General features: G+C 40.1%; 1 protein-coding gene across 2 annotated transcripts; it reads left to right on the top strand.

The window, feature by feature from the left end:
• Positions 1-23,347: 23,347 nt before the first annotated feature.
• On the top strand, positions 23,348-77,046 carry tacr1a (tachykinin receptor 1a). 2 transcript variants are annotated; one of them, XM_085474597.1, is made up of 6 exons: positions 23,853-23,907; positions 23,990-24,155; positions 45,796-45,990; positions 65,729-65,879; positions 68,610-68,806; positions 72,835-77,046. In XM_085474597.1, the coding sequence occupies exons 2-6, from the start codon at positions 24,007-24,009 to the stop codon at positions 73,178-73,180; spliced, it is 1,038 nt and encodes a 345-aa protein (XP_085330723.1). In that variant the 5' UTR covers positions 23,853-23,907; positions 23,990-24,006; the 3' UTR covers positions 73,181-77,046. The 2 variants fall into 2 exon arrangements, with proteins under 2 accessions (XP_085330722.1, XP_085330723.1); XM_085474596.1 differs by having other exon boundaries at positions 23,348-24,155.
• Positions 77,047-121,896: the final 44,850 nt, after the last annotated feature.

Below are 121,896 nucleotides of genomic sequence, written 5' to 3'. Positions count from 1 at the left end.
AATCTGTTTTTCAATAGATTCGACACCACAGTGTCTGCTCCCACCCCCACAACCTCACCTGCAGTCAGCCTGGAATCCAGAGCCACACCACTGTGCCAGCCTCTCTCTTCACATGTTGCCTCCTGTGAGATTCCTGACACCCCTCCCCCACCCATCACCTTCACTCAATACCAGGTTGAGATGCAAATGAGGAGACTTCACTCAGGCAAGTCTGCTGGACCAGACGGAGTGAGTCCCCTTGTCCTCAAGGCCTGTGCCCCCCAGCTGTGTGGAGTCTTTCATAAACTGTTTATGCTGAGTCTGAGTCTGCAGAGGGTCCCGGTGATGTGGAAGACATCATGCCTCGTCCCTGTACCAAAGACGCCTCGTCCCAGTGGCCCCCAGGATTACAGGCCCGTGGCACTGACCTCCCACATCATGAAGACCCTGGAAAGGCTCATCCTGGACCAGCTGCGACCCATAGTAAGACCACATCTGGATCCCCTTCAGTTCGCTTATCAGCCTCGTCTCGGAACAGAGGACGCCATCATCTACCTGCTCAATCGTGTCTACACCCATCTGGACCAGCCGGCGAGCACTGTGAGGGTCATGTTTTTTGACTTTTCCAGTGCTTTCAACACCATCAGGCCGACCCTCCTGGGTGATAAGTTAGCAGCGATGCAGGTGGATGCTTCTCTGGTGTCCTGGATTGTTGATTACCTGACAGGAAGACCACAATATGTACGTCTCCCACAGTGTGTGTCTGACAAGGTGATTAGCAACACAGGGGCACCACAGGGGACTGTCCTCTCCCCCTTCCTCTTCACCCTCTACACCACAGACTTCAGCCACTGCACAGAGACCTGCCATCTTCAGAAGTTTTCTGATGACTCTGCGGTGGTTGGATGCATCAGCAGGGATGATGAGACAGAGTACCGGGCTGTGGTCGACTCCTTTGTCACGTGGTGTGAGCAGAATCATCTGCAGCTCAACGTGGCAAAGACCAAGGAACTGATCGTGGACTTCAGGAAGACCAGGAAACACTTGACCCCTGTTTCAATCCAGGGGGTCAGTGTTGACATTGTGGAGGACTATAAATACCTTGGAGTACACATTGACAATAAACTGGACTGGGCTAAAAACACCACAGCACTTTACAGGAAGGGCCAGAGTCGTCTCTATTTTTTGAGGCGACTGAGGTCCTTCAACATCTGCCAGAAAATGCTGAGGATTTTCTATGAGTCTGTGGTGGCCAGTGCGATCCTCTATGCTGTTGCATGCTGGGGGAGCAGGCTGAGGGTCGCAGATGCCAACAGACTTAATAAACTGATCCGTAAGGCCAGCAATGTTGTGGGGATGGAGCTGGACTCCCTCAAGGTGGTGTCGGAGAGGCGGATGCTGTCCAAGATAAAGACAATGTTGGATAACACCTCCCACCCACTCCATGACATGCTGGTCAGTCACAGGAGCTCGTTCAGTGAGAGACTGAGATTACCGAAAAGCACCACTGAACGACACAGGAAATCATTCCTGCCTGTGGCCATCTCCCTGTACAACGCATCCACTTAACACACTGTTTGCTGCTACAACTACACATGTTTCTTTTCCAAATATTTATTTATAAGTGACTTATGTATGTATGTATATATATGTATATATTGTACTATTCTTAGTTAGTGTATTGTCTGTCTTGTCTTAATGTTGGTTTAAAATGGAGCACTGTAACAAAAAAATAATTTCCCCCAGGGATCAATAAAGTATTCTGATTCTGATTCTGATTCTGATTAACCATGTCCATCCCTTTATGGCTACAGTGTAATTATCTTCTGATGGTGCTTCTAGCAAGATAATGCACCAGGTCACACATTATCAAACCCTCTCAAACTGGCTTCTTGAACATGACAATGAGTTAATTGTTCTCAAATGGTCTCCACAGTGATCAGATCCCAAACTAATTGAGCATCTTTGCGATATGATAAAATGGGAGATCTGCATCATGGATATTTAACAACCAATAGCAGCAGCTGCTTAATGCTATTGTGGCAATATTGATCAAAATCTAGACAGAATCTTCCCACATAGATTTCCACTTTTTATGCATCAATGCCAAGCAGAATTACATGCTTCTGTTCTGAAGGCAAACAGGGAGCTAAACCCAGTATTAGCAAGAAGTAACTGATAAAGTGGCCATGAGTGTATGTTGCATTTCTTTTAAATGATAAAAAAATTATATAATAAATGAAAGATATTGAAATGAACGTGTGTCTATGTATGTAAAAGAAATTGGAACGTGTGTGCAAACAGTTCAGGGAAGAAACAAGCTGCTATGAGTATTTGTAATGCCTTGAAATGACTCGCAGCTAATCCCAGCTCTTGCTTTACATTGCGTCATTTGTTTCCTCCACTTGTTACTTGTTGGTCATGCTGTGTTTGGCTTGCTTTTATGAAATTGCTTACGCATTCACAAATAGATTAAAGGTATATTATCACAGCCATTTCTTTTTCTGAGATTATCACCTTTAATAGATGTTTTATCTCTGTCTTTTATTTTTTCAGTTCTTTATTAGCGGGACAATCATATAGCTGTGTTGGATTTTTAGATGATGTGCAGCCTCACCTGCTGTGTACGCACCGCTTTGTATGTTCCACAGTAAGGCCTCAGCTTGCATGAGTCATACTAATTTTAAATGTAATCAATTATTGCAATCCTTGTGCCATAATGGCACCGGTTCTGACATAAACGGTAGTAACCAGACCGAAAAGCAGCGCACATTTCGGTGTTTTATTTTGGTGCTTTTATTTCCTGAGATGTCATACACTTTGGATTCTAGCCAATCATTTTACCTTTGCAAGCGTAGTAGGCGGGCCCAGGTACGTATGTTCTTTTAGAGCAGAGCTACAGATTAAAAATGCCCAAGGCGAAGCGGTCAAAAGTCTGGCTGTACTTCACAGCAAAAGATGCAAACTCAGCAGCCTGCAACAAGTGCTTTAAGGTGATACTGTGATACTGTGCAAAGGAGGTAACACCTCAAATCTGATGAAACACCTGGCGACGCATAGCGTTTTGTTAAAAGCCGAGAAATGCGCCGTATTTGATAGCTTGCTGCGAGACCTCACACCGTGCACATCTACTGCGGGTGGGTTGCCTGTTATCGGACCCGGAGTTAGCAACAACCCCCAGAAACCCGAAGAGGAGAGTCCTGGCCCCTATCCCTGCCAGTGTAGCAGAAATGATGACGGATGATGATGGCAGCAACAGCCGTTCTTCTCTGTGTGAGTAGCTTAATGTTGTTCGTGTGTAATTTACGCTGAGTAGGCTAACCATGTTATTAAATTAATGCATGTAAGGTGAACTAGCAAACACCATCGTAGTTACATGCGGCTGTCTTCTTGTTTGATGGCAGATACTCCCTTCACCCTGGCCAAAAAGGCTAAAATGACCAAAGAAAAAGTGGGAAACCACTAAACATGAGAGGTTTTTAGACAAAATTGGTGTTTTTCCCATTGATTAAGCACTGCTTCCAGCCAAGAGTGATACCATATATGCCCTATAGCTGCAGAAAAGGCTAACATTGTTATCTTTTTACAAAAAACAGCTGAACATAAGAGGTTTTTGGACAAAGTGTGTGTTCTCCATTCTTTAAGCACCGGTTCGAGTACCATTTAAGCACCGGCACCGTTTCAAAAGTACCGGTTTGGTACTGGTATCGGATAAAACCTAAACAATACCCATCCTAGTGCCATATCACTCTCTAAGTAGGACGTGGTTTTTCCATGTCTGCCCTTGTCTTCTGATCTCAGAATAAAAGGGGGAAATGAAAAGGGGGAATTTTCCTTAGAGATCAATAAATAATTATGTTACCAAGCACTGCAAATGAAAGGAAGCTTATCTCCACTGAATACATGGGCAATCACCACAAATTAGTGGACAAAGGTAAGAATGAATGGTATTGCTCTGATACGTTCCCACTGACAGCCCTCATCTTTCCAGCTGCTTCTTATTAGGATATGTATTGATCTATATTGAATTAAATAAATATATCATTCTTGTCTGCATATGTTCTGAATTCTTTGGTGTCAGCAGTTTATAAAAGGAAACACAAAAAATCTCACATCTTCCACAAATAATTGAGATCGCATTCTCCGTGATGGGTAGGAGTAGCTTTATGGCAAAACCCCTGAAAAACCAAAACATCTAAAAGTTCAGAAAAAAAGAAATCAGAAATGTTTTCATGTCTCTACGATACCTCAGGATGAGACTGGAAGACAGTTTGCAGGAGTAGAACCGAGTTTCAGCTCAGCTCATTGCTTGTGTTAAGTCATCTGAATCCAGCACTTTCTCTGCCAACCTGCTTTAAACCATCAGTGCACTCACACTCACCGAAACTGCCTTTTATGATGACAATAAGCTCCAAGGGACATACTCTCCTACTATACGTTGTAATTCATTGTATCATATAGCATATAATAGTTTATATTGTCCATATTTGCTCTATTTTATGCAGTGAATTGTGAATTTCAATCAAAGACAACAATACAATCAGATGCATGTGACCTGTTCTTTTAACAATTTGTCATATCAATCATATCATTATCTGTTCAGATACATTTTTCCTCACCTGAGATGAGGTGAGAAAAGGATCTTTCAGTTTAGCTGATAGAGTACATTGATATTATGCCCTTGCTGGATTTTTCACCGTCAATAGCTATAGCACACACACTGTCCTGACCTGTGTTCAGCAACTAACAGAGCTCTCCTTCTCATCCACAGCAATCAATTTTGCAGCCCTTGTAATGCAAAGTATGTATGTACTGCTAGAGGACACTGTGGATACTTTAAAATGCAGACTAGAGTAGCAGCCTTCCAATTTGTAGATGCATTTTGTAGATGACCTTCACTACCTCCTGAGCCACAGCTGCTTGGCTTGGCTTTAATCAACTGCTTTGACAACATCTGAAAACTAAATCCCAGATACTCCTACAAATACATACTGAATCCTATATATATATATATATATATATATATATATATATACATATATATATATATATATACACACACACACACACACACACACACACACACACACATATTACTGTCTGTGGTAAGTCCAACAGGGCAATGCTGAATCCATGTATGTCAGCTAGTGGCCTTCACTGGGGTCATCATCAAGGCCATATGACAGAATGCACTGATCAATAAAGCTGTTCTATATACTGCAATTGTCTCTTGCCTAGGTAACCCCCATTTTACCACCCTGTGACATGTCAGTCAGAGGCGTCCTCGCTCTCATTGCTAACCTTGAAGTTGAGACAAGATGGTCACTACTTCGGATCACTAGTAGTTATTTATCCCTTTGCTGCCTGAAATCACAGACTGTGACCATCTTTGTGTTCTCTGGTCACCATGTTGCTGTCAGTCTCTTTCTGTGTGGACGCCCTTTGCAAGCAAGTGCAGAGAGATGCAGGTGTGTGTGGTGCATCCGTCCGTACATAAAGCTTCTTAACCACTTTTCTAATTTTGGTTTTCTGGTGCATCCGTTAATCATGGTTGTCATACACCCTGGACAGTTCACCATTCTACAGCATGGCTTGAAGTGGATCTGTTAAGCACAACTCTTAGTTTTTGCTATTTAACCTTCATCATATAAAAACAGCAAAAAATGAACTTGTGCAATTAGTTAATGGCTTCTTCATACACTTTAGCCTGATTTATTTAAAGTGGATATGAGCTTGACAAGCCATTCTTCACTTGGAGATGCTGTTGAAGGTAAACCATTTCAGTGGTGAGTGCAGAGGTGGATGTACATGTTAAACCTCCTCCACATTCTTCATTTAAGACTTTTGAATCAACACAAAAAGTTTTCTGACTAGGTAAAAAGATGAGGAACTTAACTTGGCACTTCTCATCACTTAAATGCATTTATCAGACAAGATTGCCTTGTTTCTGTCCTGGCTGCTCAAACCGCACTGCTCAAACCATATAGTCATATCTGTGCTTAAAGCCCAGTGGAATCAAGAATTGATATGACTGTTAAATGCCCGCAGGGAGGAACCCAAGTTGTGTGTATTGTTTGCCTAAACAGCTTATTTCTGAAAGTAATATCATGCCTAGTGTTTTAGTATCTCTTGCAATAAACAAGTGATCAATTCATTTTGCATAATGTTTATATGACTATAAAATGCCATGTTTCCATTGATGATGTGCACAGCAGTGGCGGAGCAGGGTGGCTTACTGGGCTTAAGCCCGGGTTGTTTTTTCAGAAGCCCAGGATCTTTTGGAGTGTAATTTTTTCATAGTCGGATGCCTGGCTGACAAGTGTATAAAACAAAAAACTACACACAATATTCGAAGCACATAGTGCACACTGTGGGAATTTACGATTGTGCGTAAACCCCCCCTAATATTGGTATGATCCGAGCTCAGGCACTAAGCCACTGAGCGAGGGGGCGGGACAGCTGCTGCCTGCGAGTGCGCTGTTGGAGAAGCGCAGCGAGGCAGACAGATGAGAACTGAAGTTTAACCAGGTACCAAAGCAAATCATTCGTACTGTACAAATAATTTAAATATAACGTTGTATCACGAAAGATTGATGTCAAACTGATCACTTGACCAATATTACGTTACTTGTTCTTCAAGTGAATCAACAATTGGCGAAATGAAAAGCCGAACAACAACAATGCTGTTTCTTTGGAGAGTCTTAGCTTACATGTGTTTATTTCATATTTTCAGTTGTTACCCTCCACGGCTAAATAAATCGGTTGCGGTAATGTACTGAGACACAAGAATGGAGATAAGGGGCTTCTTCCAAAGAAAAAACTGGTAGATGTTATTTTATATATTATGCTTTGTATGTTGTTCAGTATATTTCTATGCAAAACAAGAGGAACTTCAATACACAGCAGTATATCCACAGTTGAAACCAGATATTTACATACACTTTATGGAAAACACAGGAACATTTTTTTACTGTACAACATCAATTTAGAGTAAACTGGTTTTGTTTTGGATAAATAAATATTGAAATATCTTTTGAATTATTTAAATGTCAGAATAAAGAGAGACAGCTGTCTATTTTTTTTTATCCTTTTCACCAAATGTAGGAGTACATATATGCTAAGTTTATTGTTAATTGATAAGAAAACTCCAGACGATTCCATTCTGAGCTGAAGAAGCTTCTGATAGGTTAGTAGAGTCCATGTGAGTAAATTGGTGGCACAGCTGTGGATGCATATAAGGCAAAACACAGAACCTGTTTCTTTGAAATGGGAAAATCAAGAGACATCAACCAAAACACCAGAAAAAGAACTGTGGAGCTCCATAAGTGTGGCTCAAGTTTTAATACAATTTGGTACCATTTGCAATTAAGAAATACAGACAGTTTCTCTCTTTACTCTTAACAACAAATATGTTTTTATATTTATCAATCTAAAAAAATAAACATTTAGTCTGATTTGATGTTACAATTAAAAAAGTTTTGTGTTTTTATCTGAAGAGTTTGTAAATATCTGGTTTCAACTGTATATTTGATGATGTTGGTGTTTGGCTTGAGAGAGGAACAGAGAGGGAGAGAGAGGAGAATGAGGACAGAACAGAGGTGGAACAAGAGCAGGTGAGACACACATGTTAGTCAAATGGTTGTTTACCAGAAGTATCACCGTATCATAGGTCCTCATGTATCTCGTACCTAGTGTTTCTTTCGAGGTTTGTTATTTTTCAGATTCTACATTTATGCAGGCTTGTTTGTACAACAAGGCTAAATAATTATATAAACTTTTCTCAATCTAAATAGTGGACTTTGGTAGAATTTAAAAAATAAGTGTAGTGCAGGTCTATGATGATTTTTAGTTCTACTATTATCTAGTTCTGATTCTGATTCTTTCTTGGTTAAATCTTAAGTAGTCCTGATTTTGAACTGGTGTAGTCCTGTTTTAATTCTGGATCAGTTCTGGGTCTGGTTGAATTGGGGTTTAGTCCTCGTGTCTTGATGCAGCCCCGACTTTGTTCTGCCTTGCTGCTTAATTAAAAAACTAGTTTAAGGTGTCCTGGATATGTGATATATATTTTTCCCTATATGAAGTCATTCTTTTTTGAACAAAATTCAAAACAGAGCCTATTAATCTTTCAGTCATTTCCACCCCCAATCCCACATGCATACTACCCTTTAGGGCTAAGCCCCGGGTGTATCAAATGTCTGCCTCCGCCTCTGTTACACAGGTGAATGAATGAGAGCCATTTTATATCATTTTGCTGTTTCCATTACAACCAAAAGTATTTGTCACACTTTTATTGCTCACATTGCTTACAACATTATGCCACTTTTCACTCTGACTGACTGGTGCTATTATATTCACATCAAACTCACGCAACACCTCTTTCCATTACAGCGGTTGGGTTTAAGAAGGCACCGGCTGCCGTGGAGAGATGCACTGATGTCAGCTGTTAGAAGCTAAGGCAAAACTATTCTTTCAAGCTGAAAATCAGACGTGACTGGCAAATATTTTTTCTGATTAAAAAAAAGAGAGAAGGAAATAGCTTCAGTTTCACCAGCTGCTTCACATGACCGAGGCTGGATTGTATGATATAAACAACTTGCTAAATTAATCATCTGCAATAGCTTTACTTTGTACTAACCTGCCTGATAATTTAGCAGAGTTATTGTTAAATTATTAATTACTTTTTTCATTTACATCTCAGTCTGTGCATCTTTGATGTGTTCACATGGATCCACCTTAAATAAAAAAGTATTAAAAGAGTCATCAATGACAGCCAGCTGTTGTATCTCTCTTTTCCTTGACATAAAGTATTTCCTTAACATTGGATCCATATTATATTTTAATATTTCTCCTGGTTATTTTTTCGTGCAGTAACAGCCCAATTGTTGTTACTCTGAAACATGGACATCGGGGAACATTACTTTTCACTTAAGTTTTATTTAAAGTGCAACTATAAACTTTCAAAATAAAGACAATAAAAAGCTGGATTGTTGAATGCCCCCAGCGATCCAATACTAATTCTTCTAAATATGTCCTGGGCCTGGTCCGTCATCCTCAAACTGCCTATTAGAACTCAGTCATTTGCAGGATGTAGGATGCAAAATTGATTTGACCTCTGTGCAATTTGGTCAGTGCTCTCACTGACCTTGTGGGAAATATGTGTGTTGGCAGTTAATATATGTAATGTCAGGAAGTATTGCAACTGGCATTTTCATTCAGTCAGGAGATGATGGATTTTTGTGTGTCTAATTAAAAGAGGAAGGGAAAGATCAACAAATAGTTGCCAGTGTGGCTTTATAGCTTTGCGTTGCTTTTAAGTTTAAATCAGAAAATAATTACTTTGTGTGTTTAAGCAGTGCTGCCAGTCTGTCCACCGAGAGATTTTTCATTAAAGTATAAAACAGTTTAACAGTGGCGTATGTGTGGTTTATGCAACCTAATCATATCATTTTATATAGGGATATCTCCTGTCTCTCTACAATATCTGATATTCCAAAATAAATAAATAAATAATAAAGACCCCCCCCTCATAAAAAAGTTCACTAGTTTTATAGGATCTATTAAAGACGTTCAATAAAAAATACATTTGCATAACACATTTGCAATATGTGGTTAGCTTTATCTGTTTACAAGGAGTTTTTAATATCAAGCACAAAAAGTGTCCCGCAGACCGTGTGGGGTGTGTGAGGAGAACCTAAGTGTTGACACACTTTTGTTTTGGAACTCAGTTTCAAAATAAAAGCGAGCCTTTTATTGTGGCTGATGAACATGAACATCAAAATTCGAACAAAAGTGAAAAGGGGCAAAAGCAAACTGAAAACCTAACTGGGAAAACCAAATAACTAAGACAAGAGAAACGAGACTGAGGTACTGTGAAACAACTATGATTACTATGAAAACTATGACTTCTATGACAAAACGTGGGGGAACATAACTCAGACGACGTCACGAGGAACGAATGGAAAAACACAGACTAAATACACAGGAGGTGATGAGGGGAAGGGAAACACATGGGGAAACAGCTGACACAAATTAACATGATGACACCACCAGGAGAAAGTGAAACTAAAACAATGAACACAGAACACAAGACCTCTTCAAAATAAAACAGGAAGCCTAACAGGACACAGACATGACAATTCAATTCAATTCAATTCAATTTTATTTATATAGCGCCAAATCACAACAAAAGTCGCCTCAAGGCGCTTCATAGATACAGAGAAAAACCCAACAATCATATGACCCCCTATGAGCAAGCACTTTGGCGACAGTGGGAAGGAAAAACTCCCTTTTAACAGGAAGAAACCTCCGGCAGAACCAGGCTCAGGGAGGGGCGGCCATCTGCTGCGACCGGTTGGGGTGAGAGAAGGAAGACAGGATAAAGACATGCTGTGGAAGAGAGACAGAGGTTAATAACAGATATGATTCAATGCAGAGAGGTCACAAGCAAGATAACATGAAACATGACCGACTAACGCATGCAGACTCCACACGACGCACTGAGAAGGAAGACTAAAACATACAGAAAGAAAAACACTGAGGGCAAGACAGGCCATATAATAAAGAGAATAGAAACAGACTCATAACAAGGAATACACAGAATAGCCTAAACTAAACTTGAAACTCAACCTGAGAATAATACAAGAACTAAAAATCCTTTCCATCTACCTAAGAATTCACAAATAAAACAATAAGACCCAGCCCCTGACAAAAAGTAACACTTTAATGTAAGTAACACATAATTATGAGTAAAAATTGAGTGTCGCAAACGTTAGTGAACGAATTAACTCAAACATTCTTCTTCTTATATTTTTCACCCTGGGAAAGTAACTCGCATAAAAACATATGCAAAATCTTTGAGTTCCCTCACTTACATACAATCACTGCGCTCTCGTTGTAAACAGTACTTTTCTTTTTCATTATTTTTTCTTTATGCTAAAACCTAGTTTGTGTTGGTGTTAGTAAATCTGGCCCTTACTGGCAGAGTTATTATAGTTCTTCTAATTAGTTTTTGTTTTTATTTCATTGTGATTTTTTTGGTTTGTTTTTAATTCAATTTAATTTCAGTTTCCAGATTTAATTTTCTTATTTCAGTTCAGTTTTTATTGTTTAATTTTATTTTCATTTTTATTACTCTCAGTGTTCATCTCCCTGTCTTTTTAATCATTACTGGATCCACAGCAGATGTCAGGGCCAGATTTAGAAAAATTCAAAGCTTGTTAAAATCTGTTGGCTCCCAGTCTTCTAGACATCCCGAGTCTCAATAAAAATAAGCATAATAAATGTTTTGCCCAAGTAACAAATACTAAAACTAAGAATATTGCTTCTACAGGGCGATTGTGGCTCAAGAGTTGGGTGTTCGTCTTGTAATCGGACGGTTGCCGGTTCGAGCCCCGGCTCAGACAGTCTCGGTCGTTGTGTCCTTGGGCGAGACACTTCACCTACTGGTGTTGGCCAGAGGGGCCGATGGCGCGATATGGCAGCCTCGCCTCTGTCAGTGCGCCCCAGGGCAGCTGTGGCTACAACTGTAGCTGCCTCCACCAGTGTATGAATGTGAGAGTGAATGAATAGTGGTATTGTAAAGCGCTTTGAGGGGTTCTGAAAAGCGCTGTATAAATGCAATCCATTATTATTCTAAATTTGAACTTTATTCTGGGCAGTTTTCAAAATTCACAAAATCCTTTCAAATAGTTTTTATTTTTATTTTAGTTAACTAAAAATGCCTTTTCACATCTAGTTTTGCTTTTCAGTTTAGTTTTTGTTGACTAAAATAACCTTGCACTTTATTTGATAACAGATGAATCCTCCTCTTATATTTACCCAGATATATTGGAAGCCAATGATGATGATAATAATAATAATAATAATAATAATAATTGTTATTATTATTGTTGTTGTTGTTATTGAGATAATTCTCTGGCTTTTAACCACTTCAACTGATTTGATAGAATTTACTTATAGTTAGCGCTATATGTTGGACAAAGGCTCATTTTTATATAATTTTGCCTCTGTAGACCACTACAGTGGATTTTAATCCAAATAATCAAGACATGATATCAGTAAAGACTTTTAGCTTTAATCCAAGGAGTTTTTTTTTTTTTTTTTACATTAACTGCTAGAATTACAGTCATTGTTTACATAATCCTCAAAATTAATTGGGTCTACTGACATAATTTTAAATGTAAGGATGGATGAAAATCGTTTGCAGAGTATGACTGTCTGTAGTTTAGAACCCACTGATATCCAAATGCTGTGTTTTTTCCTTCTGCCAGGCCTGTTTTTCCAGCCACCTTTATTTGCGGATCTCTCTGCATTCAGACTTGTCTTTAATTACGAAGAAGCATGCTCTATTGGGCTGAGATTAGGTGACAGTCGTGAGCATTGAAGAATATACCATTTCGTTGATGAGAAACCCGAGTTTTATCCATGAGAAACTCTTGGGTCCTGGGTCCGAATGCTTTGAGTCATTATTGTTGGATCATTGGATGAGTCTGTATAGTGTAGCCCTGTAGACTTCAGAATTTATTAACAGACACTAATGGGTATGACTTCCACTGTCAGTCATAAACGCTCATGCCTTAGCATTGACTCTGTCACGACAGATGATGCTGTGTTCTTTGGATCAGCTCTTCCTATCCGTTTCCGCACTTTCATGTAGGGCTGCTCAATTAATTATTAATTTTAATTTAAATTACGATCTGGGCTTTCAACGATCATTAAAAATGACTGAGCCGATTATTACCACCTCCCTCGTGCTTTACTCTCGCGCTGCTCCGTGTGGCAAATCGAGCGCACCTCTCTGCGTTTCGAACACGTGTCACAACAATTAAGAGGACCCGAGGGAAGCTCAGAAAGCTCGGAAAACTCAGCAGAAGTTAATTGGAGAGGAGAAGATAATGGCTGCTGAAGAAAGAATGCCGTTGGTTGAAAAGAGAGGTAAAACGACTTCAGTGGTGTGGAAACATTATGGGTTCGCGGAGTCAGACGTGGATCAAGTAGACATAGCGTGTAAACTTTGCTACGGTGTCATAGCTGCACCACAGAGCAAGACTACAAATTGACATACCTCAATGTCAGTTTGATACAATTGTGCATTGTGTGGCTACACAGCTTGCCTTGATGTTTGGTTATTTGTATGCATAAATATTATGCAGTATTTTGAAGTTCACTAAACATAGATGACATAAACATTTTTCATTTATTTTTTATATTGCAAACATTTGCACTGTTATCAGTATTTGCACACTATTTTATATTATTTTATGACAATTTTTAAAGCCATTATTCAATACATTGTTATTGTTAAATAAATATCGTCAAATAATCGAGATCTCAATTTCAGTGAAAATAATCGTGATTATCCTTTTTGCCATAATTGAGCAGCCCTACTTTCATGTATTTAAAGATACAAACAAACCAGGCAGAACTGATCTGGCTCTTTTAGACGTTTTCTGACAAAGTCTAATCTGAACTTCTCGTCCCTGAGTATAACCAGTGGTTTGCACCTTGTTGTAGACCCTCTATATTTACATTCACGAAGGTGTCTCTCGACTGTTGACTTTGACAATTATTTGCCAACCTCTTGTGTTCTTGACTTGGTACATGTAATGAAGTTTTTTCCCTTAACCAAGGAAAGAATTCTCTCATCATACACTTTATCTGTCTTTTAAGGTCTTTTGGTGTTTCTGAGTTGGAATTGTATGGGAACAGGCCTCACCTGGTCATTAAACTGCTTAAAAGTCAATTGACTGATTAACTTTGAGCCTCCAAAACTAGGGGAATGTGTATAGAAAATGCCCATTATTACTAATCAGTTAATACTTTTGTGAAACTCTTTGACTTAAAGCTAAAAGTCTAAACTTCAATAGCATCTTGATTTTAGATCCACTTTGGTAAGATAAGAGGAAAACTACATTAATTATGTCTTTGTCCTGTAAATTATGGAGCTAACTGCAGTTTTTTGTTTTTTTTTAACTACATACCTGCAAAACCAATACTATTACATCAGCCTTAACGGGTGCTAATGCGAAATATTGGCATGCCTGCAGGTTAAATTAAAGAAACAAACTTGTTTTTGTTCTGCTAAAAATTCAAGCATTAGCAAATTAATTATAAAAGCTCCAATGAAAACTCAGCAGTAGTACCATGCTGAATATTTTACGGGAGAAAACATAGAGGGATGTGCCCAGAAAGTAAATATTCACTTTTTATACAATTCCAGCTAATCAACTGATTCATTTACAACCTAATTTAATTACAAGTAAGATATTTTAGTGCACACACCTTTAATGAATATAGAGGACTATATATTTATATACATAGAAGTACATTTCCCATCCTGCATGCATGCCTTAGAAGGGAAGGTTATTGGGACTGACCTGGTAATTTCATGGCTAGGGCTGTGCAGTCAAATGTGGATGGGGCTGGAAATGAGTAGGAATATTTAACTGTTGTGCATGCCAGTCTGTTATCATTCATAGCTGTGGCTTCTTCTCACACCTTTATTCTCCAGGATGGTGCTCTGACTGTTGTGATGAAGTGGACAATTAAGAGGGGATCGAAGCTTCCCTGGAGACAACTGCAATGTCCTTGAGCAGGAGCAAAATTGACACAGTTGAATGCTATCAATAATTTATTTTCAGAGAATATCTTTTTTTTTAAAATTATTATGTTGCTGGTGTCACTGAGGAACTTTTGGCCCAGTTTGGCCACAATTCAATGATATTAAACTAAAAGTGGCGGTACAGTAATACTAACATGCTTCAAAAGAAGGATCTTTGTCTACAAGGGCAAATACTTCATAAACACTTGTCCTGTATACTCTGTTTAACGTCATGTTATTGTAAACTATGGGTGTCCAGCTGATGCACGTCTTTGCATGTGTGTATTATTGACATGACATCAAGATTTCATTTCTAAAATGAAAGGAAATCACTTTAGATTTCATTTCTAAAATGATTTAACACCCAGCACGCCCCTGCGGGAGGTTCATCCTTCAAGCTCGGGTCCTCTACCAGAGGCCTGGGAGCTTGAGGGTCCTGCGCAGTATCTTAGCTGTTCCCAGGACTGCGCTCTTCTGAACAGAGATCTCCGATGTTGTTCCTGGGATCTGCTGGAGCCACTCGCCTACCTTGGGAGTCACCGCACCTAGTGCTCCGATTGCCACGGGGACCACTGTTACCTTCACCCTCCACATCCTCTCGAGCTCTTCTCTGAGCCCTTGGTATTTCTCCAGCTTCTCGTGTTCCTTCTTCCTGATATTGCTGTCATTCGGAACCGCTACATCGATCACTACGGCCGTCTTCTTCTGTTTGTCTACCACCACTATGTCCGGTTGGTTAGCCACCACCATTTTGTCCGTCTGTATCTGGAAGTCCCACAGGATCTTAGCTCGGTCATTCTCCACCACCCTTGGGGACATCTCCCATTTTGACCTCGGGACTTCCAGGTTATACTCGACACAGATGTTCCTGTACACTATGCCACTTGGTTATGGCGTTCCATGTATGCCTGCCTGCTAGCATCTTGCTGTTATGTGCTGGATTGTCTCTGGGGCATCTTTACACAGCCTGCACCTGGGGTCTTGCCTGGTGTGATAGACCCCAGCCTCTATGGATCTTGTACTCAGAGCTTGTTCTTGTGCTGCCATGATTAGTGCCTCTGTGCTGTCTTTCAGTCCAGCTTTGTCCAGCCACTGGTAGGATTTCTGGATATCAGCCACCTCCTCTATCTGCCGGTGATACATACCATGCAGGGGCCTGTCCTTCCATGATGGTTCCTCGTCTCCCTCCTCTTTCTTGGGTTTCTGCTGACTGAGGTATTCACTGAGCACTCGGTCAGTTGGGGCCATCTTCCCAATGTATTCTTGGATGTTCGTTGTCTCATCCTGGACTGTGGTGCTGACACTCACCAGTCCCCGGCCCTTTTCCTTCCGTTTAGCGTACAGCCTCAGGGTGCTGGACTTGGGGTGAAACCCTCCATGCATGGTAAGGAGCTTTCTTGTCTTTATGTCAGTGGCTTCTATCTCCTCCTTTGGCCAGCCTATTACCCCAGCAGGGTACCTGATCACGGGCAGGGCGTAGGTGTTGATGGCCTGGATCTTGTTCTTACTGTTAAGCTGACTCCTCAGGACTTGCCTGACCCTCTGCAGGTACTTGGTGGTTGCAGCCTTTCTAGCGGCCTCTTCATGGTTCCCATTCGCCTGCGGGATCCCCAGGTACTTGTAACTCTCCTCTATGTCTGCAATGTTGCCTTCTGGTAGTTCAATCCCCTCAGTTCTGACTACCTTCCCTCTCTTTGTTACCATCCGACTACACTTCTCCAGTCCGAACGACATTCCAATGTCATTGCTGTATAGCCTGGTAGTGTGGATCAGTGAATCAATGTCTCGTTCACTCTTGGCATACAGCTTGATGTCATCCATGTACAGGAGGTGGCTGACAACTGCTCCGTTCCGTAGTCGGTATCCGTAGCCAGTCTTGTTAATGATCTCACTGAGGGGGTTCAGGCCTATGCAGAACAGCAGTGGGGACAGAGCATCTCCTTGGTAGATCCCGCACTTGATGGTTACTTGTGCTATGGGCTTGGAGTTGGCCTCTAGTGTTGTATGCCACATCCCCATTGAGTTCCTGATGAAGGCTCTTAGGGTCCTGTTGATCTTGTACAATTCTAAGCATTCCAGTATCCAGCTGTGGGGCATTGAGTCATAGGCCTTCTTGTAATCAATCCAGGCAGTGCACAGGTTGGTCAGTCTGGTCTTGCAGTCTCGGCTGACTGTTCTGTCTACCAGTAGCTGGTGTTTTGCGCCTCTGGTATTCTTGCCCATCCCTTTCTGTGCCCCGCTCATGTATTAACCCATGTGCCTGTTCATCTTAGCCAATATGATGCCTGACAGGAGCTTCCATGTAGTACTGAGGCAGGTTATTGGTCGGTAGTTGGATGGGACCGGTCCCTTCTTGGGGTCCTTGAGGATCAGGACCGTCCGACCTTCGGTTAGCAATTCCGGGTGTCTCTCGTTAACTGGCAGCCGGTTCATGGCTGCCTGATATATATATATATATATATATATATATATATATATATATATATATATATATATATATATATATATATATATCAGGGGTGCAACGATATTCGTATCGATATTGAACCGTTCGATACAGTGCTTTCGGTTCGGTACGCATATGTATCGAACAATACAACATTTGTAATTTATTTTATCAATTTTCCTTCTGACGATACTGTCTGTGTTGAGCGCTCAGTGAATCTGTGTTCGACTACTCCGCCTAGGCTGCACTGTCGAGCGCAGATCCACTGAGCGCTCAACACAGACAGCATAGTCAGAAGGAAGAGCGCAGGGCAAGCTAGCGAGACAGAAGTTAAGCTCTCCTTGCAACAGGCAAATTGAACGTCATTCAGATCTGGCGTTTGGAATTATTTTGGTTTTCATGTGACGTATGACCCTGAAGGTAAGCGAGTCATGGACTAAAGTAAAACAGTATGTTGAATGTGCCATGCAATGCTCAATTACATTGGTGTGAACTAGTGTGTTAGCGCAGTTAGCTCGTTAACGTGTTGGCCATCTAGCCCCATGCACGGAGTGATCGGCGGTAGCTCATTAACGGAGATTTGCCGTGTTGTGGCGTTAAGGTCATTTCAACGAGATTAACCCGAAAGCACTAGTGGGAACACAACGAATATGACTGCACATTTACGCCGACATCATCGTAGTGCAAAGACAAGTGGAAGCAGACAAAAAAAAGCAAGCATGCTACTAACTTTAGCCGAGTCATTTAGACAGCTGTTAGCACATGATTCTCCTTATGCTGCTGAGAATATAGCCCAGAAGAAGCGGATAGTATAGCTTTTATATTGGAAAGAGACATTTCTCTGTAATAAACTCTCTTTTCCAAAGATGAGTGATTCCTCAATCAGATACAGGGCTTGCAATATCGCTAGCCCGACGTCCCGGAGCTAGCGATTTTTTCAGTCGGGCTACCAAAATCTATCTCTTCCCTGCCCGTCGGGCTATTGTAGGAAAAATATATGTCAATGCTTTTGCATTCTTTCGGAAATGTAGCTGGGTAATTATGTCATTGGCATCGGTGAGCTATTGTCAATATGTGACATATTGAAGTCGCGTTTGAATTTGCGCTTGTTTTTTTGCTTTCACTTTGCAATCGTGCGAACTGTGTATAGAGAGCGACAGCACTGATCTGTGAGTGATGATAATTTGTGCACCAATTCCTCTGACATCGTCTTATTAATCGTTAGCTTACTATGCAAACATGACAAGTGAAATCTCCCGCAGCAAGCTTAAACATGTGAGAGGTTGATCGCGCAGAGAATCGCTGAGCTTATGTGAGTGAGTGTGTAAAAGCAGGAGGATATATATTTCATTTCTTCTGAGCCAAATAAGACAGATCAGGGTGAAGAAGTGACAGCCAAAGAAAAGCTTACCACAAAACGGAGAAGTTATGACAAATCAGACTATGAGGCAAAAAGAAAGTGCAGCTTTATGGTTTCATGGACAAAAGAATTTCTGTGGCTGCAATATGATGAGCTAAATAACCAGGGCTGCACATAAGTGGTCCGCAGGTGCGCATTCGCTGTCAAAATAAAAAACACGCACAAGGGTTAGGGTTAAATTTAAAAACTGTACTTTTGAGTTAAAATATATATTTATAATTTTAATAAATGACAAATTAAAAATGCATGAACATTTTTTTGTATCGAAAAAATATCGAACCGTGACACCAAAGTATCGAACCGAACCGAACCGTGAATTTTGTGTATCGTTGCACCCCTAATATATATGTGTGTATATATATATATGTATATATATATCAGGCAGCCATGAACCGGCTGCCAGTTAACGAGAGACACCCGGAATTGCTAACCGAAGGTCGGACGGTCCTGATCCCCAAGGACCCCAAGAAGGGACCGGTCCCATCCAACTACCGACCAATAATCCAGGCAGTGCACAGGTTGCACTCCCTGCACTATATACAGGGAGTGCAGAATTATTAGGCAAATGAGTATTTTGTCCACATCATCCTCTTCATGCATGTTGTCTTACTCCAAGCTGTATAGGCTCGAAAGCCTACTACCAATTAAGCATATTAGGTGATGTGCATCTCTGTAATGAGAAGGGGTGTGGTCTAATGACATCAACACCCTATATCAGGTGTGCATAGTTATTAGGCAACTTCCTTTCCTTTGGCAAAATGGGTCAAAAGAAGGACTTGACAGGCTCAGAAAAGTCAAAAATAGTGAGATATCTTGCAGAGGGATGCAGCAGTCTCAAAATTGCAAAGCTTCTGAAGCGTGATCATTGAACAATCAAGCGTTTCATTCAAAATAGTCAACAGGGTCGCAAGAAGCGTGTGGAAAAACCAAGGCGCAAAATAACTGCCCATTAACTGGGAAAAGTCAAGCGTGCAGCTGCCAAGATGCCACTTGCCACCAGTTTGGCCATATTTCAGAGCTGCAACATCACTGGAGTGCCCAAAAGCACAAGGTGTGCAATAGTCAGAGACATGGCCAAGGTAAGAAAGGCTGAAAGACGACCACCACTGAACAAGACACACAAGCTGAAACGTCAAGACTGGGCCAAGAAATATCTCAAGACTGATTTTTCTAAGGTTTTATGGACTGATGAAATGAGAGTGAGTCTTGATGGGCCAGATGGATGGGCCCGTGGTTGGATTGGTAAAGGGCAGAGAGCTCCAGTCCGACTCAGACGCCAGCAAGGTGGAGGTGGAGTACTGATTTGGGCTGGTATCATCAAAGATGAGCTTGTGGGGCCTTTTTGGGTTGAGGATGGAGTCAAGCTCAACTCCCAGTCCTACTGCCAGTTTCTGGAAGACACCTTCTTCAAGCAGTGGTACAGGAAGAAGTCTGCATCCTTCAAGAAAATGATTTTCATGCAGGACAATGCTCCATCACACGCGTCCAAGTACTCCACAGCGTGGCTGGCAAGAAAGGGTATAAAAGAAGAAAAACTAATGACATGGCCTCCTTGTTCACCTGATCTGGACCCCATTGAGAACTTGTGGTCCATCATCAAATGTGAGATTTACAAGGAGGGAAAACAGTACACCTCTCTGAACAGTGTCTGGGAGGCTGTGGTTGCTGCTGCACGCAATGTTGATGGTGAACAGATCAAAACACTGACAGAATCCATGGATGGCAGGCTTTTGAGTGTCCTTGCAAAGAAAGGTGGCTATGTTGGTCACTGATTTGTTTTTGTTTTGTTTTTGAATGTCAGAAATGTATATTTGTGAATGTGGAGATGTTATATTGGTTTCACTGGTAAAAATAAATAATTGAAATGGGTATATATTTGTTTTTTGTTAAGTTGCCTAATAATTATGCACAGTAATAGTCACCTGCACACACAGATATCCCCCTAAAATAGCTAAAACTAAAAACAAACTAAAAACTACTTCCAAAAACATTCAGCTTTGATATTAATGAGTTTTTTGGGTTCATTGAGAACATGGTTGTTGTTCAATAATAAAATTATTCCTCAAAAATACAACTTGCCTAATAATTCTGCACTCCCTATATATATATGTATGTATGTATGTATGTATGTATGTATGTATGTATGTATATATATATATATATATATATATATATATATATATATATATATATATATATATATATATATATATAATAGTAGTACACCTTTAACGCAAGCCTTCAAAGGCTCGTGCTGTACACTACAGTATTGTAACTCTACAAAAAAGACAAATAATATTCCAGTATGGAGATTAGGGTGAGCTACTGCTACAAGTGAACATGAAGGGGGGACATGAAGTAAATTGAAATGCATTGTCAGATATTGTATCCTGGTAGGTGGAGAAAGTAAGAAAGCGAAGACAGGAGAGAAAAATGAAATATTATTTTCAAAGGTAAGGATCGCTCAACAAGTGACTTTTGATAAAATGGAAATTTAAAGATTACTTATAATGTCCTAATTAAGTTTGGAGTTTTTAAAGTAGATAACTGGATATATACATGATGTGTTGCTTAATTGTGTTCTTGAATTATACCAATTTTTGCGTTATTCAAGGGTTGCATGGAAAACTGGGGATATTTAGGGCAGGATAAACTGGTTAGTGTCATATGTCATGTAGACTGAGGACCCCAAATGCAGACTCATGGACAAATGTTAAACGAAAACAAGCTTTTATTTAATATAAATCAAAAATCCAGTAGGAAAAGCGGGAACATGGGGTAAACACTGGGAGCTAGGAAAGCTACAGGAGTACACACCACAGGATGTAAAGTAACAGAAACTGTAACTTTTATAATTGTAGCGTCTTTACAATATAACGTGTCTTGAGGGAACTGTTGTTGTGATTTGGTGCTATTTAAATGAATTGAGTTGAATTGGAAGCTGGAAACAGGCTGTGGGAAACCGGATGACACGACAAATGGCAATTAGAGACTCAGACAATTTATACACACAGCAATGAGGCAAGGGGCAAACAGGTGGGAGACACAGCAGGACACAGCAGGAGCAAATCATGGCTAATGTGACTATAGAAGTTAAACTCAGCACAAGAGAGCAACAGTGTAATGTCCACGGACACTTTAGAAGGGCCTTCTAGGGAATAGAGGACAACTTGTTCAGGGGGAATTAACTGATTAAAGACTTTGTGAAATATGGCCTCTAGAACTACCATGGGGTAAAGCCTCAAGGAGTAGTCCTGACCTGATACCACTAGAATAAAATACTAATTTCTTTAGAATGTATAGCTAATAAACGACTGAAGGTAGTCAAAATACAAATAACCTCTTTTTTTCTTAATAAGGCAATAAAAAAAATGGGCCCTAGTGGGCTACATAAATACCCAGCTAGGTGCTGAGTAGTTAGCATTCACACAGAGTGAGCATTCAAGAAAGCAATGAAAGGATCAGTGGTAATAAAGGTTGAAAATACTGGAGTATCAAAGTTGTGAATACATTCATAAGAATGCAGTATTATTGTGGTAATCACTATATTTCTATTATAGTAAGACCTGGTGGCCTCGAATTTCTGGCTTTAAATGAAGAGATGAGTCTTATCACATTTGGAAGGTACAGACTGTTCATGGAATTATATTTGATGTCTATAAGACAAGCTCAGAGATAGTCAAGTCATACACGCATCTTATTGAGTGAATAACTGCGTGCTGAAGCAGCTCAAAGAACTTTCCTCAGTAAAAAAGAAAACCGAATATAAACGAAAAGAGAATCCTCTAAATAATTTAAAGCAGGAGTAAATACTGTATTATATTATGAATCAAAAAATGTTAAAATCAATTCAGTAATGTAAATATGGCTCGTAATATGAAGACCGTTGAGAGTAAGAGTAAGACTAGAGAAGCACTGTATAAATGCCAGAAGCTTAACATATTTATCACAGCTACAACATTTTTGGCACTAAAGACTCCCTCATTCCAGTGATAGGAGTGATGGTTCATTCATGTCACACTCTCCAGTCTTTCAGTACCATAAATTGTTCGATGGCAACCTGCAAAGAAGTCCTCTTAATGAGTTCATTCATTCTCTCACATTACTTTTCCTGACAGACCTAAAGACACACCTTTCTGGATAGATATAAACACAGGACAATGCCCACATCTGTCTCATTGTCATTAGACGCTGTATTGGTACATTATCTTAGCAATATATATGTGATCATCTCATCATACGATATGATATGATATGTTATGATATGATGTGATCATATATAAGGACTGTAAGAAGAGCCTTGTGAAAAGAATGACAGGACTGCAGATTTTTCATTTATATCCTGTGAAGCAATCAATCTTCAATCAAACCACTCCAGTCCAGAATCCAAGACCACAAGAGGGGGTAGAGGACCTGGGTGTTCATTATGGCACCCAATCACTCTACACTACAAGCACTACAAAAAGTCATTTTTAGCAGCACCTTCTTAATGTAACCCAGAACCAAGAAGTAATAAATTTAACAATACCGTAAAAATACATGAGTGTTAAGAGAGACACAACTTATGCACTAAGTAATTTTATGTAATGCATAAATTTGAGGGCATTTGAAACGAAGTCAAACAATGTTTCCTTATCTTACATTGTAATTATGACGTAACATATTTTCACAAGTGGTGTCTGTCTTTTATTTTTAAATTGCACCAACAATGCCAAAAAAGATTGTATATATTATTAGTTTGTACATCATAACTGTAACTGTCCATGAAGGAATTATAGTAAAATTACATTAAATTAAGTATTTAGGCGTAGTAATCAAGTCACCTGGATTCATCCGTAATCATAATTACACAGCCAGCATGTTGGACGGGAGCGCAGAAGCTCTCTTCAAAAGCTGGTGTGCAGCCGCTCAGTCAGAGTAGAGGAGCAGCAGGAGGACAGCACACAGACACGGAGAGAGACACAGACGGAGCTGAGCTGTTACCATTGCCAGACTCGTTCTGGTGCGCGTAAAAGACGCCTTTCTGTTTTTACGCACAGCAAAAAAAAGGAAAAAAAAGAAAAAAGGGGGGAAACGTGCAAAGATTGATATGGAAGTTTCGACATCAAATACTTTTTCTGGTTCGTTGACTTTATTATTTGTAGGAGAGCGGACTCTCCGCAGACTACAACTGTACACTTAGAAACGAGCGTGACGCTTTCGGAAACTTTCCAACATTCACTTGCGTTTGGAATCGTTAACTTAGTCGTGTAATTAATTGGGGTTATCGCGGCCGGTTTAGTGACATTTTCGCTTCTAAACAGTAAAATGGATCCTTTATTCAGTGCTACCAATGCGCCAAATTGGACCAGCAGCTCCAATGATACCAATAACGGGACCATTTACAGGAACCAGTTTGTGCAGCCGGTCTGGAAAATCGTCCTCTGGGCCATTGCCTACAGCTGTATAGTTATCGTGTCCGTTGTAGGTAACATCACAGTCATCTGGATTATTGTGGCGCACAAACGCATGAGGACTGTCACCAATTATTTTCTCCTGAACCTAGCGTTCGCCGAAGCGTCCATGTCTGCATTCAACACGGTGATCAACTTCACCTACGGGATGCACAACGAGTGGTACTTTGGACTCGACTACTGCCGCTTCCACAACTTCTTTCCGATCGCGGCTGTGTTTGCCAGCATCTATTCAATGACTGCCATCGCTCTGGACAGGTAAGCTTCTGTTTTCACAGCCAGCCTGCTTTCAGAATACACGAGAAATGATCAGTGTGCCCCAAGTGTTTGGTATTGGAAAACACCCGTAAACACCCGAGACCGTCTAATGTAATTTGCCCATTCACGGTACAGTTTATGTTTCAAAATTCCACGAAAGCTTAGAGTACATCCATACATATCGATCATTATGAAAACAGACTACTATTGGTTTCTAAGAGCGTATAGGTGTGGTTAAAAAAAGAGGTGCAAATGCTTTCACATTGTTTTTGTTTGGTTAAATATTACTGACTCTTTGGGGAAAAAAGGTTTTAAATTACATAAGAAACTTCATTCACTAGTTGGTGTAAAAGCACTATTGACAGTATTTGTTTTCCTTCGCTGCCTCCTTTGTTTGCATGTGGCGAAACAACGCGTGACGCACAGGAAGCGCAATAAACAGTTAATGGTTAATGGTTCATTGCCTTCTGGCTCAAACCCTTGTCAAATAAGAAAAAAAGGAAAGCAAGCTGTTGTTAAAAGTTTTGTGCATTCATTTTATGTCTTCATGTATACTCCTGTTACTGAAAATATAGCATTTGGGGGAAAATATTTCTTCATTTCTAAGTCTTTGCTCACTCTTAATGAGCAACCTTGTGTAGGAACACACACACAGCATAATAATCCTGAATGAAAATGAATGCATAGAAAGCCCTGCTCTATTTGAGTAGGTGTTTGTGTGAGTGATAAATGTGTGTTGTTGTCCTTGTGTGTTGTGTTGTATATATAAATCTGTGAAGTATCTATCAATATTTCCATGTAGGTAAATATCTCTGTGTGCAGGAAGGAGTGTGTGAAGATATGTGCATTGCTCAGTTCGAAACACATTTATATGTGTTATGTGTAAGTGTGGGTGGATGTGGGTGGGTGTACATTTGAGACATTCATTTTCCTGCTTAACCACATGAAGCTGTGTTTGCAGCTCTGTATTTTCTGCATCTCAGGACATGTTAGCCACTAATTGTCTCACTGTGGAACACCATTAATCTGAACTTTCCAAGATTAAGTGAGAGATTTGGTTATAGCTGAACAGAGCACAAAAGGGAAGCGACAACACATGCTACATTCAGTCTGCTCACTGAAAACATACTGTTATGAGAGTTTGCCAATCAGGGGATATATAATCTAGCTATCCACGTGCATCCACACAACACAACCATGATATTAAAATCCCTGTAAAGGAACATTAACTTTACCTTGACAGCCCCATATGTATGCAGCCAGGAAAAGATAGTATTTCAGAATATTTCAGAGATGTGGATGATTAAGCTGGAGGTAGACACCCACTGTGACCCATCATTCACAAACAGCAGTACCTTCACAGTTAACATTTCATCTCTTAATGACATAGATATAAAATAATTTCTGTCTGTTGATCGTATGTTTGATGAATGTGTTAAATAGGGGAGGTAGCGCAGTGTTGCTGTAGCTGATAAGACGTTCCTTTTCTTATCTCCATCCTTTTCCTCATCATTTCTGGGGTGCTCTTGCACTGCACTGCCCACAGATCAGCAGTACAGCTGCGTGCTGAGATCAGTGTGCTGCTCCAATGCTGACTGTATTGAGGTAATTGGTAAAAAACAAAACAAACTCAGCTGTAGAAAAATCTACTGGGGCCGTATGTGGATTCATTGGGTCCTTTATAAAATGGAGTTTTCAATTTCTTTCGCCCTGGATTGTGGGTAGAGGGAATTAAGAGAATTTGTCAAAGTGGCAAAGCAGTACAAATCTAAAACCTCTGATTACTGTAGTGGGAAAAAGACTATAACACATGAATTGATTCTTCAGTATTTTGATGATTACATTTGATCAAAATTCATGGTTAGCACTGTTGCCGCACAGCAAGAAGGTCCTGAGTTCAAGTCCACCATCAGGCTAGGGTCTTTCTGTGTGTAATTTGCATGTTCTCCCCGTGTTTGTGTGGGTTCTCTCTGGGTACTCTGGCTTCCTCCCACATTCCAAAGACATGCAGTTAATGGGGATAGGTTAATTGGTAATTCTAAATTGCCCATAGGTGTGAATGTGAGTGCGAATGGTTATCTGTCTCTATGTGTTAGACTGGTGACCTACCCAGGGTGTACCCTGCCTCTCTCCCTAAGACAGCTGACCCTGAAAAGAATAAGTTGAAGAGAATGGATGGATGGCATTTCACTGGCGATGGTGGTGCAGTGGTTAGCACTGTTGCCTTTAACCAAGAAGGTCGTATATTTGAATCCATAGGTGAGCTTGGGGGCTAGCTGTGTGACGTTTGGACACTCTGGCTTCCTCCCATAGTCCAAAATAAAGCTTGTTCAGTTCATATTCTAACTAGTAGGTGTTAATGTGAGCATGAATTGTTGTCTGTCTGTGACTGGTGACCTCTGCAGGTTGTACTCCACCTCTCCCCATTTGACATTAGATAAACTGAAGAAAACTGTCTTGTGTACTAAACTTTTGAAGTCTTATATTTGGGAATCATTTGTATTTTATTATAATAATAATAATAATAATTATTATTATTATTATTAAGTTAGTAATGGGTAGCTGACATAGTTATGTAAACTGTATATAAAAGATAGATGGTCTTAAAAGTAAAGTTTATAAAGTGGATTCCTACAAAATTTATGCGTTAGTTGAGTTTCACCTGTGACATCCTGGAGCCTACTCAAAGGAGGAGGGTTTCCCCTGGTATGGCAACTCTTTGAGCTGATTTCTCCCAATAAAGTGTAATCCTGTAAATAATGAAATATGTTACTACTATAATATTCAAGTCTGTGTTTTGTTTTTAATTCCCTGGTGTGGTTTTTGTTGTGTGTCTAGCAACTTGGATACAAAAACACCTGATATATCGTGGATAAGTGGATATATAGGAGCCTTTACGGGGTTGCTGTGAGATACTCGTAGATCCGTGCCTCTTCAGTACCCCATGACAGGGTTTTCTCCAAAGGCGGAGAGGTTGATACCAAAAATAGAAACCAACTAAGCAAAGTAAAGTGGAAAAAAATATTTCCCAATAAAAATGAAGTTACCATCACCCCAGTATTCACAAGTACAATCACTGTCTCATCATTTGAAAACACTGCAACAGTTTTAACATAAACGTCTCATGTCCTGTTGGATTTATTTAAACACTGACAAGGTTTTTTTGTTTTGTCATCTATAGACTTCTGTTACCATTACTCACACATTAATAATAAAAAGAAAATCAGATTAAGCTATTTTTATTTCTATTCTAGCCAGTGATTATTCCCATGCTGACGCTTACAAATAGTTGAAATGGCAACAAAGGTTTTGACTAGCAGAGGGGGGGTTTGTGTGCACATGAATCCTCAAGAAATGAATTTTTTTGTAGAACCGATCGGATGGAAAGCTCCCATCTTTTATGCACCAGGTGTGATCATATGTTGATAATTTCTTTGAATAGAAAGGTGTGGTTAGGAAGTAGAAACCCTTCTAAATAAACTGCAATGGAAACACTATATTTGTGTGGGTCTCTGTGTTTATGTGAAAGCTCAGCCTCTTAAACTCAAAACTCTCCATTCATCAAGATTAGTTACTATATAAAGCAACACAGTGCACAGTGTTTTTCCAGGATGGATGATGGATTGATATTATTAAGTATCCACATTCTGAGTGTGCAAGATTATAGATACGATGCTCTCCAAAAGGCTGTAATGGGATAAAATGTACTTCCTGCTTACTGCAAACAAACAAAATGCAACAGGCCACATTTTACAAAGTGCCAAAAACATCAGTTTTTCAACAACAGTTGATGGTGATGATGAAAAAGTATAAGAAGTCTTTGTTTGAAATCAGCTCTGTAATTCACTATTGGAGATTTCAAATAATTGAGAGTTTAAAGCAATATTTTACGATACTTATAAAACAGATGTCCTTAACTTCATCTGATTAAATTTATGTGTTTATATAAAAACAAATATGCAGAATGTACTGGCCTTTCAACAGCCACTTTGCATAAGGCATCAAGGAATATACTCCAGCTTGCAGAGGTTAGAGAGTGCAGAAAATCCATTGCTGAATATTGTTCAATAGTATTCAGTGTACTTATAATCACTGTGCTCACTGCAGCATGGAGGTGGTGACAGAAAATTCTTATTGTCTCTATCAGCCATATTTCTCTTCCATTTTGTTTCTGTCGTCGCAGATAGCTGTTTCGTCTTGTTTCACTCCCTGATGATAATTTTCCCTCATGTTCATTCTTAAGAGCTGCTGGTATGTAGTAATGAGTGGTTTACTCTGAGTCGATAGGTTGCAATTATGAACATCAAGGATTTTGAATCAGCCAGTGTGGAGGCATAAGTATGCATGTTCAAGTGCCCATTAGTCTAAAGAAACTCTTAATCTACTGATTGGACAGAATGAGCCAGACAGACACTATATGCCAATTAGCTTCATGTATATGCATTAAAGGGAAATTAGCCTAATATTTTCTAAGCTATTAATGGATCAGCTAAAAGTTATTTAACGAAACTAAGGAACCTCTTAACCTTACCTAAGAGCAAGGCCAGATTTGACGTCATTATGGGAACAGGAGCTGAAATGAAATAAGATGTAGTTCAGTTGGCCCTGCAGGGTAATGCTTCAGTTAGTTTACCTGAACAGGCAGCAGCATTCCTGAAGAAGAAAGAATTTGCTCTCTAAGGCATCAGACTGTAGCTCCTCTTTAAAGTGCTTTCTGTTTGGTCAGTAGCATTAACAACTGACTTTCAAGAGATTTCGGTGATGGTAAAGTTTTACATGCTGCAGTTTTGCCTGGAAAATAAAGGGATATTTATTGCTGAGGAAAAGTAGAGAATTAAAACGTTTTTACAATTACAAACTCAAAGCCATTAAACAGCCAACTTTGATATTCCCGTCTAAATCAGAGCGTCTTAGGATATTTCAGCTTATTCATTTTATTCAGCTCTCAGATTCAGCAAAACACTTCTAAACTCCTCACATAATTATGAAATTATGTGATGGTCATCAATAAACATGCTATCCAGCAGATCAGCGACTACTGCTTACAGACAACAAATGAATAGTCCAATATGATGTTGTACTGAATTTTAGTTTATGGTTTTCACTTTTAGTGTTTGCCAAAATGTTTCCATTTCATGCCAGCTTTTTGGCTTTTCTACAACTTGTTCTTTGAAAAATGTAATCTCAAAGTGGCTCATTGAACATGACACTGTTCAATGTAATCAAATGGCCTACACTGTTACCAGATCTCAGTCTTGGCCACAGAGAATTAAAACAGCTCTTTAGGCAAAACGGGGTTTAACCCAGTACTAGCAAGGTGTGACCAATGAGTGTACTTGTATCTGTTCTACAGAACACTAAGAAATTGTAAATCTGTTATTAGTAATCAATTACAGCTACCAGCTGGAGCACATTAGGTGCCAAATTAGAAAATGATGCCAAGAATAGCAGCACAACAGTAACAATGGCTCCCACTTCTCTTCTTACAGGTTCCAGTTATTTCTCTGCTGAGAGCAGAGAAACAACTGGTGATACAAAATAGGCGATACAAAATAATATGTAGGTTTCCTGCGAATGGAGCCTTAGCTTGACGCTCCGCTTAGTCCCTCTTTCCATATCCAAAAAAAACAACAGTCCTTGATAGTTTCTCAATATTTACTTCAAAAGTCCAATGAGGTACACAGCAACAAAATTCCAAATTATGAAAACTTATAAAGCTCAATTCAAAATGGATGAAGAGAGATTGCGAGGTCAAAAAACCATGTGGCTCCACTCTCCTCTCACCCAACTTCCTGCCCTCTCTGCACCATCAAAATAAAAGCATACATTTCAAATTAAACTGCATGTAGGCTCCTACATAATATAAAACCAAACTGGGAAGTCATAAAGGAACTGACTCACAAGGAAACACACGGAGGGGCACACAGTCATGAGGGAGAACGCGACACTGAACTGAGGGGGACGTGGACATAAATACACAGAGGGTTAACAAGGGAAGTGGGAGCACACGGGGAACACAGCTGACACAGATAATCGTAATGACACAGGGCAGTAGTGAACACAACATGACGCATACTGACGAGAGACTGTCAAAGTAAAACAGGAAGTACACAGAGGTTCAGCCAGGAGGAGAGAGAGCACGGGGAGAGCACAGACATAATGGGCTGGGGAAAACATGGAATAAAACACAAGGAGGGGAAACGAGGGCTCACAGATACACAGAGGGCCACACAGGGGGTAATCAAATAAGGAACATCTTAACAGAACAACCTAGGAACCACGGCATAAATAAAGAACAAAATACAAAAGACACGAAAACTAAGAATACTGGGCCAACATGGCCCAGGACCATGACAGATTGGGACCTGATGAATGTAAAAACAAAGAATTAGCAAAATTTATATTTATTTATTTTTTACCTAATTTTTGTTTCTAAGAAAAATGAGAGCCACATATGAGGATATTCATTTAAAATTTCGATAGAACAGTAGCAGTATAATGTCCTCATAAGTGGATATCAGGCCCTTGTAGAGCAAAATTGAGTATTTTGGTCTAAATAACCCAAAATGTGATGTCCAGGTCCTAGGAGGTTAAAGACATGAGTTTGACGATTTGACCATTGTTTTTGTTTATATGTTTGTTTGTTTTTTAAATTATAATTTTATTATGTTACTCATTTATTTAATTATTTTATTTGGTAGAAATAGGGTGACCATATTTTGATTTCCAAAAAAGAGGACACTTGGCACAGTCATGAGGAATTTTAATAATACTGTTTGCTTAAATAAAATTTTAACATATTAAAATAATGCCTTCTCTGTGCGGTAAATGAATGGTGAAATTAAAAAATGTCTTAAAGGTTCTTACAAGTCAACAAGTGCAAAAAAATATTTTAAAAACCTCTAGAATTAAATAACGTTACAGAAATAATGCCTCATTTGTATAAGAAAAATGACCAATGAGGTATTGCGCAATGGTTTCTGCTGTCTCATTTCGCGTTTCTAACCTCAATTAATTTTCTTTGCACGCCACCATTCTTCCAGTCAAAGTATGATTGGGAATATATTCTCTGGTAAGTCTGAGAAATGCCACAGTACTGGATTTTATTAAGAGCTCAAAGAGTGACTTCAACTGAATGTAGCACTATGACACCATTGACAATAGCTTCAGTCTTGGTGCAGGCACTTTTTTGCTGTGTTAAAATCTGGAAACGCTTCTTTTTTTTTTTAGCAACACACAAGTGCAATCCATGAATCTGTAGCTATTGTGACGCTTCATAGTATGAAATGCCAGTGCACCTTCTGCTGCAGACACAACAACATCCTTGTTTTTCCCAGGTGTAACAAAGAACTCAGTCAACTTACTAGATGAATTTTCGCCTCGCACAGCCTTTATATACAGGGTGCATATAAGTGGTCCGCAGGTGCGCAATCGCTGTCAAAATAAAAGGCGCGCACCAGATAAGAAGTTGCAACGCACGTTTGCGTACATAAGATTTTCTGGAGGAAGACAGACATTTGTTTAGAACTCTTAAAGATGTCGAAGAAGCAAGCTCCTTTAAGCAATTACTTTGGTGTTCCTCCACCTCCAAAGAAATGTCAGAAGGAGTCCGAACCTCGTATTCGCGTATTCTCGGAAAAGTGGTTGCAGGAGGTGAGCTGGCTTCAAACAAATGATGAACGCACAAAGATTTGGTGCAGAATATGCCGTGAAAATCCCACTCTAGCGAACAAAAACAGTGCCTTTTATATGTACGCGAACGCGCGTTGCAACTTCTTATCTGGTGCGCATCTTTTATTTTGACAGCGAATGCGCACCTGCGGATCACTTATATGCACCCCTGTTTATACGTTTTTAAACCTTCGTTAGACACACAAATGTATTTACCACCTCTGCACACAGTGCACTCCGCCTCCCATTTATTCTGAGGGATGGTACAAGGGAAATTTGTTTTGCAGTTTGTCTGAAAAGATGCACTTGCGCTTTGGCATCTTGTAGCATCTTTTCAGCGCGCCACTGCGCACTCTGTCCCGTCTGTGAGCGCGGAACAACCACTTACAACGCAGCAGTTCGGGGACGAAGTTGCACATATGGGTCCTCTGTAAGCCTATAGGAAAACCTTTTTCATCCATCTCGAAAATCCCCCCGGACAGAACGTGAAAAGTGGAAATGTCCGGGGAAAAGAGGACGGTTGGTCACCCTAGTAGAAACAGTAGAGCTGGTTATTTGTCAGCTAATACTAAAGACAGCTAGCTAGCATGGTTAGCTAGGTGCTTGCAAAAACTCATTGTGATGTTATTATTAACTGGTAATGTTGGCTGGTAAAGAACAGGATTAAAACTAAGCTGTTGTACCAGAACAAAGTAAAGAGCTACTCTTTAGAGTGCCTTTTAGTAGATGACAGAAAAGCACTTACATCATTTAACTTCACCTTTAAAACTATTTAAACAATAAAAATCTTCCCACTCCCACCAGCTGTCATGAAAAATAAGGCATAGCTCTTTCTCTTAGACCAGAGTTAAATACATTCATTTCTGCTGTAACATTGAGCCTTAGGGAGATCTATGACAACTGATGGGTTTTTGTAACTTGAAGTGGCCATTGAAGGAACTGCAGTTTTTACACTTGTGTGGCGGTTTCATTTTTCAACCCAGAATTGACAAGCATCAACTTCTAGGAGGTACTTCAATAGTTGCTGAATGATATGAATCTGAATCAAACAAACTGTACATTTTAAAGTTGTAACAATTTGTGTTGCCATCCATGTGTTGTGATAATGCCAGAGGTGGGACCAAGTCATTGTTTTGCAAGTCTCAAGTAAGTCTCAAGTCTTTATCCTCAAGTCTCAAGTCAAGTCTCAAGTAATGTCAGGCAAGTCAGAGTCGAGTCTCAAGTCACTGGTGTAAAAGTCCAAGTCAAGTCACAAGTCTGAAATTTTGAATTTCAAGTCCTTTCGAGTCTTTAAAAAAAAAAAAAAAAAAAAGTATGTTGCAGTTATGCTAAATGTAAATATTAGACCATGTAATTTTTAAATCTGTGTTTTTCTCAACACATGACAAAATAGTGAACTTAGAAAATATACACAAATTGTGAAATTGCACCTCTTTAAAATGCAGCTCAATTAAACCTAGCTCCAAGAATAATTTTCACTGACAGTTCTGAGATAAGCTGCATGTTATTCTTGGATGCGGTTGTAGGACCGGTGTTGTGCCAAAAAGTGATTGTCTGCCAAAAACTGATTTCCGGTATTTGCCAAAAAGCGATTGCTCATATTTAAAGTGCTATAAGTAACTTGTTGGGCTATAATATGTTAAACATATGTCAAATGCATCCCTTATGGATGACATAAAGTCATCTTGAGCCACAAACAACATTCGTGTAGCAAGATACAAGCCGCAATCAGTTTTTGGCAGCGACTTTTATATAACCTTTATTTATGCAGTAAAAAAAATCTCATTAACATTAAAAATGTATTTTGTAAGAGTAAGTTGCCCAACAGGACAGCAGAAATGGCAGCAAATATTACAATAGTTCTGTAAAAATATTTTAAGTGGGGATAAAGGACCGGATTGGTTATAATGTAAGTACAAGTTGTAAAGATACTTAAAAAACAGATAATTTTTTAATTCTTTATGTAACCCCTTTGTATCCCCTGTTCACCGAAGTCTATTTACGAACATACGTAAAGATATTACACATAAAAAATACACAGAAACACTGGAAATCACTTTTTGGCAGACAATCACTTTTTGGCACAACACCGGCTTTAAAATCGCATGACAAAAATATCATATACATTAAAAAAACTGCATCACCAACGTAGCCTGGACAACATTTGCTAGTTAGATGAAGTCAGCTATCTCATCGTAGCATATTTATATGCATATTTATAATTATACGGTTCTTGTGAGTGCATACACTCGTGAAGTTTAGTAACTTCCGGTCACTGCAACAAGCCCAGGTACAGTTTACCGACGGATGGGTACAGGACCTTGAAATGCACCGTGTAGAAAGTAAAGACCATCGTACGTATCATAAGTTTACCAGTCTCACAAATCGTCGTCATAAATACACAATCGTTAACCGTTTATTAATATAACCTTTGAGCTTAACGGTAATTAATTAGTAGTGGAAATAATTTCTGGTACGCCTTACAGAAATGTAGCAGTGACAATAATATTGTATGCTGTAATCGCACTGGACAATTAGTGATACAAAACAACTGTTTTATTCTGTGAATACAAGTATATGTTTTTGTCAATGTACCATAATAACAGAAGCGAAACACAATATTGTGTCAGGACAATTCACTATTTATGCACAATAAATAAAGGAGCATAGCACGACAATTTCTGTTCAGCGCCAGACTTGCTTGTAACCTATATCACCAATTATGTTATGAAAATGACGCATTAACTACAACAGCAGACTGACCTTTGTGTAAATGCTTGGAGCAGACTAACCTGTGAGCTGGAGGGTTCTGGGACGTTATATTTGATCTTTGAATGGCTGCAATCCAGTCGCGTCTTTGTTACTTCGGAAACATGGCTCGAACAATTTCTCTTCAACGACGTAATCCGATAACAACCGATCTCTTTACCCGTCGGCTTCCCGTGGCTGTCATGCGACCGGCTATTGTAGTTAATAACACAACAGCTTCTTGACATTTTTGTGTTTCTTTTTATCGCTGTGTGACTGATTTCAATTGAAAGCCTGCGTGCGCTAGTACCGCTTGCCACGAGTTCCCAGAATCCTTTGCGGTTCTACCCGTGAATGACGTCACATTTTCAATCTCTATATAATATGCATGTTAAATTTTATATTTGGGGTGAAATATCAAGTCTTTTCAAGTAAACCGGTTCAAGTCCAATTCAAGTCCCAAGTCATTGGTGTAAAAGTCCAAGTCAAGTCACAAGTCTTAGAACATTTTTTCAAGTCAAGTCTAAAGTCATAAAATTAATGACTCGAGTCTGACTCGAGTCCAAGTCATGTGACTCGAGTCCACACCTCTGGATAATGCCACGTTCTTTCATAAAGGAATCCTTTAAGGGTGCCACTTAATCAACAATCAATATGACTGAGGAGTAAACAAAGAAATGAAAAATCACCAGCTGAGACTGGATCAAAGGAGATGAAGTACTTTTTATATTTACCTACTATAGCTGGAGGACAGCTTACACCAGGAAAAGCAGGTCTTAGGAGGGGTTTATTTGCTGCATACCCACTACAGCTTAATGTGTTCTCCTCTCCATCTCATGTCCTTCCTCCAATTTCCACATCTTCCCTTCCTGTTCTGTCTGCTATATCCAGAGGGACCATCAAGGGAAGTTATTCTGGCTTCTTCCTCCCTTCTGCTTCTCCATGATTCATGCCTTGTACATAAAAAATGGGAAGAAAGGGATCACTCCTCACGAGAGGATTCTCTGACGTGACTAATCAGGAAAAATGCTGACAGAGCATTGCTTTGCTTTGCAAATTAGCATGAATATTAGCACAGAATTTTCATTTGATGCTATTAAGTTTTTCCCCATTTGAGTTCCCAAACTATGCACAAATTTAATCCAATTTGTTTTATTTTTTAATTAATATGCAAAACCACAATCTAATTCAATATCCAATTAGGCACTCCACAAAATTGAAACATCAAGTTCATTTTATTAATCAGGGTAAGTAAGAATAATGCTGATACAACAACAAACTGGGAGATTAAAACAGAATAGTGAAACAAGCTGATGAAATAAACATGCTAAATAGCCATGCTAGTGAAACCTAGAAACCTGCTATATTATGTTTATTGAGGCAGATATGGACTGCACCTCTAATGCACAAAGAGAACTCGGGGTACAGCAGCGTTACAGGGAACGGTAAAAATGCTTTATCACTTTATCCTACAGTTAGGTACAAGTACTGTACCTCTGAATATGGTATGCCTGTAGTAAGAATAGCTCTGTGCAATTAGTGACCAAAAAATATACCTTCATTTATTCACTCTCACATTCACACAATGGTGGAGGCAAGCTACAGTTGTAGCCACAGTTGCCCTGGGGCAGACTGACAGAAGTGAGGTCGCCATATCATGCCATCGGCCTCTCTGGCCAACACCAGTAGGCGGTAGGTGAAGTGTCTTGCCCAAGGACACAACGACCAAGACAGACAGAGCAGGGCATCGAACTGATAACTTTCCGGTTACAAGATGAGCTTCCCAACCCCCTGAACCACAGTTGCTCCAAATTGCAGAGCAAAGTACAGACCCTTGCGTTTTTCCCATTTAAATATATGGCTATATGTTTTTAGTAGACAACAATGGCCGTAAGAAACACAATTTTCACTTATTAAGATTACTTTGACTATCATATCAATCTATTTGTCACAGCTGGGGCAGCAGTCGTGTGGTGTATTGAGAAAAGGAGCCAAAATGCAGGTACTGGCTGGGGTGCGAGTGAGTGTTTATTTACAGAAGTGACAAAAACAATCAATCAAGGCTTTATTCGCCACATGCAGGTTGCCCTGCAGTGAAATAAGACCCCCCCGACCTTAAACCCACACACACACACACACACACACACACACACACGGGGATACAGGTCGGAGATCGGTAACGTTACAGAAAAAGAAACAAAAAAATAAAAATAAAAAATACAACAACACTGAAATATACACTGAAATGGGAAAGTACAAGAGGAAAAAAAGAGACCTCTACTCATGCTGGGTTCCTGTGGGAGGACAGCATGAGAACAGGAAACAAAAAAACTCCTCTGCACAAAAGAGCACATAAATGTCCACAGCACAACATTATGGAACACGTGACAAGCCACAGGGTCGGGTGGGGGTTGAGGAGTAATCCGAAGCGAACACAGCAGCCATCCTGCCCAGCGCTACCATTCCAGCGCGGGCCATACCATTCCGGGCTCAGACCCGCCGTGTTCCCAGGAGGGAACAAGCATCGAAGGCATTTGGAAAGGGAGGGGGGATGAGTGTGTGGATATCAGTGTGTATGTATGTGTGTGTGTGTGTGTGCGCGTGTCCAGAGTTCAGCTGAGACAGTGTCCTTCGCCCTGCCAGGCTAAGTAAACAGTCTTCCAGCCAACCCAGGTGCCCTTGCATGGAATGGGAAGGAACAGACTAAACACAGTCGTTATCAGGGTTTTTTTGTTCGGCTCCAGCCTTGCGACCACAGCTGGCGCCGAAAGGGTATCCGCATGAAGGGATGGTGCTTTTTACTTTAGTGCGAACAGCTCATATGAATTTCAAAGCTGTTCTAACAGTCCAACACTGGTCTCTCAATCTCCCGTTGGAGAGCCGTGAGCTTCTCCATGATGTTATCAAACTTGCGCTCTGTGATGTTGTCATTCTTGTGCTCAAAGAGCCGATTCTGAGAACTCACTACCACAGCGAGCCTCCCCAAGATGTCATCCAATTTGCGCTCAGAGATGTTATTCCGAGCGAGCCCCTCCAAGATGTATCCAGTCTGCACTCAGAGATCTTATTCTGAGTATTCACGGCAGCCGTGCGTTCTCCAAGATCTTATCCGTGCTGCACTCAATGAGCCCATTTTGAGAAACTCACGCCTTGTCCCATCGTTTCAATCCCAGTGGGCAGCCTTGTGGGGGTTTGAACAGCCGGTTCCGCTTTCTTAATTCTTCGATAAGTCAGGGCCAAGCCAGCTCCGATCGGCAAGAACCCTGTTACCATGGTTCCGAATAGGTAGATATCTTCAGCACTCAGGCTCACCCAAGCCCAAACTTCTCGTTGAGAAAGGGGTGTCAATTGCATTTAGGGACCAGTAGATCAAATCCATAATTCCTCCTTTAGGTTTTAGAGAACAGACTGTGAGAGAGTGTTCCAGGGAAAAGTAATACAAAAACACGAGACTAGACAAGGACATAAGACTAACCTGAAACCAAACACTCACAGGAGGAGGAGCAAAATGCACAGAGAAAGATGGCAGAGAGATGCAGAAAGAACACCGGGTTACACAGCGTAATGCAGGGTTACACAGAGTAACGCAGACGACACGACAGAGAGCACAGGAATACACAGGGCTCATATACACAGGGCGGTGATCAGGAAATGGGCAACAGGAGGGAGACACAGCTGGGAGAAACTAGGCTAACGAGGGGAAAAGTACAACTGAACACATTGACATCAGGCATGAACATGAACCTTCAAAGTAAAACACTTTACTAAGACACGGACTAGACAGAGTGAGACAGACTTGACACGGAACTAAACCTACAAAAATAATAACCATAATCAAAACAGTATCACTAAATAATCAGAACATAAATCATAATCAGAAACACACCAAAACATAAGAAACAGAAAAAGCTGGGTCAAAATAACCCAGAACCATGACACTATTGACCTTGAAAGAGAGGTCAGAGTTCAAATTACATAATATTTTAAATCTTTATACAGTTTCTTCTATATGCTGTCAATACACAAACACACTTGTAAGGATAGTTTCTAAGTTGGTCGATTTTCAACCAATAAATCATTTTGCTGACTTTGGTGGATATAAGCCAAATTTTAACAAACTGTTAACATGACCCCACTCTACACCGTTACAAAGTTTTATCAGAAATCATTCAAAGCTTTTTAAGCTTCTATGTTTGCAAACAGAATGATGACATACGCGCACACACACATGCAAACACTACCAAAAACATAACCTTGTTAGCAACATTCAGTATTCTAACTGATGATTTGGTTATGGTAGTGGCTTATCTCATGCCATGGTACTGACAGCGTGCCTCACTCTGTTTATTAGGTAGGGTATGCTTTGCAGTTATGCAGTTGTTAAAACATCAACCTGTTGATGCTTATCCTAAGCTTGAATTGTCATATGGCTCTTCAAAAAACCAAGGAAACTGTAGGGTCTACTAGTTGTTGTGATCAAGCTAATCGTTAAATATGATTATAGCTGATCGATCAGGAAGTTGCAACAAGATGTAGCTAAGCTGATTTGTTTAGCTAAATTAAATTTCATTCTTCCCAACAACAGTCATCCACACCTCATGATGAGAGCACTAGGAGGAAAGCAGGAAGAGCATGTTTTGTCCTTTCCTATCATAGATACAGTAAAATGTGTGGTCATGTTTTAGTCACCAGTAATCAGACATTGCTAACGTACAAGGACTCGCACAAATGTAGCAAAGTGCTGTTTGAGCTGCTGATTTGCTGTTAAACGCTGATATGAAGTGTTACTATGGTTACTCATTTGAGAAGTCAAGGGCATGTCGGCCACAAAACACCTAATATAGAAGAATATAGAAATATAGAAGAGTTATATCATTATAATTAATTAGTGGTGAGAGGAGATACCATCATATACGTTCGCAAACATGATCTCATTGAAACAAAAAAAAACATTGTTATTTTATGTGCTGCAAATATTTCAAAAGACAAGTCGCTCTCAGATCTTCGGTAAATGCACATGCATCATTTAGTCTCAGACATTTAGATAATTTTGAAAAGGTGCCACAGAGCCATGTCACCTCTGAGCAAAAAAAATAAATAAATACTGATTTTAACACTTGTCATTTCCTGTCACTGAACAAAATCTACTCAGGTTAGAGCTTGGAAAAAACAGCCATGAGACTGGATGTGTCTAATTGAGGGCACTTAGCTGACTGGTGGCTGCTGTTATTAATGTTATTATTTAATTTGGTGTCTGTATAGGAAGTTAAAAAAAAAATAAGCTACAAGATAATTGAGTGTGGTGGTGCTGAAGTAATTTAAATTACTAGCTTAACTTTGGCTCCATTATTATAAGGCCACATAGGACTGCAAATTTTGACAGTATTTAGTTTTTCTTATACAGGGAGTGCAGAATTATTAGGCAAGTTGTATTTTTGAGGAATAATTTCATTATTGAACAACAACCATGTTCTCAATGAAGCCAAAAAACTCAATATCAAAGCTGAATGTTTTTGGAAGTAGTTTTTAGTTTGCTTTTAGTTTTAGCTATTTTAGGGGGATATCTGTGTGTGCAGGTGACTATTACTGTGCATAATTAGTAGGCAACTTAACAAAAAACAAATATATACCCATTTCAATTTTTTTTTTACCAGTGACACCAATATAACATCTCCACATTCACAAATATACATTTCTGACATTCAAAAACAAAACAAAAACAAATCAGCGACCAATATAGCCGCCTTTCTTTGCAAGGACACTCAAAAGCCTGCCATCCATGGATTCTGTCAGTGTTTTGATCTGTTCACCATCAACATTGCGTGCAGCAGCAACCACAGCCTCCCAGACACTGTTCAGAGAGGTGTACTGTTTTCCCTCCTTGTAAATCTCACATTTGATGATGGACCACAGGTTCTCAATGGGGTTCAGATCAGGTGAACAAGGTGGCCATGTCATTAGTTTTTCTTCTTTTATACCCTTTCTTGCCAGCCACGCTGTGGAGTACTTGGACGCGTGTGATGGAGCATTGTCCTGCATGGAAATCATGTTTTTCTTGAAGGATGCAGACTTCTTCCTGTACCACTGCGTGAAGAAGGTGTCTTCCAGAAACTGGCAGTAGGACTGGGAGTTGAGCTTGACTCCATCCTCAACCCGAAAAGGCCCCACAAGCTCATCTTTGATGATACCAGCCCAAACCAGTACTCCACCTCCACCTTGCTGGCGTCTGAGTCGGACTGGAGCTCTCTGCCCTTTACCAATCCAGCCACGGGCCCATCCATCTGGCCCATCAAGACTCACTCTCATTTCATCAGTCCATAAAACCTTAGAAAAACCAGTCTTGAGATATTTCTTGGCCCAGTCTTGACGTTTCAGCTTGTGTGTCTTGTTCAGTGGTGGTCTTCTTTCAGCCTTTCTTACCTTGGCCATGTCTCTGAGTATTGCACACCTTGTGCTTTTGGGCACTCCAGTGATGTTGCAGCTCTGAAATATGGGCAAACTGGTGGCAAGTGGCATCTTGGCAGGTGCACGCTTGACTTTTCTCAGTTCATGGGCAGTTATTTTGCGCCTTGGTTTTTCCACACGCTTCTTGTGACCCTGTTGACTATTTTGAATGAAACGCTTGATTGTTTCGAGCCTATACAGCTTGGAGTAAGACAACATGCATGAAGAGGATGATGTGGACAAAATACTCATTTGCCTAATAATTCTGCACTCCCTGTAAATGTAAAACACAGGGAAGGGACAGTGAACTAGGAACTATAAATATGACACAAGCAGAAAACAATAAAAAGAACCAAACCCATGACAAACAATAAATCAAAGAATATAACTTAAACCAGAATTACACAAACTGGGTCACAACTAGATGTCATCTATGTAGATGAGGAGGCTAATTTTTCTCCATTTTGAGGGGATTCGTGCCTATGCATAGCAATGTATGGGACAGGGCATCTCCTTGGTAAATCCAACACTTAACCTTCTAGGACCTGGCGTCCACATATGTGGACATCACATTGTGCGTTATTTAGACCAAAATACTCAATTTTGCTCTACAAGGGCCTGATATCTACTTACGAGGACATTATACTGCTACTGTTCTATCAAAATTTAAATGAATACCTTCATATGTGGCTCTGATTTTTCATAAAAACAAAAATAAGGTAAAATGCATGTCGTGGAAGAGTTCGGGTCTTAGGAGGTTAATGGTGACTTGCGTAATTGGTTTGAAGTTGGCCTTTAGTGTTGCCACGTCCCTGAAATCCTCATCAATCCTCATTTGCCATTTCTGCGATTTCGCATCTCATCCAGTAGCAGCTGGTTCATTTGTGCTGTCGTGCTCATTGAGTGCAGTTCGTTTCTTTAGCCAGTAAGTGTGAATGGTGCTGTCCAACTCATCATACTTGAGACACTTTCTTGGATGTCTGCTGCTGGGATGGTAACTGGTTTCTATTCAGGGAAGTCCCTGTGGACTGCTCCTATTGGTTTTGCATGAGTGAGTGGTGGCTGAAGGATTTACAGGTATGCAAAGAGTCTATAATGGCAACAACAGATGCAATACTTCAAATTACATCTCACAAACACAATGAACTCTCACATACAGAAACACACACAAGCTTTGCTACCATCATCCAGCTTCCAGCTACAGATGGAAATTTACGTAATTTGCTGCAAAAAGAAATAGTAAACCAAAAAAAGATGAAGGACCACAAGAAATAGATTAACAATACAATTACCACCGCCTACATTCAAATACAATTTCTGAAAAAAATAAAATAAATAATTAATCAATCACCTTTACTGTCTCATTCTTAATCACTTACATTACAGGAAAACTCTGCAGCAGGTTCATGGTGTTTATATTGAACCACTGCATTGCCATTGCAGTTTTAGGTTCAATTTGTGGATAACTGGAGGTGTATGTCAGACATGACATCCAGCATTTACTGCCCAAGCTACCTGCTACCTTGTGAGAGGGAATCCTATTGAGAGGAATCAGATATTGCCTACAGACAGATGTTTGAAGTACAAAGTCTCAAGGGTGTGTTTACCAAGATATGAATGAAGGGGAGGGAAACACAGGGGTGCTAAGATCTCTACCAGCAAATCCATGAAAATGAAATTACTTTCAGGTAAAGAAGTGTGTCTGTGTCTGAATGTGTTTTTTATTTATTTTTTTTTGTAACTGCAGGAGAAGATTAATCTAACAGAACCAGGCCCCAGGTGCAGGCTGTGTGAAGATGCCCCTGAGACAATACAGCACATAAAAGCAGGGTGCAAGATGCTAGCAGGCAAAGCATACATGGAACGCCATAACCAAGTGGCTGACATAGTGTACAAGAACATCTGTACGGAGTGTGGCCTAAGTTCCAAGGTCAATATGAGACACACTCCCCCTAGGGTGGTTGAGAGTGACCAAGCTAAGATCCTGTGGGACTTCCAAATACAGTAAGACCCACTGGTGATGGCTTACCAACCAGAAATGATAGTGGTAGACAAGCAGAGGAAGATGGTTGTAGTAATAAATGTAGCTATACTGAATTGGGGCAACATCAGGAGGAAGGAACATGAAAAGCTCAAGAAAAACCAAGGGCCGAGAGAAGAACTCGAGAACATGCGGAGGGTGAAGGCAAGTGTAGTTTGGTGTCCAGTTTGCATGCCAGTAGGGATAATAATGGTGATTTGGGCTTTTGGGCAAGCGGACCACTGTTCTCTGCAGGTGTGTGTTTGAATCTGACATCACCAGCTTAAATATGACTCACCTACATGAAGGAAAAGCCACATGGCTGCCAGAGCCTTTTGAAGTAGAGCTAAGGTAAAGCCGAGGTACTGATCTCCCGCTTTCAGTGGACTGCAGGGAGCATTTGATTTTAAAAGCCTGCTCTTGTGCTTGATATAATTAGAGTGAGAATATCCATTTAGGCGATTCATTTGGGTTATTAGTGGGATTAAGCCTTTAATTAGACCTCTTTGGCTCAGGATGGCATTTGAGAGCTTTTCTGAAAAGAGACGAAAATTAGTAACAGTATACTGTGTACAACAAAAATATCAACATTATAGGCTTTTCACATAGTGTGGGAATTTAGTAATTGAAACTGAAAATCCTTGAGAAATGACTTCCATAAAGAAAACACTTCACCAGATAAGCATACCTTCAAGATTATGGAGCTAGCAGGAAAAACATGAATTAAAGTGCAACTCAGTCAATACAACCAAATCTCTAATAAATGTAAGTCAAAAATCTATACAGAGGTTTAAAATAAGAACTGATGGGGAGTTGATAATTATTTCTTTCTCTCCCTGAAGTATTGTATTATCAATGAGGAGAAATGAGATCCAACAGAAAAATGACTTTAGATGGACTTTGTAATGAAGCTCAGTGTCAATGATGTGCAAGGTCATTTTAAGTGATTCCTGCACCTCTTCGTCTCTGATGAGGAGCATGAACATGGCAGTGTGAAATCACTACGGAAACGTCGAGGGAGCCTGATGGGAATCCTTCACACATTTTATGAAACACTTTTATGTTGTAATTCCAGTGTCTCTCTAGTAGTGCTGCCACAAACGATTATTTTGATAGTCGACTAGTCAACGATTATTTTTGCGATTAGTCGACTAATCAGATCATGCATCCATTGGACGTAAAACTTACAGCTTATTGCACCAGCATGCATCTGCTCTTATATAACTATCATTAGCTTACAGCTTTAAGTGTTTAAGGTATGTGCTAACTAAAAATAAAGGCAAGATGATAGTTTAGTTGAGGGGCAATCGTGGCTCAAGAGTTGGGAGTTCGCCTTGTAATCGGAAGGTTGCCGGTTCGACCCCCGGCTTGGACAGTCTCGTTGTTGTGTCCTTGGGCAAGACACTTCACCCGTTGCCTACTGGTGGTGGTCAGAGGGCCCGGTGCCTCTGTCAGTGCGCCCCAAGGTGGCTACAATGTAGCTTGCCATCACCTGTGTGTGAATGGGTAGATGACTGGATATGGCTGGATATGTAAAGCGCTTTGGGGTCCTTAGGGACTAGTAAAGCGCTATATAAATACAGGCCATTTACCATTTTATTAAATTTTAATGAAATTTGCAGATTGTTTCGGTGAAGTTTAATAAACTCCTTGCTATCTAAAATATAACAGGACACCGGAGTATATTCTCCAGCATCTCACACTTCTGATAATCAGTTGTCTGCTTGACGTTTATTTAGCTGTGTAAAAACTATAACTTTAATCTCAGCCAAACAGATTTACTCAGGAATAAATAAAATACTAAAAAAAAGCCAAACAATAAAATTTTTAAGTTATCTAAGTGACTTATATATGTTTAACCTGAGTAGCGAAAGACAGCGGTGGGTTTGAAAACGATTTGCCCGGAGTCCGGGGTTCTCACCGGCTCTAGTGAGCTTTGCCCCCGGCTAGCTATCGAGCTAGTGGGTAACAGATGTCGGAGCGCTTTTGAAAATATGTGGTGTCTTGATAAACTGAGCAGATATTTGAGGTTTACACAGCTACATTCTTGCTTGAAAATATGTTAAACTTTATTTTGTGAACCAGAAAGAATAATAAGAGTAACATTAAAACTAACCAGCTGCCGCCATTATTGGAAACTGAGCTGGGCTGCGCTATGAATTCTGGGACAGAGCTACTTCTTCTTCTTCGGGGTTTAACGGCAGCTGGCATCCTTGTACATGCAGTGCTGCCATCTTCTGTTTCAGTCCGTTATTACACTCTTAAATCCTACTACTTATTCATGCGTCTTTTGTGATCTTACAAAGCTTCAATCGACGCGTCGACTATAAAATCAGTCGTCGATGATTTTGATTGTCGACGTAATTGTGACTAGACCACTAATCGTAGCAGCCCTACTCTCTAGGGAGCATAGTTTCACGATCCCGTGCAGAAAAAAATCATCTTCAAAGTCTAAATAATTTTTGAACAAATGAAAACGTCATGTGATTTTCAACCTGTAAATATGAAAGAAAAAAGGTCATGTTTTTACTGGTGCTGAGTGGGCAAGTACGTGTGAATATTCACATCCCAGAGGTCATGTTCAAGTTACTCTCAAGAAACTCTATTTCTGTGAGTGTTTTTACTCTTTGCCCACGTCAAGGACTTAAATAACTTGTGATCCCATGCTAAAAAAAAAGAATCTTCTATCTGTAAAGCTCTTTATTCTGTCCTATATTCTTCTTTCATGTAAACCATGAAGCATTTGTGTCCCTGCAGGTACATGGCCATCATCCACCCTCTGCAGCAGCGCATGTCCTCCACAGAGACCAAGGTGGTGGTGGGTGTGATCTGGGTTCTGGCTCTGCTCCTGGCTTTTCCTCAGTACTACTATTCCAACACGGCTGAGGTCCCTGGCCGTGTGGTGTGTTACATCGACTGGCCAGAATACACTGTGTTTGACTTCAAAAAGATGTGAGTGAGTCTCTCTGGCAAGCAGCTATTCAAGTCAACAAGCTTAGCTAATTATTTTCCCATCAACAACAAATTTGGGAGGTTTGTGAAATTTGTGTGTATTCAGTGAAAATGATTAAAGCTTTCAAAGTAAGTCAAGTGACGGCACTCAGACAAACCGCCTGTGGGACAACAAAAAGAAGAGCTGACTCAAAAGCCTAATGTAAACAGAACCTACGGCCTCATTTGGCTGTTTATTAAACCACAGAAGACTGACTGCATGTGGTGCATTTTGGACAAGTGCCCTTGCTGAGCTATTGATTCCAGCTTGTCTAAAAGCCAGCCTCAATTCTATAAATGAAAGAGCCTGTTCAGTCATCAACTTAAGTAGCCAAATGTGGACTTGATTTATTTTTTATTTTGTTATCTGAAATGCGACAGATTAAGAGAGTTAAGCCAGAGGGTCACACAGAATTCAAAATAGAGTTATTACCAGCATTCAAGGAAATTTTACTCTTGAGGTTTCTAATTCAGTCATGTGGAGTCAAAGTCTTCTCTCTTATACTGCTGAATATTCAGTAGCTCATTTTCTTCTTTTCAGCACTTTGCTGTGATTTTTATTTAAAAGTGGTCATTGTCTCTCATGCAGCAAAAACACCTTTTCATTAATGTTCTCTTTACTGGGGAACATTTGGAAGAAACATCTGCCTGGCAGACACTACACATTTACACATTTAACCAGTTTTAATGCACTGCTACAGCCTATTACTGTCACATTTTTATAAACCAGGCTGCTTTTAGGTTTTATGACAATTGGCAAAAAGAGGAATAGGTATTTTACTCAATAATACAATAACAAACATGAAGTTATTGTCATGATTCGTTGTGTGGCAGGCAGGAGAAGGACCCAAGATGCAGACTCACAGACACGGGGATAAACTTACAGATCACAGTTTTAATGCTGGCTTAATGGTGAAACACAAAACAGTACTGAACTAAACTGGAAAAACTAAACATGAGATGTACCAGGAACCACGGGGAGAATAACACACAACATGAGGGAGAACGCGACGCCGAACAGAGGGAGACGCAGACAGAAATACACAGAGGGTTAACGAGGAAAGTGGGAACACACGGGGAACACAGCTGACACAGATAACCATAACGAGACAGGGCGAGGTGAACATAACACTGACGGGAGACGGGCAGAGTCAAGCAGGAAGTACAGAGGTTCAGACAGGAGGAGAGAGCACGGGGAGAACACAGACATAACAGGCTGGGGAAAACATGGAATAAAACACGAAAGGGGACAAGGGCTCATGAATACATAGAGGGGCACACAGGGGGTGAGAGTCACAAAGGGAAAGCACACAGGGAACAACATAACAGGGCAACTCAGGAAACAGAACCTAAACAGGGAACTGAATACAAAAATACAAGAGAACTAAGAATACTGGGCCAACACGGCCCAGGACCATGACAGTTATGATTTAATGGCTAATTTAAAATACTAATAAATGCAAAAATCAAGAATATCACTTCAAATGTGTAGGTCAGAAACTTTGGAGTTTTTGTTAGTTAAATGGTGGAAACTAATTAGTTAGTTGAATATCTTTTAATTACTTAAGTCTGTCTTATGGAGAAGTTTGATGGAAGCAACTATTGTTTTCTGCTGAAGTTTTCACATCCTAATCATACTGTTGGAAGTCCGGGCTACCGACTGGCTCCCTAAATTATCTGTATTTTCCAGTTTAGGCTGATTTCAAAGAGCCTTTAGTGCCAAAATCTTTTAGCATCAGACTGTGTTTATTCTTCTGAAGACAGAAGGCAAAACCCAAACAACACACCCTTAGAGAAGTAGATGTGGACCTTAAGTGAAACAGCATTTAAACAGAAAAATAATATCACTAAAAGCTGCAAAAACCTAGTAGTAAACAGAGTACTAAATGATATTAAGTCAGAAAAACATGAAAGGAGGAGCTGGGGTGGATTTGTGTTTCAGAGTGGATCGCAGATGGGCAGCAACAACTGTGGGCAGGGTGCAGCAGCTTAAATATTGTGCCCTATCTGAGATTTGGATTGGATGGACCCACCGGCCAATGGCTTGGTGTTGAGATGAGCTCACCTGTTGAGATTGGTGCTGTGCTTGACTTTGTGGTCTGCTTGAACTAATGCCTGATGTTATCCACTGGCAGATTTGAGTACTCTCATCATGTATTATATGAAACTGTGTGAGTGCTGCAGAGGTTTGACAAGATGTGTGGCAGATATTTGGATGAGAGATGCTGCAAGTTAAAGAAGGTTAAAACAGGCTCTTCAAATGGTTTACTACTACTATGTGAGCCTGGTCAGGCAGTTCATTCAGGCATGACCAGTCAGCACCCTTTCCTCCAATTATCATGTTTCCTCTGGTTGCTAAAATAGGACCAAAGAGCTTTCATATCAAGGCAGTGAGTGAACATTAACATGAATCATTTTAACACCATATTTATGCATTGCCTGAGCAGAGGAAACAGCAAAAGCTGTCACTTCTGTCGAAGTGCTCCAAATGCATTTCCCCTCACCCCGTGATCTGAGATCAAAGAAAAGGCAAAGAAATGTATTGTTGTGCAAATGCGCCTGTTAATCTTCTCTCTGCACACACGGACACCTTGCTGTGTTATACAAACTTCAGAAGGTGCTTTAGCCAAAGCTGGATAAACACAGCATATCTAAAAAGGACGAATCCCCACTTTACACCACCCCAGTGACCTGCAGTTTCTCCTGCTTGTCTTCTTGTAATCCTAGTGGGATGACTGTCCAATACCACATATGATGCCAATAACACAGGTAGATTCTACAAATGTTAACACAGAAAAACACCCACACAATGACACACAAACACAGGCTGATCGCAGCCCCACTGATGGCACCCTCTCAGCTCATCAGCAGCGATGTTTACTCTGCTTCGGTGCCAGTCTGCCACTGCCGTCCCCATATTCTCCCACATTTCTCCATGGAAATATAGCTTATTATGAACATCACAACAGCAATTTCATTGTTCATGATGGGGTGCCTGCTACACTTATTATTTTTTTAATGAAACCATAATCAGTGACATGCCGGAGCTGAGTGAGAAAACAGTTACTAAGCTGAGCTAACAAGACTGTAAATGACACTTGTGATTAAAGCCCAACGCTTTGACTTTGCAGTCAGTGGGAATTAGTATGCAAGGTCTCATAGGTGGGTATTAATAGATGTTACTGCATGCTTTCACTGACAGCTTACAAACTATTCCCCCTTAACATGCTACAGCATGTTTTGGGCATTGTAAAATTGCACGACATGAGCCTGTCATTAGTGACAGTGAAGCAGTCTGGAGTTGTCCTCCTGTTACCTCCAGTAATCTTTTGCCTCTGTTAGCAAGAAAAGTCAAAAAACAGCTGACCTTCCTTCCATATATATCTATAAAGTTATCTATCTATATATCTATATATAGATATATTTATTTATGTATTTATATTTATATTTATATGAACGCTACTATTGAACAACAGGCATGCATCCATTTGTTCCCATGTGTTAAAAATGTATTCCATATTCATTAATTATTATGCATTTAAAGACACACATGCACACACACACATTAACCTGTATATATAAATTACTGTGTGTAATTTGTCAGTGCAGCTGTGACCTCCACTGAGTAAGGTTTTATTGATTTTGCTTGTATGTCAGTTAGGTGATATATTGCAGCTTCCTTTCCCTAAAGCGTCATTCATCACTTAGAAATAAGAGCCTGCTCGGGCCCTCTGAGCAGAATGACTCTGTCAAGGAGTCGATCTGGTAAGTATCATGTCGCAGCTCCAGTAGAAATCTAGACATAACATCCTGTGTTACTCGACCACTCTTTCTAGAAAGGCCTGTTCCACAGTGTGAACCAAATCTCAGTGAGGAAGTCTGTTAATATCAACAAAAGAAGTTCCATAATCAATCGTGAACTTCTGCAGCAGGAAATGTGATCAAATGAGTCTCTAACTAAGCTTCTAAACTACTACAAAAAGAACATTTTACTAACCACACAGCTACTAAGTGCTCTATATATTCAATGTATTTTATTTTATTTTTTTACAAATATCAACAAAACTAACAAGTCGGAGAAACTCAAATACACCCAAATACGAGGCCATAACAACCATTATGAACTGTAAAACGTGCTGGCATTGGAAATGCTCCTCCTTTAGGAATGTGGTCAACTCAGGTGGAGGAAAACAGCTGCGAGCAAGAAACAAACCTCCAGCTTTTTTTTTTCAGAACTACGACTGTGCTCATTAATCTGATTTGTGGAGATGGCTTTCATCTCAGTGAAGCTGTATTTTAATGGCATTTGAGTTTGTAGGAAGTGTAGAATTTTAGAGTAATGCTACAAAACTGCCAGCCGAGACTGATTATACACGAATGTTAGTGACTGGAGAGCTGCTTTGTCAACAAAACAGGAGCTTAAATAACTGGATATTTGAAATCATATTTGGAAACACTGGCACACAAGCACAGACTCACATACAGTACAAAGCAAGAACCTATAAGAAGTTTCACAGAGAATACAAATGACAACAAAAGTACCAAATACTGAGAAGAGAAAAACCACAGATAATCTGTCAAAGAAGGAAAAGACTATAGCGATGATTGGGAAATGAGAAACAGGTAGAAACATTCAGGGAATTGCAGAAGCTGAAAAATAAATGAAATAGTCAAAAAAAAAAAGATGTGTTTAGTCCATAGGTTCTCACAAGGTCAAAGTAAAAAAGATTTCATATTTATTTCTAGATTATTTGTTCGTCGTATCTTCTTTCCTTCTCTACCTTCATGTAGAGATGATCCAGTGTAAATCCTGCCATTTATTTGGGCTTTTTGTGACTAAAGTTGAACTTGATTAATGATCATGCTTAATGATTAATGAAGCTATGGCTATTATTGTAAACTTTTCATATGTAGATCAGCAAATTATAATATTAGTCAAAGATACCCAAGTAAATTCAAAGTGCAGTTTTTAAAGGATCATTTCAGGTTTTAAAGGAAATCCTAAAAGGTTGATCATTAATATGCAAATCGTCATGACCATTGATCAACAACCACTGATCAAAGACCACTGATCAATGGCCATGAGTACCATTCACAGCGAGTTGGGGAATGGCTACAATCACAGCATTTTAAGATGGCGAAAGATGTACGCTTAGGCCCCCTCCTCGATTCAGAGATGGTCTTTCCCTTTTCACGTAAATGGCCTCCTTGACTCTGCACTCAAACCAGGGTTTCTCCCTATTCAGGATGTGTACATCCTCATCATTGAAAGAGTGTCCACTGGCCTGTAGGTGTAAATAGACTGCAGAGTCCTGGCCTGACGAGATAGCTCTTCTGTGTTGTGCCATCCATTTAGCCAGAGGTTATTTGGTTTCCCTGATGTCTAATTATCAAGTATCATTGTGCAATGTACTGTTTATAAGGTTGGGGAAACGTGCAATCAGCTGAGACTGAAGAAGTCACTTGGATGAGTGATGAAACGTTTCTCCCACTGAAAACGCTACGTCCAGATGAACAGAATCAACCTTTTAGGATTTACTTACCTGGATGATTGAGCATGCATCAAGACTTTTTAAAGAAAAGCGGCTATTCAAACCTACCTCACCCTGTGAAATAGCCCCAGTCTTGTTAAATTATGAGTTAACTGTGACCAACCACAATTATGCTTGGAAATTCTCAGTCTCAGTTAGACTGAGTGTTCACTGGACAAAAATGGTATCCATGAGATAAAAAGAACAAAAAAGCTTGTCTCACATTTGCTGATCATCTTGAGGAACCCCAAGACTTTGGGGAAAATAGTTGGCAAAAAGTTGAACTTTTTGGAAGGTTTGAGTCTCGTTACATCTGGCATAAAACTAACATAGCATTTCATAAAAAGGAGATCATACCAACAGTCAAACATGGTGGTGTGATGGTCTGGGTCTGCTTTGCTGCTTCAGGATAACCTGCTGAGATTAAGAGTTCTTCTTTCTACCACAACATCCTGAGGGAGAATGTCTGACAGCTCAAGTACATGTAGTACACCAAAACACATGAATGGCTAAAAAAAATAAAACAAAATTCATCTTTTGGAGTGGTCTAGTCAAAGTCCGGAGTTATATCCAATTAAGATGCTTTGGTGTAACTTTAAACGGTTTATTCCTGCTTGAAAACCAGTGTGACTTAAAAGAAATGTGCAAAGAAAAGTGGGCCATAGTTCCTTCACAGTCAGAGGAAAGACTCACTGACAGTTATCATAAACGCTTGACTGAAGCCCAACCAATTATTAGGTTTAGGGAGCAACTGCTTTTTCAAATTTTTCAATGTTCAAGGTACACCTGTGGGTTTAATGTTACCTGCTGCTGAAGGTTCAAAACCTCAGCGGCAGAGTGGCACGACTTGCAACACTTTTTGTGATTTACTGTTGAGTATTAATTGATGTTATGAATTGTGGGACTGCATTACCTCCTTCATGTTCATAAGAGATGCTTCAGTGTGTCCTCCGCAACAAGAGATAATAAATGAAGCACTAAATCACCTTTCCTGAGTCATGTTACTGCAAATATACACAGTTCTGGGGTCGCTGCTTACAGTTCCTCAACCACAAAGACAGAAGGTAAAACAACCAAAGATCAGGGGGAACAGAAACAAAGAAAAACCAAAATACAAAATCTGGCAACACAGAGAGAACCAGGCCTGTTAAATATTTTACTGACCCGATAAAGGAGCATATGCACTGAGTGTATATCAGACATTTCCATTATGTGTGTAATGCTGCTTAATCTTGGCGGCTTTCTGCTATAAGACTCTCCTCAGAACCCACAACATTTATCTATTACTGCTGCTGAAATACTAAGTCGATAATGCCCAGATAACTGCAATATATAAACAGCAACAGCACACATAGATAGTAGCTGGTGTTTGTGAGCACCAGCACAAGCTTTCACACCTTTAGAGAATATGTGTGTCAAGAAATGATGTCACAGACAGATTTTTTCCTTCCTGTCTGCAGCAAAAAACCAGCCAACAATGAGCATTTAAGCCACACAAATGATTTTATTTCTGGAATATCGACACCGATTTTCTTTTGTGATTTGTTGGCAGCCATTGCAATGAACACAATCTTGACCGTGGCTCAAGATTTGGCAGTTCGTCTTGTAATCAGAAGGTTGCCCGAAGGTTGCCGGGTTCGAGCCCCGGTTTGGACAGTCTCGGTTATTTACTTCACCCGTTGCCTACTGGTGGTGGTCAGAGGGCCCGGTGGCGCCAGTGTCCGGCCTCTGTCAGTGCACCCCAGGGTGGATGTGGCTACAATGTAGCTTGCCATCACCAGTGTGTGAATGCGTGCGTGAATGGGTGGATGACTGAATGTGTAAAGCGCTTTGGGGCCCTTAGGGACCAAGTAAAGCGCTATACAAATACAGGCCATTTACCATTCTGTAACTGAGTGAAAAGAAATCTAAAATGGGGGAAAATACCACAACATATTAACACGTGGGGAGGTTTTAAACGCTGACCCACAGTTGGTTCACCTGCCAGAATTACACAACTATTAACCAGATAATTACTTCTGCTCTGAGCACTGGACATAAATATCAAACTGTAAGTTAATTTTCTAAAATCTTGTGGTGTATTCATCAAAGCCAAAATGGTGCAGAATGACAGAACCATGCAACGTGTGGATTCGTGAGTCTATATATCAGCTACTGAGTATTCACTGTTTTCTTTAATATAAAATGGACAAAATCATTAAAATTACATTTGCAGCTTTCTAAAGCTAATGTAGCCTCCATGTTAGGCCCCAGTTTGACAGAAAATATAAATGTAAAAGAATGAATATTATGAAGTTAGTTACACAATTCCAACATGTCCAGATATAAAGAAGATTGTTTAATTAAAGTAACCTTTTAACACTTTTCCCTAACACCAGTAGGACAGACTAGAGATGTAAAAGCTGAACTGTGTTCAAATTGTGGAAGCCATAAATTTCAATGATAGAAATAGTTCTCGCATAGTAGTTCACTTCAGTCCTCTGTCTTAAAGTGTTTTAGTGTTTTGAAAGAGGGTGTGATAAATTGAGGGTGGCTCTTCACTGTGAAACCAAAGGACACTCCACACTGAGACAGTACAAAACTAACATTGCCATCTCTTTTGACTCTGAAGATCCAAACATTATCCACTAAGACTTTAACCTAGCAATAATAATCAGAAAAGGTTTAACTGGGGCTAAGGATCAAGTAAGCCAAATGGTAAATTCCCATAAACCATCTGCACAGTCGGTCTTCTTTTCTAACAGGTACATCTCTGTTTAGACATAATTCAGTTATAAGGCACTTATGCTTTAGCTTTATTCTCCATATTCTTATGTTTTCTTTTGTACATAGTCTGTAGTAGCTATTTAAGCTAGTTTTAAGCATGTTATGACTTTATTTCTTACCTTCAGTTTGGAAGCTAACAGGAAAAAAACCTAGTCACATAGGCCTGAAGACCAGCTAGCAACCCCATGGTGACCTCCAGAAAAAAATACTCACTTAAACAATCTCTAGGTCCCTATTACTGAGTCTTTAGCTGTCGATTTCACATCGACTGCCAGACGTCTTGAGCAACCACATGCAATCGTTTCGGGAAATATTCCTTGTGCTAAAAGCTGTTGGTTAACAGGGTATCGCCAGCCAGTGTCACTGGAACAGTAATAGCTAGGGATTCAACAAGAATCATGACCATAATCATAAGCATACAAGAAATGAGAAGGTTTGAATGTGGTGATGAGGGAAAATCATCATAGTGAAAAAAGACCAAACATTTTAAAAAATGAAAACTAAGAAGTTCAAAAATAAACAGAAAAGTAAAATCAGCTTTAATGGATAAACCTGACTTTGTGTAGCTACTTTGTTAGTTTTGGGTATCTAAATTATGTCTCTGTGGACTCTCATTTATTAAATGGTTAAAAAAAAGGCCTGTATTTGTATAGCGCTTTACTTAGTCTCTATGGACCCCAAAGCGCTTTACACTACATTCAGTCATCCACCCATTCACACACACATTCACACACTGGCTACACTGTAGCCGCAGCTGCCCTAGAGCGCACTGACTGAGGCGAGGCTGCCGGACACTGGCGCCACCGGGCCCTCCGACCACCACATTTGACATTAACATTAGTGGATTGCTTGAGTCATTTCATTTCATTGAGTGATTTCATTACATTTCACTACACTGGTTATTTACACAATGTAGAGCCAAAATGTAAGCATAGGAAGCTTTTTTTTCTGTGAAGCTGGATGTAGTAATAAATTTAAAGCCATTTCAAGTATGCTAATCTGAAGCTTAAGTGAGTGATTCAGTCAGATCCTTGCTTGCTTTACATGTCTGCATCATAATTCATTGTCTAGAGAGGGGAGACCGTATGAAGGACCGCTTCAGAATGAGTGCATATGCCATATGCATCTGGTGCCATTTTTGGCAATGATGTAAAGTCTCTGAAGGCTCTTTGAATAAAAAAGCACCACATGAAGACAGTTTTGAAACACAATGGGAGGCCATTTACGTCTGTGAGTCAGAAAGCTCACCTTGACATCTTTACCCAGGGTGGCACTGACAAGTCTTACTGACGTGAATGCTTATGACATTATAGCTAAAGAGAGGCTGTAAATTTTAATATGTGAATTTTAATTGAATTTTGCCTTGTTCAAACAGATATGTAAAGATAGTTACCTTATGATTTAGAAATGATTATTACCTTTAACATGCATTTTCATTCAGGGATTTAGCAAGCTATTATGCTCAAAAAATCGAGAACTGACGCCAGACATAATAAGCAGAGGAAATATTTCATGTGTTTACGTCTATATTCACCAAAATATGATGGTATCTTGCACTATAAAGTACTTTGAGGCAACTGTTGCTGTGATTTGGCGCTATATACAGGGTGGGCCATTTATATGGCCCACCCTGTATTTTCTGGATACACTGTGCTTTTTCAGCATTCAAAGATTGATGACACCGTGTCAGAGCACTGGCTATGAATTTCAGAAGGATCAGGCCTTAACTTAACAGAAAAGTTAGCAATAGTTCTTTTCCTATTACAGCTACATCCACTTCTGTCGTGCCTAGGCTGCTCTCTAGGGCTGGGTATCATCACTGATTTCTATAATCCATTCGATTCTGGTTTTCAAAGTCCCGATTCAATTCAACTTAGCCTCAGACAGTCAGAAATATTATAATTCTGATCATTTATCAGTACTGACTTCTTCAGAATTGTGAACATCACAGCAGATGCCTTTGTGTGAAAGTAACTGAGAATAAAACACAGAAAAACATGAAGGAGATTTTCCTGGTCTGGCTTTTTATAGCAGATAACCTTAAAAATATTCTACAATGTTCTGCATATAAAGTTTAAATTTCTTCAGTATTGAATAACAGAAAAAATAGGCTTTCTTGTCTGAGGTCATTTAAGTGAAAAAAAGAAAAGAAAAAGACAGCAGCCACAGCGCTGTAAACAACGGTAGACTGGTGGGTAATAAGCGAATGAATAATACAGAAAACAGAGATTGGAGACGGGAAGCTGTTCTTGAAGTACAGAGAGAGATACAGTGGGGCAAAAAAGTATTTAGTCAGCCACCGATTGTGCAAGTTCCCCCACCTAAAATGATGACAGAGGTCAGTAATTTGCACCAGAGGTACACTTCAACTGTGAGAGACAGAATGTGAAAAAAAAATCCATGAATCCACATGGTAGGATTTGTAAAGAATTTATTCGTAAATCAGGGTGGAAAATAAGTATTTGGTCAATAACAAAAATACAACTCAATACTTTGTAACATAACCTTTGTTGGCAATAACAGAGGTCAAACGTTTACTATAGGTCTTTACCAGGTTTGCACACACAGTAGCTGGTATTTTGGCCCATTCCTCCATGCAGATCTTCTCGAGAGCAGTGATGTTTTGGGGCTGTCGCCGAGCAACACGGACTTTCAACTCCCGCCACAGATTTTCTATGGGGTTGAGGTCTGGAGACTGGCTAGGCCACTCCAGGACTTTCAAATGCTTCTTACGGAGCCACTCCTTTGTTGCCCGGGCGGTGTGTTTTGGATCATTGTCATGTTGGAAGACCCAGCCTCGTTTCATCTTCAAAGTTCTCACTGATGGAAGGAGGTTTTGGGTCAAAATCTCACAATACATGGCCCCATTCATTCTGTCCTTAACACGGATCAGTCGTCCTGTCCCCTTGGCAGAAAAACAGCCCCATAGCATGATGTTTCCACCCCCATGCTTCACAGTAGGTATGGTGTTCTTGGGATGCAACTCAGTATTCTTCTTCCTCCAAACACGACGAGTTGAGTTTATACCAAAAAGTTCTACTTTGGTTTCATCTGACCACATGACATTCTCCCAATCCTCTGCTGTATCATCCATGTGCTCTCTGGCAAACTTCAGACGGGCCTGGACATGCACTGGCTTCAGCAGCGGAACACGTCTGGCACTGCGGGATTTGATTCCCTGCCGTTGTAGTGTGTTACTGATGGTGACCTTTGTTACTTTGGTCCCAGCTGTCTGCTGGTCATTCACCAGGTCCCCCCGTGTGGTTCTGGGATCTTTGCTCACCGTTCTCATGATCATTTTGACCCCACGGGATGAGATCTTGCGTGGAGCCCCAGATCGAGGGAGATTATCAGTGGTCTTGTATGTCTTCCATTTTCTGATGATTGCTCCCACAGTTGATTTTTTCACACCAAGCTGCTTGCCTATTGTAGATTCACTCTTCCCAGTCTGGTGCAGGTCTACAATACTTTTCCTGGTGTCCTTCGAAAGCTCTTTGGTCTTGGCCATGGCGGAGTTTTGAGTCTGACTGTTTGAGGCTGTGGACAGGTGTCTTTTATACAGATGATGAGTTCAAACAGGTGCCATTCATACAGGTAACGAGTGGGGGACAGAAAAGCTTCTTACAGAAGACGTTACAGGTCTGTGAGAGCCAGAGATTTTCCTTGTTTGAGGTGACCAAATACTTATTTTCCACCCTACTTTACGAATAAATTCTTTACAAATCCTACCATGTGAATTCATGGATTTTTTTTTCACATTCTGTCTCTCACAGTTGAAGTGTACCTCTGGTGCAAATTACTGACCTCTGTCATCATTTTAAGTGGGGGAACTTGCACAATCGGTGGCTGACTAAATACTTTTTTTGCCCCACTGTAGAGCGAGAGCTAGCTGTGCATGAAGTCGTGGAAGCAAAACAGCAAAATTCATGACGACATTGATCAAATGTGAAGCGCAGTTTGCTGCTTCTTTTGCTGTTGGCTCGGTAAATTTTGGTTGGATAGAGACAAAACCTGCAGCTCAGAATCAGCGCAAAAAGACGTAAACACAGCGCGGACCGGACGCATCAGGATCGCTAAGCTCCGACTGTGTGTCCGTCTACAGGCCGTCGGGTGAGAAAGCCGAGAAAGACAAAGTTGCGTCTGTCCGTTCTGTCTTTACGTCTTTGTGTGGAATCCGTGTACCTGCTCTCATTTGCTGTTTGGTTGTTGTTGAAATGGTTTTGTGAGCTTTAATCTGAGAATCTGGCGTTTCTGGCAAAACAGTTATATTTAAAAGTCGATTCAGGATTTAATGAATTGATATCGCTTTATTCAAGCTACTCACCTCCCACTTCCACCTGCACTTTCAACTGGACCACGGTCAATCAGAGAGGTCCCGCCCCTGACTATCTCTGATTGGTTTAGTCCACGATAGGGGCAAAATGTGTGTCTGTTGTTGACCACAGGGAAGGTTGCAGATTTTTTTTTTTTTTGCTATCCGAACAGTTGGTCGCACAGGTGCAACCAAAAATTTTTTTTTAGTCGCACCACTGAAAAATTTGGTCGCATTTGCGACCAAATTGGTCGCACTCTAGAGCCTTGTACTGGGTGTGTTGCTAAGGCAAGCAAACAAACTATCTCGCTCTCTGTGATGCTATATGGCCACAGCCATAGCTGGACTGGCCATCGGGCATACCGGGCATTTGCCCGGTGGGCCGTTGGCAATTTTTTGTTTTTATGGGCCGATGGATTTTTTTTTTTCAGGGTATATATAATGAAAGGTGTTGGATTGGCCAATTAGTCATGATCGACTCTGGGCTGGACCAATTACAGCCGAGGAGGCCGGATGCACCCTCCCGCTTGTTTAACAATCACGTGATTTTCGCGCATTGCATGCCGGGAACTCGTGGCAAAACAATCCAACGACCGCATCAAATGCAAGCATTTGCAGCACCGCAAAACGTTCATTCTCCGGTTTCAATGCCTTCTTGTTTTTTCTTTGCCGCACAAAAAAGGAATGTACAAAACAAAAGGAGAACAATGCCGGTCCGTACAAAGACAGACTCGACGAAAAGACAAAGAAAAGATACGAGGAAAAAATCAAAGGAGTGAAAGGGTCAGACCCTTACGAGCACACAGAGTGGACCAAAGACGTTAGCGTGCTGCCCAACTTTCACCACGCTCAGATTTATAATTATATGGTTCTTGGAGTGAGTGCATACACTCATGAAGTTTAGTAACTTCAGGTCACTGCAACAAGCCCAGGTACAGTTTACCGACGGATGGGTACAGGACCTTGAAATGCACCGTGTAGAACGAAAGACCATCGTACAAACAAAGGTAAGTTTACCAGTCTCACAAATCGTCGTCATAAATACACATTCGTTAACCGTTTATTAATATAACCTTTGAGCTCAACCGCAATTAATTAGTAATGGAAATAATTTCTGGTAGCATTACAGAAATGTAGCAGTGACAATAATATTGTATGCTGTAATCGTACTGGACAATTAGTGATACAAAACAACTGTTTTATCCTGTGAATAAAAGCATATGTTTTTGTCAATGTACCATAATAACAGAAGCGAAACGCAATATTGTGTCAGGACAATTCACTATTTATGCACAATAAACAAAGGAGCATAGCGCGACAATTTCTGTTCAGCGCCAGACTTGCTTGTAACCTATATCACCAATTATGTTAAGAAAAATGACGTATTAACTACAACAGAAGACTGACCTCTGTGGAAATGCTTGGAGCAGACTAACCTGTGAGCTGGAGTGTTCTGGGACGTTATATTTGGTCTTTGAATGGCTGCAATCCAGTCGCGTCTTTGTTACTTCGGAAACATGGCTTGAACAATTTCTCTTCAACGACGTAATCCGATAACAACCGATCTCTTTACCCGTCGGCTTCCCGTGGCTGTCATGCGACCGGCTATTGCAGTTAATAATACAACAGCTTCTTGACATTTTTGTGTTTCTTTTTATCGCTGTATAACTGATTTTAATTGAAAGCGTGCGCTAGTACCGCTTGCCACGAGTTCCCAGAATCCTTTGCGGTTCTACCCGTGAATGACGTCACATTTTCAATCTCTATATAATATGCAAGTTAAATTTTATATTTGGGGTAAAATATCAAGTCTTTTCAAGTAAACCGGTTCAAGTCCAATTCAAGTCCCAAGTCATTGGTGTAAAAGTCCAAGTCAAGTCACAAGTCTTAGAACATTTTTTCAAGTCAAGTCTAAAGTCATAAAATTAATGACTCGAGTCTGACTCGAGTCCAAGTCATGTGACTCGAGTCCACACCTCTGCTGTCTACTACAATAAAACCTATTTTAGCCTGTCACTCTGCTGTTGTAAAGCTCAAACCATCAACAAACCAAACCTTTCCCTCAACAAGTGGCACATCTATTAAGTCATTTCTTGGCTTACACTCCGTCTCCACGTGCTCTCTACACTCATGAGAAGTGCCCTCTTCCTTCGTTGGCAAAAGGGTTGACGGATTCAGAATTGTGCACCGCTTTATGGTTATGTGCGGTTGTAAGAGTAGCAGTAACATTAAAGACAAGTGTCTTGCAGCTGACAGAAATGTAATTTTAGTCTGCAGTAGTAGACATCTACTTCGTGTAGAACTAACAGTGTCAAAAGGGTAAAATAAAACTATTTTCCAGAACATTGTACAGCTTGAGCTGCTGCACATACTGATCTCACACACGGAGGTAAAGCATAAGCAACTAGAGCTAATCTTTTAGGATAGTAAGTTACTGGCTTCATTTTTGGGAAAAGTGCTGTTAGTTATTTCACAGTCACCGGCATTTGTGCTGTTCACAGAACCACAAGTCCATCGCTGGACCTCCTCTGCGCTGTCACTTTTGGAGCTTGGCACACTCCCTTCATCCCTCAGTTTCTCATGTTCCAACGCCGCGGATGATTTAAGGCAGAGCACGTCGTACACCTTAGTTATCTTCCTCAACGTCAACGTCGAATCTCTTTCATTTTATTTAAAGTTTTTCTGTTTCAAAACATTAGTCAGTGGTTAAATGTTAAACTTATTTAACTCCCAGCTCCACCCGGAGCCTGTATCCTAGAAGACAAAGTCTTTAAGTTAAAACAAACTTCACATTTGCAACCAACTGTAGCTCATAAGTGTAATAAAGTATTCAGCATCACAGAGACAAGTATCATTGCAGGTTTATTCTAAACTCATTAAACCCCTACTTTTTCCATAATTTGCTCCAAATCATTGTAATCTCAACGTCATTCCACATTGTAATCAGTGACTTTCCTTAAGTTTGTCACTCACCATAAGTTCAATAGTGGTCAGATAATGAGCCCCATGTAACTATTCTGTAACCACTGCACATCTGTTCAATTATCACTTGTCTGTCTGTGCTGAATCCTTTACAAGCGCTCTTAAAGGAAAAACAAACATTAGAACAACAAAAACAAACAACATTATACTGGTGGTCAGGCGTAGGCCATCCAGATTACAGAGGTACTGTAAAAGGTCATAAAGTTAACACTCTGCTGTAAAAAGAAGTAACACTGGTTTTAAACACAGTATGTGTCACACTGTATTCACTTCTCCCCTGTAACATTCACAACATTTTCTCAACAACACAGTGTAATTTCATCACCAACAAATAGCCTGTAACCACAGTTTTCTTCACACAAAAACTCAGTAATCCTGTAGTAGAAAAACATTAAGTTGCGTGTCCTGCTGTAAATCACATGATCAAATCACATGATTAATCCTCTACTGTAGAAAAGAAATGTAAATGTTATCGCTGCGCAGGTGTATACACTCTTTCTCACAGTGAGCTCTGTGAGCAACACAAGGTGGTGAATAACACCCTTGATAAATTCAAAAACCCAGAAAAATTACAACTAAAAAGGTTAAATTTGCAGAGTTCACATAGTCATGTGACCCAGGTTTCCTCCTGTGGTCTCCTATTGCTCCTGCAATAAGAGACACACACAGAGATACATCCACACCTTTGTCACATCAGCGTGGGGGTTAAGTTCACATAGTGGTGTTAAGTCAGTCAATTCTTGTCAGCTTTTGTCAGCTTTTATCAGTCAGTCAGTTCCCCATCTTTTTTATTTTCACTCATCATTAATTCATTAATTCTTTCTTTGCTGATAGCGGAATCTATCGTCGCATTTCGTTTCCACCTTCAGCAAAATGACGACCTTTCGAAAAGAAAAAAATTTATACTGGATTTCCTCGTTGAATCCTTATAGAAAAAGGGACTCGCTTCCTAATTGTCCCAAATAAGTGGCTTTCTCCTGAGCCCATTTTAATTTTGGAGAAACTCACTTTGCAACCGTTCGCAACAACATGTAGTAGTTCTTCCTATTCAATGTTCAGATCTGCTTAGATGACAGAGAAATTAAACAAAACTTTCAGTGCACTATGAAAGTAACAAAATAAAAACAATAAAAGAAAGAAAAGAAAAGACAGGAAAAGAAAGGAAAGGCCTTGTTAAATCATGACACGTGTTCTTCATCTCGGGAGGGGGGGAATCATACCAATCCTAATTCATCAACCAGTTTAATCTCAAACATTCATCCAATCAGCCACACACAACATACAGCATAACCCTGTTGTCTCATCACATAATAAGTTTCTTCTCATGTAACCAAATGTGCGCCATGTTAAAACTTCTTCACACACCAGAAACTCAACAATCAGCTCACTCAGCTCACTCATTCAAGACCCCTCATGAGCATTCTGATTTCTCCCTATGTGGTGCAAACATCTGTGCTCCTATAATATTCAGTCCACTACTCTATGTATCATTTTCATCTTACTAGTGACTTGGACAAGATGACAAACAGAATCTCATGCTTAAGATGCTGTCTGGTCTTCATGAGTTTCATTGTATATATACATGCATGTAGGGTTAGTATGGTTAATGCATTTTCTGTTTGTGTGTGTTTTATGTACCTCTCACATCATGTTTTCATTATTCTCATCACTGTTTAAACAACACACATCTCTGTCTTTCTTTTTTTTTAAACTATCCTTCCTTAAAAACAGAAAGTAGCATTGCAGTTGCTTCAGGCTGAGAAACACCAAACACTCTTCATGTTATCATTCATATTTCATCAACACAACTATTTTATTTCTTTTGTCCACTGGGCAGGTGACCTGCAGAATCATGTCTGCCCCAGCTGGATACCGCTTCACTCACATACTTTCACACCTCTCTGTAACTCACACACACCAGGACGTCAGACACAATCACCTGCTTTTCGCCAAAACAAAAATATGATGCTGATGTTACAAAAGTCTCACACACATGAATCAGGATGCAGAAAAGCTGTTGCCCATATGAGGTGCGAAGAAGAAACTGAACTCACGGATAGCTGCATGCTCGAGATATAATGGCTAAATAAATGTTGGGTCTGTGTTTCCATATGCCCCGCTAGTTTAGAGACTTATTCCTCATGAAGAACACAAGACATAACAGAACATCTTCAACCGGTCTTTAACTCACTAACGAGGGAAGCCTTGGTCAGAACCAGGCGGTGGAGCATAATGCTCATCACCTGCCTCTAGCCCAAATCCTTCACATGGGATGTGCTTGTAATAAAACACTACAGCCTCCCCCCAGAACATTGAGAGGCTGGGGAGGGGGACAAAGGAATGCCTTGATCACAGAGTTTGAAACAATGTAGAGGTGGTAAGCATAAAAATGACAACATTTAACAATTCACTTTAACAGCAGCTGTGTACCAGTTTCATGATAAATTAAAGAACATTTAAGGAAAGACAGGTGGTGCATGAAGGCAGGATTTCATTAAAAGATATATTTGTAACATCAACTCCTGACTCTTGCAAACCAAAGGAGGTAACTTAAGCTGTGAAACAGGACCTATTATACATTATCTTGTTTCCTGTTAAATGTATGTATAAACTGGGAGAAACAAGTTGTTTCAGCTGCTGTTGCCTTCTTATCTGGCCATTCGTCTCCAGGCTCTAACACCAACGAGGCATTTTCACCCAGGGAGCTATTTCCTCTTTTTCAGACCAGTCTCTGTAAACTTTGGGATGATTTTGTGGAAAAGTCACAGTAGGTCAGCAGTTTCTGAAATATTCAGACCAGCTCGTCAGGCACCAACAACCATGCAGAGTCTAGAGTTATTTAAGTCACCTTTCTTCCCCAATCTGATGCTCAGTTTGAACTTCAGCAGGTTGACAGTTATAGCCATTACTTTGGCTGATGAGAAGTGGGCGATTGCATCTCTATGTCTGTACTCCTCAATCTCTGGTCCTCTACTAGAGGCCTGGGAGTTTGAGGCTACTGAGCAGCATCTTAGGTGTTCCTTGAGCTGCACTCTTATGGACTCTTATAACCTTTTTTTTTTTAAGGGAAATTATTTTAATTCACCAACAGTAGTAATGGGTTCACTTCAAGCCTCACTCTGGAACAATGCACAAATTGAGCACTACTTTGTCTGTTGATACAAATAAAGCTTTCGAGTCCATTCCAAGAACAGAGCTGCCAGCTTCAAACTCTTTAGGCAAGGACAGCACAAAGAATTGGTCTGAATAAGTGCATCCAAAAGGTACACTTATGTGACTCTGCACCCGCATGCCAGAGTCTAGGACTAAGTCAGATTACAAAATCCAGTTCTTTCACTTTTTGATCCAACAGGTACCAGGGCAGGTTAGTTATGCAGCATAAGATGAAGTTCTTGCTCCAAATCCTACTTCAAAGTGCAAGTTTCTGGAGTATTGACTGCTGTTGACTCTATGTATTATTCTAGGGCAGGGGTGTCAAACTCAAATACACAGTGGGCCAAAACTGGAACAAAGTCGTGGGCTAACATTAATATTTATTGAAAAAAAAAATCTTCCTCCAGATATAAGAATGAATATTTTCTTATGGACTCAAATACGTTTTGCTGGAAACCTGAATATGGAACAAGCAAAGCTTAATACTAAACAATATATATATTAGCTGTATAATACCAGTAGGCCAGCTCTAATAGTAATTTGGTATGGCTTTGCGGGCCAAATGTAATTAGGCTGCGGGCCAAATTTGGCCCGCAGGCCAGAGTTTGACACCTATGTTCTAGGGTCTAACCTACAATATAAAACACCTTGACACGACTGTTGTTGTGTTTTGGCTCTGTATAAATAAAATTGAATTGAACTGAAATTGAATTGTTGACTGATTGATAAAACATATGAGTTCAGCATATGGTATCACATCTTGTGCCTTGTCTTGACTAATTTGTGCTGGAGTGGCTGGGAGTCAGTTAGTCATACTTTAATCCTGGCTGCTCTACAGTTTTTCCATTTACCATGCAATACATGCCAATGTGTCTGCTTTTACAAATGCATTTACTTATTGACTTTATTTGAATAGATAAATATTTTTGTAATAATATAGAATATGTGTTTGTAGGTACTACGTGTGTGTGGTCATCCTCATATATTCATTTCCACTGCTGCTGATGGGTTGTGCTTACCTGGTGGTGGGACTGACACTCTGGGCCAGTGAGATCCCTGGGGACTCCTCTGACCGCTACAAGGAGCAGCTGACTGCCAAACGCAAGGTAACCTGCCTACTGGATTTCACCACTAATGTAATCAGAATATTTTTGTGCTCTGCAGCCCTGAGCAGGATGTGACTGATGTCTCCTCGTGTAATAAAAAAATCATCATAGCATCACACACCTGAATCTGAGTTCTCAGTCCTTTCTTCTATCTTAGACTGTTTTTTTTTTCAGACCACTTTTTGCTAATTTAACCAACTGCAGTCTCTTAATCCACTCTTTTCACCATTAGCTCTTCTTCTTGCTCATTAGGTGTAGAAAACCACGACTCCTCCGCGGTAAATTCTTTTGTCACTTTGGTGAGCCACCGTCTTTAACAGCAAATATGAGATCACTTTCATTTCTCCAAAACCTGCTGAGCTAATTGCATTCTCAATAACTACACCCTCAGGAGTTCTTTGTGGTCAGTGCCAACTTCTGCTAAAGTTTAGCATGCTAGCAGTGCATATGCTAGAGTTGGCATTTTTTAAAATAGAGAGTGATTAATGTGTCAAATTATCATCTGTTTATTCTCTCTTAAATGCCAGTGAGCACTGTCTGTCTTGGCAGCGCTGACCGTGTCTCATGATCTATTATATTTTTATTTTGCCCCAGAAAGATTTCAAAGTAGCTCAGAATTTTCTGCACAAACAGATTTGTTGGCTCTGCTGGCCAATGTCTTGTTAAAATGACATTGGTGAATGCTGAGTTCTCAGTGGAAACAATCGATGCAGTGCAGTTTGTAATCTCATCATTAAGAGATAACAAATGAAGCCGGAAACTGACAATACCTGCTGTAACACTGTTGTGAGTACTGGTTTTCTGAGACACGTTTTACTGGCTCACTCTCTTATTTGGGGAACTGCTCTTGCTAATCATGGGGAGCCTCAATGGGGGTGTCTGTGTGGATTTCCTCTGGGTGTTAGACAGCATATTGAGTTCATCTATGACTCTATAAACTCAAAATTCTCAAAAGTTACTACACTGTGTAAAATATCGATAAAATCAGAATGTGGCGATTTGCTAATCGCAAAAACTCAAATTTAATTCACACTAGAACATATAAAATGTTTTAAATGTGCAAGCTTTCAATGTCATAGGGCAGGGGTCAGCAACCTTTAACACCCAAAGAGCCATTTGGACCCGGTTTCCACGCAAAAGAAAACACTCGGAGCCGCAAATACTTTACTATACTACATCTAAAATGAAGATAACACTGTATATATTGTTTTTTACCTTTATGCTTTGTGTGAACAACTAAGGTGTGTTGCTTATGAAATCCATGAAGTGCTACAGAGAAAATTACATTTTATTTATGTAATTAACACATTTTGAACTCTTAAAGAAATATAACAAAAGGAAAGACACCCAGCTGAACTAAAATGATCCATGTAGCAAACAAAAGCTGTTGTGAGCCGCCACCCTTATATCGCCTTTGGGCTTTTGGAGCCTTGACCTGACTTTTAAAAAATAATTGGAAAAAAAAGCACTATGCTGCTGAAAAATGAAAAATAGATATTTGCAAAATTCTGCCTAAATATGTATTTTACCTGGTTAATGTGTGTGGCGAGGTGTGGTCTGCAACACCGCTGCAGGGGAGGCGGACGCACCTGAGCGGCACCCGCAATCACGCCTCGCTGCCTTAACGTCTGTGCCATCTATGCTGTTGTGTTGGTGTGTGTCGGGCTGTGAGCTGAAAAGCTACAGCCGGCTGTGTGCGTACAGCAACCGTGTGAAAAGTGGTCAGTAAAGAGATGCTGAAAAGCATGTTCATGGAAACATCGTCGGGTCTGCCGTGATATGTTTGCAATGGGACTTCTGCTCCTGAACCTCTGCGCACAGCGTCTGCAAATCGGGGCTGTACGAAGTCACTTTCATCTTTACGCAGGACTGTAAGCTGTCATCTGTGAGGCGTGAGTGGCGTTTGTTTTTAACATAGTTCACGGTGGAGAACAGCTGCTGACATAATGTGGATCCGAAGCTCCATAATTGGCCTACCTGGGGTTGAAAGTCTCGATAAATGCACGGCGTTTCGGCGGGTAAACCGGCTTTCGCGAGTGTGACACTTATTTTGAGCGATGAAAAAAATAATAGAATATAATTTTATTTTTATATTTCAATATCACAATAATCTTCCAATTTAGAACTACAAGTTAAAAATGAACTAACATAAATAAAATACACTTCAGCTAAATGCTTCTAATTTATTTTCCCAAACCACGCAGAGCCGCACTATAAGGACTAAAGAGCTGCATGCGGCTCGGGAGCCGCAGGTTGCCGACCCCTGTCATAGGGACTTATGTACCCTCATACCATCAGAAATATAGGCTTTTGAATAGAGACCACGTCAGATGGTTCCTCTCACAGGCATTTTTCCAAAAATGAATGTTGAATTTTGATTCTTCTGTCCACAGACAAATTTTCTGCTCTATCTTAAATGAGCTTTGGCCCAAAGAACATCTATCAATTGGGAGGTTAATGGAATGATCTCTGGCTCCTCCATTCCTTTGTGTCATTGAACAAGAAAATGAACCCCAAGTTACTCATGATACATTCATCGTGAGTAACCTGGGGTTCCTTTTTAGATGAATGGATGATTTTTGCTGAAATCTTATTTTAATAATAATGACCTTAAGGCTCCTTAAGGATACCAATTTGTAATTGGTCTGACATTAATCTTTGTCTGACTGAGAATCATGTTCACACTGGAGAAATCTACAAAACATAATTGCGTAATCATGTATTCAACAGGTGGTGAAGATGATGATTGTGGTGGTATGTACTTTTGCCATCTGCTGGCTGCCCTACCATGTCTACTTCCTGCTGCACCAGTTCTTCCCCGAAATGTTTGAGGAAACATACATCCAGCAGGTCTACCTTGGTATCATGTGGTTGGCCATGAGCTCTACCATGTACAACCCCATTATCTACTGCTGCTTAAATGACAGGTTAGTTAGCACCTCCAAACCATTATGCATGCAACTACTTCACCAACAGGGCATCTTATTAGTTCCACATATCAAATACTGAGGTTTAGAACTGTCTTTATTTTTCCTGTCATAGGCTCAGCTGTGAGACATTCCTCAAAGATTCTGGTTAAGACTGACATGACAGCATCCATCTTTTGCTTCAAACTTGTGGACAGCAACCTCATAATGCAATTTTCTTATTCAAGTACATTAAAGTCATTGATTTGGATTGAGATGTGGCTGACAAGAGTAGCACACAGTGCGTTCTAAACAGCTTTTGTTTTTTCCATTAATGCCTCGTTAGTCTGCTCTAAGCCATTATCTAGCCCAATTGAGATTGAAAACTTAGAGTTTTAAGCATCACAGAAGGATCACAGCTCCAAGGGATGGAGTTAAAACTCCACGTGCAACTTAACCAAAAAGTTTGAGAAAATAAGGGAAAAAACAATAAGCCCCCCATGACAATGTAGGCTTTGGATTTTTGAAAAGCTCAGGCTACATTATTTTTATATCAAAATTACTTAGTATGGGCAATAAACCTCATCAAAAAACATAGCAAATTTTAAACACCAGACACTCCTTTATAATGGTACACACTTAAGCTAATGTGACTGTCAACAATTTTTAAGTTTATAGCAGTTTTTGCTGGTTAACACTGCCTGGTACTCCTGGCTTCTCTCTTGTTATTTTACTTACATTGACATGTTCGAAATAAGCTATCCTATCTTTTCTATCGATCTAAAATATTTGACTTTGCGAATGAATCATCATTCACAAAGACAGTGGAAGATGCTTCTTTAATGAAGCATCTTCCATTGTCCGCCATTGCTGTAACCTGCTAATTGCCTTTGAGCTTTCAGAGAAATGCGATTTCACACTTGAGTATTTTACCTCCCAAGTCCCAAAAATGAAAATGTGTGGGCTGAGGTGAGGTTTATAGGTTTAATCCTCTAAAAAGAGGATTTCACACCACCTCCTCCCACCACAACTCTTCATATTCATGAAGCAGATGTGAGGAAGCAGTTTAAGAATCTGAATGCTCGGAAAGCTCCCGGCCCAGACGGTGTGTCTCCTGCCACCCTCAGACACTGTGCAAACGAGCTGGCCCCAGTGTTTTCTGGCATTTTCAACTCTTCACTGCAGGCATGTCATGTGCCTGCCTGCTTCAAGTCCTCTACCATAATCCCTGTCCCCAAGAAACCTAGGATCACTGGACTAAATGACTACAGACCCGTGGCTCTGACATCTGTGGTCATGAAGTCATTTGAGCGCCTAGTTCTCTCCCATCTCAAGACCCTCACGGCCCCCCTCCTGGATCCCCTACAGTTTGCATATAGAGCCAACAGGTCTGTAGACGACGCCATTAACATGGCCCTACACTTCATCCTTCAGCATCTGGACTCCCCAGGAACCTACGCCAGGATCCTGTTTGTGGACTTCAGCTCTGCCTTCAACACCATCCTTCCAGACCATCTCCGAGGCAAGCTTTACCAGATGAATGTGCCTGATCCCATCTGCCGGTGGATCACTGACTTCCTGACGGACAGGAAGCAGCATGTGAGGCTGGGAAAGAATGTCTCAGACTCCCGGACCATCAGCACCGGCTCCCCTCAGGGCTGTGTTCTTTCTCCTCTGCTCTTCTCCCTGTACACCAACTGCTGCACCTCCACCCACCAGTCTGTCAAGCTAATCAAGTTTGCAGATGACACCACCGTTATTGGGCTCATCTTGGACGGGGATGAGTCTACCTACAGGAGAGAGGTTGAACGTCTGGTGTCCTGGTGCAGCCACAACAACCTGGTGCTGAATGCCCAGAAGACAGTGGAGATTATTGTGGACTTCAGGAAGCACACAGCCCCACTCCCCCCCATCATCCTGACTGACACCCCCATCACCTCTGTGGACTCATTCCGCTTCCTGGGTACCACCATCACCCAGGACCTGAAGTGGGAGCCCACCATCACCTCCGTCATCAAGAAAGCCCAGCAGAGGATGTACTTCCTGAGGCAGCTGAAGAAATTCAACCTGCCAACACGGACGATGATGCAATTCTACACTGCTATCATCGAGTCCATCCTCACCTCCTCCATCACCGTGTGGTACGCTGGAGCCACTATCAGGGACAAACAGAGACTGCAGCGTGTTGTGCGCTCTGCTGAGAAGGTGATTGGCTGCAGACTCCCATCTCTGCAGGACCTGTACACCTCCAGGACATTGCGGCGTGCAGCTCGGATCTCAGCTGACCCTTCTCACCCTGGACACAGTCTGTTTGACCTGCTCCCCTCAGGCAGGAGGCTCCGGTCCATTCGCACCAGAACCTCTCGCCATAAGAACAGTTTCTTCCCCTCTGCTGCTGGACACATGAACAATAACCATATGACTGTCCCCGCCACTATCACATGACCCTACGCTGTGTCACTGCATCATTCCATGTTTGGCACTGATCACCACCTGCACTCATGTATATATCTTTCTACGTAGCACTTTTAATTCTTATTCTTATTTTTATATTTTTATGACACTATGTTTGCACTGAAGCACCGCAGCAATTTCCTAATGTTGTAAACCTGCTCAACATTTGGCAATAAACCCCTTTCTGATTCTCTGATTCTGATTTAGTCACTGGTGGTTTTTGTCTCCCTGAGCTCATATGCATAACCAATGTGAGTGTTTTTTTATCAGTCTCTTTCTTATCGCTCGCTCTCAGCGACAGACATGTTGCCTTTCCCTTCATTCTTCTCTCTCTGTCTTGGCTTCACATTTGGTTGTGTTTGTCTACTGAAGATGTTTCATGTCAGGCTTTTCTCATCTAAATCGCAAAATACTTCCATCGTGTCTTCTGTCAGTGTTTTGATTTATTTTTAGTCTTTTTTGTAACACCTGCAAATGTGTTAATGAACAGTAACATTTGGACGTTCACTGCGCATGTGTGTTAAACTGTTACAGTTTTACATCTGCTGTTAGCTTCATGCCCGAAGTGCCATTGACAGATGATCTTTTGTTTGTACACACACATGATGTTCTAGTGTCTTTGGCATACAATTGCACCACAGATATAATGTTAATAACTCAGATTTACAGTTTCCTTTACATTTAAAATATCTAGAGCATATGGGTTTCATGGATGGATGTTATTGTTGTACTGTAGTTTACCAGTAAGAAGATGAGGAAAAAATGAACCAGCTGTGTCCTTTAAACCTGCATTAAATGACTTTTTGTTTACTTGGAGGCTGTACAACAAGCTACACAAATTTCATTATAAAGTTGGAATGAGTAATGTGTCACCGTTCTGTTTACACAACCAGAATCCACAGAGAGCTTCATTAGCTTCTATTTAGAGCTGTTTCTCAGTCCATCTGACCAATTTAGGTCTAATATTCACTCTCTAACCAACTCCTGTGTGGAAATATCTCTTTAGCTGCTAAATGCTTCACTGAGTTTTTACTGGGGCTTCACAGAGAGGTAACGTTGAATAGTTACAACACCAGTTTGACTCTGAGTGTCTCAGTTATAACACCACCCTGCTTACTGTGCTGCCACTGCCTGGCACTGTACTCCTGGCTTCATCCACACACAGGGATCAAACAAAACCAGGCCATTTGCAAACAGTTAGCTGAAGATGAAAAAACTCTGCAGAGCTAAACTGGTGATAGTTTTGTATGTTTGTCATCTTCTTTTGTAACTTTCCCAAGTTGTCACTCCTGGTCAGACATTAAAACAAAATAGCAGATAATAGATTTCAGGGTTTTGATTTGTTATTTTTTTCACATTAACATGTTTTAGATTATTAAACAAATTTTAATATTAGGCAGAGATCACCAGAGTAAAGAATGCAGTTTGTAAATGATGATTTTATTTATGAGGGGATGATAGATGTCAATAAGGGAAAGGGGGCTATCCAGGTTTGAACCCAGGGTTCTCTTGGGGTGAAGCAACAGTGTAAACCTCTGAGTCATCGTGCAGCCAAATCACAGGAGAACAGATTTATTTGTGTATTTCCTCCACAGGTTTCGAGCTGGTTTTAAACAAGCATTCCACTGCTGCCCCTGCGTCCCTCAAGGCTCCTATGAAGGCCTCGAACTCAAGTCCACCCGCTATCTTCAGACCCAGACAAGTGTTTACAAGGCCAGCAGGATGGAGACCACCGTGTCTACTATTCTACAGGTTGGGGACGATGTAGAGCAGCCCAAGGTGAAAGTTATAGGAGGCCCAGGGCCTGGCGGGGCTGTGGTTGAGGCCAGACCACACAGCTCCTCCCTGGACCTCACCTCAAATGGTTCATCATCCTGGAGTGTCTCCAAAACAGTATCAGAGATGTCGAGTTTCTACTCCAGTAGCAACCTGGAGGAATAGACTTCAAGTGCAGGCAGCATTTTGCTGGACAGCAGGAAAAGAATGTAAGTTGAGCGATCACGTTGCTGCTTTTGCCTGCGTGTGTTTATGAAAAGTACAGCAGGAATATGTGAGTTTGTCTGCTGGTGAATGTGAGTTTTTAATGAACACATTTCCATTTCCATTTTGCTGGAATGCAATGCTGGGAAATATTGTCCCTGTTCACAGAACTGTAGTTTCACTTAGTTATCCAATTCAGAGCTAATGGTCAGCTGGCATTCGTAGGATTTGTCAGGTGCCAGAATGGCTCGAGCTTCAACAACAAGAGCACATGTCAGTTTCAAAAAGCTAAACTGAAGCCGACGCTAGCGCCTCCATTGCTCACAGCTTCTGCATGTCACCCCAGTCATCTCAGGTTCACACATGCTCGATCACGCAGGCTGTGTGACTTCTCACAGTCTATTTTAGAGTGAAGCTGTCACACGATGCCAATACACTGCTGTAAAAACGGCGGCTTCTCCTTTTAACAGAGGGGTTTTCTCCGAAGAGACAAAGTTTTGAAAAAAGTGAAGGCAACCTGTTTTACACAGGAGTTCTCTAACAGACACTGAAACACAGGCAGATGTGGGATTTTAGTTCAAAGGGTCTCCCACAAGGGGAGATAAAAACTGTAAACAACAAAGGAAAATCTACTCTGAACTTGCCAGCTCTGTCTCACTGAGCAGGACTTCATGAGCAGTTCAACATGCAGAGCAAGCGCCTGTCTGATTGAAGAAGTGCTCAAAAGATCCTCTGCAGGTGTTGCTGAAAAGTTCTGGCAATCAGCATAAACACCAGCAGTGTAGGACTCCCCCGTCATCAGGCTACGCATTGACTTCAGCAGCTGGCAGCACCATTTCTGAAAAACAGAGGCGCTTCAGATGCTAAAGAGGCTGCTGTTTCAAGAGAAGGCAAACATTTAGCTAAAAACCCCACATGCCCAATATGAACCCTTAAATGATGTGAGCCCACCATTAAATCTGTTCAACACAATCTGGAAAAGAAATGATCGAGTGTTCTGCAGAACCAGTACATTATTTTAGTCTGTTTAACATGCTCCTCCTCCATCAGATACATAACGATTCATTGGTGAACTGAAAGACAGGCACTGCTTTCAGAGTGTAAAACATTTTTTAAAAAACTTTTTTGTAGCTGGCACCAACATAAAATGATCTTTTCAAGCAATTGTTCACCTTAAAATCAGATTTATTGGGCTTTCAGTTCTGGACATTCCCTGGGGTAATCCAGCAAACCACTTTAGTTTCACTTTGTCTGTTATGGTCTTTTATTTTCTTGTATTTCTATGTTAGCTTTATCGTTTTCTCCCTACACTGTTTTGGGCTGAATCTGGTACATTATATGGGTAGGCTCCATTGTTAAGATGGGCGAAGTGAACTTTAACTTCCTTTGCATGAGGTGTCACTGGACAGTTGTTTCAAATACTGTTTAAGCTGTCAGTCCAAAATGTAATCCAGCTACAACAGGACACAAGTTAGTATCAGGTTTAAAGTTCTTTGCAGACTTTTTGTCCTTGGATGTGCAGCTTGTTACCTGTGGCTCTTTAATGTGCAGTGATGTGCCTTGCTGCTTTTCATAATGTCTGAAACAAAACAAAAACACACACACACTAAACAAAACCCAGAAAGACATAAAAACAAAATTTTCCTTTTCGATAAAGCATATAGTTAGGGCTCGATCAGGTACATTACGTGGGTTTTGCACATTCAATCACCTTCTCCACTCACTATGTGTTTATACATCTCTCTGCATTTAATTATTAGTTATTATTCATCTCTGGCTCTCTTTGTCGTGTCTTCCCCCCTGACCTCTAATAATCGCGACAGACGGCCACTCTTCCAGGAGACAGATTCTGCTAGAGGTTTCTTCCTGTTAAAAGGTTTTTCCTTTTTCCTTCCAAATAATGGGAAGTTGTCAGGGTTTTCTTTTTTTTCTTTTCTTTTCTTTTGTATTATTGTAGGGTCATTACCTTATAATAAAAAGCGCCTTGAGGGAACTGTTGTTGTGATGTGTCACTATATAAATAAAATTGAAATGAAAAGCCCACAGGGACAAACTGTCATTACCTCCTACAGTAGTAAACACTCAAATGTCTACAAACAACTGCTGTAATAACAAATTGTAGTGAGGTGCAAACCTATGGTGACACTGTTCTCACAGTAGAAAAACTGTAAATACTTTTAACAACTGTAATGAAATTTTAAGATGTTTTCTTGCTGCTATATCTGTGAAAGAGTTCACACTGCAGGATATTTGTATACAGATATTCTGCAGTGTGCTTAACAGCTAAATTCACAACAATTTACATATTTGCTGGATGCAGAGCGAACACACAGCCTCAGATACGCACATCCACAGCACTGCAGAGCTATCGCTTATCAGACAAGAACACACAAAGCAAGAAAGACTGAATCCATTTGAAGTATTTCAGTGATTTTTTTAAAAACTGAAAGTAAGTAAACCGTTATTGGCATTTTTTTTTTTACTTGCTTTGCACTGAGAATCAATTCACTGCTATCACATACTGAACACAGTATGCAGCAGCCCTTGGTTAAATATAGTTCCAAGATGGATATTGTTTTCAGTGTGTGCACACAACACGTGCACACATGACAAGAGAGTGATCACCTGCTGACACCCATCAATGATTTTCGTACAGACGCACATACCGCTCATATGCTCCCCCCTGATTGTTGGTCTATTCTCGGCACACAAGGCCTGTTGTTATAAATTCCAGTGTCAGCTGACATGAAAGTGAGAAGCAGTTGTGAAGCAACATAACTACATTAGATTCAATAAATTCTATCGCAATTTCAGTGCATTGTCTTGTTGACAGTGAACCATACAGCATTTAACATGGACACTGTGCACGAATAACAGAAGGTCACATTCAGTGCGGGGAGGGAAAATGAAAGGCAAATACCAGACGTGTCATCACCCGAGTTAACATTCCAATGTTTCACCGTGGCAATGCAGCTAGTAATAAACGCAACATAGCTAGACAGGTGCATCGGTTGAGTGATAAGACCATCAGAATAATAGCTTTGAGATTTCATATACACATACCGGACAGCCATGTTGAGTGACAGTCTAGTAAATCTACTCAAAAGAAAGAAAATTCAAAGAAGGATAGCTTTCCATTAAATTATCGTGCTTGTCCAGCCACTGGTGAGGTACTCACATTCACACCGACACGCCATTTAGAATCACCAGTTACCCTAACAAGGATAAATTTAGACTGTGGTGGTGGTGATGGGGTTCAACACAGGTGCAGGATGTATTATTCTTATTTTATAAAAGTACAATGGCAGGTGCTGTTGTACCATTCAAAGATGGTGCAATAATACAACCGACCGCCAGCACTGACAGCAGATATGTAACCAAGCAACAGAAACCAGGTGTGACCATATTCTGCACTGAATAGGAGGGTTAGGACGGAAGAAACCCAGGCTGCGGCCGCTAGCACTGCTAGGGTTAGCCAAACTAATCTGAGCCTGTGTGTGCTCAAGTCAAGTCAAAGTACATTTCAGTGACATTTGAAACACGATTTCACATTGTTCCTAAAATACAGACAAAATATTTGTTTGGCCAATTATTAACTTCCTAGATTTAAAATGTGCCCAGTTTCCTGTATTTTAGACTAGGCATCATTTCTCTCATTTAAATAACTGTTTATTTAGTTGCTAGGAACATTTCTACTGCTAACTGCTTCATCGTGCTGCCCAAAGATGGATCATCTCTAATACGTGAAAGAATTCATTATAAAACTTATACATTTACATGTCATTGTTACTCACAGCTTGCCATATACAGTGGCTTGCAAAAGTATTCGGCCCCCTCGAACTTTTCCACATTTTGTCACATTACAGCCACAAACATGAATCAATTTTATTGGAATTCCACGTGAAAGACCAATACAAAGTGGGGTACATGTGAGAAGTGGAACGAAAATCATACATGATTCCAAACATTTTTTACAAATAAATAACTGCAAAGTGGGGTGTGCATAATTATTCTGCCCCCTGAGTCTTTGTAGAACCACCTTTTGCTGCAATTACAGCTGCCAGTCTTTTAGGGTCTGTCTCTACCAGCTTTGCACATCTAGAGACTGAAATTCTTGCCCATTCTTCTTTGCAAAACAGCTCCAGCTCAGTCAGATTAGATGGACAGCGTTTGTGAACAGCAGTTTTCAGATCTTGCCACAGATTCTCGATTGGATTTAGATCTGGACTTTGACTGGGCCAGTCTAACACATGGATATGTTTTGTTTTAAACCGTTCCATTGTTGCCCTGGCTTTATGTTTAGGGTCGTTGTCCTGCTGGAAGTTGAAGCTCCGCCCCAGTCTCAAGTCTTTTGCAGACTCCAAGAGGTTTTCTTCCAGGATTGCTCTGTATTTGGCTCCATCCATCTTCCCATCAACTCTGACCAGCTTCCCTGTCCCTGCTGAAGAGAAGCACCCCCAGAGCATGATGCTGCCACCACCATATTTGACAGTGGGGATGGTGTGTTCAGAGTGATGTGCAGTGTTACTTTTCCACCACACATAGCGTTTTGCATTTTGGCCAAAAAGTTCCATTTTGGTCTCATCTGACCAGAGCACCTTCTTCCACATGTTTGCTATGTCCCCCACATTGCTTGTGGCAAACTGCAAACAGGACTTGTGGTTTTTTGTTAACAATGGCTTTCTTCTTGCCACTCTTCCATAAAGGCCAACTTTGTGCAGTGCACGACTAATAGTTGTCCTATGGACAGATTCACCATGGGCCTCTTGGCTGCATTTCTGATCAGCGCTCTCCTTGTTCGGCCTGTGAGTTTAGGCGGACGGCCTTGTCTTGGTAGGTTTACAGTTGTGCCATACTCCTTCCATTTCTGAAGGATCGCTTGAACAGTGCTCCGTGGGATGTTCAAGGCTTGGGAAATCTTTTTGTAGCCTAAGCCTGCTTTAAATTTCTCAATAACTTTATCCCTGACCTGTCTGGTGTCTAAATCCAATCGAGAATCTGTGGCAAGATCTGAAAACTGCTGTTCACAAACGCTGTCCATCTAATCTGACTGAGCTGGAGCTGTTTTGCAAAGAAGAATGTGCAAGGATTTCAGTCTCTATATGTGCAAAGCTGGTAGAGACATACCCTAAAAGACTGGCAGCTGTAATTGCAGCAAAAGGTGGTTCTACAAAGTATTGACTTAGGGGGCTGAATAATTACGCACACCTCACTTTGCAGTTATTTATTTGTAGAAAATGTTTGGAATCATGTATGATTTTCGTTCCACTTCTCACGTGTACACCACTTTGTGTTGGTCTTTCACGTGGAATTCCAATAAAATTGATTCATGTTTGTGGCTGTAATGTGACAAAATGTGGAAAAGTTCAAGAGGGCCAAATACTTTATCAAGCCACTGTATTTACAGAATCAACACGGAGTGTCTACATCTGATCAGTACAGGCACAGTTATTTCTCACTAAAGAAAATGTCATGTGATAAACTTGCAATGTTTAGACTGAAAGAAATGTAAATCCAAATGATGACACGCTTGTATTATCATAGTCTTTTTCTTACGATATAAAGGGCTTTGAGGTGACTGTTAAAGGGATTTGGCACAATAGAAAAAAAAAATTCAATTGAATTTTAAGAAATAATGGCCAATTTTAGTCACCATGCCTAAATATCTGAAATATCTAAATATCTGTCTCAACATTATATCAGTTGACTAATTGGCCTCAGTCTGCCATGTCTGAGTGAAAAAGAACTGGAAATCACTCTGGAAATTGATATAACTACAATTTGCAGCTGCAAGTATTGTGTTTCTCTGTTGAGTCAACTAAAGTAACGAATTCATTTCATTTCAATTCAGTTCAGTTTTATTTATGTAGCAACCTCCGACAGCCATCTGCTGCATCTAGTTGGGGGGAGGAAAGGAAGACAGGACAAAAGAGAATTGGAAAGCTGTGTAAAATGTCAAATATATTCAATAGTTTAAACACTTATTTTACTTGCCTTTATTGCCTGAAAATTTGTTTTGAATTTGATGACAGCAACATATTTTTTTTAAATACAGTTGGGATGATGGCAACAAAAGGTTGAAAAGATAAGCAGTGTGAAAATCAGCTGGAGGAATATTTTGCAACTAATTAGGTTAATTGACAGCAAGTCAGTAACATGACTTCAGAGTTCCTCAGAAGTAAAGATGCACACAGGTTCACCAGTCTGCAAAACAACTGTGAAACAATTTCAGAATAATGTTTGTCAATGTAAAGCTGTGAAGACTTTGATTATCTCATCATCTACAGTACATAATATCATCAACAGAGTCTGAGAATCTGAAGAAATATCTGTGTGGCCAGAAATCAGCGTTATATGATCTCTGGGACTTTTCTTATGCAAAATAGAAGTCAAACATGAACATGATCCCTGCTGTTCTCATAGACAGCAGTCTGTGTCATTTAAATTGGCCAAGCATAAAACTTCAATATATTGAAATGTCTCACATGTAACTGGCTTTCCTTACATTATCAGATACTAGCAGCTGCAAAATAAATTCACCTTGAGAATTAAAGTGTTTCAAGTTTAAAGAATGATGTAGTCCAGCACAAGACATATATACATACAGTGTCTAGTGTGTCTAGTATGTTAAAGAGTGCACTACAGCAGCGGTCCCCAACCCCCCGGGCCACCATCCGGTATTGGTCTGTGAGTCGTTTGGTACCGGGCTGTGAGAGTTGAGGCTCAGGTGTGAAATTTATGGTTTTCAGGGACTTTACCGTTAACTCGGTTTTCCTGAATCTTTTCCCGTGTTGTAGTTGTGTGTCTTATTTGAAAGAAATATTTATGCGTTACCATAGCGACCAGAGAGCATTAAGGGGCAGAGAGGAGGATGTTGCTCTCAGTGTTGTTGGTGCATTTCAGGAGGACGCTGCTAATAAAGTTACACAATTACACAGTGAATTCACATTTATTCTTATATCTGGTTGTATCTTTTCATTTTGTTGTATTTATCCGTGACACCTTAAAGGCCGGTCCGTGAAAATATTGTCTAACATTAAACCGGTACGTGGCGCAAAAAAGGTTGGGGACCGCTGCACTACAGCACTGCTAACATGTAGGCAACATCTGATGACATGAGATTCACAGTGAACAGGGAAATCTTTATTCATTCATCTTCTGCACAGAGGTTCATAACGTCATATTTTCACACTCATCAGCACCAACATCTGAGGTGAACATGTGGAAAATGTAAAGCAAATTTTAAAAAACTTGTGAAATAACCACAAATGCCACTTGCTATCATAAAAGTTTAATGAAATATGTGTTTTAGTATTCTGGTAGCAGTGGTGTATTGTCAATCCAAAGAGCATAGTTACATTTTGGGAGAAGAACCTCAAACAGACTTAGCCAGGAGTGAATGAGAGCATGATGGCTGATGTTATTTGATGAAAGTAACCTGATTACCTTATAAACAAGACCTACACCCTTGATGTGTGCTGCCCTGGTTGGATGATTTGGAGTGAGTGAAGTGAGCAGAAAATGTTCCTTAGCTAAAATACTGGAAGCAAATGAGCTCATTCAGTAAGTGATCAAGTCTGCAACTCAGATTCTTACTCTGTTTACAAATGAGGACCATCTCAAGGACATATTACCCATAACCAGCCTGTGCTGTGGGTTTTTTGTTCTGCAATGGGGATCATTCAGTGTTATGAGGAGGGTTTAGTTTATTAGATCCTGCTAAAAACATATTTTTAAAGCCGTTAGAGTGGAATAGATACTCCATCAATATTAATATGTATATCAGTATTTTTGCTAAATATTGGGCATGATAAGACATCACATGTTGGTTTTATGTAGTGGTAGATGCACATAGCCATACCAAGGGGTACTTAGACTGGTTAGCAAAATCCCAGAGACTGCAGGTTTCACCTCTCAGACATGGAGTCTACTTACATCTTTCATATACAGTCTACAGAGGTGCACCACTTGCACAAAGTGGTTACAGCCTGTGGCTACAGTTAGCCTGTCCCTACTGGAGTCTCACTATTGGGAAAATAAACCAATTAGCAACAGTTGCTCATAACCTTTAATACAAACTGACCCCCTGTGACTCGTCTGTGAGCTGCGGGCAGTTCGTTTCAAGAGTGATTTGTGAGGCTATTTTGTTTTATCCGAAGAGGCAAAACAACACAGAGTAAAAGTCCCGAGCAGAGAATGTGTCCTTTATGTGTAACAGAAGTGTGCTTGTTTATTTATTAGTTTAATTTTCCTGCAACCGCCTTGTGATCTTTTAATCTTTTGTCTCCCTTGCAAGGGGACCGAAACGTGAAGAGGTAATCTCCGCATGCTCCTGCTGAAATTTGATTTTCTAACAGAGACGGCCTTCTCCAGAGGAGTTTCAAAGATAAGTTAGATTCAGTTTGTTGGTGCTAGGCGTTTCAGGCTATAATTGCAAGATCCTCACGAGGACAGTGCTGCAAACATTTGGAAGGATTGTCTGAGGTCCATTTGATTTGGCTGTTTACTGAATTACTATCCAATATTTTTTTTCCCTTTTGTTTTTTAGTGCAGAGAACTGTCTCAGTTGTAGGCAGAGGATCCCATTCAGTTGTGCAAACTTGGTTTAACTAACGATGTAAAAATGAAAACTAAATTAAAATCCCAAGTAAGCCTTCCAAACACAATTATGGGGCAAATCACAAATCTAACAGGATGCAAGAAATCCATAGTATCCATTATAATGTGGCATTAGCTGTCTGAGCCAGAGAGGCATGCAGGAGTGAGCACTGGGAGGCTGCACTTCAAAACCCATCTTATCATCTCATCATCATCATCATCATCTTTTATTTATTTATATTTCATGTGACTGCGGTGCCCTAATCATAAGCACAGAGCCAGAAATAATCCACAGTGTGTCCTGAATGCAGAGTACGCTCCCTGATCCGCCTCTCACTTGGACAGGTCAAGTGGAGTGGGTGAACGAGAGGCCGGGGCTTTAATGAATGTGTAATCAACTTTGTTCAGCGAGCGCTCCTTAAACGAGCGCGCCGCAGTGTCTCTCTCAACACACACTCAGAGCTCTCACGCGGCCATTGCTGATGAGAGCTGTAGCGATGGAGACAAAAAGATGCCTGCTTGTTGCTGAGGAGAGGCGCCTGGCAGGCTACACGGTAGAGCTGGGCGATATATCGAGTTTTTAAAAAATATCGATATATTTTTATACGAGATATAAGATGTGACAATATCCTTTATATCGATATAGTCTATGTTACGTTATAATTATACTTGTGGAGCCGCAGGTTTGCCTCTCTTTCGTCCACTTTCGTCTTTACGCAATGTTACTCGGCCTCGCCTCTCCTTCACTGAACACAACTCCTCGTCCCCCATCGCTTCACCTGCAGGAAGCGACAAGATGGACACGGCAAATCTCCGTTAACGAGTTACTGCGCATCGCCCCGTGCGTGGGGCTGGACGGCGTCAACGTGTTAGCTAGCTAACCACGCTAACGAGCTAACCACGCTAACGCCATGCAGCCCAGAGGTGCTGCACGGACTAAAATCCTTTCATTTTCTCAAAAGTTGACAGCGCGCCTTATGTATGAATTCTGGTTGTGCTTGATGGCCGCGAACCGATTTTATGTGGAACACGGCGCTCAGCAATCTGTCAAAAAATGTTTTAGTACAACTTTAGTAAGCTACGGAGCTGCACCGCTTGATGGATTGTCGGAGCATTACGGCTGAGCCTCGCGGAGTGATACGTACTGTGCTTCAACGTAATATTACCCTACTGTGTATAAGGACTATAAATGGCACCTGTTAAGAGACGCGGTTGCGAAGCGGATTTCAAACTCCAGGCTGTCAGTCACGCAGTACAAGTTGGGAACAGAGCAGCTGTGAAATCTGTCTTTGTTATTGTGCTCAGCGTCTTTTAGTTTACATTTTGACTGCACAATTGTGAGCTTTTTGTTATGCACAAAAACAACATTGTTTTCTTTTATTTATGGAGCATTTATGAGTAAATTTTATGTACATCTGCTCTATGTTAATAAAAGTGCCTGTGTGACATCTGGGACACAGCTTTGACTAAGAACTCTCTTTTTGTTCTTACTTTATGGCTTTAAAAAAATATATCGAGATATATATCTTATATCGCCATCCAGCTAAAAAATATCGAGATATGAATTTTGGGTCATATCGCCCAGCCCTACTACACGGTAGGGTGAATGTCCTCATCAGCACCATCTCTACCTGTGTTTCTAACCACCCCTCACTCTCCAATCATGCTAATTACAGCTACTATCTAAACACACACACAGACACACATACTTTACAATGCAAATGCTTGTGGGACTCCTCACTTAATGGGGGGAATAAAATAAAAAGAGTGACATGTGTGTATGCTCAAGTGTGTTTGCTCATGAAGGTGGGAGCAGATTAGTGTACTTATCGGTGATCAAGTGGTTTGGGGGGGTTTACATACAAGAAGCCTTACATTTACATATATATATTAATCACAGTGCACTTCATTATGATGAATCTTATCTATAAGAATGTTTGCACAACCAGGGGAAATTAGATCATAGTGGCAGATGTGCCTGAATAAAAGAAGAAATCATCACATCTGGAAGTAAAACTTCAGTGACCGCCTCTGCAGTGTCAGTGTTGAGACGTTTATTGCTGCTTTGAATTTAAGCGTTTTTCTCATATTGTACAAATGCCAACCTCTCCAGTGGTCTCTTTTGTGAATCTCCTTTTCAATGTGACACTTTGAGTACAAGCTGTAAAGAGAACTCACCTTGAACCATGGCATAGTGATGTCTGTGTGTGTGTTGTGTTGTAAAGTCATTTAACACACCACAAAATGTACAGCGGAGCATTACAGCCGCATATGTTGTTGAACTGTGTCCGTGGAGGAGATGTGACTCTGGGGAAAGATGTGCTCTGTGTGTTACAGAACCAGTGCCTGTTACAATATAAATGGTCACATATCTTTCCCGTGGTAAAAAAAAAAAAGAGAAGCCAGGCTGTGTCTGAGAACTTATATCACCACTTTTGTGTAGCTACCACATTGGTGAAATTTTGTTGATGAAGCCTGCATGAGCCTTGTGCTGCTAAGTGTTCAGAGAGAGACAGACAACCATGCACATCGGATCCACATCTACACCAAATTCAGAGCCTCATTTTAAAAGTTAAAAGTTAAACTGTACATTGTTTTTTACCAGTTTTTCCAGCATTTATTTTTTCTGACAAACAAAAGAGTTTGAGGCTAGCCACGTGTCCCGCACAGCATGGCAAAGAAGGATTAACACATTGTTGATGATGGCCCTTTTCTGATGAGCTGACATGACGAAAAATATAGCATAGCATCATGCTTTAAACTCCTGACTCAGTTTTACTTTGAGGGCAATTACATTCACATCCAATCGACTGAGAACTTTTGGCTTTTAGCTATTTGAATCACCCTCACCCTAAAGGGTACAAAACTACAATGTCTACTGCTACCCAGGGTTTTTCTTTTAGTCTTCAAATTGTCTTAAAGCTGAAGGTCAGCGTTTTAGCATTAAATATAGAGCTAACTGCACAGTGTGTGTGGAAAAAATACCTGATCCGGTATTTTTGGTCATATGTGACTGAAAATTGCACTTTTAACTGAGAAATGCATTTGAAAAGTACAGTAAGTAGTGATATAGCACTTTTCAGACACAGCCACACTGTGTTGGTGTTTCCATCATGGTTTCGCTACTAAAAAAGACAGAAAACAAGTGTTTATCTTTTGTATGTGTTTTCAGTGCGAGTACTGATAAGGTGACTGTGTATCTGTTACTACCTAGTTTTAACTACCTTATGTTTGGTTACATTTAATGTGTAATGTGCAGTAGGTGTTTTAAATCTGTGCTTTTGCCTAAATTTTGGTGTAAATTTTGATGTAAAGGGATAATTAAAGAATAATTTACAAGTCATTGGGAATTTGTGCTTATTTCAAGCAGAACAATGTGTAACTATATGTGTGTGTGTGTGTGTGTGTGTGTGTGTGTCTTGACCTGCACTATGACAGCTTACAGATAAGACAGAGAGAGGAGGACAAAGAAAAAGAATGAGAAGCAGCAGAAACAGCAGGCTCAGTGTGCTGTTGATGTCAGATAAAAACATGTCAGGTGCTCCACTGGATCTTTAGCAAGAGCACACTGCAGCTGAACTTTTGACCAGTAGCACTACCAATGCTAATAATAACAGCATCAAGAGATTCCCTGTCATGCATGTGAGGCTGCAACATTAAATCTTATTACATAGTACGTAAGAAACCAATCCAGGGGGATTTCCATAGGTTTTATGGCTTTCCCTACTGATAAAGACCTTTCCTCCAGGCCTTCATATTAATTGGAGATTATGTATCGGAATTTGGGAGCGGGACCACGCCTCCAAACACGCTCATTCCGGTCGTCATCTATATAGGTCCCCCAGTTCTGCAAGCTGTTCATTCTCGTTTACGTGCCCCTCCCTCCCTCCTTCTTCTTAATTCTTTAACGTCTTCATTTCTATTTAGTGCATGGGGATCTGCCAGGCCCGGGAGCCGTCTCCAGTCCCCTTCCAGGCCTTCCCCAAACCGCAGCTCAATTCATGTCAAAGCATTCACTTTTACCTACTAAAATGCTGTCAAACCTAAAATGAGGACGTGGGCCCAGCTAGTGAGTACAAGTATTAGATAAATGACAGAAATTTTATTCTTTTTTTAAAATTTACATTACAATTTTTTTTTTAAAAAGAAATGGGACATTTTCTGTGAATTAACAAGAACCTAGACAATGATGTGGAAGTTTACGAACTTCCACATCAAACTTCCTGTGAAGTTTACGAACTCAGCCACTCATTTCACACTAGATCAAATAAAAAAATATTTCTATTTTGTAAATCTTGGCTTGTTATGTTTCAAAGTGGAGGTTTATCCAAGGTTTGCTCATTGGTTATTGACACAGGCAAGTCTCTAGCCAGCAAGTAAGCAAGCAGCTTCACAGTCAGATCCACCCTTTCCATCCCGTGGTATCATATCCAATTTTTTAAACCAACATAGTAACATTGAATCTACTAATCAGGTCTTCATGATAGTTACGTCCACCTCTACTGTTCATGGGATTATTTATAAATTAACTCAGGGTATAAGACTATATAGATCTAGACGCAGACAGCAACCTCAGTTCAAATTTTGTATGTATAAGAGCTGTTTGCAGAGTTACAGAAACTATCACTCTGAAGGGAATTGGGAGAGAGAGTGAGAGAGCAAGAGTGAGACAGAGTAAGTGAGAGAGAAAAGGATGCTGAGGACACAGTAAAAAATTCTGTACTTATTTTATTGTTGAATACCAGGTTGCTCAGTATACAACCTCTACTGATGATCTGCTAGTTCTGGGATCTGTGTGAATAGTGATTGTTTTCCTTGGAGAAATAAAATAGTAAGAAGCACTGTTTCCACTAGCTGCTACCATCTTCTCCTATCTCTGCTCCTCTTCACCACTACACTTACTGGATTGCTATTTTTCCCCTCAGCAGCTACTTAAGGACAAGACAGCTGTTTTCACCCAATCACTATCTTGTGATGAATAGTTTTCTTTCCCACACCAAGCACTTGGACGAATGTCCACTCTCACCCTCTAGACTTGCTCACATTACCCGTAATGATCAGGACTGAATTACGCATCAGTTTCTCTCAGCATCTCAACTCCTCTTTAAAGGCATGTGCTCGCTTTCAGGCACACATGCACTCTTGGAAAGCTTTCTTGCAGAGTGAGATCAAGTCGATGAATTTATGCATTTTGTGGCTTCTCTGCATTCTGCCAAGACTTCACTGAAGGACCCAAATGCAGGATACTGTCACAAGTTAACCAGTTAATGACTTTGATTAGTGTTTTTATGCAAATCCCTAAAGTTCACAGGCAGCAACAGTCTTCAGGTAAGTGTCTTTAGGTAGGTTACTAAACAGGAATCAGAGCTATTTCTCTTTTTGTCAAGAGCTGATTAATGTGGGAGCAAAGTTCAAATGAGCTTCCTTAGGTAAGTAATCTATCAGGGCAGAGCTCCAATGCTGAGAGTTTTAGGGCAGGTGAGTAGTGATGACAGATGGGGTGAGAAAGGTACTCTTCAGGCTTTCCTGCAGGATTCCTACAAGTATGGAGGAGATAGACAGGCTATTGCATAGTTGCCAATACTTAAGCAAGCAGGTAGAAAAAGTAAAGCAGAGTCACAAGCATTCAGAGCTATGCTCAGATGTGTTTTTTCTACATGTGTATATTGCATCACAGCTTTGCTTTGCTCACAACAATACATATAGTTTACATAGTTGTATACTTCATATTTCAAGTTTAAGCATGAAAATGGGATTTGCAACATCCCTAATGGTCATATAACCTTCTGAATTATTACATGGTAACTTGTTGAGATTAGTTTGTATAAAATACTATACATAGCAAAGCCTATACCCACTGAGTTTTGAGCATTTCAGATATGTAATGTCTCCTGTGAAAGCCTGCAGCTCTTTAGGCAACAGTGATGGATGCTTATTGCAGGTTTTTTATGGATTGAAGTGATGGTCACACACAGATACAGAAATAGTCTTCTCCGACAAGAGCATGTAATTAGTCTGTTTGCTAATGATGTGTTGATAGCCCTCAAAAACCCCACAAACTCTTTTATGCAGCTTACAGAAATGTTAGGAAAATTTGGTACGCTTTCTGGCTACAAAGTAAATATACTTAAAACTCAAGTTCTAATGTTTAATTGTATACCAACTCAAAATCTTAAGGAATGGGAAATAAAGTGGGAGGCAAAAACCCTTAAATATTTAGGTATAAATATAACCAAAAACTATGCCAAACTATATCAAAGTAACTATGGACATATAAATAACAGGATAAGGCAGGATATGGAAAGATGGAATACATATCCGTTAGGATTTAGTGACAGGATAAATGTGATAAAGATGAATATCTTACCACGATTGCTATATTTATTCCTCTCTCTTCCGATAAGCATACCTCAAACCCAATTCTCAGAATGGGATAAGTATATACCTAGATTTGTCTGGGAAGGCAAGCGGCCAAGGGTACGATACACTACTGTAACACACCCCAAGCAAGAGGGCGGCTGACAGATTATGTCTGGTTCTGAAAAAAACAGATAAATCATGAGATGGACGACAGGTAGTGTGTTTCCTCTCTCGCTTCTGCCAGATCTTTATTTAAACACATTCATGTGTTCACAACAGGTTGCAAAAACTTCTTAACATCTCTGTCTCACATTCCCAAAGCCCAAAATCAGAATAAACTAAAATAGTATAGTAAAAGTATAAACAAAAATCTAAACAGTCATCTCTGTTGTTTGTTACTAAGAGCTATAAATCACACTTTTTTCACACATAGTTTGATAAAGCAAACATTCCAGTACTGTACCATATACTAATGGAGTACCTGTATAGTGGAAATCTCCACATCAACATTGCAGAGCGATCAGAATTATTATAGGTTATTACACTAACTTTAGACAATAACAGTGACAACACATCAAACTGTCTCTGCGAACACATTAACTCAAGTATACAGGAGCCGTTGTGTACTTTTGTTACAACAGGGTGCCTTAAGTTTAGAAAACAACAAAGCTAACAGCTACTCCAGGATGTGGCGAGCTAAGCTAGCTCCTACTCTCGATCGTAACACATTTCAATGAGCAAAACAGACGAATACAGATCCCAGCAAAACAAACTGCTGGTCAGGTTTTACCCTTATTTGGCATGTAAATTATGCGGACCACATGTGTGGCCTTATTACTTACTAACCTGAAAAAAACAGATAAATCATGAGATGGACGACAGGTAGTGTGTTTCCTCTCTCGCTTCTGCCAGATCTGAAGACGAGCAGTAGAGTCACACTAAACCATCTCACTAGGGCGGAAGTGCCCCCTTGTGGCGTAACTAAGGATCACACCACATGTTGGATCTCCAACAAAAATCACAAGCTTAAGGCCCTTCCTTAACAAAACTACACCTAAGAAGCTTATACGATATACAAAAATTAAATCACATGATGTGACCACACATTACAGTGTGTCACACTACTTTACAGCTTACTAAGGAGAAAGGAGGAATGTCGCTTCCTAATTTAAAAGAATATTTTCGTGCTGCACAGATACGCCAGATAACATATTGGTGTAGTGATGATTACGGGGCTCGCTGGAAGGATGTGGAGCTCTCCACACTCAATGTCCCAATTCAAACAAACATGGGTATGAAAAAGACCCCTGAATACGTATGTTCTGTCCTCACTAAGCGTTGTCCTCGTGAACGTAGACTCAGCTATACAGACAGCTAAACACTGTCCTAATCAAAATCCAGGGAACAGGCCAATGTGTTGAGTTGGATGATTTAATAAGGAAAAAGTGTGAAACTGTTGACAAAACCAGAAATAAACCAATAAAAATGTTGCCTCAATATACAGTATAACAAACACATATTCAAAAATATGAGCACAATATTTATCTGCTTAGTGAGTGCCCGAATAAAACATCAAATGAAATCACACTCATGATCAAAACGTTAAAGAAACCACATGACATATGAGCTAGCTTAACCTTAATAGCTTAGGTTATACATGCATTCAAATTAAATTCTAACTACAAACTATATCACGCCTTCACAACAAATAATAATGCACACAAGTTGTCTCAGTGATAACAAACAATATTACTCACAGATGATGCCGCTTATCAGCTTGTGAAGGCATGGATGGCAACAGATTAACGGAGGTGAAACTGCCTCTCGCTAGATCTTACAGAGTAAAAAAAAAAATACACAAAAACAACCACTAGAGGGCAAACTGCTGCAGAACAGAAAATACCTAATGCCAGCATAACGTAACTAAAGACCAAGATAGGAACCCGATAATATCCTTTACATTAAATGTATGGTATGATACAGTAAAGGAGTTCAGGATTGGCAAAGAGCTTGGTTTGCTAAAATGGATAGCCTTCGATGAATAATTTAGACCAGGAAAATTGGATCTTGGTTTTAAAAATTGGAATGAAAAGGGAATCACAGCAATTTGTTTATTAATCAAAAAAGGAGAAATTAAAAGTTTTGAAGAATTAAAACGGGAATACAACTTAAAAAAAACAAGGATTTCTACAGATACTTACAGGTGAGAGATTACTTTAATAAAAACATAAAAATAGAGGAAGACAAAATCCATCCTATTATAAAAATAATTATACTGGCATATAAAAGTGTTATTCCAGAAACAGTGTCCACCCTATACAAATGTTTGATGGAATCAAGACAGGAATCAACTGTATATGTTAAAGTAAAATGGGAAAGAGAGCTGAGTGAAGAAATCACTGAGAGGGTGTGGTATGAAACATGGAAAGAACATAAGAATACAACTCACTCATTGAGGTGGAGAGAATTCATCTGGAAAAATCAAATTCGCTATTTTATTACACCTAAGATTAAAAATAAACAAACCAATACACAACAACAATGTTGGAGGCTGTGTGGATGGGATGAACCAGACCATACACACATTTTCTGGAAATGCAGAAAAATTCACACTTTCTGGGTTAAAATTCACTCGGCTCTCTGTGATATATTAGGTTATATTATTCCTAGAACCTGCCTTGTTTTGTACTTGGAAGGTACTGTAGATGTAAAGGATCGTTACCTGGCTAAGATTCTCCTTTTGGCAGCAAAGAAGGCCATCACCAAAAACTGGCTTAAGACAGAAACACCAGGAAAGCAGCAGTGGGTAGCAATTGTGGAGGACATTATGGAGATGGAGAACCTTACATATAAACTGAAATTAAAGGAAGAACGCTTTTTGAAGGACTGGGGAAAATGGTTGACGTACAACGGAAGGGGAAAAAAAGACTGAACTGAATGAAGATGAGCATACAAAAAAAAAAGTGAAATGAACGATGGAAATGTTTGACACCACAAGCATGTTTCCTTTTTTTTCTTTTGTTTTACTTTATCTTATTTTTCTAATTATTATTCTATATGTGTCTATATTTTTATACATATATATATATTTGTTTGTTTCTTTTTCTTTCTAATTTCACTGTCTTGAGTTTGTGACTCTCTTTGTATGCTGTTATTCTGAAGAAACTGTATGCGTAATGGACAGGTGAGTTGTTCAAATAAATAAAATAAAAAGTTTTAAAAAAAAAAGAAATAGTCTTCTCTGAGCGCTGCCTGTGGTCTGGTAGAGAACCACAGCCAGTGTCTGATTTTTTAAAAAACGGTCATAAATATCACATCTGCTGCCAGCCTTTAAGAAGCTCAGTTCTGCACTGCGTCTGCTTCCTGTCATTTCCCAAACCAAGGAAGGGAAATTCAAGGAGGAAACATCTACAGTCTATCAGTATAACCAGAAACTCCCTGTGATATTAAAGACAAACATCACTCCTGCTTTTAAGCAATATTTTAATTAGATTGTAATATAAATGTATCTCACCAAGTGCTGCTGGATGAATGCAGATGGTAAATTCTACTTTTACATTTTTTAACATTTAATTTTCTAAAGAAAAAAAGAAAAAGAAAACAATAATAAATTAAATCAGTCACCTGGACATAAAAATAACTTTATCACAATAAGTCATAGATATGCAAAGCTAGTTGCGCTGTAAACGCATGCCAAAGTTATTTTAGTCAGTCAGATAAATATATAAATGTTCACTACAGTATGCCCAATTTTCTTGGCATCTGTCACAACCACGAGGGAACACCAAGCTCAGCACAGCAGGAAGTTGCCGCTGACAATAATACATTTACAGAGTAGGTCACTGATTTAACACTGGAATCTGATAACACTGTCAAACTGAATGGAGGTTGAAAAAAAGAACAGATCAAAGTCAATCCAGCATGGCAACCCTAAAACCGAAGAATCAAAAGTCGCTGCAGCAGAACTACAGATACTTTTTTTTTAGAGATTGTAATCATCTTCTTTAAAAAACTACCAACAGAAAGTTTCGCAAAACGTAATACTGTCATGGTCCTGGGCCGTGTTGGCCCAGTATTCTTCTCTTGTATTTTTTGTATTCAGTTCCCTGTTTAGGTTCTGTTTCCGGAGTTGCCCTGTTATGTTGTTCCCTGTGTGCTTTCCCTTTGTGACTCTCACCCCCTGTGTGCCCCTCTATGTATTCATGAGCCCTTGTCCCCTTTCGTGTTTTATTCCATGTTTCCCCCAGCCTGTTATGTCTGTGTTCTCCCCGTGCTCTCTCCTCCTGTCTGAACCTCTGTACTTCCTGTTTTACTTTGACAGTCTCTCGTCAGTATGCGTCATGTTGTGTTCACTCCTGCCCTGTCTCGTTATGATTATCTGTGTCAGCTGTGTTCCCCGTGTGCTCCCACTTCCCTCGTTAACCCTCTGTGTATTTATGTCTGCGTCTCCCTCAGTTCTGTGTCGTAGTCTCCCTCATAGCTGCGTGGATTTCCCTGTGTCTCTCTGCAAGTGTTAGTTATTGTTCCCGGTTTAAGTTTTGTATTTCTTGTGATCTGCCTTCCAGCATTAAAGCTGTGATTTTGAGTTTATCCCCTGAGTCCGTGAGTTTGCATTTTGGGTCCTCATCCTGCCTGCCACACAGCCGAATCATGACAAATACACTAACAAACTGCATACACTCTATTAATAGCTTGTAGAACCACCTTTAGCAGCAATAATTTGAAATTTTCTGTATGAATGTATCAATGGAGGAATTTTGTCCTTCTCTTTCTAGCTTTGTTTTGCTTTGAGTTTTCCGCACATCCATTTATGCACAGCTCTCTTAAATGGTAAATGGCCTGTATTTATATAGCGCTTTACTAGTCCCGAAGGACCCCAAAGCGCTTTACATATCCAGTCATCATAAGGTCCCAACACAGCATTTTAATCAGGTTTCAGTCAATGCTACACGTTGATTATTTTCTTTTTGTGCCATTGAGACAGATGGTCTCATATTTGACTCCAGAATAGAGGGGTTCATGGTCAACTTATTGACTCACAGCATTGCACAGAGTCCTGTGAAAACTTTCTTTTTCACATGACGGTAATTGCACTGATCCCAGACCATCTGTCAATGGGAGAAGCCTAAAGCTAAAAACTATCTAAGATCCAGCTCTAGAAGATAAGGGCAGGAAGGCTCAACACAAAATACTTCAGGACATTCAGGAATACTTCTGTCACTCTGACAGCAAACAAACCCAGCAGAAAAATGGATGAGGTAAATGAAGGACAATAAGTTTACCCGACAACAACATTTAGAAACAATCAGTCTGAACCTTCAACTAAAAATCTGTCTTAGACACATGCAACTGTAAAGAAATTTACCAAAACCTTTATGTAAGAAACACAATAAGAACAGGAAAGGTGGTTACAGAAGCTCTTTTTTTACTGTGTCTTTTCAACCCATGACTGCCAGGAGTTCGTGGATGAAAGAGGAAGTCGTTTGAGTTGTTCTCAGCTCTTAAAGGTATCGTATAAAAGACGAAATAAAGGTCATTTCTGGAGCTTGTGACTTCCTTTCAGACCACTCTTATGCAATAATGTTTTCTGGCCTTACTAAAAATAAGATCCAGCCACGCACCCTGAAACCAGCAAGCACCTGCATCCCAGGGAGGGGCAGCAGCATCCAGTGGTAGTGAAGGGAAACCTCTTCCTCCATGACCATGTCCCACAGGGGCCAAGGCTCAGCAAACCCCAGACCCAGGTCTGGAAACTGTAAAACACTGTAAATACATTTGCAAAAATTGCAACAGTATTATACCTCTGTGGTAGAAACATTTTTTGCTGTGGAAAAATGTTCTTCCTGTAAAATTATGTTAAAAATATTCTCACGAGCAAAATTGGTTTCAGTCTAAATCATGCATAGTGCTGAATTATACCTTTAAAACATATTTATTTGATGCATACGGTGCAAAAGTATTTGTTTTCTCATTCACTTCTTTTTTTTGGAAATACCACAAATATGCTTCCGATGAACATATCTCTGCAATTTATTTATTTAAGCTCCTGCTGTCTTATTGGATGTGACACAATGCATCACCCTGCTGCCTGTCTAGGAGGAAATAGAGCTCCCCAGAAATGTAATTGAGATAGAAATATGAGGTTAAGTGCTCTTGCTCAGGGTGATTATCACACTTTGGGGTCTCCATCAGTTCCCGGTGGCACCTTCAGCCAACAGCTCATTAAATCCCGAGTCTCTTTAACCGTTCCTCTTTTACAGCTGGTGACGTGTGTGTGTGTGCATGGTCTTTGGGACACCTGTTCCATCATCATCTGTTACATGTATTAAATCCTTTAAAATACAGAACTGTGCAAAAGTCTTGATTTTTTTTCATGGTAAAGGAATTTACAGAAACATGCAAAAATACAATAAAGCAAATCTTGTCATTTTGTTCTTCACTTTCTAGGGAGCTTGACATTTAATATTTGGTATGACCACCTTTGTTCTTCAAGACAGCCTGAAATCTCTTAGGAAGCGTTCCAGTAAGGTCTTTAATCAGTCTTAATAGTTCTCTGGGCTTCTTAAAATACACTCAAAGTTCTTCTTTGTATGTTAGCTGCCCTTTTTTCTGTTCACTAAAGATAAAAAGATGCTTAAAGACACAATTTAAAATGTATTCTTTGCTAAGTTATGCACAGACACAGCACTGGTTCATCCCTTGACTTAGTGTGTACCGTTTTTATGTTTGAATAATTCATAGCTAAGTGATAAATAGGGATGGGTATCGTTTAGGTTCTATCCGATACCGGTGCCAAACCGGTACTTTTGAAACGGTGCTGGTACTTAAAGAATGGAGAACACAAACTTTGTCCAAAAACCTCTCATGTTTAGCTGTTTTTTTGTAAAAAGATAACAATGTTAGCCTTTTCTGCAGCTATAGGGCATATATGGTATCACTCTTGGCTGGAAGCAGTGCTTAATCAATGGAAAAGACACAAACTTTGTCCAAAAACCTCTCATGTTTAGCTGTTTTCCACTTTTTCTTTGGTCATTTTAGCCTTTTTGGCCAGGGTGAAGGGAGCATCTGCCATCAAACAAGAAGACAGCCGCATGTAACTACGGTGCTAGTTCACCTAACGTGCATTAATGTAATAACGTGGTTAGCCTACTCAACGTAAATTACACACGAACAACATTAAGCTACTCACGCAGAGAAGAACGGCTGCTGCTGCCGTCATCATCCATCATCATTTCTGCTACACTGGCAGGGCTAGGGGCCAGGACTCTATTCTTCGGGTTCTTGGGGGATGTTGCTAACTCCGGGTTCGGTGTTGTGCCAAAAAGTGATTGTCTACCAAAAATGTCATTAACATTAAGTATGTCTTTTGTAAGAGTAAGTTGGCCAGAAGGACAGCAGAAATGGCAGCAAATATTAAAATAGTTCTGTAAAAATATTTTAACTGGGGATAAAGGACCAGATTGGTTATAATGGAAGTACAATAACACAGAGTTGTAAAGATACTTGAAAAAACAGATAATTTTTTAATTCTATATATAACCACTTTGTAAATGCTGTTCACCAAAGTCTATTTACCAACATACGTAAAGATATTACACATAAAAAATACACAGAAATATTGGAAATCAGTTTTTGGCACAACACCGGTAACAGGCACCACACCCGCACTCGGTGCTCGGTCTTGCAGCAAGCTATCAAATACGGTGCATTTCTCGGCTTTTAAAAAAACGCTATGCGTCACCAGGTGTTTCATCAGACTCGAGGTGTTACCTGCTTTGCACAGTATCACCTTAAAGCACTTGTTGCAGGCTGCTGAGTTTTCATCTTTTGCTGTGAAGTACAGCCAGACTTTTGACCGCTTCGCCTTGGGCATTTTTAATCTGTAGCTCTGCTCTAAAAGAACGTACGTACCTGGGCCCGCCTACTGTCCTTGGAAAGGTAAAATGATTGGCTAGAATCCAAAGTGTATGACAGCTCAGGAAAAAAAAAAAAGCACCGAAATGTGCGCTGCTTTTTGGTCTGGTTACTACCGCTTGTGTCAGAACCGGATACCGGTACCCATCCCTCGTGTTAAATGGCTTAACGAACAAAACAACCACATTCCTTTAAAAATGGTCAGGTGAAATACCAAAATATGAAGACATATGGGGCGGTTTAAGACTTTTGCAGTGTCATGCATGTAGTTTTAGATAGCAGCATTTCAATCTAGTGAACTGGGCCCAGTACAACTTGTTTAATGTTAATATATTTATCATACTTTATATTACATAGTAGATTTTTCTGCCATTACTGAGTTTGGTTAGATTCATAATATGTTAAAATATCAGGTGTACTCCTTTATGACGTCCTAAAATAAACATTTATGAGCTTGAAATGTTGACACAATGCCACGATCTGTAATGGCAGATCGTGTGGTGAGAGGAGGAGGACCCAAATGCAGACACTGAGGCGTGAGTGAGGAGGAACAGAAGGCGAGCCGTTAATTGGGGCTGATAAAGAATCCAAAACAAAGGGCAAAACAATTCAACACTAAACTAAACCTAAACTGGGAAAACTAGAAAATAAACAAGACAACCTTAAAAATGAAAACCTGGGCTGGATACGAGGAAACCTAGAGACATGACAGATAGCTAAACACATAAATACATGTGAGGGTGACGAAGAAGGAAACACACGGGAAACACAGCTGGGAATAATGAACATAGTGACAAGACAGGACGAAGCAAAGTGGACACACTGAACATGGGACGCAAGACTGTCAAAATAAAACAGGAAATGATGGAATGCGATACTGACACATGAGCTTGACACAGGAGTGGAGGAAAGGCAGACAAGAGAGGGAGCGAGTGAACATGACGACAAGGGAGACATGATGGGATGAACACGATGAGGGGAATGTGGGAATAGAAGAGGGAAACAAGACATAGGGACGCCCACATGAACACGCACAAACACAGACACACAGAGAGGGACGCAGAGGACAGAGACACAAGGGAACCTAATAAACAAAGAACTAAACAGGGAATAGAAGAAACTTAAAACCAACTAACTTTAAACTAATAATGAACCATAATACAAAAAATCTTTAAAACACAGGAAACTCAAACAGCTGGGTCAAAAGGACCATGACACACAATATGTGATAAGTTTCCATGGTGATTAATGAGTCTTGTAATTAGCTTGAATCAGTCACCCTGAAAGAAAACCATGTGTTAGCATTGTTGGGACTACAGTTGTGTTATGGAGTAATACTTACTTTACACAAAATAATTCTTCCAGACTGGAAAAAGCCTTTAAGCCAACAACTGCCATGTTCCATTTTGGCATTAAAAGTTACAGGTACACACTGTTAGCTCAATGTTGCTCTTTCCTAACAGGGGAGACAGCAGGTTTATAATGGTCTGTGTATTTTGCCAACTTGGTTGACTTGACCTAGTTACTTGTTTGATTCGATTCAATTTTATTTATATAGCGCCAAATCACAACAACAGTCGCCTCAAGGCGCTTTATATTGTAGAGTAGATCGTACAATAATAGATACAGAGAAAAGCCCAACAATCATATGACCCCCTATGAGCAAGCACTTTGGCGACAGTGGGAAAGTAAAAATTCCCTTTTAACAGGAAGAAACCCCCAGCAGAACCAGGCTCAGGGAGGGGTGGGGCCATCTGCTGCGACTGGTTGGGTTGTGAGAAGGAAGACAGAATGAAAGACATGCTGTGGAAGAGAGACAGAGGTTAATAACAAATATGATTCAATGCAGAGAGGTCTATTAATACATAGTGAGTGAAGGAAAAACTCAATGCATCATGGGAATCCCCGGCAGCCTATGTCTATTGCAGCATAACTAAGGGAGGATTCAGGGTCACCTGGTCCAGCCCTAACTATATGCTTTAGCAAAAAGGAAAGTTTTAAGCCTAATCTTAAAAGTAGAGATAGTGTCTGTCTCCCGAATCCAAACTGGAAGCTGGTTCCACAGAAGAGGGGCCTGAAAACTGAAGGCTCTGCCTCCCATTCTACTTTTAAATACTCTAGGAACAAGAAGTAGGCCTGCAGTGTGAGAGCAAAGTGCTCTAATAGGGTGATATGGTACTACAAGGTCATTAAGATAAGATTCATTTAAACTAACATAATCATCCTGCTGCAACCAGGTTTCTGTAAGGCAAAGTAAATCGATTTGTTGATCAATTATTATTATACTTGTGCAACTAAGGAATTGTCTGGAAGGTCTCACATTTTATTTCTGACATGCTGTGATGAAGCAAAACATTTGCGCAGACTTGGAATACATTCATTAACCGAGGGTGGCTGAATGGCAGCGTGTTTGTCACGGCCCGCGGGGTGAGCCGTGTGGTGTAGGAGGAAAAGGACTCAAAATGCAGGCAGTTGACTGGTGATGAGAGTGATGTTTATTTACAACAGTGGAGTGACAGAACAGGCAGTGAGAAATGACTAAGGACTGAAAAAACCTAGACTGGGAAAACTAAAGGGCAAACCTGAGCGGTGGACGGAGGGAGGGAGGGAGGGAGCCGTCGTTACACCATGAAACACAGACAATCCGACGACGAACAAAAGCCAACACACACTATAAATACACACTAGGTAATGAGGAGATGACATGCAGGGGTGGACACAGCTGAAATTAATGGACATAACGAGAAGCAGACCTACAAAGTAAAACTGGAAACACACAGACTGTTTTACAACAAAAAACGCAGGGACCTGAACGGAGCACAGAGGGGAGACACAGGTAGGGATAATAAACACGACCACCAACCCAAAGAATTAATACAGAATCAGAATAAACACCAAACACAAGATGAAACCAAAATGAAACAAAACGCTAGGTCAACGATCCAGGATCATGACAGTGTCCTCACAAGTCTAAATTATAAATGTGGCTTGTGCATCTATTTCCATTTTGTCCATGAACATTTGGTCGGACCAACTTGAAAATCAGATGATGAATCTCAAGGGCTTTTCCCAGGCACAATACTTTTATTTATGGCTGTGCATTAACTCCAAGTGAGCTAATGCCCTTGAGTGACTGCATGTTTTCTCTACCTGGTGTGTGTGTGAGAGCTAAAATAAGTGGTAGAGTGCTGAGTGTTGGAGGTGTCTCTCCAGAGAGAAACTGAAAGAATATCATTGCACTTCACTGTCAGCTGCATTGCAGAACACCCTGCTGAGGACATAATCGCATTCTAGCCAGGACACGCACACACTAGAGGGTTATGATCATTTATATACAAATCTGGCGATTTTTCAGGTTGATATTGGCATTTTTACTGCATATCAGCCTGGTAATGCACTCCACCTTGAACATGATGGAATCATTTCCTGAACAGAGAACAAATTTCTTCAATCTGCTGCGCATAAAAAGAACGTGCACTATTAACTGTGGAAGCAACTGGTCTTGCATTACTCTCAGTGAATTCATACATTATATGATTATTCTTTTGGCACAGCGCAATTTAATGCATCATGTGTGATCCTGCATTTGTGATGGTTGCACCTACAGCCATTTATCTTAATCATTTTTAACAAACATTCAAAATAAGCACATGAAATAAAGATAAACATCTTGACGTTGACCTTTTCTGTATTTCGATTACACGTGCTTCATTTTTGTTAATTTTTCTGAATTTTGCTGAAAATTTTAATTAAATTAACTGTACTTTAATTCATATGACATCATTTCTTTTGAGTTAAGTGACTCACTGGGTTTTCTGCTCTTAATTTCCATTTGGTTTCTCTGAGCATTATATGGTCTGACCTAGTGGTGAATTTGCTGGGAAGAATTGCAAGGTGGTCACACATGCTAATAATCATATGTAGTTAAGTGCATTTGACTAGCAGCATATGGCTACTGTTTTTCCTGTGAAGTCCTATGGAAACAGTAATGGTGTATTTATGTTTTCCACACACTGCTTCTGCACTTTGGCTTAATTGCTGTTGAATAAATGATGACATGGTGCAAAATCTCATATCGCTGTTCATCAGAGATCATATTTACAAAATTTCAAGACCTGCTAAAAACTAGAAAAACTGTTTTTATTATGTCCTGATATGTAAACAGCATTTATAGAGGGTGTACTTCCTTCCTGTAAAGGGTAAGAATTTAAATACTTTTTGATGTCTTAAACTCAGCCAAATAAAAATGAGTCAGCATGCTAAATATCACTCCAACATATCCAATGGGAACATTTTAATTAATCCTCATAACCTTTTGGTTTAGGACTCAGGAGAGATGTATATAAGGTCCAGAGGTGTGGACTCGAGTCACATGACTTGGACTCGAGTCAGACTCGAGTCATTAATTTTATGACTTTAGACTTGACTTGAAAAAATGTTCTAAGACTTGTGACTTGACTTGGACTTTTACACCAATGACTTGGGACTTGAATTGGACTTGAACCGGTTTACTTGAAAAGACTTGATATTTTACCCCAAATATAAAATTTAACTTGCATATTATATAGAGATTGAAAATGTGACGTCATTCACGGGTAGAACCGCAAAGGATTCTGGGAACTCGTGGCAAGCGGTACTAGCGCACGCAGGCTTTCAATTAAAATCAGTTATACAGCGATAAAAAGAAACACAAAAATGTCAAGAAGCTGTTGTATTATTAACTGCAATAGCCGGTCGCATGACAGCCACGGGAAGCCGACGGGTAAAGAGATCGGTTGTTATCGGATTACGTCGTTGAAGAGAAATTGTTCATGTTTCCGAAGTAACAAAGACGCGACGGATGGCCTGGATTGCAGCCATTCAAAGACCAAATATAACGTCCCAGAACACTCCAGCTCACAGGTTAGTCTGCTCCAAGCATTTACACGAAGGTCAGTGTTTTTTAGTAGTTAATACGTCATTTTCATAACATAATTGGTGATATAGGTTACAAGCAAGAACAGAAATTGTCACGCTATGCTCCTTTGTTTATTGTGCATAAATAGTGAATTGTCCTGACACAATATTGCGTTTCGCTTCTGTTATTATGGTACATTGACAAAAACATACTTTTATTCACAGGATAAAACAGGTTTTTTGTATCACTAATTGCCCAGTACGATTACAGCATACAGTATTATTGTCACTGCTACATTTCTGTGATGGGTACCAGAAATTATTTCCACTACTAATTAATTACCGTTGAGCTCAAAGGTCCTATTAATAAACTGTTAAGGAATGTGTATTTATGACGACAATTTGTGAGACTGGTAAACTTATGATACGTACGATGGTCTTTCGTTCTACACGGTGCATTTCAAGGTCCTGCACCCATCCGTCGGTAAACTGTACCTGGGCTTGTTGCAGTGACCTGAAGTTACTAAACTTCATGAGTGTATGCACTCACTCCAAGAACCGTATGATTATAAATATGCATATAAATATGCTAAGATGAGATAGCTGACTTCATCTAACTAGCAAATGTTGTCCAGGCTACGTTGGTGATACAGTTTTTTTTAATGTGTATGATATTTTTGTCATGCGATTTTAAAGCTGGTCCTACAACCGCATCCAAGAATAACATGCAGCTTATCTCAGAACTGTCGGTGAAAATTATTCTTGGAGCTAGGTTTAATTGAGCTGCATTTTAAAGAGGTGCAATTTCACAATTTGTGTATATTTTCTAAGTTCACTATTTTGTATGTGTTGAGAAAAACACAGATTTAAAAATTACATGGTCTAATATTTACATTTAGCATATAACTGCAACATTATTTTTTCGTTTGTTTTTTTTAAAGACTCGAAAGGACTTGAAATTCAAAGTTTCAGACTTGTGACTTGACTCGGACTTTTACACCAGTGACTTGAGACTCGACTCTGACTTGCCTGACATTACTTGAGACTTGACTTGAGACTTGAGGATAAAGACTTGAGACTTACTTGAGACTTGCAAAACAATGACTTGGTCCCACCTCTGATAAGGTCACTAATCATGAAATTCCAGTATTTCCTGTCGAAGTTTAACCTCTTGACAACCACAAGGCTGCCAGTCACTCGTTTAGTTTTTAGGCTGTATTTTAGTCCAAGAAAGCTATTTTCAGGACTGTGAAGAAGCACAGAAATGGCAACTCAAAGAGAAGTGGACTGGCACACACTAATTTGCATACAGGGGAAAAAGATTCAAGATGGTTAGTCACATGAAAAGAGGGAAGGGGGAGCACTGAGGGCCATGATGTAAAGTCTGCATTTAGCACAGAGCCTGAATTGTCTGGAATTCAGGGTCCCCAGATTATAGCACTGTGAATTTTACAGGCTCATTTGCAGTGAAAATAGTACAGATTTAAACCAGGGGACAATAAAATAATAATTTGCAGCAAATGGGAAAACTTCAAAGATGAATTCTGAATGTAAAAAGGTCTGTGCACCTCTGTCACCCATGGTAGGCAGGTTTTCATGAAGTTTTCAAATGAGGACTAAAATTGTGCTCCACTGCGTGTCGTCTGCAAGCTCGGAGAAAAAATGGCACACTGAAAACAATCGACACAAGCTTTGCAACTATGACTTATGTGACTGGTCAACAATGATGATTCACACTCATATAAAGATTCATTATTTTTTAGCAACAGTAAACAGTAAATCCTGTTTGAGGGTTAAACTAACTTTAAAAAAGGTTAATAAATGACAAAAAGCATTTTTTTAGGGTCTAAAATTTTGCCTGGTGTCAATGTGGACATGGAATCGCTTTTCACTTTTACTTGAGTTTTCCTCCTTCCATTCAATAGATATAGAAATGCTGATAACATTTTCAAACTTTAACCAACCTTCCCTAAGCCAGCAATCTTAAAAAGCCATGAAAACCACCCACAGTGCAAATATGTGTCATGAGTCCAGTTTGTGTCACTGCTTAGGTGCAGGGGTATGTTTTCACTCCCAGTTTTGGTTCAAAGGCAAAATTAATCAAAAACTACAAGGCTGAGCACCCATTCATATTCAGTGCAGATCCAAATAATATCTCTCTAAAAATAACTAAAAAGAAACGGCACATTTACCACTGCAGAAAATCCACTCTCTGTGTGTCTGACAGGTTTCTCTTATTTTTATTCTTTTCGCTCTGTGTTCTGTGCCCCATGTCTCTTTCTCTTTGTCTAAGTTGTGGTTTCCCTTGTTCCTTGTCTGCCTGCTTCTCTGCTAGCCTCCCTCCCTGACAGTTCGCCATCCATGTACACTCTCTTCATCCCCACTCTGCACGGTTTTGCGAGCCACCAGCTTCCTTCAACCTTTGGCCCTCACCTGCCATATCATCTCAAATGTACTTCCTAAGAAAAAGCAATAAAAAATATATTTTGCCTTTTAGCTCTAAGTCCGTGCCTTTCATTTCAGTTTTGACTGTTGATTTTAACTGAATGTCCTCATTTTTACCCTGCAAGACTACAAAGAACATATTGATCCATTATCAGTCTGTCATTAAATGAAGAAGTGTATAATTTGTGAAATCTTTAGAAAAATTCAATCCTCTGTGAAGTTTGATACCAAATGAGGCTTCTTGGAGTAACAGATGGTCTCAGATACAACACAAAATCCACTCTCAATCTCTATTTAAATATATATGTGTTAGATTTCAGAGGTTAAAGCCTTCTAAGTGTGTGAAAAACTACAAAGTAACAGGTGTAAGATAATAATGTAGCTATTGGGGGAAAAAGAAACTTTGGACACTGTAAGCATGTGACTTCCTGAGGTCTGCTTTGACTAGACAGGGCTAGGCCAGCTCGTACTCTTTTGAATTTATGCTAAACTAGGCTTATTAGCCATAATTGTAGTGTCAGGATAGTGAAGTATTTTCATGTAACTCTCATCATGAAAATAAAAGAACTCACAGTTTCAATTAAACTCCGGGCTTTTGGTGAGAGTTCTGTCTGCTAATTGTAGCATACCTGCTGACAATCTGTTTTTATATAAAACAAAACAAATTAAATACCTCATTATTTAAAAAAAACTATATACATTATATTGTTTTTGATAAAAGCTGGTGAAGGATTAGAGCAACCAGCAGCTCTTCCCTTGATAAGATTATACATTCATAAAAGTGCAACAAGTGAAGTCAAGCCAATTACATTAATCAAAAGCTTTCAGTGACTTCATGGAAATGCATCAGGCCTGCTAATGGTTTCCACTGTGACAGAACTTAAATGTGCCTAAAATGAAGCATCCCCTACTGCTGTCATTTGAAGTCCTTAGGTCTCATCTTAGGGTGATTCTTTTGTTCATTTACATTGTAATTCCAAGGATTATACAGTGCTCTACTGATGTGGAAAATACACACGAACCAATTATATAAATTAGCTACCCAGCAGAAGCACCTCTTATGTCAAGCTCAACGTTTTATTGGCTTTTTCACTTTAACTTTACAATTCAAAGTGCTTTGATTAATTTTAAAACGAGGGAAATACAGTGTGTGCAGCTACGGTATGATTATTAATGTCAGATCTGGTGCCGCTGCAAAAACATACATGGGGAAGACACTTCTTACTAACAGCAGATGTCAAATTCATACATTCAGAACTTTGGAGGTGGAAGAAGTCAACTAGCAGCAGAAACCATGTGGAAATATTCTTTGATTTTCTTATAAACTCTCAAAAACCTCTTTGTTTAAATATCATTCAGTTGGATTCTACCAAATGACCCCATTCCTTGGGGTAAAGTCCTGTTTATAAAATGTTCCACAACCCAATGAAAAATCTGTTTGCATCGTGGAGAAATTCACAAAATGTGAATTGTATGAATACAATGCTTCCCAGCACTATATACCTATTTTTCCCTCGCTTGTCCCTTTCACTCAGTGAGATTGTGTCTTCCTGCTGATTTCTGGCTGGAGCGAGCATAAAGGGAGTAATGGTTTTTAAATGTAATTCCAAATGCAATATTTCTATCAGCTCAACAAACATCAGCAGATGCATGCTAATCATCCAGCTAAGGAAATCCCAACAACTTGATTCTGTTCATCTGAACATATTGTTTTCAGTGAGAAACATTTCATCTCACATCCAAGTGCCTTCTTCTGTCTGGCAAGGCTTAAACTTAGTCACATAAACACATAATATTTAAAGTTTCAAAAGAAACCAACAGAGTCCATCTGACTGAAGTCATGCAATATAGTTGCAAATTCATAGATCAGCAGTCAACAATGCTGTATTACATGGAGAAACCTTTGGAATACAAGCGCGCTGATCCACACAGGTATGCACACGGGTGTTCACTGCTCGTAGACCCAAATTACACCTTTCTTGGCTGCTACTTCGAAGCACATCTGTCCTGCGTGCTGCACAACAACATTGAATATTTAGTATTTACTGCTGTTTACACTTAGCTAGATTAATGCGATGGTGTTGTGTTTAGTATGTTGCTTTGTTTTGTTGTTTTTTTGTCTTTTTTGCTTGTTTTCTATTCTTCTCTCAACAGGTGATCCAGGAGATTTTTATTTTTTTTCTCCCCCCCTTTCTCACTGTCCCTCTCCCCTTCTGTTTTTCCTTTCCTTCCTCTTTCTTTCTCCCTTTCCTATCCCTCACTCATGTCTGTCCCGTCTGTAACATCTGAAAATAAAATATAATGAATAATAAAAACAAAGATCGACCAAATGGACGAATACGGCAATGCCACGATGATCCATTTGGCAAAGTAAATCCATTGGGTATCCTTGTTGGTCTTCAGACAACAATTCTGATGGCTAAAGAACCAAATGGGACAGGCAGAAAAAAAAAAAAAAAAAAAAAAACAATGCTGTATTGCTCCTCTGACAATGTGACTCAGACTCCAGTCATAATGAAACAACTAATAAAACAGTGTGTCTCATTTACCCATGTTCTAATATGTGCTCATTATGTTTATGTTTAATTATCTTTATCAGTTTTGTTTATGTGTCGCAGTTACCCACATTATTAGAAGCACTTTATGGTAATAGCAGCTTATCATCAGACTTACTGACATTTGCTTTTTTCTTCTTGTGATCCTCTTCTATATATCCACCATCATCCTGTCAGCATCACTTGAACGATCCTTCCCTGCGCTTGCCCGCTGCTCTATTTTTCATTGAATAGAGTGAAAGAATATCCATCCTCTACTGTTACTTTCATTCTGCCTTTGTTAATAAATCTCCTAAATTTGTGTATGTGTCCAGTGTCTTCTTCTCAGCCCAATATTTCTGGTTGACTACGAACAGTGCTGAGAGTTTGCCTTTAATGTTTTGTAGTCTGACGAGGTCAAAATTTAACCGTGTGTGCAGAACTTCAAGCACCATGTCAGGCAAAGCCCAGGCACCCAGAAATATGAGCCCGATCAGGTGAAATCAGTAAAATACAGGGAGGTGATGATCTACTATCTGAAAGTGGAGCCAAAAATGATTTGTGTTTGGGGCGAGCGGCCCAGCCAAAGCTCTAACCCCATACAACATCTGTGGAGAGACAGGAAAATAGTGGCTGGGCCCAATAAAGGCAGCGAATATAATGTGGACTGTAAGTAAGGCGTGTATGTAAGCGTGGGTGTGAAAGATGTTCAAAATCTCTTGCTAAACTCTAATACAAATCATAAAAAAGAATGTCAGGGAACAGTGAATGATTGAAGGAAGATCTTATTCATGATATGGGTCATTTACAGTAACAAGTGGGTTTCAGTCTGAACAAGAAGTGCTTTTCTGACACCACAAAGAAACAAGAGATTGCTAAGATGTCAGTATAGGGCCTATGAAGTGCTTCAACATCATCTGAATCATCCTTCCTGAAGCAGACAATCTGACAAGCATGCCCACTTTATATAGCAATTGGTCAGACATCCAAAGGGGCAAACTGAATAGCTTTGGTTTTTCATTCTTCAAGCTGCAACTTTTGCCACTTCCCACATGTACAGCCGAGCACATCATAAAAGTGACTTTCTTAAAGTGTCTGACACACAAACAAATACACGGCAAGCCACAGATGTCAAGGAGGGAAGTCGAGACAGCCTTTCAGTCATTCAGAGTCAATGACGTGCAATCTTTCTAGACAAACTGTAGAACACACATGCAATGTTCTTTTGAAATGCCCTGAGACCTTTACAAGAAACCGCAATCAATTAACAGAACAGGAAACTTTCAAATCTCTAGAGAGGTTATTTGCATTTGCAACTGTGAAATGTCACCATATTTGAGTCACTGTATGATTATGTAGTGCAAAGCAGAGGTGGTAAGTAACAAAGTACAAATATACCATTCTACATATGATCATTTTAATCATATATTGGATTTCTATATGACGTGTTGTGAAACATACTGCAAAACAAATGAAGTGATACTAACACATGTTGCATGAAAATACTGGGAAGTTTTGTGCAGGATAAACAGATTAGTTTGCATTAATGTGGTGAATTCAGAGTAAAGCTCTGTGTTGGACTGCTGCACAGTGCTAGGTTAGATCCAGTATATCAGAGATGAATTTGCAATTAATCTGATGATGCTTAGATTAACTCACTGAATTCCAGCTTCATTCCAACTGTATACTGTCTAGTATAAAGACAGTATAAACAGTGTGGTGTCAGTGTAGGTGATGGAAATCAGCCAAGATAGCAGTGAAACATCTGCATACATCTGGCTGAATTCAGTTGTGTTAAGGTCAGCTGATCACAACATATACACTAAGAAAACCTACTGAAGCTCACGTTAGAAATGATTGATTTCTAACCCCCCACCCCCACCCACGTGGAGCCACTACGCAAATCTTAGGGGTCGCTCACCGAAAATCACCCTGCCTGTTCTCATTTTACTGTTTAGTTGTGGAGGCAAAGTCTACCATGTAGACAACAGACAATAGTTATTTTTTAAATTATCTTTCACTGCAGCTGTCCTATATAAAAATTAAAGCTAAGTACATTCATTAGAATCAGAATTTAGATTTGAATAACATTTATATTCTCATGTACAAACATTATTTTATTATTATATTAATATTCTACAAGGTTCTGATTACCTTTGTACAAAAATGGTTATAATTGTCCTCAATGAGCTACTTTGTGCTTTCCTACTTTGAGTACATTGCGGAGCCTGTACTTTTTCACTCTTACCTCAGTAAAGAAGTTGCTTCAGTACATCAACTTTTACTGGACTATTTTTAACACAGGTGTCTGTACTTCTACTGAAGTACAGAATGTCTGTACTTTTGCCACATGTGGTGCTAAGTTACCAGCTACAACTAGCTAGCTTAGTTTGCAAGTGCAAAGCACTGACAAGGATACCTGCTAGTGTAACAGCAGTCTGGCGAGGAAGGAGTGGCTAGCAGGTCCAGCGGGCATGTGGTGTGGAGGAAGGCTGGCTGGATAACTTGAAGCCAGTCAGTTAAATCAAACAACAGACCTTTATTCGTTGTCAGCCATACAAGCCAGGCCTCCACGGCTCTACTCGGTCCGTACATACATGCGTTACAACGGTAAGGTTTCACCTGAAAACAGAACATGAGCAGCATGGAATGGCTGCCGCTAGAATCACGCACCCACTAGGAGACTCCCACAACTACTACAATAGTAGGGCAACCCCCCCTAAACAAATAAAGTAACAAATAAAATATGAGAAATTCTTAACAAAACTGGAGCTAAACACTGTTTGGAGGAGTTGCCAAATTATCTGTCAGATATTTACACTGAACATTTTTCCAAAAGGCAACAATAGTACAAACAACTTAAGGTGTCCAGTTAACAGACTTGAATAAGCAAAGGTGAAGCCCAGTATACAGCAGCTGGCTGCAGTACAAATGCTGATCATAAATCTTAGAATCTTCAAAGAATTAACAGATTTTCTGATAGACCTATGGAATTATGGAAAATAAAAACTAGATTTGTACAAAAACACAAAAACATTTTTTGGGGGGGGGGGGGGGTGCAATAAATAAAACAACTAAGATTCTGAGCATGGTCAACACAGAGTGCAGTTGTCTATGTGTATCCAAAGGGGTCACCATGGTCACTGGCTGTATACCAAGTTGACTATCACATTTGCCAACACTGATTGCATTCATGTTTATGAAAGGTCAGTGGAGTTTACATCAACATTTCCCGGAGCTCTGAGCTAAACTGTTTGTGACAGTGTGACTATGAACCTTTTAATAAATATTACAGCTGAAGCTGGGTAAGCTGACCTGAACCCTCCCTAGGCTGCTGGGTGACTGGCATTAGATTTATTTAAAATATGTGCAGCAGGTACCATTTTCTGGGATGTACGTGAGTTATAATCAGTTCAGGTCTGTCAGTTATGTCTACCCCAAGACAGCCAATAATAGCAGCATGTTTTCTCTGACAGCAGTGACTGGCTGAAGGGAAACTTGAAGCAAAGAAGAATTTCACTTATAAAAGCAAAGACTGACATGCTGTGTCAATATGTCCCTCAAAAATTTGACAGTGAGCCTGTTAGTGATTATACTGGATACTTTCAAAGGAATCATTCGCATAGATTTGCTGAAGCCACAAATAAAAACATGACGCCAGTCAAGGACTCAATTTCCAATTGACAGCTGATCTTTGGGCAAGCAAGTGTTCACCTGTCTAGTGCATACATGATGTAAGTGTTGGCAGAAATTACTTAGATTGCCATCCCATTAAATCTCAGATCGCTGCAGTAGGTCCAACAAGTTTTGGAGAAAGTTTTTCTTTACTTAAGATCAATACAGAGACGGCACAGAGCGAGGAAAAGATCAAGGAGATGATGCTGACGATCAGCGTTAAGAGCATAGCTTGTGGGAGGGCATACAGAGGTAAAGACCGTGATCCTGATTACAAAAGGCCAGCTGGGAGGTTGCTCAGAGTGAAGGAGTAGAGATCCTTCACACAGGCAGTGTTAATCAACTCCAGTTTTCAGAAAAACAGTGACCTGAGAGCTATGCTCCTCTCCTTTGATTCAGGAGAAGATGATGCTCGATGCTGCGTCTGCTGACCTGGCTAAGTTTTAAGTTTTAAGAAAACTTAGCCACATTCTTTTTGATTGATATTTCCTTCTTGCATACTTCAACACTGCACGGATAGTTTTCTTCTGATTTAATACTATTGGTGTCCAGAGTTAATCATGCAGTCATTATGTTGACATTTCGCCAACATGTACTGATCAGAGTAGCTCATCAGGCTACAGTAGATCAGTTTAATGACCTGCTGTAGCCTCTTTTCTTTGAAAAAGTGTTTCTTTTCACAGTAACTGAAGATTTGATTCACTGGGTATGAAATTCTGCTCTTGGGTTCAAGAACTCTTTACATAATATTAGCATTCATTAAATATTTTCATAAACCTTGGTAATATGTTTATTATACTATATAGTAATTAGAAAAAAATGTTAGATTTAAGTTGATTCTATTCATCTGGTTCATCTAATGATCATGCTTAATGATTAATGAAGTTATGGCTATTATTGTAAACTTTTCATATGTAGATCAGCAAATTATAATATTAGTCAAAGATACCCAAGTAAATTCAAAGTGCAGTTTTTAAAGGATCATTTCAGGTTTTAAAGGAAATCCTAAAAGGTTGATTCTGTTCATCTGGACGTAGCGTTTTCAGTGGGAGAAACGTTTCGTCACTCATCCAAGTGACTTCTTCAGTCTCAGCTGACTGCAGGTTTCCCCAATCTTATAAACAGTACATTTGCATAATGACTGAAACCAGCCCACTGAAGGAACAATGGATTGGGAGGTCAGTTCCTTAATTATAATTATGCAAATTCTCATGACCATTGATCAACAACCACTGATCAAAGACCACTGATCAATGGTCATGAGTACCATTCACAGAGAATTGGGGAATGTCTGCAATCACATCATTGTATGATGGCAAAAGATGTACCATTAGGCCCCCTCCTCGATTCAGAGATGGTCATTCCCTTTTCACATAAATGGCCTCCTTGACTCCGCGCTCAAACCAGCGTTCCTCCCTGTCCAGGGTGTGTACATCCTCATCATTGAAAGAGTGTCCACTGGCCTGTAGTTGTGGGCACTCTTTCAATTGATTCTGTCCAGATGAACTGAATCAACTTTTGGAGATTTACTTACCTAGATGTTTGAGCATGCATCAAGACGTAAGGCAAGGCAAGGCAAGGCAAGGCAAGTTTATTTGTATAGCACAATTCAACAACAAGGTGATTCAAAGTGCTTTACAGAGACATTAGAAACAAGAACAAATAAAAAGCATGATTTAAAATTGATTAAAACAAGCAAATAAACTAACTAACTAATTAACAAACAAACAAACAAACAACAGTATATAAAATCAAAACAGATAAAATCAGAACAGTAGATAAAATCAGTAGTTAAATGTAAGTTTTGAAATTTAAGCTTAAAGTGTGGATTTGGTGCTTTATTCAAATGCAGCTGAGAACAGGTGAGTCTTCAACCTGGATTTAAATAAACTGAGTGTTTCAGCTGATCTGAGGCTTTCTGGGAGTTTGTTCCAGATATAAGGAGCATAAAAGCTGAATGCAGCTTCTCCGTGTCTGGTTCTGACTCTGGGAACTGATAAAAGACCGGATCCAGATGACCTGAGGGATCTGGATGGTTCATACTGGGTCAGGAGGTCACTGATGTATTTTGGTCCTAAACCATTCAGAGCTTTATAGGCCAGCATCAGAACTTTAAAGTCTATCCTCTGACGGACAGGCAGCCAGTGTAAAGACCTCAGAGCTGGACTGATGTGGTCCACTTTTTTGGTCTTAGTGAGGACTCGAGCAGCAGAGTTCTGAATGAGCTGTAGTTGTCTGACTGATTTTTTAGGTAGACCTGTAAAGATGCTGTTACAGTAATCAAGCCTACTAAAGATGAATGCATGGACTAGTTTTTCCAGGTCCTGTTGAGACATCAGATCTTTTATCCTTGATATATTCTTGAGGTGATAGTAAGCTGACTTTGTTATTGTCTTACGTAAGTGAGCTTGAGTTACCCAAACGCAGACTCTAAGAAGAAGGCAGGTGATTCACAAGATCAACAAACCTTTTAATGTGTTTGATGTAAAGTCCATAAATTCACAAGTCCACACAGTAAGTTCACAAGACTTAAGAGGACCCTTGGATGAATGATGAAACACTTCTCCCACTGAAAGTGCAATGTCCAGATGAACAGAATCAGCTTTCTGGGTAAATCCATGAGGGAAAATCAAATTATGCATCCAGTCATAATTAAACTCCAGGAAACGCTGACTGAGAGCACATGGGGAAGAAACACAACCACGACCAGGGGCAAAGGGAAAACTGAAGCGAACATTTAGCTAGATTGCAAGTTGATGTCAGGGGAGGGTATAGCTAGGCAGCATTGCTTGGTAGTCTGTAGGATGATTTGGGGGGGTAAAAAAGAAAGGGAAAAGAGTGACAGTGAAGCCACGGATTAGATGGTTTAAGTAGAATAAGGAAGAATGTTGCACAGAGCTGTGATAGGTTCTGCTAAGAAGGTGTTCGGCATATCATCTAGACAGAAGGAAAGAGGACAAGGGGACTTTCAAAGGAAGTATTTGAGGTGGGATAATCTGGTAGATGAAGAACGTAGACAGGAGTACTGCAAGGGTAGGCATACAACAACAAGAAAGTGTGGGCCTATAACAACTTAAAATGTTTCCTCTGTGACGCAAAGCATCGAACTAATCAACGCAAGAGCAAACAATCATGGGGCATGAAAAAATGTTGTTTATTATAAAGTGGCTGCGGTTTACTTGCCAACTCCAACTGACAGCTGGAGAGTTAAGCCTGAGGTTAAAGTCACGCAATGCGTTAAGGCGGAGCAGGGGTTTCCTACAAAAAACCAACCAGAGCAAAATTCAGAGAACAGGGAGTTAGGCTGAAATGAAAAAGAGAGAGCTGGAGTGTTAAAGTCATTGGCAGAAGAGCTGTCCAAGCAAGGGTTGGAAAGTGGGGGCTAGAGAAGGACTAGACAGATCTACAGGTGAGGGAGAAGATAAATGATGTCTAAGACACCAGGCAAACAAAACAAAAACCAGAATAACGTACAGTAGCATGAAGCATATGCACTGACAGATAGCACAGTCGGCTATTCGATGAGTGAAGAAGGTGCAGCTGGTGAGGAATAAGACAGAATCAGAAGAGGTTGCAGACGTCAGTGTAGCACCCCCGATGGAGTTCAGGGATTTCAATTCCAAATGATTAGATGAGAATTTAAATGTAAGAGCTGAACAAAGGAATAAAGCTAATGACTTTTGCAAGCACCAGCCCTCTTTTGGTGCTTAAATCTAATTTAAATTGAATATCTCCTGCATTTACTTACCATTATGAAATACCGCATATCATACACTAAACAGAGTGTACAAATATATTAAAAGAAGAGTAAAAACATCACAATATGAAATAAATATCCCAAACAGACTGAAGAATGGACCAGCAAAGCTGAGCAATGGTAATGTTTTCCGGTTACAAGTAGAGGATAAAACAAGCTAACATTGTTTTGAGGGTGAAGTGGTGGGGTTTGCCAGGTTGTTCGTGGGCAGGCACACACACACTACAAGAGGACTGGACAGAAACAATAGTTAACCTTGCACAAAATGAACAGATGGACAGAACTGAGGCCGAGCACGTTACCTGGCTTGTCAATCTGGTGACTAACGAGTTGGTGCTCAGCCAGCTTTAATCCTCTGATGAGCTGCAGCTGAGTTAATCAGCAGATTGCAAACAGGTGAGTTACTCAAAGAAAGCAGAAACCAGGTTGGAGAAAAGGTAAACACACACATGTACATACTGACACAGAGACAGAAAAACAGGGGCATGCAGAACAACACTAGAAGGGACACATATTCACACAGTGAACAGTGTGCTATATTTGAAGAGTGGGTGGGTGTGAGGGTGACAAGTGATCTTCCCTGCTGTTTTTCACAGGCTTTTCCAGCTTTTTCTCTTTGGATATCATGCAGATGTCCAAAAAGACAGGATGTAATACAGTAGGTGATAACACTTTCAATTGTGCATTGGAAGAGGTGGTTAGGACAACTGTAGTTTCATCAGCATGATGATAACAAGGTGGTGAAACTGGCCATACAGACATGGGTCAGCAGGGTAAAGAACAGGAGACTCACAACGCAGCCCTGAGTTGAACCTTTGCTTACTGAGATTGTGTCAGATATGCGGCTGCTCACTCAAATAATCTGCCTCTCAATCAGGAAGTCCAGGATCCATTTACACGTGTCCAACCCGAGCAACCTCAGCTCTCCACCGGGAATGGTGGTGTGAAAGGCTGAGCTGAATTTGATGAAGAGGAGCCTAACATAAGCATTGATTTTTCCAGCTGAGGCTGTTAGGGTGAGTGTTAGTTTTTGCAACATCTGCAGACCTGTTGCTGCTTTATGCATCCTGTAAAATCTCCAGGTTAGTGTGAACCTTTACTGAAGACACATTAGCAACTGAAAGGAGGGGCAAATTCCCCTGATCTAACATCAAGTAAAAAAACTGGGACTGACACAAAAACACAGAAGGAAGAACCATCAAATATATGTTCTCACTTTAAAACTTAAAAAAAATAGCTATGTGTTGCATGATAGATTCATAAATACTGACAAAACTCTTTACTGATGTTAGCTTTTTTACCATTATCCACTTAGTTAATTATAACAGTATTGCAGGAAAGAGTAAACAGACAATCAGAACCTTCAGACAATATTATTTCAAAAGGAGATATCTGAAAGATTTTTACTTATTGTTAAGAATTGCTTTTCCCAACATTATGAGTTTTCTCTGGCATCTGTTTATTGTTGATTGGCAATACCAGCTTTGATGTGCAAATGGACTAGACTGCAGTATGGAACCACAGATTATGTGTGTCAGTGATCAAACCAAACAGCTAAAGGTCATGGATTGCATTCAAAGGAGTATAGACATCAACCACTGTCCCCTTCTCCATAGTCTCAGAAGTCAGCATCATATGTTGGATGCTAGTGGAAGCTGTTCTGTCAGTTTGTATCATGTGCATGAAATTTATTTTATGTGTATTTGTTCTGAGACTGATTACATCTCACAGAAGAAATTAACAGTGGTTCATAGCAAAAGAAATACGGCAAGATTGGGGAAAGAGGGATGCCTTATTGTTTGTGAGTTATGCTACCTGAATAGATCCTTTGTCAGCTATACTATAATGTCAGGCAAAGAGACTGCTGCTAATCTCTCATTACAAATACTTTTACACTGGCTTTAAATTAAAACAAGCAGCTAGTCATGTGTGAAAACGCTGTGAATTATTCAGGCTTACATGTTAATATTCTCTTTCTGTTTTATTGTTGGCAGCTGCTGTTACATTAAGAATGGATGCAGATTTTGGTGATGAATTTACCAAAGTTTACCTGCTATACACATTGTGCATCTATAAACAGAACTTTTTTTAGTTCAGGGGCCCGTTCTTCATACGTCGCTTACTACATCCAAGATCAAATGACACATCCAAGACCAAATCATCGCGCTAACCGTGAGCTCGCTAATCCGGTTCTCCGAACACACCTGCTGTTGACGATTAGTACAGCTGGATGAAGTAATGTGAGATCACTGGGTGTCGTAAAAGGGGCTACGCATTGATAGTAGAAACATTGATCGGCAACCCTCTGATTGGTCGGCGAAAATGTCGAAGGAGAGCGCTCGGTATTTTTCGGCAGCAGAGCAAGAACTCTTGATTGAGGGATTTCAGGAGTTTCAGAGTTTAATTAAAACGCAAGGGAACACTGCAAAGGCTGCAAAAGCAAGGAGAGAGGGCTGGCAGAAAGTTGCTGACAAATTAAACTCGTAAGTAATTTAATAATAACAATAATAATGGAGTGGATTGATATAGCGCTTTTCAAGGCACCCAAAGCGCATGACAATGCCACTATTCAGTCACTCTCACATTCACACACTGGTGGAGGCAGCTACGGTTGTAGCCACAGCTGCCCTGCGGCAGACTGACAGAAGCGAGGCTGCCATATTGCGCCATCGGCCCCTCTGGCCAACACCAGTAGGCGGTAGGGTAGATTTATTATATTACACTATATTATCCAATATTATATTACATTATATTATGTTATATTATATCCCCTTTCACATTAGAGCCACAACAGGACCCACTAGAACATGGGAACAGGTAAAAGTGAAATATAAGAATATTCTACAGAATGGTAATATTTATCACTTATATTGCTTTTAGTCTCTTGGAAAGAGACCCTGAAATAATCTGTTTGTTTGTTCATAACAGCAACCAAGAAAAGGGCAGAGCAAAAAAGGACAGGTGGTGGTCCTGCATCCCCTCGTCAACAAGTTGGTTAAGTAAATAATATCCTCACGGGAATATCGATATCTCTCTATGAGCACACTGTCGCGCTGAGCTAAAGGATCCTGTCTATCCCGCAATATACGCTGAATTCTGAGGACTCTCCTTATCAATCTTGCACCTTCCGCAATGGGTTGCTCACGTATACGGACAGGATATGACTGCGACAGACTTCCCAAATCCACCTTCGCTTTTATAGCCGTGGTCTCCCATCTTGATTACACGAAGTAATTTGCAATTACTACTCTGAAATATGAATTACATCTGTAATAATCACATACATGTAATAGAATGTTAATAGTACATTTCCCTTTTTTAGGAAATGACCTGTATGTATCTGTGTGAAATCAATAAAAGGATCAAGTGCTGCATTATCTTTAGTTACATTGATGTTATTTATTTATGGTGAAACAGTGGTGGAATATCGCTGTTGCTTTCGTATAAATGAAGCGGACATACCTGCGTGGCCGCGATCTAATCCTGTTTACATAAAGTAAGCCTGCTCCCAAGCAGGTTTATGCTTACGGCTCTGTTGCTATGACAGCAAGTCCCGGATGAGCTTCGGGGAACCGAACGATCCAAGATCACGCGAAATCGTCAACAATCAAATCCAGCTAACTTACTTAGCGAGGTACGAAGAACGGACCCCAGTGGAACTAATCACAAGAAATAATTACATTCCATTATGTTTTGACTTTGGGTGTTGTATGACATGCTGGTATTTAGAAAGTGACACAAAATACTTAATTAACTTCAACAAACATTAAGTAGTACATTATATATGACTGTGACACACCACGAACCCACACAGCGTTTGTTTATATTGTAACAGTTTTATTTACACAGTGTGTCAAGCTAGATGCTTTCCTCCCGGCAGCTCAGCCACAGAGTTTCGTGGTCAGCACTTTGATGAGTCTGGACAGCTTTCCAGCTACCCCCCCCCCCCCCCACACACACACACACACACACACAAACACACACAAACACAAACATCGCCTCCTCTCTGGTTCTCTGCGTCACTATATAAAGAGGAGCATTCATTAGTGAAATCCCTTCCAGCTAGCCCTCAGCCTCCCTGGCACTGCCCCTCAAGCCCACTGCCCCTCCCCTCCACTGCAGCAGAGCCAGAGACCACACCCTGCCACAATGGTAAACTGTCAAAGGTTGTATTTTTGTCTTTTCTTGAAATACTGCAATGACCATGCATGCTCATGTATCTGTGTGGGTTGTAATAATGTCTGCAATGGCTGAAAGCTCATCTCACTGAGCAAGGGATCATCTTAGGGCTGTTCATGAGCCTGCTGTTGATGACCCGACCAATAGACATATTGATGGTTTGGAGGCAGTAACTACTGAAGTTAACTCAGAAAAATCCATTTCAGAGAAAGAAAATATCAGTAGTATTGAAAGTAGCTTTACATAATGATATGTCTGCTTGTTTAAACTGTATTTTACCCAATAGAGAAGTCATTACTGGTTAATGTTAAATGAATGAGGGGTGACCGGAGGTCCCAGTTTATATGAGACTGCACTGCTTTTGCGGGACAGACACTTTCCCTCTTTTACTTAAATTGTGTCTTTTGCTGCCTCCTCTATGTGCATAGGACTCCACATGGGCGCATACAATGCAAACTTTGGTGGAATGTGTTGGAAAATTCAAAGAAAAAGAATTGCAGTAATAGCAAAAGATGGGAAGCTACTTATAATGAAGCTGGTGGAAGCAGAATCTCAGAGTTATAGTTATCTTTCAGTCTCACACAGAGGAGAATGACCTGAACTCACTCAAGATATGTCTCTCTATGGACACATTCTCACTGAAGAAAGATGATGACCTGACAGAACACCAGCTGAAATAACAGGAAACGCTCACAGGGATAGAAAAAAGGACTACATGAGCTCAGTGGCATGTGTTGCAAGCAGACTTGTGTTTTACCCACAGTCTCAAGCATGGGGCAGGGATAGCTCAGTAGGTAAAGTGGTCGCCCCATGATCGGAAGGTCGGCGGTTCAAATCCACTTAACGGCTACCCTGAGGTACCCCTGAGCAAGGTACCGTCCCTACACACTGCTCCCCGGGCGCCTGCTTAGTGGGCTGCCCACTGCTTCACTGAGTGAATGGGTCAAATGCAGAGAAAAACAAGTAATTTCCCCATGGGGATCAATAAAGTATCCATTATTATTATTAAAACTGGACCTTGTCACTGTTTTACTGTTATTTCTGATGGTGTTGGATGAATACTACAACTGCAGATGTATATTTTTGAACTATATATACAGAATATTTTATGTTCTGTATCCACAGCAATCCATTAAATTATCTGATAGATCATCACATATTTATAGTAGGCTTTAGTGTGCTGTAAGGAACAAGTATTCTGCAAAAGCTTCAGCTTAGAAAAACCACAGAGAAACCACACCTTGATTAATACAGTCATTTAAATTACTATAAATAAAAGATTTGAGCACTGTGTGACAAAGTTATCTTTCAATATCTGCGGGGCAAATTTGAATCAAATGTCATAGTGTTACCTGAGATACCACCAACCATCTTGTTATCTTATGTGTTAGTATGAAAATGCTTTTTCAGCTTATCTGAATTATCCAACGTGAAAGAGGAAGATGAATTTTCCTTAGAGTTCATTTTCCTTGATTAAGTTCTTAAGGAGTTATCAAAAGTCCTACATCTTAACAAAGACGATTAGCAAGAAACAGGTTACCTGTTGAGATGACAAATCAAAGTATAAATTTCTTTGTCCCTTGCTTCTATACTTATCTTATCCTATACAGATCATAACTGTTCTTGACTAGAACATCTGTGCTACTCTAGATCAAGGCTAGAAAAAGAGGCCAACAGTTGGATTAGTCCATCGTGCTTCAAAGCTAAATCTATGCTTTGGCATGCAGACAGGAGCAGCCAGGTATGATTTTACTACACTGAGTGTTTCAAACTGAAAAATTAAGCTTCTGGCAATCATATGCTTCTAGATGGCATTGCATGGCATTTCCTACTTTTTAACTGATGTTCAGATACTCTATCTGCTACAGATAGGTTTGTAGGGTTACCACTTCTTCGAAAATCTTATTTTATGCCTGTCAAACCATCTTTGGCATATTTTAATAATAACAATAATGGATTGCATTTATATAGTGCTTTTCGAGACCCTCAAAGCACTTTACAATTCCACTATTCATTCACACACTGGTGGAGGCAAGCTACAGTTGTAGCCTCAGCTGCCCTGGGGCAGACTGACAGAAGCGAGGCTGCCATATTGTGCCATCGGCCCCTCTGCTCTGGCCATCACCAGCAGGCGGTAGGTGAAGTGTCTTGCCCAAGGACGCAACGACCGAGACTGTCCGAGCCGGGGCTCGACTGGCAACCTTACGATTACAAGACCAACTGCCAACTCTTGAGCCACGATCACCCTTGATTTTATAGATTTGACTGAAGAAATGGGAAAAAAACTTGTTTCTTTCATGACAGGCAACAAAGTGCAAAGTGGAGAAGTATCCACAGATATACATTTACCATATCTCTGCCAGTCACTGTTAATGAGTTACCTTGGGACATCTAACAGGGTAGCAGGGTAACAGTGAATGCATATTTTATGGCACCATAAAGAGCGCCACTACAGAGAGCAGATTTGTGCTGGTACAATATTGATTCAATATTTGTGGTATTAGTGTGGTATCAGACTTTAAGCTTCACTAAGGTTAAAAAAAAAATCAAATCCTTCCTTCTTCCCTCAAGCCAACAGTTAACTAGAAGTGCTGGTTAAAACTTGGCAATCCCAATAACGCTGCTAAATGCTGACAGAGACCAGAGATGACTTTTTAAAATTCCTTGAAATTTGCTTTTTAAGTGAATGGATTAAAACTGTTTCCACACTGCTGGGCTTTGGCAGGCAGTCTGTGAAAAGCTGTGACAGTCTTGGTCTGCCATTCGTATTCTGCTGAGAGGAAGGTGAGGGAAAACAGCAAGGCCAAACAGCCAACGTCAGAAGAAAAAGAATAAAGGAAAGACACAGAGTGAAGCACCTCGGTTTCGAGTTTATAAATATGAAAGAGTCTGTTGTCGTGTCTTTATTTTCTCCTCACTCTTCAACCACCTGCAAGCTCAGATTAAAAATGTTAAATTTTGCCAGCTTTGGATGATATGAGAGGCAGCTGCTTTTTTTTCTCCATCTTCCTTCCTCTGCCCTTTCTTCCTGAGCCTATTGTCACCAGCTGCATGTTGCTCTGTACATTTGCATTACTCCATCTTTCAAACAGCATCTGTTAAAAACAGGGGTCTCTTTGTGGCAGATTAAGTAAAAGCTCAGCTAAGCCTTTTCAAAACAAAATTCCTTTTATTGTTTTTGTCAGTGTAATTTTCTTTTGTTGCACTTCTCTCCGATTAGTCACCAGCAGATGAGCAGTGGCTTCAGATGTCAATATCTCAAAGAAAGGAGTTATTAGACAATTTAACCACCTTAATTCTGGTTTTTAACTTTTAAAATTGCAGCAAGAGTATGTCATTTTTCCCCCCAATAAGCATTTAAAGTAGCAGCAAAGGCTTACTGACTCATAAGCATTCATGCATTGAGACATTTCTTTTGAAAATATTGCTAGGTTACAATCCATTTATCATTTATGTTTCTATACTCCACCAGCAACACCGACTGCTCAAGTATAGAATATCACTGCTGTCTCTGATACCTCTTCTATTCACCCCAGCAGTTTCCTTATTACACAATCATGGCAGATACTGTGACAATCTGCAAGTGAATTATTGCCATTTGCTGTCTCATTTGATCCCAAACATAGTGCATGCTGCTAGCTGGCTTTAAGCTTGGCTCCCTCTGATTATTTTTAGGCCAACCTGCAAGCTCATTAGCTGATCTTTAAGCATTTTCCTGTTGTTTTCTTTTCTGGACAAAACAGAAAAGAACAACAAAGAAGACACCATTAAATAGTTCACATTGCATCTAAATATTGCAACGTAAAACAGACACAAACAGGGTACAAAGTACCAATACGAATACAAACCCCTGTTCAGTACCCTGTCATGTGCAGTTAACTGACTGATGGATGTGCTAAGGTACAGCATTAATATTAGTAAGGAGATAAATAAGATGTGAATTTTCTAGTCAACACATTTGAATGAAAAAAAGACATTTTTTGATTTTTTTTCTGTATATCACTGTCCAAGTCTGATATCTTTAGAAGCAGTTTCTCTATGGCTGTTCTTCATCCATCGCTTTATGACCACATGACCGTATCCATCTTCTAACGGCTCATACCATGTAACATGTCAAACAGGGTTTTTTTTGTTTTTGACATTTCACTAGCTGGGCCCACGTCCTCATTTTAGGTTTGACAGTGCTTTAGTAGGTAAAGGTGAACACTTGGACATGAATTGAGCTGCGGTTTGGGGAAGGCCTCGAAGGGGACTGGCGACGGCTCCCGGGTCTGGCAGATCCCCATGCACTAAATAGAAATGAAGAAGTTAAAGAATTG

The sequence above is a fragment of the Copadichromis virginalis genome, linkage group LG12, assembly GCF_057382275.1.
Source record: "Copadichromis virginalis isolate Kocher_CV1m ecotype Utaka linkage group LG12, C_Virginalis_male_GT1.1, whole genome shotgun sequence".
Classification (NCBI taxonomy): Eukaryota; Metazoa; Chordata; class Actinopteri; order Cichliformes; family Cichlidae; genus Copadichromis; species Copadichromis virginalis.
The sequence above is the reverse complement of the archived record's forward strand: the minus strand, read 5'-3'. Positions and strand labels throughout refer to the sequence as shown.

Excerpts from the sequence above, each read along its gene's own strand:
- tacr1a (XM_085474596.1), top strand. The coding sequence starts at position 23,752 with ATGGATCCTTTATTCAGTGCTACCAATGCGCCAAATTGGACCAGCAGC. Across the intron at positions 24,156-45,795 it reads ACTGCCATCGCTCTGGACAG|GTACATGGCCATCATCCACC; the intron begins GTAAGCTTCTGT and ends GTGTCCCTGCAG. Across the intron at positions 65,880-68,609 it reads AGCTGACTGCCAAACGCAAG|GTGGTGAAGATGATGATTGT; the intron begins GTAACCTGCCTA and ends TGTATTCAACAG.